The 141410-nt window shown below is 50.6% G+C and overlaps 1 protein-coding gene across 6 annotated transcripts; it reads left to right on the top strand.

The window, feature by feature from the left end:
- The first annotated feature begins 35461 nt into the window (after positions 1 to 35461).
- COL6A3 (collagen type VI alpha 3 chain) lies at positions 35462 to 117731 on the top strand. 6 transcript variants are annotated; one of them, XM_010996338.3, is made up of 44 exons: positions 35462 to 35698; positions 52898 to 53017; positions 54515 to 55135; positions 60872 to 61474; positions 64757 to 65341; positions 66977 to 67576; positions 68919 to 69491; positions 70926 to 71534; positions 73595 to 74200; positions 75540 to 76154; positions 77480 to 78079; positions 78716 to 79053; positions 80224 to 80302; positions 81309 to 81454; positions 82697 to 82789; positions 83525 to 83578; positions 84560 to 84631; positions 85279 to 85305; positions 85413 to 85457; positions 85577 to 85630; positions 86089 to 86151; positions 86725 to 86790; positions 87235 to 87288; positions 89602 to 89637; positions 90209 to 90271; positions 90772 to 90834; positions 92102 to 92164; positions 92498 to 92560; positions 94010 to 94060; positions 94256 to 94291; positions 94744 to 94806; positions 95809 to 95871; positions 97119 to 97151; positions 97237 to 97273; positions 97373 to 97384; positions 97479 to 97972; positions 99578 to 99674; positions 100331 to 101029; positions 102260 to 102362; positions 104559 to 105112; positions 106410 to 106673; positions 107745 to 107843; positions 115999 to 116163; positions 116924 to 117731. In XM_010996338.3, exons 2-44 carry the CDS (start codon positions 52927 to 52929, stop codon positions 116962 to 116964), a joined length of 9693 nt encoding a protein of 3230 aa, XP_010994640.3. In that variant the 5' UTR covers positions 35462 to 35698; positions 52898 to 52926; the 3' UTR covers positions 116965 to 117731. The 6 variants fall into 6 exon arrangements, with proteins under 6 accessions (XP_010994640.3, XP_031308332.2, XP_064341366.1 ...); XM_031452472.2 differs by lacking the exons at positions 54515 to 55135; positions 60872 to 61474 and having other exon boundaries at positions 35467 to 35698; XM_064485294.1 differs by lacking the exons at positions 35462 to 35698; positions 52898 to 53017 and having other exon boundaries at positions 54709 to 55135.
- Positions 117732 to 141410: the final 23679 nt, after the last annotated feature.

Genomic DNA, 141410 nt, shown 5'->3' with positions numbered 1-141410 from the left:
TGGCGGTGGCCCTGGGGGGTCAAGCCCGTGACTGCGAGGGTGGGGATGGTTCTCAGAGCGGGCTGGAGACCCTGGAGGAGGAGCAGACCAGCTTGCGGAAGGCAGCAAGACAAAGAAGGCATTCTGGTTTTGGATTTAAGGTGCTGATGGGATCTCAGTAGGAAAATAACCATCCGGCAGAGTGAACTGGATTTGCTGCTCAGATAAGAGACTCAGGCTGGAAATGAGTGGGGAAGTGAGGGTTGACTCCGCGGGAGAAAGGCACCCAGGGAGAGGGCAGAGAGAAAGGGAGGATGGGGCTGAGGGGTAGCTGTGGAAAATACCTCCATGGAAATGGCACCCAAGGGGCCAGCAGTCCGGGGGAAAGACCAAGGAAGAGCTGGTGCAGAGAGATGACTCCTCAGAGCCGGGGTAGGAGACTGCTGATTACTGGGTGGAGCCAATGGCACCCAGGCCTGTGGCAGTGCCAAGGGGTGGGAGTCCAGAGAGGAGGACCCCAGATTCAAGCCAGAGGCAATGTGAATGAAAAGAAGGCAGAATGTATTTGATCTTCACACAGTCGTTCGTCCCTCTGTCCACCCACCCATTCATCATTCATTCATCCACTCATGCATATTCATCCACCCATCCATCCATCCAATCCTTGTTAGAGCTTAACCACGGACCATGCAGGGGGATGATATTAGGATAAAACGTGTGGTCCTGCCCTTTGTTGGAAACACTTGGTGAACCCCCTTAAACCCTGAGATTCTCAGATTTGATGATCAAGCTCTCTCTTGCACACAAGAAGCAACAGTAAAGATAACAGCCACTGTTTGTCAAGCTCTTGTTCGGGGCCAAGCCCAGTAACTTGTGCTCCATAAGCTTTCTGCCACTCAATCCTAGCAACACCACCACAAGGTGGGAATTGTTCAGAAACGAGTCTGCCAAGGCTACACGGGGTTACAGATCTTGCCAGAGCTTGAAGGGGGTGCTGGAATTCACACCCAAAACTGACTGCCGCCCACCGCATCTTGCTGCCCCCGCCCGCGTGCCTGAGGGCACTGTCACCCACCACCAGCCCTCCCCACCTCCACTCCTGCCAGGAGGGGGACCTTGCTCGCCCTGCTCGTCAGAAGTCATTTTCTCACAGAAGCAACGCTGGAGTCGATGCTGGGGGGGGGGGGGGGCTGAAAAAGTGAAAATGGTAATGACCTTTCATACAGTATTGAAGGAAGAGACAGCTGTGGATTAACCTTATGCACATAGTTTCTATGGGAAAATGCATCTTAAGCCCCAAAGGGCCGACTTGGAAACACAACCCTGAAACTTAGCCTGCGACTGGGTCCGGGACTGTCCGTCACTGTGAAAACTGGTTTATCTGAACGCGGACCTGGCTGGACTTGCCTCTCCTCACTCACGTTCCTCCTCTTCCGTTTTCCGTTTCCTTGTGCTGTGCAGAGACCGTGGGCTTCCTGTCCCGGCCTGTTGGCAAGAACCACGCTGCCCCTCAGCAGAGCATACCTTTCTGTAAATACCCCCCGGAGGGTTACTGCATGGCTTTGGAAAATGTGAATTCTGTTCTCCCGAGTGACGGCCGTGCTGACGCTGGGACTCCGCGTGGGCGGAGGCCGGATGGTTCGGGCCGTGCTCGTGCAGCAGCAGCCGAGCCCTCGGGCCCTCCTGGGTTATGTGACGCCGGGCGGAGCCGGGTCTGGGGGACGTGCGGCCGCGACCTTCCTACACGGAGCTGTGCCGGCGGGACACGCGGCTCGGCCCCCCGGAAGCCCCTGGAGGCGCTGGGGGCGGGGCGGGGCTTGCTGGGGCTGCGGGTTGGCCTCCCGGGCCAGGTGGGAGTCACGCCGGTTTGCAGCTGCGCCGCCCGCCCAGGCGGGCCAGGTGTCACGCGCAGCGCGTTCTGCCTCTGGCATCTCTGTCTCCTTTGTCGGATGGCGGGCTGGGGACTCCGCATTTTCCAGCTGGTGTTTCTCACACGTGACTCTTAGCAAGGCTGGTGATGGAGGGCAGGAAAATGAGCCATTTCAGGAACTGGTGACCTGAGGACAGTGACACTTGCTGAGGCTCTCCGGCTCTGCAAGCCGAGGAGGGCTGGCGCAGGGCTGGCGGGCGGCGGGCACGTGCTGTCTCCCTCTCTGTCTACCAGCGGCAGACGTGACTCAGCGATCAGGACGCTCCGCCCCGGTGCTGGACCCGGCAGAAAGGCGCTGTGATCGACTAGCAATGTCTGTGGCAGCGGGCGCGGAAGGGCCGGCTCTTTGCCTTCGGGTGGAGGGCGCTGGGCCACGGTTCGGCTCCTGTAGAGAATTACCTGCGTCTGTTCTGTCGACCAGCGCGCCTTCGCCTGGGGTTCCGCAGCAGTGGGCCCCAAGACCAGAGTCTGAGGGCAGGTTGTTTCTGTGGGAGGCGGTCCGGATGACCGGAGGGCAGGGGGACAGGGAGACCGCGCGCTGAGCGCAGGGTAGCACCCTGGGGCCTGGGAACTGCGCGGCCTGGGTCTGGAGCTGCTCTCAAGGCGCGAGGAAGTGGGGTATTTCTTCTGCCTCCCGCCGGTCACTGATGGTCATCGGCGCCTCAGCGCACCTCTCCTGCCCTCAGGTGGGGCTCGTGCAAGTTCTCGCATCCAGAGAGAACTCTCAGGCTGGGAGCCTCGGGGCTGTGGTGGGAAGAACGGGGGCGGCGCCCGGGGTGGGGGGCACAGTCGCTGCTCCAGGCGAGCAGTCTGACAATACTGGGACCGGAGAGAGCGCTGGATCTGGACCCGGATGGTCTGCGGTTGGGCCCCTGCCTCACTGGGTGGCATCCAGCTCTCTGGCAGGAAGCATCCCTGCCCTGTTTCCTCGAGGGGTTGCTATGAGAATCAAATGAGGTAATGTCTGTGGAAGTGCTTTGTTAAAAGCCTGTGTGAAGATCATTTTTGGCTGCCTGCCTCCCTTCCTTGCAGTCCTATTCTCCGTGTAACTCTGGGGAATGTCTAATTACAATCTCTCTCTTCCCACCCAGACAAGCTGCACCAGTGGAGGGTCCCCTCCCCTTGGCCACGATGCACGACCCAAGAGGAACCAATTCGAGTCATCCCTGGGGTTGGCCTGTGGGCCCTGGGAGCCAGGAGACCTCTGCTCCCCACCATGGGATGCTGTAGCCTGGATCGCCATGCCAAGCAGAGCTGACCGGCAGAGCGAGAGACAGACAGACAGGCAGACAGACAGAGAGCTAGGGAGAGAGCCCTGGTGACCTTCTTTGAGTCCTGGCCTAGCTGTCACCAAAACTCATGCCTGTCTTGAACCTTTCTGTTAGACGAGTCTCTGCTTTTGTTCACTGGGACAGGGGCTTCTGTGGTTTGCAGCAGGGCCTCCTCTAACTCAGGAGAGAGACATTTGGGGGTGACAGAGAACTGGCTAGCCGGGGCTAGGTTGCAGTTGTTGCCACCGGAGGACCTCAAAGCAGCCAATGCCCAACCCTCGTCAGGCGTCAGGGTGGGGCGGATCCCACGATTCGGATTCACCAGGTACCGTTGGGGGAGTGTCTGCAGCTGTCTGTAGGCTCCTCCCTCCCAACCTCGGTGCCCTGTAGGGCCAGTGTCTGCAAACTCTGCCCTGCCCTGGGACTCCTTCGAGCCCCCCCCCCCCCCGCCCCCACCCCCCGCGGCTCCTGCCCACCATCTAGTCTCAGGGCTGCTGGTCTCGGTGATTCATTCTCAGCCATCGAGGAACTAGTTCCTGCTGGTGACGTCATAGGCAGCCTCTCCCAGGGGGCACGTTCACAGCTTCTTGGTAAAGTCTGGAAATCTCACACTTTTCCCCAAGTAGCTGGTTGCGGAGGAGGGGGATGAGCAGCCCAGACGTCAGGGCTCTGGGCTTGGTGGGCTGGGCGAAGCTTCTGATGCCTTCCCATCACTCGTCCTTGGGGTGCGTGTAACACTGGCTGTCTATTGCATGATCTTTCACCATAACTAGTGTTTTCAGTGACTTTAGTCTGCCCCTCCTGCTGCCCCCCCATTTCTGAGCTCAGTAGCACTCCAGGGTGGTGGTGGAGGTTTAGCCCGTGGTGTCTCACCTCATCTTGTCCCGCTGGGGGACCAGGACCCTAGTGCCATGAGCAGGGCCCATGTCAAAGGGCAAGTGGGGTGAGGCTGGACTTCCTGAACCCCTCAGGTGAGTCTCCCTCCTGGCCTCCCCCGCTCCCGCGCCTTTCCTTTCTCCTGCAGTCTGATGTGCCTGCTTCCTTCTCTCAGAGACTGCACTCCCCCCGGGGCAATCTCAGGCCCAGTCCCTCTCCAGGGCCTGCATGGTTTTCCAGCCAATGTGATTGCCTTTCTCTTCCCAAACTCTTACCCAATTCCCCACCTCCCTGCCCACTGCAGAGGCCTGGCCATCTTTGGGGTGAAGGTTCCTTGCGGGGAAGGAAGGATGCACGAAGTAGCTGTCACCTCTGTCCCTGCAGCACAGAGCAGCCTGCCTGGCACGCATGGATGCTCACTGAGGAGGGGCTGAGCCGAGCCCCTGCAGGGCCACCTCCCTATCTCGGTGTCGGGCTGGTTTTCTTTGGTGACCACAGGTGAGACGGTTTGCAAAGTCTCTGTAGTGCAGCAAGGGGGCTGGAGAGGCGTGGATCTTCCCAGGTGACAGCAGCGGGACCCCGGGGCTGCTCAGGGGAAGAAGGAACCTGCCCCCACCCGGCACGAGGATGACCGGGGAAGGGCTGGGGGTGGTGCAGTGCATGAAGCGCGTGCAGAGATGTTCCCCAGCTGTTGCTCATTTGCCAGGAAGGGATGAAGAGGAAATGGGCTCAGCTGCAGCTGGTGGGCAGCGAGGGGCGGCGGGGTGGGGGGGGAGTCCTGTGTTAACAGCGCGGGAGGGGCTGCCGCTCCAGAGACAGATGCTGGGAGGGGCTCTTCGGAGACCTAATGGTGTGGGCTGGTTGACTGCAGAGCTCGCAGGGGGAGCCCATGCCTGATCCCCCAGTACGAGGAGGTCAAAGATGCCACCTTCATGCCTCCCCATGTGCCTTGCCACCAGACACATACTAAGGGGGTGTTGAGGGCAGAATGTGCTAGTCTGGGCAGAGTATTGGCCGAGCCCCTCTGGGGTCATTGAGGGCCTGTGTGTATCACTGCAGCAGCCACAAGGCTGGATGATGGGAGAAGACATGGCTTTTCGGGATGCTAAGGGCCGACCCTGGGCCTACGGGGACTTGGCCTTTCCTTCTCTAGTCGTGCTGACCAAGGCATATCCAGCCCATTCACCCACATGGAGCTGAACCTCCGTGTCACACGGGTCCTCCTCTCAGCAGCCCCCTGAGCTAACTGCAAACATGACACGAAGGAGCAAAAGCAATCCAGCGGAAGAAGCGCTGTCTTTCCAACCAGTGGCGCTTGGAGCAACTGGGTATCATAGACGGGAAATGAACTGGGACCCATCCTCACAACTTATACAAAATGCAGCTCAGAATGGGGTACTGACATGTAAAACATAAAACCATGCCACTCTTAGAAAAAACAGAGGAGAAGAATCTTTGGGAGCTAAGACTAGGTGAAGAGTTTTTAGATTTGGCATCAGAAAGCACGATCCATTAAAAAAAAGATAAACTGGACCTGATCAAGATTAAACACTTCTGCTCTGTGCAAGCCCCTGTGCTGATGAAAAGAGACAACTGCAGAGAAGGAGACACACCTGAGAAGGTCCGACCTGACAAAGGACCAGGGGATCAGAGTGAGCACATGACACCACGTCCGGTTGTGTCACAAGCGGAATCAACTCGAGGGCTTCAGAAAGGGGGTGGGCGCTGTGCGCCCCCGGCCGGAGTTCGGAGCAGAGTCGGCGCTCTGACGAGTGGTGTTCAGTGACTCCAGGCCGGCGTGTTTGGCGGGGTTTCTGGAAGCAGCAGCGGCGGCAGAGGACGGATGGAGACGGTGGGCGTGGCCTGGTGGATCAACTGGGAACACGTGCGTCCCTGCTCCCCGGCGAGGTTTCAGCGCGGCCCGTGCCAGGCAGGAAACACTCGGGTTTCCTGAAATAGCTTTCTAAAACTGTTGACAAAGTGCTGATCGAGAGGCCCCTCACAGGGCTGTTGAGAAGCCGGGGTGAGACGTCCAGGTTTCCGCGGAGGCCGCCCGCCCACACGGTCTGAACCTGGATCGTGCACCTCGGGGCCTGCCGGTGCCTCAGCGGGGATCTGGCCCGGGATGGGGGTGGGGATGGGGGTGCGGATGGAACCCACGTGCAAAGTCTCTCCTGGGGGCGAGGGAAGCGGAGGGAGGGGGCGCAGGAAGGCAGAGAGACGGAGGCTTTGAGGGGCGCGGCCCAGGCTGGTCAAAGCCTCCACCCCGCCCTGCTCTCCGCCCAGAAGCCCAGAGCTCCGGGGGTCTCAGCCTGTCACGGGGAGGAAGACAACGAGGAGCACTTGGATAAATACAACTTCCTACTCAAGAATGCCCTTCAGACATGCCGTGTTACTCCTTTTTTTCCTTTTAAGTACAAAATAGATCTCCCCGCCGTGGTGTACTGAAGGGAGGTTTTGTCTTCCTTCTTTTCTGGGTGATCTTTTTCCAGCCTGGTAAACGTCTGCTCAGATTATAGAAAAGGAAAAAGGACTCAAGAGAGTGGAAACTTCCAGACTTGGAGGGGGGGCCCGACTGCCTCTTCCTCCTCCTGCCCTATCTGGGCCCTGGGCCTGGCCCAGTCCCCGTCCATGTCCAGGCCAGGGCCTGGGTGGGCCCCAGGAATGCTGCTGCACACCCCACCTCTGTCTGAGCCACAGCTCGCTGTGCGGCCCTTAGGCTTACAATGGGGTGTAACCAATATAACCCCACGTCTGGGTCTCCACTTGTAAATCTAATGTCGTGGGGAAACCAGGTGTCGCTGACAATCTGGGCCCTGAGCACTGTGCACCTGCCCCCACACACCATCTTCAGAAGCAGTGCCTCCCAAGGCCCAAAATAAAATACTGTAATGAAATGGTCTCCTGCCCACACCCTGTCTTGGGAGGGTGGTGAGGGTCCTGAGTCCCTTGTCCAGCCCCTCCTTGAGGAGGGGGCGCCAGAAGGTCACAGCCATGTGGTCCCTGCCCCCTGAGGTACTGGGATGAGTGCCTGGCCAGGTGCAGCTGGGGACCCTCCCTCCTGCGAAATGTCATATGCATTTCAAGGACTCTATGTCCCTCTGGAATAATTAATATACTGAAGCATCATGAAAAAGTCTGTGAACTTTGATAGAGTTAGGAACACACTCATTTGGATTTTTTTTTCTTAGTTAAAAAAATAAAGCCTATTGGCAAACCTGTAATCTGGCACTGTCTGAAGACGAAGCACTCCCAGAGGCTGTTTCTGATTACAATGATTTCAAGCTTTTCTAATTATTCTGCTGCTAACTTTTATCTTTATATTTTTCCCTGGTGTGAAGAGATTCTGTTTATAAAGAATTGCACGGTGAAACGGTTTTACGTTTAGACTGAGCTCTCCTTGATAACTGAGGCAGTTATCACACAGTGATATTAAGCTTTCATCTATATGAATTCTATATCATTAGCCAAAAATTAGCCTGCACGGCTTGATATAAAATCTCTTTTCCACCTCCCTGATGAAGGCAAGTTTTTATTTGGAAAGCCTAACAGAGACACAAAAACAAAACCACATGCAGTTTTGTGCATCACAAACCCTCTGCTGAAAGGAACAAAACCGAGAGCACCCCTGGCGCTGCGGGTTTGAAGGCTACAGGCATCAGGAGCGCAGATGGCGATGTGACGTTTTTAAGCAAACAAATAATTTTTGGGGGCTATCAATCAAGAAAAAATCTGAGTATTTATTATTCTAATTGGATGAGTTAATCTTCTGTGGTTTCAGAATCCCTGTTTCAATGCAATATGTTGTCAAGCCGAGATCTGCCCACCAACATCATTTTCTTCCACAGCTACTTTGGCACTTGCTGGGTGTCTGGCTGTGTCTGGGGCTGGAGGTGGTACCACAGAGGAAGTCCTTGCCCTGGGGAGCTGATATTCTGGTGGAGGAGAAAGCTGATGAACAAAAAAGCAAATTGCAAGAAGATACTTCTCAGGGAGGATATAGCTCAGTGGTAGAGCGTGTGCTTAGCATGCACGAGGTCCTGAGTCCAATCCTCAGTACCTCCATTAAAAAAAAAAAAGAGTAAAAATAAATTAAATGAATATATCGATCCCCCCTGCCCTGCCGAACAAACAAAAAAGATACTTCTGAAAGTGGTAAGTGCTCTGAGGGGCCGTGCTGGTAGTTGGGATAGGAGCGTCCTCCTGTGGGGGATTCTCACTTGCTCAGGTCGCACTCACTGTGGGCAGCTCCCAGCCAGTGACTGAGCACCTGGGGTCTGACCGAGGCCAGGTCCTGAGGCTGTGGGACCCTCTCCAACAGAGCCATTGGCCCTTAAACCTCCTGCCTGCCTGGTCTTCCTCTCCTGTCACAGGTGCCAGACCAGCATCCCAGCCTGTGGGCTGGCCTCGCCTCCTGCTGCCTCTCCCTTTGTCCTCCCGTGGCAGCCCCTGTGACTCCTGCGCATCTGATCTCTTCTTGGCCTCGGCTTCTTGAAAGGACTGAACCAATGATCCTGTGAGAACAAAGATGAGTATTTAAAAAGTATGTTGTGGCAGAAACATAAGAACAACCCTGGGTCGGGAAGCATCTGAGCCGTGTCTGACTTTACTGACAGGCAGTGAGCCCCGAGGGCTTTCTCCTCACCTTCCTGAGGATTCCTATCATTTAATTAAGAAAGCAGTTGCTGTTCAAAAGCATCTTGAGAGGAACAGAAAGGATAAAGAGACTAAATCCCATCTGATTGTGACTGGGAGCCAGAGTCACGGGTTGGCTCGATGTAAGACCAAACAAGCCCTCCCCTCAATTGGAAACAGACGTCCTCTGTAGCCTCTGCCCTGGTTGCATGTATTTGTCTGAACACTCAAGCAATAAAATCATTGTTTAACTAGGAAAAAAAGTCTTTTTAAAAGACATGAATATAGTTTTCTATTTTTAAAAGGTTAAGTTGGCTATAGTGTTAAAAATGTACTTCAAGGGAGCAAGAGGGAAAACGTTTATAATACTACGCAGGAATCCAAATGAGATGGGTGCATCTTGGGCTAGGATAATGAGACATGAGCTGGAAAAAGTGGACAGATTCGAGGGGTGTTAGAAGATGGAATTCAGAGGGCTTGGTGGTGTGTGGTGAAGAGGAGGGAGTGAGGCGGTTCAGTGCTGCTCGCTCTTACTGTCAAACTGACATCCTAACGGAAGTAAGTTCTTTCCCTCCCTCCCTCTTATCCTTCCTCCCTCTCTCTTTCTCTCTCTCCCTCCCTCTCTCTCTGTCCCAGCGGAGAACGGGGTCCTGACTAAGCTCCCCTCAGCCTCCCTGTGATTCATTTGCTCTCTCTGTAGGATCACCAGGCTCGCTGCCCGTCCCCCCACCCCTGCACCCCCCCAATACCTTTGTTCCATTTCAGCCGCCTTTGCAACGTTGTAACAGCCAAGCCCAAAGGACATGCAGCATTGTAACAACCAAGCCCAGAGGAACACGTGGAAATCTTAGCTGGAGAATCAGAACTGGGTGTTGCTCAATATGTGGAAAAAATGTGGTGTGTTTCCGCTCCAAGGAACTCAATCCACATGGCAGTCCGTCTGTCAGCAGCACTGAGGCCCTGGAGAGGGCAGGTGCTGGAGGGCCCGGCCGGGATCTGCCCACCCCGCCCCCGACCCATTTCCAGCTGTGGGGGCCACCTCACACAGACATCACACTCGCCCTGCTTCTGAGCCTTCAGCTGTGTGGGCCCCCTGCCCCGTCTTTTGCCGTGCCAGGCAGGGTTGGGGTGGAGATGGTCCAGGGCCACATGGGAAGGGCCAGGCAGGGAGCTGCCAGCAGTCTGGGGGCACCCAGGGCAAGCCCCACCCACTCCCCACAGAGCCACACGTGGGGCATCTGGGGCCCACCCGCTCACGGGCTCTTTGCTCCTGACCCATCACTACTCTTTCCCTCCGGCTGCGGTGGCAAGTCCTGGGAGGGGACCCTGATGGAGTTGCCCTCCTGCCTGCCGCCGAGCGACTTTGACTCTGAGGGTCTGCACGTTGTAGCCACTCCCGGTTACACCAAGGCCCCAAGCTGAAGCGCCTTGTCCTGGGGGCCGTTGTGCCCAGGGCAGGGGGCTCAGACGTCCTCTCCCGCTCGGGGCCCACAGCCCCTCCCCCAGAACAGCACCGACTTTTCTGAGAAAGAAGGCAAGCCCTGGCAGCAGGGGCTGGCGTGTGAGCTGAAGGGACAGCGGGAGAGTGGAGAACCCGACGGCCCAGAAGCAAGCCGGGCGTGGCTTTAGGAATCACTTCCATCTTGAGCACATTCTTTATGGATCCGATGGTGCTGCTCGAGTGTTCACTTAAGTCTCATTTCCTGCGATGGAAGGAATCGTACGCTGTACAATTATGCCTATAATTAAATGCAAATTCTGGAATGTAGAACAGTGTCAGGATGACCCCCCTTCAACACGGGCATAGAAACCTAATGCACTGAACTTTTTAGGTACGTGAATCTTATCTTTGCCTGGACTGACCATGGGCCCCATGCGGGGAGGGACATGTGGGAGGAGCCGGCGCCGAGTGTGGGCGTCCTGGCCCTTTGGCTTGTTTTCCCCGGCTCTGCCTCTCAGTGGGTATTGGACACTGTGCCCCCCTCACTGGCACAGCCTTCTCCTCTGGACACTGGTCATTTTTGACCTCACTGGGCGCCTCTGACTGGAGACCCATAGGGGTCAGAATGGTTCTGCCATGTCTGGTGTCCCCGAGGTACCCCAGCCAAGCTGCCCTTCGGGGACAAGTGGGATGATGCTGGCTTCAGTGTCTGTGCTTTGTAGTGGATGGAGCTGTGGGGTGTGGTGACCCAGCCAGAAGGGAGGCAAGCCCGCAGGTGGGGCTGGTGCAGGGGAAGCCTGCCAGGGGGTCAGGAGACCCCAGGGTGGAGCTGCCAAGGGGCCAGCCTGAGCCACTGCTGCAGGAAGCTTCGTGGGAGTTGTGACTCCTCTCCTGGGCAGTTCTGAGAGACGTGGTGGCAATCACTGCTGCTGCTTCCGGGAAAGTCGTGGCTGCTGGAGGGTTTCTTTGGATGGGACCGTGTGTGGAACAGGCTGCGTGAGGCTCTGTGTCTCCTTTTAGAAGCAGAAGGAGGACAGCCGGTTCTGAGGATGGGAGCTCAGGGTCGAGGGGGAGAAGGTAGGAAGCAGCGAGGAGAGAGAGAGAGATTTGTAAGCTTCACCACTGCAGGTTTCCAGGTATAAGTAGTGTGACTTGTCTATTTCCAGGGCAAGGTGTGAGATGTCCCATGATAACCAGGCTAGTCCAAAGCTTCCAGGCCGAGGTGGTGGAGGACAGCACGCCTTGTCACGTCTCCCGCCTGCAGCCCCAGTGAATGATAGTGAGGGGATGACTAAACGTCAGACTCACAGAGAGAAAGTGAATGGAAGGGGGTCCTTCAGAGGATGGGAGATTTCAACACACACGGGAAGGAGGGAGCGGAGGGTGGTCTCAGGTGGAGGGAGCTCACGTGGACACTGCAGAGGTCCAGAACCGAGGAGGGGCTGTCAGCCCCGGGGGATGCCCAGGACTCAGGGTTTCCAGGTGGAGAAATCTGTGGCCCTGAAACAGGGGGGCCAAGTGGAAGTGCACCCCTGATTCCCCCTCCTCGGAATTCCTGGCATTAACACTGCTCTGCCTCCAGATGCAAATTCAACCAACCGACCCACCAACCAAGGGTCCTGCTCTGAAGAGACGGAATGAGTTATTTTGGGAGGCCTGAAGTTGGCAGGGCCTCTGCTGGGTACCCCGGAGCCAAGTCCTCACCAGGTGACATTTACTGCCCCCTCCCCAGGACCCTGTTCCTGAGGTCCTGAGGGACTGTTTGCCCCAGTGTGATCACCCAGTGTGACGTCTGCCAGCCCCTTCCCCATGTAGTGTCGGTTGCCCTGCTCCAATGAACGAACCCACAGCCAGGAATTTAAGGAAAGCTGGCAGTGTGAAGGAGAAGAGCAAAGAAAAACACTCGGAAAAAATGCAGAAGGAAAGGGCGCTCGGAGATGGAGGTGGCAGCCATGGAGGCGTGGCCCTCTGCCCCGCTCCCAGACAGCCTGCGTCCTGGGGACAGCTCTGGCTGTGGAGCCTTCAGGCCCTGCCCCACCTTCAGGCTGAGCTCTGTATTTCACCAGCATCCCCAGCCAGTGCTGCGCAGTGGTGGTTCGGAGCTCACCATTTCTGGCCTGGGTGGGACACCTCTAAGGATGGTGGCTGCACCAGTGCCCCCTGATGGCTGGCTGGGGCGTCCTCAGGGCTGTGTGGCCATCTCGGGCTTCTCCTAACCCGCCCTCCTCCCTCCTCTCCTTTCGCAGGAGCCAGGCCTGCATCACCATCTGATGGCTGTCTTGCCTCCTCCTGTCCCTCCTCCCACTTTTTTTCACAGATGTGATGTCCAATAAATCTCCAGCATGTCTGCCTTTGCTTCTGCTTTGCAGAGGACCCAAGAATTGGGACTAGACTGCTCACAACCCGGCTGGCAAGGGGGACCCCATCCCAAGTGGTGTATGAGCTGTGGACAGTGCCTGGCACAAGGAGGTGTTCCAGATGCCAACAGTTTAATGGTGGTGACTTTGGAGAACGTCCCAGCGAAGGGATGCCCTGACTAGTGTGATGATCAGTCTGTTGGAAACAGGGAGGCAAGCATGCAAATGAGGACATAGGAAAGGCTGGTCATCACTGCATTTGTCCACCAGCGTGTCAGTGGGACTCACCCACTGGCAGTGGTGTGGCCAGCACGCTGGACCCTTGGGGTGTGGACAAAGAGCCATTGTAACGGAAGACCAAGCGGAGAACTAGGAAACACCCCTTCCCCCGCTTCAGCCAAAAGGGTGAATCAAGAGGTGTCACGTTGCAGAAGGCGTGCGGGCTGGCCCGGCAGTGCTGCCCTTGAGGATTTAAGACTGCAGGGTTGGTGGTCCCACTCATATCTCTGTTTATAACCCCCTAGGTCATGGAGCCGGGAGTACCCAGGGCGGTCCATCTTAACATGGAGATGGTACAGCTGGGATGGAGCCTGAGCGAGACCAGAGGCCACTGCTTACAGCTTCTGGGGGCTCCAGGTGTCCCTTTGTTTGTGGCCACATCACCTGGTCTCTGCCTCCTTTTCCTCCCCCCTTCTCCCTGTGTCTTTCTCTCCAGCCTCTTATAAAAACATTGCCCCTTGCATTCAGGGCCCACCCAGGGAATCCAGGATCCTCTCATCTCAAAATCCTTAATTACATCTCCACAGCCCTTTTCCCAAGTCAGGTCCTGTTCTGAGGTTCTGGGGGTTGAGACCTGGACACAACCTCTGGGGGCCACCATTCGAGCCAGTACCCTCCCTAAACTCCTGACACATCCTCCTTTCCGGCCTCAGTCCCTGTAGACTGAGTTCTCTGCCAGGTCTTACAGAGGAAGATGAGGGACACAGCCACCTTGTTGGATCTCCAGGGGTGGCTCTGCTCCTGTGACACTAAAAGGAGGGACAGTTCACTGTGTGAAGGAGGGGCATCTTTCAATTTCTGTTTGTTTAGCAGATGGTTACATTCTGCGTGGCACAGAGCGGGTACAGTGGCGACCAGCTTCTCTTGGATGTATGTCTACAGCTCCCTTCGGGTGATGCTGGTGCCTGAATCCTTCTCCAGGCTTGCACACCCTCGGCTGGACCTTGACATTGACCTTGCTCCCTCCTGGGCTGGCCTTCCTCTGGGGTTGTCTGGTCATCGAGCCATGCCTTGATACCCACATGGGTGACTCCTTGAACTCTCAGACCCCAGTGATGAAACAGATTTATTGTCCTTCCAAGGTGAACGTTTCAACAGAGCAGAGCCTTCCTGCAGAGAAGGGGCCGGCACGACCATGCTAAGCAATGCAGTGAGTCAGAAGGGGTCATTTTAGGGAAGTAAGCACTCCTTAAATTATAGTACTAAAAACACACTTGGACAATGAAAAGGAATGGCAGAAATAAAAGAGCAGAAACAGGATAAAGACTAGGCCAGGGGAGAGTGGACCAGGAACAGCGCGTGATTCCTCCGAAGTGCTGGCATTTTCTGTTTGGGGCTGTTGCCTAGTGAAATTCCACAACTGGGGTGTCATTCCTGCTGGATTCAGGCTTGTCCAGAAACCTCAGGAGACCAGCGGCTTCTACTATTTTCATATATGGGTCAGTGGAAAACAGTTGGAAATCTGGTAGTTGGTTAAAACTTCACCAGCCAGGCCCTGTTTGAATAGACCCATTTATACTTTCCTTGATGCTCAAATAAATTACCCCGAGAGGTGGTAATTTCAGAAAATTCATCAGAATTTTTTGGGGGCGTAGGAGGAGCAGAGGACTCAGAGATGTGGAGCTGGGTTGGGGGGTCCTGGAAGAGCATCAGGCCACCTCCCTCCCCTGGCTGGTGAGGAGTGGAGGTGGGGTCTCCTCGCTGAGGGCTGCTGGCTGAACTGAGACCCGTCCTCAGGTCTCTGACCCCAGCTGTCCCCCTTCTGAGACAGACATCGTGACCAGAGGCCTGTAGCATGTGTCTTGTTTCAAAGAAAATTTGTTCCGGCATTTAAAAATGCAGATGTCACACAGAGAGTGAGATCTCCAGCTTCTCTTGATGCCCTGGAAGTTCTGGCTGCTGGGGGCTGGCAATCCTGTGAGGCAGTGGGATGGTCCCCTTCGGTCCCTTGGTTCCCACCTCGCCTGAACCATGTGGAGCTGTAGCAACCGGGTGCGGGAGAGCGGTGGGGCCAGAGAGAGGGAGGCCAGCTTGTAGGAACCCCAAACTTGTCTCTGGGAGGTTTATACACACAGATAGACACACAAACATCCATGCACACATGCACACAAACAAGCATGTACCCATGTGTATGTTCATGTTTGTGTATGTGTGTCTCTGTCTGTCTGTCTATCCGGCAGGTATTACTGGTATACCTGGAGCTGGCCTGGGAGCCTGGGCCCAGATGCGCACACCTTAGGGGTGAGAGGAGCACCTTATACCTCCAGCGTGCCAGACTGGAGCCCATGTGGAAGGAAGGACACAGGCAGTCCCCAGCAGCTGGGTCTCGGCCTGAAATCCTTCAGGGTTCCACAAAGCCATGGATACCCCAACCAGAGCCTCCAGAGAGGAAACATCCTAGTGAAGATTGCATAGGGGAGGGTGTAGCTCAGTGGTAGAGCGTGTGCTGAGCATGCACGCGGTCTTGGGTTCAATCCCCAGCACCTCCACTAAAAATAAATAAATAAAAAAAGCTAATTACCTCCCCCCCCAAAAAAATTAAAAAGAGAGTTTAAAAAATCAATCAATGTAATATTAAAAAAAGGATTGTGTAGAACTGGTTTCTGTGAAACTATATACAATATTTTATTAAATGATAAATCAGTTAACATAATTTATTTAAATATTATATTTAAATATAAGTCCTATTATATATTTGTATTTGATATATTATATATCATTATATAACAACATATCAGAATATAATCGTATAATCATTGGTCATTTATACTCTGACTTCTTTCCTAAAGCAGCTGAGATTCCTTACTGTGCACATACATACCTTTTTCTTTAGAAAGGTATTTTTTTAATTAAAAAATTAAAAAATTAAAAAAATTATTTTTAATCTCTTATTTTTGGAGGGAGATAATTAGATACATTTGTATTTATTTATTTGCTTTTCCATGGCGGTGCTGGGGGTCGAACCCAGGACTAAGCACGCTAAGCACACACTCTACCCCTGAGCTGTACCCTCCCCCTACGCGCCCTTTTATAGAAGGTATTCAAAATAAAAGAAAGGTAGAGATAAGTTGGAAAAAGGGTTACAAGAAAAAGAATGAGAGAGAGAAATTTTTTTTCAAAAATTAGTTATAGAAGGAACTAATCGCATGGTTTCAGAGATAGTTCTTGAAGTGTCAATTCGTAGCAAATGGTCTTAGGGATGTCTTTCTGTAGCTTGGTCCTGAAGATGCTGAGAACATGGTGAAGGAGGCTGTTCCTGGGGCCAGGAGGTTGGGGTCCAGGAAGGCGGCTTTCTGCCCCTTGGGCTGGAGGGGAAGGCGGGCTTTCAGACTGGGGAACTACAGCTCCCTTACAGGGCGCCTCTGAGAGCGTCGGAGCTCAGAAGGCGGGAAGAATCGGGAGGGCGTGTAGCTTACCATGACAGCGCGCGTCCCCTTCATCAGGTCGGGTTAGTGAGAGTGATTTTCTGTACGGTTCGTCGCATTTTGCCATAACTCACGGCAGCATTAATGGAGTAACATATGTTGTGGAATTCCCGTCAACCTTGTTCAGTCAATTTTGGTTCCATACCTCTTCCTGATACATTTTTGGCAAAATGACTTATAAAAATTCTTTTCTCTTCCTAATGAGATTGTCAGGAGGATGCATCATTCCATAAAGGAAAAGCTGTGGGCTTGTCAGCAGGACAGCACTCTGTAGCACGGAGACGGAGACTGTGATTAGGAAGAAACCTTCCATCAGCAGGACGGCTAATGCTGAAAGCAACCCGTGAAGTTTGGCAGTTCTTCCTTCTGCTGGCACATCTGGCTCCTCCCAGACCAAGGGCAGGGGGCAGCCCTGGTCTGAGGGTGCAGAAGGGCTCTCCCCGAGTCAGGACGGCTCTCTCCCCTCCTCCCTCCCTCCCCTAAGGCACCATCACATCCCACAGCATTCTGTTACACAGGTCAGTTCTGATCTTTTAGACATTGCTAATTTAAAATGAAGATGTGAGACAAAAGTAATCAAATTACAGACTGGCTTTTTTTTTGGTGGGGGGGGTCTTTCCTGTGTTTTATTATAGTTTAAGTTCTGCCAGGGCTGGGACTGTCTGTTCGCTCTGTTGCATCTTTGTAACTAGCCTCTGCTGGCCGACAGCAAAAGCCCAGTAGGTACTTAAGGGTTCATGATGCTTCGTTCTGAAGCACCTGTAGGAGCCCCTCCTCTCAGGGCTCCCTTTTATGAGTGACCTGGGCAGCTGCGGTGCCTGGGGAAGGGCCAGCTCTCACTCCTTCCGAGGGCCTGGGGAGGGCAGGACAGTGTCCCTCCATGCAGGGGGCCAGCGGACACGCCCGCCTTGGGCTGTGAGTCCTGTGGGCCTGGGAGGGAAGCAGTGCCCACCTTCGTCCAGCTCCTTCTCACCCAGCAGAGACAGCCCCGAGGGTCCTAACGAGATAAGCTAGCCTTTTAAAGAAGTTCCTAGGAAATTCTAACCAGTAGCTGGGTTTATAACCACTGCTCAGCTCAAAGCTGCCTGCAAAGGCCGTGGTTCTTTATAGACCTATTTTTTTGGGTAAGATTCATCGGTTCATCAGGCTTTCTCCTAGAAATGAACTTCCAGCCTCAAATGCTGGATAAGACACACCCACATGAACAGGCCTGACACAGAGAATTGGTGCTTGGCTGGTCTGGCTGTGAACGTCTACAGGGGGAGGAGTGGGTGGGCATTGGGTGTCTGGTGCTTGGCCCACGTGACGCAGAGTGAGCAAAGCTGACATCTCCAGGGCTTCGTGCAGGCCAGGGAGTGTCCCAGCCCTCACGTGTGGTAACGCACACACGGTCTGCACGACACCCGTGTGGGCGCACAATCCCCTGTGCCTACCTTACGGAGGAGGAATGTGAGGTTGGAGAGGGCAAGGACCTGGCTCCGGGAGACCGAGCGCAGTGGGATTTGATGCACACAGTCTGGCCCACACCTAGTTTAGGCCTGGCTCCCTGGAAGCGGATGACCGAGGAAGGGGCGCCTGGGGAGGGTGGGAGGGCTGGTGGGATGCAGGGAGGGCGGGGAGCTCCGTGCGTCCAGCCACCTGCAGCCACACCAGCTCTCACCGTAGCTCTGGGTGGAACCTGTCCTGTACCACTTTGCGCCCCTGCCTGGGTCAGTCTTTGGCTTTGGGCCTCCCCTCAGGAGCGGAGCCGGGGGCACAACTTCCTGGCACTTCGGGGGCGGTGGCTCCCGTGAATCATGGGCCATGCTGCAGAGAGAGCTGCCAGGGAGAGAGGCTTTCTCAGCTGCGTGCCTGCGGCCGCAGGGTGACAGGCTCCTCTGACCTGAAGGAGAGATCCCAGGGGCCGGGCAGGGTGACCACCATGGGACCGTAGGAGCTCTCACCCCTAAGCACTGCACAGAAGTGTGACCCGCCCCGAGCCCGGCCGGCGCAGCTCTTGGGAGGGGAGCGCTTCTGGGTTTTTCTGGGCTCCAGCACCGCGACTGCGGCCCCGTCGCTGGGTGTCATCACCAGGCGTCCAGCTCTCCACTGCTACCTGGAGGGAACTTCCCCGAAGGAGTTAGATGGTGACAAGAGGATGTCCTGAGGCTGTGCGGCCCTTCCTCTGTGCTGAGAACCGCCTTGTCTGTGTTTTGTGTCTCCAGCCCCGGCACGTGCAAACCCACAAGGACGACCTGCTTGTAGGAGTGAATGAATGAGTGAATGAATGAAGCAGTGAGGCCCCCAGCCTTGTTGCCGCCAGGTTCCTGGCCATGCGGCTGCTGGGGGACCAAGGCCTGGCCAAGACCCTTCTCAGTCTCCCCGGGCGGGGCTGCAGCCCACCCACCCCTCTCTCAGAACCGGGCTGGCAGACGTCACATCTGTCCTGGGTCTCTTTCCAAGTGTCCGCGGTGCTCTCCTCAGGACGCACAGTGGCTGGGTGGTGGGGGGAGCGGTGGGCAGCTTTTGTGGCCCCAGTCGCCCCTCAGGACCGGAGGGGTGAGATGAGGAAAGGGCGGGTGGGGGCCCACGGGCATGGTCACAGTTACTGTTTACAGCATCCAGGCGGTAGCAGCCAGTGGAAAAAGGACTTCACCGCTGCCTATAAACCATGAATCAGGGGCCGCCCTTGCTGACGGCTTCCTCAGTGAGTATCCCATTCATTCTGCCCGTGGACGGAGGGCTGAGGTGGCAGCTGAGACGGGTGTGCCTGTGCCAGTTCCTGTGAGTGGCTGCCTGGCAGCCTGTCTGCTCGGCTCCGGATGCCTCATCGACCCCGGCCGAGCACGCGGCCCCTCCCGCTCTGCGGCTGCGGTGGGCGGGCAGGAGGTGAGCTGGCTCTGCTCTGCTCGCTTCCACCTTTACTCACTGCCCCGTCATCTTCCGGGAGTCCCCACCCACCTGCTGAGTGTCCCCTGGTCCTGCGACCGCCTCTGCAGGGGCAGGGAGACCACCTTCCCTGCTGTGGTCTCCCCTCTCTATCCACTTTCCCCCAAAGGATGCCTGGAGCTTCCCCAAGGTGCTCCCCCCTCCCAGTGCTGTCAGCAGGGTGCTGGGTGCAGAGGAGGGAACCTGCACCCAGACACTGAAGTGACAACACAGGGAGTTGAGCACAGACACACTGGCAGCCCCGGGGCAGGATGGGGACACTGTCCGGTGCGGGATGGCTGGACAGAGGATGTGAATGTCAAAGGCACAGACAGCAGCGTGAGGGGCTGTGAAATGGCCAGGAAGGCTCTGTACCTGTCGCGCCTACTAGAGCGTCCTGTGTCCTTGGAAGCTCTTCCACATGCTCCTCTCAACCAACCTCCACAACAACCCTGTGAGGCCAGAGAGATGGGGAGCTATTCTCATTTCACCGGGGAGGAAACTGGAGCTCAGACGGAGCAACCAGCTCAAAGCCCTGCAGCCGGTCAGGGAAGAGCTGTGTCCACAGTCCAAGCCCTCTCGTTCGAGCCGGAGGTGGTGCCGCCGCCCTGCGCTCTGCCCTTCACTTACTGGTGGCTTGGTGGGTACACAGGATCTGTCCTGTCCTGCCTTGCCTTGCCTTTTCTTTTCTTTTCCTTTTCTTTTCTGTTCTATTCATGTCTATTCTGTTCTGTTCTCGTCTATTCTGCTCTATTCCCCTCCCCCACCTCCCCCAGCTCTAAGCAACCACTAATATTTTTGTTTTCACAGGTTTGCCTATTTGGATGTCACATGCAAGTGGACTCACACAACATGTGGTCTTTTGTGACTGGCTTCTTCCACTCAGCGTGTTTCCAAGGATCATACACACGCATCTCAGCACTTCGTTCCTTTTAAACACTGACTGGTGTCCCATTGTATCCATATGCCACGTTTTCTTTATCCATTCATCATTGGTGGACAATTGGGTTGTTTCCACTTTTGGGATGTTACAAATAATGTGACTATGAACATTTTGTGCAAGTTTTTGTGTGGATGTATGTTTTTACTTCTCTGCTATATTCCTAGGAATAGAATTGCTGGCTCAGATGGTTAACTCTTGGCTTAAGCGTTTGAGGGACTGCAGGCTGTTTTCCCAAGTGTTCACCAAATCGGTGACCAGCACTTAGCATCCAAGCTATCCTGGAAGGTGTGAAATGGTATCTTTTTGTGGTTTTGATTTGCATTTCCCGGAGGGCTGTGATGTTGCATATCTTTTACACCCTTATTGGTCATTTGCATATCATCTTTGGAGAAATGCCTGTTGAGATATTTTGCCCATTTAAAAATATTAGATTGTCTTTTTATTATGAATTCTAAGAGTTCATTTTATATGTTCAAGATACAAATTCCTTATCAGCTACATAATTTGCAAATATTTCCTTCTATTTTGTGGGACATCTTTTCATTTTCTTGAAGATGCCCTTTGAGGCACAATAATTTAAAAATTTGATGAAGTCCAATTTATCTGTTTTTTCTTTTGTTGCTTGTTCTTTTGGTGTCATATCTAAGGAACCAGTATCTACTCCAAGGTCAAGAAGATTTACCCCTAGTTTTTTTTTTTTTTTTGAAGAGTTTTACAGTTTTAGTTCTTGGATTCATTTTGAGTCAATTTTTGTATATGATGTATATAACGTAAGATAGGGGTCAAATGTACTTCTTCTGGATGTGGGGATCCAGTTGTCCTGACACCAGTAATTGAAAAGACTATTCTTTTCTTTGTTTTGGCGCCTTTGTTGAAAATCAGTTGATCATAAATGTAAGGGTTTATCTCCGGACCCCATTCTATTCCATTTGTCTGTATGTCTATCCTTAGGAAGTCTCATTCCATCCTGATTACTGTGGCTTTGCAGTAAAATCTAGAAGAGTGAGTCCTCCAGCTCTGCACTACCTTTTCAAGATTTTTTGGCTATTCTGGGTCCCTTGAAAATTTCTATGGATTTGAGAATCAGATTGCTAATTTCTACCAAGAAGGCAGCCGAGACTCTAACAGGGCTTGCATGAGACTGGTCTGGAGGGCAGTACCACCTCAACAGCATTGAGTTTTCAACCTAAGAACATGGGATGTCTTTCCATTTATTTAGTTGTCCTTTAATTCCTTTCAGTAATGTTTCATAGTTTTCAGGTATAAATTTTATATTCCCTTTGTTAAATATAGTTCTAAGTATTTTATTCTTTTCAATGATTTTATTGATTGTTTGGAATTTTCAACTTAGATGATCATGTCACCTGTGAACAAAGACAGTTTTATTTCTTCCATCTCAATCTGTGTCTCTTTTATTTCCTTTTTTTTTTTTTAAGACTATTACTTCCAGTGCGATGTTGTGAGGAATGGGGAGAGAAGCCATCCTTGTATTGTTCCTGATCTTAGGGGCAAAGTGCCCAGTTTTTCATCTCTAATTATGGGAACAGTAGATTTTCTGTAGTTTTCCTCTAATCCAAATTTTCTTAGAGTTTTATTTTTTCATGAATGGGTGTGAGATTTTATCGAATACTTTTTCTGCATCAATTGATATGATCATATGATTTTCCTTCTTTAGCTTATTGATTTTCAGATGCTGAACAGACTTGCATTCCTGAAATAAATAGCCCCTGGTTGTGGTGTATAATTCTTTTTATATATTGTTGGATTCAATTTCATAATATTTTGTTGGGGACTTTTGCATGTATGTTCATGAGAGACATTGAGCTCTGGTTTTCCTTTCTTGTAATGTCTTTATCTAGTTTTGGTAAGAGGGTCAAACTGACTTAATAGAATTACTTCTGAAGCGTTCTCTCTGCTTCTATTTTCTGGAAGAGACTGTGGAATACTGGTATCATTTCTCCTTAAATGTTGGGCAGAGTTAACCAGTAAAACCGTCGGAGACTGGTGCCTTCTCCCCCCCCCCCCCCTTTTGGGAAGCTATTAGCTATTGATTTCATTTCCACAATAGACATGGATATATTCAGATGATCTGTTTCTCCTTGTTTTTGTAGTTTGTGTTTTTCAAGGAACTGCTCCATTTCATCTACATTATCAATTTTGTGGGCATGAAGTTGTTCAAAGTAGTCTTTTGTGGTTCCTTTAATGTCCTTGAGATCAATACTGATGACCCCTCTTTCATTTTTGACAGTGGTGATTTGTGTTTCCCCCCTTTTTTCCCTGTTTCCAGCTTCCAGGTGGCTAGAAGCTTGTTAATTTTATTGATCTTTTCAAAGAATCAGCTTTTGTTTTGCTTTTCTTTATTGTTTTCCTATTTTCAACTTTATTTCTGTTCTAGTTTTTATTATTTCTTTTCTTCTATACTTAAGAAGAAAATTAACTTGCTTTTCTTTCCCTAGTTCTTCAAGGTGGAAATTAGATGACTGATTTTAGATCTTTTTTCTTTCCAATGTATGCATTTAATGCTACAGATTTTCCTCTAAGCACTGTTTTTCATTGAATTGCACAACTCTCTTATAAATTATATTTCTATTTTAGTTTAGTTTAAAATATTTTACACACAGTGCAGACATCTTATAACAGAGTGTTTCCAGTTCCTCCCAGCTGTCCCTTACAACATTGTTGTTTATTTTCACATCCATATGCTTTAACCACCTAAATACACTGTTTCTATTATTACTTTGAGCAGTTGTCTATTATGTCTATTAAGAAGAAGAAAAATAAAATATTTTGTTTTACTTTTATTTATTCCTTCTCTGATGCTCTTCCTTTCTTAATGAATATACAAGTTTCCTGGCCTTCTTTAGCCCACGGGATGAGCTCAGACTGGTACTGGAATAGTGTTAAGAAAGCCAGGTCCTGTGGGGACAGAGGAATGGGGAGCAAGGGCTAGAGGTGATGGAGCAGAGCTGTCGGAGGTTATGGACCCCAGCGGGGCCGTGGGGCCAAGCTTGCTTTGACTGGGTGCTTCCCTCCCGGGATGTGGGTGAAGAACTGTACTGACAGCCTCCGAGTCCAATGGCACCGTGCAGCAGCCTTTGTCGCAAGCTCTCACCGCGTCTGGGACAAACGCAGGCTTATTTGGGACTAATGGGAGAGAAGAATTTTGCCCCCAGCCTTGTGCTTAGTCTGCCTTTAATTTTTGTGCATCAAGCTTGGTGTTATCCACATGTTCATTATCTTGGAGACTTGTGATCTGAAACAATTTCTTTAAAAGCTATCAAAGCTTCAAATGTCTTAATCTTGGATGTGGACCCAAGGCTAGAGAGCTGGCAAAGAAGAGCAAAGGAAACTAATTTCTTTCCCTGCGGGTTGCAGGGATGTGACTCAGAGCCACTTAGGTGCTGTGGATGACATGAGGGACAAAACCAGGGCTGAGTTATTCTGTGAAAGAAAAATCTCATTACATGTATCTTCCAACAAAGATTTAAATAGTGAAAAGCTCTCTATGCTTTGAGGCTGAAAATAGGCAGAACAGAGGAAAACTCAATGCTCTTTTCAGGAAGTTTGTGGTTAAGGGTGAGAGAATGTAGCAGCCCACAGGGAGAACTGCAGAAAAATGAGGTCGTCAAGATGGGCCACGTGACCCGCAGGGCTGGGGAGCTGGGAGGCCGAGCTCCGGGGCTGGCTCTGCACGCAGATCTTCCTGTGGCCTGATGAGCCATGGTCTTTCCCTGCCTCAGTTTCCTCACCTGTCAAAAGAAGAATTTGTACTGGCTGCTCTCTCAGGAGGCCTTCACTTCTCAAATCCCCTGATTCTGTGGCCTGACACGTTCTGACATGATGTGAAGGTTTCCTTTTCCTGTCGCACCAGTGGTTTGAACAGACTCACAGGGCTGCACTGAAGAGCAAACTGAGAGCTAGCATTTGTCTCCTGTGCTGCCTGACAACATCCAATTAACTCGCGAGGAGAAGTGGTTTTGGTTGGCAAGGACTTCGTTTGCGTGCCAGGAATTGAGAAACTTGATTTCCTTCCAGCTCCACTATGGAATGAATCTTGGTGGATGTCAGGACGTTTTAAGAGGAGGGAGAAGTAAGGAGTCTTGAGAAAAAGTTATGAATGGGAGAAGAAAACAAAATGAGGGGCTGGGGTCATGGGACTCTCTGTCTGAGCCTGTCCAGCTCCCCCAGGCACCTCTAGGATTGAACACTGATGTCTTTCTTCATCCCTTCCCCTTGGAAGGATGTGCAGGGTTCAACTGTTTGGGTTCAAACTGCTGCTCTTATTAGAAAGGTGAACTTGGGCAAATGTCTTACCTGCTCCAAGCCTCAGTTTCCTCATCTGTAGATGCCAATTATGACAACGGTATCTTGTAGGGTTGTGGTGAAGTTAGACAAGGCAAACCGAGTGATGACATTAGCACTGGGTCTGCTTGATGACGGCCATTATCACTTGAGGGTGGCAGACGTCCCCACCGAGTGCTCAGATCCTAAGGCAGATGGGGCTTCCTGGCCTTGGGCCCCACCGTTCAGAGACTGGGCCTCCCACAGCGCCTCACAAAGGTAGGTGTACGATGGTAACTCTGGGACACAAGATGGCACAGTTAAGGGGAAGAGAAGGCACAGACTCTCTTCCGCCGTACGTGCAGTGCGTAACTGCTGCAGTCATACTGCCCACCTGGTCTGTCAGTCAGCTCTGCTGGGGTAACAAACAATCCCTACATCTCAGGGCTTTCGACATTGAATGTTTATCTTTTCTTCACGTGACATACATGTGGCGATGGGTTGGCTGTAGCAGCTCTGTCCCATGTGTCCTCTAGGCTGGAGAATTAGCTCTTATTTTGGACACGCTGGCTTTGTAGCAGGTGGAGAGAGAGTTTGAGAGCTACAGAAGTCCGTGAGGCATTTCTTCTCTATCATGTCTTCACACATTCTGTTGGCCTGAGCTAGTCACGTGGTCTAGCTTGACAGTGTGATGGGGATTCTAATCTGTATGAAGGTAGATGGTGGAGGTTAAAGGAAACGGTGGGGGGGGGAGTGTACACTCTTCTATTTGGAGAAGAGAATGAATATTAGGGGGACAACAATGCACTCTACTACACCCAGCACGTCTCCCTCTCTTTCTTGTAAACAAGGGAGAAGCAGAGAACACTGGGAATTTCAGATCGACTTTGCATCGTGCACTGGGCTGGCCATTAGACGGAACCCCTAAGTCTAATGCAGTGCCTACCGCTTGCAAGTGTTTGTTGGGAGAGTTAAAGAATGACACACTGCAGACGGAGCTGAGATTCTCGTGTGCCATGCTCTTCAGTAACTGTTTTATGAGTGTTGACTCAAATATTTTGAAACACAAGAGCTGCAGTGAATTTCATTGACAAAACAAAGAACATTTGGGGAGCAGCTCTCGAAATTATCTTTTGATCTTCTTGTCTAAGCAGGAAAAATCCTTCAGAACACAGAAATGGCAGTTCATAATGAAAACCAGATATTTATGGCAATGTTTACAAGTGTTTGGAGCCCTTCCCTAAATAAGCCCTTTGTCTTCGACGAATGATTAAAAACACCTTTTGAAGGCACGGCACAGCTACAGCTTCTCAGTCCGTGTAAATAGCATCAGACGTGACTTGTAAACAGCATCCCTCTCTGGCGCGCTGCCGGGCTCCATGTGCCACGGCCCATGCCACGCCACAAACATTCGCTTCAGATCACCAAGGATGAAGTTCACTGTGGGTTTGCGATGAGGTTGGACTCTTGTTTCCGCAGAACATAATCTGCTTTAATCATGACAGAGACTCAGCTGTAGAAGAGTAGATGAGAGAAAGGATCTCCAGCGAAGGTTCTCCTTGTCAGCGTCCCAGAGGGCAAACCCTTGGAGCTGACATATCAAGACACAGTAAAACATCCTTTGGTTATGTTCAGATTATAATAATTCATAATTACCTGCTAAGGCCGTTTTGAAGGGTTTTGAGATTCGGGTTTTAGCAAGTGTGTCAATAGGTTTTTGTTCCATTTTGTTTTTTAATGCCTGGAAGTTTTCAATTTAAAGCCCCCAAATCCATTTCTTCAAATCGAGAAGTCATACTCTGGGACGTAGAAACTTGGTGCTGCTGTGAGGAACCCCTCTCCCAAGTTCCACACTTTAATCATCTTCAGAAATTTTGGAAACCAAGTACTAAACCCAGAGCTAAGTTATTTGATTTCCTTCCTGATTTTGTTTTTCTTTTCTTTTTCTTTCTTTTTTTTAAAGAGATGTATTTTTTTTCCTGTAAACGAAAACTCAGTAACCCTTCCCAAAACCATTTTAACTCTTTTTGTTCTTTCTTTTGATATTTACCCCCATCTGTGTGAAATACTTGCACCGTTCTCAGCTTTTTCAGTCACACTTATCTTCTGACGTCCTTCCCTGGAAATGGGTGTAGCTTTCTTACATCCACCATTCCCTTCCCCCCACTGGTAACTGTGTCCCGAATTTTGGTTTAAGAGTTCTTCCATGTATACATTTTTAGGAGTCACGAGTGACCTCTTCTTTTCCGTGCTAGTCTCTGTACCTATTCATGTTTCTCCCCCACAGTCCTTTCGATAATCATCAAACACAACAAGAATCTATCAGTTTTCTAAGTTCCTGGAGCCTCCCTTTGGGAAGCCTCCTCTTGTTCTCGTCCTGACTACACAAGCTGCTGTTTCACATCATGTACCCGGAAATGCCCATTTCTTGTCTCTTCTGTTACGTCCCTGTCACCAAGAGCCCTGTTCTCCTCTCCCTGGTTTTCTTTCTCATTTTGATGGTGCACATCCTTTAGCAGACTCTTGAGAAAAGGTACTGGGACATAGTTTTCTGAAATCTTGCCTAATGGGGCCTTTACTCTACCCTTACCTTTGACTGATAGTTGGGTGGGTGTGGCACTTTAGGAAGGAAATATTTATTTTTTCCCAGACTTCTGAAGGCATTCCTCTGTGGTCTCCTTGTTTCTGGTGTTCCTTCTGAGAATGTGTGATAGGCCTTCTGATCCCCATTCCTTTGCATAAACCCCCAATCTTTTTTCTTTCCTTTTCTTTCTGATTTTCCGCAAGTTTTTAGGATCTTCTCTTCACTGCCAGTAGTTTGTGAGATGGTGCAGAGACATGCTTCGGCAAGAACACGTCTTCATTCACTGTGTCATTCGTTGTCTGGAAACCCAGACCCTCCAACTCCAGGGCTTTTTCCATATTATTTATCTGATAACTTCCTCCCTATTGCTTTCGCTTCTTTTCTTCTGTACTTTTATTTCTCAGATATTAGATTTCTTTGATGGGCCTTTAATTTTCTTGCCTTTCCTGTTTTATTTTCTCTCTGACTTTTTATCATGCTGTCTGAAGGATTTCCTCTAGTTAATTGTCCAAAGTCTTTAATTGAATTTTTCAGTTTTGCTATGGTGTTTTTTCTCTAATACCACAATCAAGCTGATTAACACACCATCACTGCACACAGTTACCACTTATGTGTGCGCGTGTGGGGAGAGCACTTAAGATACATTCTCTTAGCAAATTGCAAGCGTCCAGTGCAGTTTTACTAACGATCATCACCGCCGTGCTGTACCTTAGATCCCAGATCTTATCCTACTTATGACTAAATTTGTACCAACGTCTCTGCAACATCTTTGACCAGCATTTCCCCATTTCTCCCAACCCACAGTCTCTGGAAACTACCGTTCCACACTCTGCTCCTGTGAGCACACATTTTTTAGAATCCACATAGAAGTGGAATTCACTATGGTATTTTTAACTTCTAAAGCTTTCTGCCCAGTAAATATCCTTGTTTAAAAAGTGGCACCCTTTCCTGTCCCATAGGTCAGTACATTTCCTGGGATTCTTTATGAATAACAATCATTAGTCTCCAGAAAAGTTTTCTCTGTTTCCTGTAAGTTTCTTAATGCATTTCTGTTTGTTGTTTAAGTTTCTCTTTCTTATTTAGGGGTTCTTCTGGAGAACTTGACCGGTTGTTCGTATTTAAGACTGGAACATGAAAATCTACTCGGAAGTTCTGAACTCATGGGTGAGGCATGTTGAATAACGGGTTTCTTAATAGGATGAAGACCTGCCTACTTTTCTGTGGGGCCCCCCTCCCCCAGATATCTGCATTTTCTGTTTTTTATCTTGGTCCAAAGAGTTTCTTTACGGAGGAACTTATCGGTTTTCTGTTGGGAGAGTGTTGCGAGTGGAACTGGGTCTCCCCAAAAAGGTATGTCCAAGTCCTAACCTGCACAACCTCAGGATGTGACCTTGCCCGAAAACAGGGTTTTGTGGATGTAATTAGTTAAGATGTGGTCACCCAGGAGTGGGGGGACACATCCAATATGACTGGTGCCCTTGTAAGAAGACAGAGGCGCACAGGGAGGACGCCGCGTGACACCAGAGACAGAGGCTGGACCAGGCAAGGCCGGCACCGTCATCTGGGAGAAGAAACAGGAGCCCGCCTCCAAGGCGCTCTGGAGGGAGTGTGGCCCTGCTGGCACGTGGATTTGGGACGTCCAGCCTAGACCGGAGAGAGGATGAACCTCTGTCGTGTTGAGCCTTCTGTTTGCGGCGCTTTGCTGCAGCAGTTCGAGGAAAACATCGCAGGCAGCGGGTGCCAGCTGCTGCTTGCTGCGGCGGCGCGGAGGCAAGGAGTCCGGAGCGGATGCGCCCTTTCCGTGGGGAGACTCTACTTCGCCCCCGCACCCCCCAACTTCTATTGTTAGCTGAGGGCCTCGCCCTTGCCCTGTTCGGGCCGGGCGTCCCTGCGCCTGGAGCCTCATTGCGCCTGCAATTAACCTCCGGGCTCCTCCCGGGGTGAGGAAGGGGGGCGCCCAGGAGCCTGTGCCCGCCGCGCTCAGACTCCCAGCGCGCCCGCGTGCCGTCAGCCTCGGCTCACTCTTCGAGGAGTGGAGCCTCCTGTTCCTGAAAGAGCTCCTCCGCGGCCCGAACGTCTGCTTCTCAGGTCCCGCCGCAGCCCAGCCGAGGTCGCAGCTTCCAGGAATCCCCGAAACCGCTCAGACAGACGCGAGGGCGCCCTCTCCTGGCCTCCCTGAGCACTTACCCTGTGCGGCCCCAGGGCGGCTCCCCTTGGCTGGGGTCTCGCCTGGAATCCAGGGTCTTGGAGGGCAGCCTCCCCGTCTCCCCCCTCCCGGCTCACCGCCCTTCCCCGCACAGCGCTCTCCACACAATAGCCCCTCAGTACATGTTGGCTCAATAAAGGAAGGAACTGAGATGACACTGAAGCGAAAACGAGGAGACATTGGAATTTCTGCCTCAGGCTAAGATAGATGGTTAAAGAAAGAACCGACCCATCCGTTCTTTACGAATGGAAATTTATATTTCAAAGTTTAAAAAAAATATGAGCCCAAACTAGAACTTTGGAGGAGTCTGATAATTATAAAACCAAACATCTCCCTGCTAAAATTTTTGAGTTCCAATCAACTGCGAAAAGTTTCTTGGCCACTCGGACAGTTGGATTTGCCGTCCTTAAAATTAATCGGCTGAGCCTGGTTTATAGCTCACAAAGTTCTAGGAAGAATGCTATAATTTTAACTGGGCGATCTTATGCAGATTTTCCTAGAGCCAGGTCAACGCTGGCAAGTTACTTCTGCTGAATGCCATCTTCTTATTCCCCCAAACGGAGGGCGCTAACATGCTGCCCCACAGTTACTTATGCAAGATAAATGTAAAACTCCTTTTTGGTAGGCATTTCTTTTGCAAGAATGTGTATTGTTAGGCGGTGCCTCCCGGGCGCTTAGAGTTGAAGACGCACTTCAGGGTGCGAAGCCCTCCCCCGCGTCTGGCTGGGTGGATGCTTCACTGAATCTAGTGACAGTCCAGTTCCATTGCACGCTTTTGCGTCCATGTGGCACTCAGTGACAACGGCTTCCTGTCTATTTGACTAGAAAAATGGCTTTAAGAAAAGGCAAAGAAAATCAGGATGGGGTACGTTCTTACTGCGGCCGCAGTCCTCACAGCACTGCCGCAGTGATTACTGCGGCAGCCTGACCGGTCTGCCAGCCTAGGACGTGACTGAGAAAGTTGTCCTGTGAACTGCTTTTATTAGTGCACCAGGCAGGAGGCCTGTGGTTGCAAGTGTTGAGATCCTAACCCGAATTAGTGTAAGAAAATGAAGCAGTTTTGGCTCACATCGTCAAAGGGAGGGTTGGGATGAGCAGGGTAAGACCTAACTATGGGGCAGGCTCGGCCTTGGGACGCCTGGAACCAGGAACTGTCTCTCCTCTCTGCCTCCTGCTCCCTGGCTGGTTTCCTCCCCATGGCGGCAAATACGACCACTTTGGATCCAGAGATAGGCCAGTTCCAGGCAGAAGCTAGAAACCCCGGGAAAGGGTGGATCGCTCGTGTTGGGTGCCCATCCCTGGATCATCCGGTGGAGGTGGTGCCGGCAGGTTCTGCAGGAGGACGGCAGCCCCCTGCTGACGCGCATGATGAAGGCAGGGGAAGGGCACTTCCCCAGACAAGGGACGTGCCGGTCTAGACGGACGACTTCGATGTCCGTGCACTACCGCATATAATTTCCTTCCTAGCCTGCTATGCGCTAGTGACTGGAGGGGAGACGTCATTCAGCTTGAGTCTCTCGAGAATGGACACTACAGCACTGTTTGGACCACAGACAAGGGCGGCGGAAGGACCGCATCCACACACACGCGGGGAGCTGGGCGAAGGGGCAGCTGGCCCACCGTGTGTGTTCTCTCCTTGGCCCCAAGACTGGGGCTGGGTGGGGCTAAGCCTGGAGGTGGAGAGTCACAGTTTGCAGCCTGGGGCAGAAGTAGAGGCTGGGAACCAGGAAGAGGCAGATGTGGTCGCTGTAACCCCAGCTCCGGGGGGCGCGTGCTGGATGGTCCCGGATCCCCCGGAACAGGATACGCTCGTTCCCCTAATGAGGGAGCGGAACCTCCCTGCCGAGGCCTGCGGCTCCTTAGTGGTGGGGAAGTCCTAGGGCCGCGTTCCTAGACGGTGGCCCACTCTCCACTCTGCCGCTTACAGAGGCTTAAAACCAGCGCAGGGATGGGACGAGAAATGCCAGCTGCCCTCCTGCTGCGGGGCGGGTGGGAACCTCACCTCCTCCGGTTGGTTGGGCTCACAACCCTTCTTCTCTTGAAATACTGGAGTTGCCTCTTTGGAGCGCTGACTTCAAGCTGACTTTGGCATCTCACATCCCCCCTCTCCAATGGGATGAAACTCCAGCCACACGGCGAGCAGACGTATGAACGTAATTGTAGATGCAGTGTCTGCTGTGGGCTCTGAAGGCGGGAGCCCTGCGGGCAAGCGGAGAGCCCTGGAGACTCTGCCGTCCACTCCCCGGCTCGGGCTCTTCTAGGAATTTGAGTTTTACCTTAAAGGCAGAAATGTCCACTGACTCTCCCTTTCCTCCCCGCTCAGCGTTTCCTGAGCACCAGCAAGGGCCGGATCTGATGCACAGGATTGTCTGCGCGGACTCCGGAACACGGCGCCCCCCTGGCAAGTGAAGGGACGCCCCTGGCCGAGCTGAGGGGCCGTGCTCTCTGCCCGCCCTGACCTTAGCGCCCGCCCCTCCCCGCGCCCCCCGGAGGAGCGTGTGACAGTTTGCCTCTGTGGAAATGAATGAGCAGTTGGTGATAATGCACTCGTTCCCTTTTGTTTTAGGATGATTATGACCTTTTAAGATTGGGGTGTGATTATGGAGAGCTGGGGTTCTCTCTTCCCCCCAGTGCTGTAGTCCCACGTCTGCTTGTTGTTTGCCGAATCTGCTGATTGCTGCTGGGAAGAGCCTTTGGTCTCCAGCAGTGGCCTCGGGGCTGAGGAGCTGGAGGTGCCGGCTGTGACCCTGTGACCCCAGAGCGGGCCTTTTGAGTGTGGACGACAGCAAGGCACCTCCTGACTCGTCAAGGGATGGTGAGCTCAGAGGGCCAGGCCCCCGGATCACCCATCTCTGAACTGAAGACGAAGGTCACCATGGTGGGCTCCGGGCTCCCGTCAGCTCTGTTAGCGCTACCAGTGCTTATGATGGGATGCTGGCGGTTGAGGCGGTGCGGGGTGGGGTGGTTGTGGGGAACTGGTCTGGGAGCAGATTATTAAGGATGTCACACGGCAAAGGCTTAGCTTGGGTGAACGTCTGGAAGCTCACTCCTGTGAGCTGGTTGTGAATCTTTCGATGTCCTGCTCCCAAGACATCTGCCAGGGACATTTCTTAAGATTTTTGTGGGCTCCCTGGGGCCCCGTCGTGACAGAGACGCCAGTTACAACCTCAGGGCTGTGTGTGTTGTGTTACGTGCATTCTCTTTTCCATCAGCGTGGACTTACCATGTCGGATTAAAATGAAGACATGGCATTCGAGGAGAAATTATTTCTCATTTCTTTTAAAAAGGAACTCAAAGTCCACGTACGTGTATATCTCTATGGGGTCTCCCGGCATAGCTGCGACCCGCAGTTCACCGTAACGGTCCGTGTCTGCGTGGGCTGACTGTGTGTCGGCTGGTTTGATGAAGATGCAGATGGCAGACAGGATCCAGCAGAAGCAGCATCAAGAGAGGTACAAGGGGGACAGCAGAGGGGAGAAGACGGCCTTCAGAGGCAGAGAGGAGCGGAGAAGTCCGCGTGTGACTGAGCCCGGGACTAGCTCGGCACGAGCCCACCCGCAGGCCCACCGGGCTCAGTGGCCTCCGGGTCTTTCTGTCGCGTGAACTCTAGAAGCTCAGACTGTTAGAGCTGAAACCTCAGAGCTGAGGTCGTACGTCTGTACCCGTCGGGGTTCCAGGCAAGAAACAGAAACCGCCCCAGCTGTTGTGAGCAGGGGTGGGCTTCCTCTCCGGGCATTGCCAGGGAGGGCCAGAGGAGTGAGCGAGAGGCTGGCTTCCAGGAGTAATTCCCGGGGCCCCTGGCATGATCCCCTGGCCCATCCTGGCAGGTGGAGATGCAGGCGGCCGCACTGCAGAGGCTGAGTTTAGGATCCCAGCCGTCATCCAGGGGGAGGGGAACGAAGATGGGGGAGGGGTCTCCTCAGCAACTGCCTGGATGCTGGGCTGTGGGGTCTGGCTGCCCGACTGCCTCACGGCTTCCATTTAAGCCTCCCCTGGCATCCAGGGAGCTGGGGTCTCCCTCAGAACTCAGCCAACCCCACAGCCTATCCCAGTGTCTCCAGAAGAGGCAGCTTCCAGCAGGCAAGGGTCATCCCCCAAAGAGGGTGCCAAGGCCGTGGTGGGTGTCCCAGCCTGTGAGGGGATCTGCGAGGGCTCCCCAGCACCTCCACACTGGGCCGGCCAGTGGGGAGAAGGCCAGGCAGAGGAGCAGGAAAACCGTCAGTGCCTCCCTCCCGTTCCCTGTGCCACATCAGTGCATCCTCAGCCGGAGCCCGAACTGCAGCGAAGCCTGGGAAACAGGGCTGGTAAGTTTCTCACTTGTGCAGAAGGGAGTGGGACGAGGTGCCTGGGCTGGTTCGAGGGGGGCCGGGCCGAGAGAGCCTGTGACTTCTGCGGTCCCTCGGGGCCACAGCCAGACCCAGGGCCCTCGACGTTGAGGGCAGGGCTGACCTGTGAGATGGTTTCCTCCTGGGACCAGGTGGCAGGAGGAGCTGGTCATTTCGCTGAGAATCCCAGCCCCCAGGGATTAAGTGAGAAATCCGTAGCAGCCACAGTGTGCTCTCTGGGAGCACAAGGGGGGATGTGGGAGGTTTTCCACCGCTGCTGCCAGCTTCCAGAAGTTTCTGAGGCCACGGGCAGTGTTGGCAAGGGTTTAGATCATCAATGATCAGTCCCAGAGCGCTGTTCCTGGTTGAGCAGAGTGTTTTGTTTCTTTAAGTCTTGCTCTAAATGATGCATCGCTCTTACTGTTTAAACAGTAGTAAATTCTTAACACCAAGGACTGTGTATCCTTAGCTGTTTGCAAAGGAGATAGTTGCGTTTGCATCTGAAGGAAGGAACCGCTGAACGGAAACACACAGGCCACGCTCGCTCCCCCGGCCTCTGTAAGCGGAGCTGCTTGGGACAGAAAGTCGTCTCCAAACGTTGCCTTCCTTGCAGTGGGTGACGTGCCCAGGGAAGCTGGTACCCGGGGCTGAACTTGTAGATGCTGCTGTCCAGTGAGGTGGCAGCGCACCCCAGCTCCACAAGCCTGAGTCCACGCCCGCCCCGTGGAGCCAGGACTCTGGTGGGAGAGGGTCTCCCCTGCGTGGGAGTGCCGTCTTCCCGCATGTCACACCACGTGCAGCCGGCAGTGTGGTTCCTACTCAGGGCTGCTGCTCATTTCTTCTTCCTCTGCAGGCAATGGGCGGGGAGATGCCGAAATCCAGGTCTCCATCCTGTCCTGCCGTTCTGTTGGCTGAACCCCCAGGGTGCAGAGAAGGGGCAGGGCCTCGGGTGGGTGAATAAGGGGGCCTGGGTCTGCCGGAGGGGAGCAGTCAGTGTCTCTTATGCCTTCCTCCCTGAACCTGAAGGAAGTCATACGTGGAAAGGAGTTAACCATATCGTGACTCTCCAAACTTGGCACTGGAAGGATCGCCAAGTCAAAAGTGTCCTTTGGACGTCTCGGTATTTCATAGTAACTGACTTTTCAGAGGAGCCACGAGGTGGGAGAGCAGTGAGCAGTGTGGGGTGTCCAAGCCAGGTTTCTGATCTGAGCTCTGCTCCAAACCCAAGTTCTTCTCATCTGTAAAATGGGACCATAATCTCACCTAACCAAAAGCAAAACAAAAAACCCTGACATATTATATATTTAAAAATGCTGTATATCTATTTTGATGAAAGAGATAATATATCAAAGTGCTGTGAAATGTGCAAAGCCTTGTAGAAACACAGGTTCTTTCTCAAGAATTCTCCAGCAAACCTGAGTGCGATAATCATCTTGTTCCCCTGTGTGTGCCCTAGAATGGGACCATCAACCTCACAATCAGAATTATTATATAGAGAATTAAAGAAAAAAAAGTAGTCTTTCTTTTTCTTGCCTTTTCACTGGCAAATGGAGCTTCGGTTAGCAGAGAGCCAGGGTGACTTTTAATAGCTGGCTTTTATATTTGAAAGGGGACGCTATTAGGAGAAGTCCCAATTCAGAAACTTCAAGAAGAAATGCGAGGGTGTGGTGAGGGTGGAGGGGAGGCTGCATTTCCTGTTTGCTTTTCAGATGGTGCTGGAAAACACTGCGGGAAAACCATGGAGACCCACAAAAAAATTCCAAAATCCGTTCTCTGTGCGGCTGGGGGAACCCAGCCCAAAAGGTGATGAGTGGGAGGGGTGGGTTTTTTTTGAGAGTTGGGGTTTGCAGGCGTCCAGCTCCAGGCGCGTAGGGTGAAGACAGCCTTCCGAGGTGACATCAGCCTGCGGCGGGGGCCAGGAGCAACAGAACCAGAGTCTGGTTTTCATTTACAGTGTGGGCCAGGCCCGCCGTGGGGAGGGGAGAGGAGGGGTCGGAGGAGGGAGGACGGAGGAGGAGGAGGAGCTGGAGGACGCCCTGACTGTACCCTGGACCCGGGCCAGTGTGGAGCGCAGTCTTCCCCCGAAGGCCACTCAGTTCTCCCGCGCCAGCCTTGGGCAAGGACCACAGGGCGAGTTTTCCACCTCCGCTTGGGGTCCCCTCTCCTGCAGAAGGAAAAGGAGACGCAGCCGGTGATTATGATTCGCACATAATTGGCTGTCGAAGCCCAGGGACGCGCGCTTCTCCAGGTTTGCTCAGGGTAAGTGCCACTTCCCCTCCGTCCCCCTGCTGAAGGTCTGCGGGGCCAGAGGGGACCGCCCTCCATCCTGCTGACCATGTCTTGGTGGCTCTCGTGTTCCCTCCCTTGCGGGCCGTTTTCTGTACAGGCTCCTGGTGTCTGGAAGTGCAGCTGATTTTCCCTTCTCCCGCGGTGGCAGCTGGGTGTCCTTGGCTGGGTTGAGGCAGTGGGTGGCCCTCGAGCGGGAAGGCGCGGCAGCCCGCATCCTGCGCTGCCCTGGCTGCGGGGCTTACGGCTCCCGGTTTACTTGGTGTTGCCTCCTCCTCCTGAAGCGCAGCTGGAATCTGCTTTGTCTGCAGAAGTGTCTTTGCGAGGATTCCAGAGCTGCCGTGGGGAGACTCTGAGTTCTCCCAGATCGGGGTGTCAGGCGGGGGTGCCCTGCATGGTCAGGGGCTGGTGGAGCACATCCCTGGGGGCTCGGGGTGACCCTGGTGTCCAGGCACAGGGCCCAGCCAAGAGTTACTCAGTCACTACCATCGGGGCTCCATCTTTTCAGGAATCTGAAGTTGCTGCTGGAGTCTTTGTCCTCTGCGGGTGCTTAGAGGAGCTGCAGGGTCAGAGAAGGAGAAAGAATTGTGTTTGGGCAGCATGCCTGGAGATAAGGCAGGGTCCCTGGGGCCACGAGGCGGCCTGCGTTGCCCAGAGGGGGTTCGGGTGCCAAGCCCAGAGGCCCCAGGTCTGTTCCCTGGCCTGGAGGGTGGAGGGTGGGGCTCTGGTCCTCTCGCCCAGCATGGAAAGTCTTCCCTGACAGCTGCCAGTCTGCTCTGGGAACTTGTTTCAGGGATTGAAACAAGTGGAAGAAAGTTGACTGGGACTGAAGCAGGGGTGGGGTCCCTGGGAGGGCCTGGAGGAGCGCTGGGAGTGTAAACAGACACCAGCATTTCACTGCCACCCCAAGGAGCAAACTGAAAGGCTGGTCTGAACCCCGAGGACAAAATGCTCCCGGCGGAGGGGAGTGTCCTCCACCCAGTGGGAGCACAGCGTCGCCGATGCCAGCCAGCTTCGTGCCCTGCGCCCAGCCAGCTCCCCTGAGAATCCTAGGGTCTTAGAGCTGCAAGGGGGCTCAGAGTTCTTGCAGATAGAGTCTTCTCAAACTGGGATCCCCCAACTCCCCAGGGGCTCAATACTCCAAAAACAAGAGAAATGGCTTTACAATCAGGTATGTTTTGCTCTCAATTCAAACTATATCGATAACCAGTTGGCTGTTGGACATTATCGGAACTTCTGAGTTCTTGGCTGGGCTAAAGATGAAGGAAGAGATTCTAGGTTGGAAGCCACTGAGGTGTGGTCCCTGGTTTTAAAGATGAAGGCTCAGGAGCTTGGAGACACTTAATTACTTGTGAGGCCACAGAACCAGTAGGTGGCTGAGAAGGCAGTAAAATCATTACCTTTTCAGGAAAACACATGGCTCAGCAAAGGCAGATGCCGAACTGATTTACATCTGGATTTGGAACATGCTGTTTGATCTGTTTCCCCAGGAGAGAATGCCCGCTTGTCATACTCTGTTAAAAGTAATGGGGAAGTTGGTTTATGCTCTCTGCGGCTCTACCAACTCACCGACTCAGAAGTACGAGACAGGAGAGCTGGCCCCCAGGGATGGGCACCGGCTCCGTGGCCCTCTTTCAGGCCACCTCTGGGGATGAGCACTCGGAGGGATGGGACCTGCATTTTGCTTCGCTCTTGTGTGGGCTTCCTGCTGAGGGTGAAGACAGAGGGCTGGGGAGGTCGGGGGTCTTTGTAGGAATTCAGGACACAGGAATGGTCACGTGGTATTGATGTCTTCTTTGCAGAGGCAAGGGTTTCTCGCTGCCACGAGGTTTATTTCACTCTTTCCCCACTCATGGCAGTGAGAAGATCATTCAGAAGATGCTGGGTGGAGGGGAGGAAGTGGGAAGGATTCCCACAGCAGGGAAAGGCGGCGAGCGAGTCTGTCCTGCCTTTTTCCAGTGGGGGATTGGAGGGTGTGGCCGCCCCACCTTCCTGGGAGGCGGCGGGGAAGCCTCCAAAAATGTTAGCACTGGCAGCTCTTCCAACACTTGGGAGGGTGTGTGCCCCACCCGCCATACTTGTGGTCCTTAGGTGATGGGATATATGGTGGATGTCCAAACTTGGGGTCTTCCGGATATTTTTGATGTAAGATTAGCATCTTTCTGAATAAGAATTATTTTTATTTCTGCACCATGCTTCATTTTCAGTGTTCAGGATTCACTACCTCTCTCATTGCAAGTGCCTTTTGTGATTCCGTAGCTTAGAATCTAATACATCACTGATGACAAGGAGGAGGAAGCCCCTCTATTCAGCTGATTGATGTTGATTCACGGCTCAAGCAAGTCTCCGCGTCTGACCTTAGGTTTGAGTTAGGAGGCTGCTGATACCAGCATTTGAGAAGACCTCCTTCCCTCTTGAAAGCTGGTAGAGGTTTTGCCCTCCAGGGTTCCTCTGCGACCTTGCTCAGAGCGTTTAGAGAACCGGCTAAAGCCTGCTCTTTACCAGCAGCCTGTGTCATCACCCACATTTACGTGAAATTCCACATTTAGGATTTAAAATCCAGGGGCAGGTCACGAATTCTGTTGCATGAGACTGCCTTGCAGGCAGGTTAAGAACATTAGCCAAAAGTTTTATTTGAAAATTTGTTTCTTGTCACTCCTTTTTTTTGGAAGAACTTGAGGATCTGTTATCTCCCGGAGGGGAACCGTGGGCGGGTTCCGTCTGAACGGGGCGCTGTGTCCTGGGCAGCCTTTCCACCGAGGCTCACGGGAGAAGCGTTTCATGATGTCTTAGCTGTGGAAAGCAGGCTGTAAAAGCCACACCACTGCTACGTAAATAGTTGATGATTTGAGGAGTGACCTGACATTAAAAAAAATCCTATTAGTAGCTCTCGCTAAGGAAATAAAAAGCTCAGGATGATTCAGGTTGTAAAGTAAGGAAGCTTTAAAAAGTTCCTGCTTCTTCAGACAGCCTTGAGCCGGACAAGGAAAGGCTCTCCCATCCACATGTCTAGATCCGGATTCTCTCCTTCCAAGGTAAAAATCTGCCGGGTCATCCTGCCCTTAAGAGAAAACACGTGGCTTGCCGTAAACCTGACTTACAAAGAGGAGTTTTTTTCCCAGAAATTCATTATGATAATTTTTGAAAACATAGTTTTTAGTACTTTCTGGTCTTATCGATCTATTCTGGGGAGATGAAATTGTGACTTCGTACCTCCAGCCCCATGTAGCCTTTCCTGGGGGTGCAGTGTGGCTTTGCCTCCTCTAGAGGGCGATACACCCCTCTGAGCCCCAGAAAAACCTCTGCGTGATGCAAGGGGTACCAGGGAAGGGGCTCCGGGGGTCGCAGGCGTCTGTTGATAGACATCTCAACAGAGATCACGTCATGGGTCGCTTTGGGACCCACCTAGAGGCTGTTTCAATACATAATTTAAAAAAATGGGACAGTAACATCTGAAGTAGATGTAAATTCAGAATTTTAGTTTTTCCCCTGTGCTTAGGTGCACTGAGGTGAACTTACTCTTGGAAGGAAGCATTCTGCCCTCTCAAATGCCTTCCTTACAAGGGCACTAACCGCATAAGAACTTTCAAAGGGAACGTGTTACCAATATCCACTGAGGAAAGAGTTTAAATTAACAGGAAGGTGTTTCGGAACCTGAGCACGTCTGCACATCTGTGCCACGCTGGGTCCGCGGAGGATTCCTGAATTTCAGAACTGGAAGGGATGTTAAGATGAAGCGATTCAGTAACTCCCAAACTTTTCATTGCCTGCCCTTTGTTACTTCCTCCTGATAGGCAACTTGCTTGAACATATTAAAACAAAATTCACGCCAAGTATAATTATGAATGTCTCATTTAAAATATTTGTAAATGAAAAATATATTTCTGACTCAAAATTATGATTATTGGCCCGAGATATCCCCTGCTAGGGTCCCAAGTTACAGAATTCCCACTCAGAGTGAAGAAGCCAGCCCTCTACTTGGCTTCCGGGCCTCATTCTCCTTTAAGCTTAATAAACCCCATTGTGCACCGGGGCATGGAGCTTTGAGGTCCTGGGAGGGGACAAAAATGACTGAGACTTAGGCTCTGTCCTCTGGTTGGAAATAGATGAGTTCCGTTTGGCTCCTTGAAATATCCCCAACTTGCTACCTTGGACGCTCTCCCCACACCCTTGACACCTCAGATGAAGAAAAGGAGCACAGGGAGGTGAATTGCTGGTCTGAGGTCCCAGGGCTAGAAGTAAAGCAGGGCCGGCGTTTCCTGGGTGCTCCCGCACCTGTTAACGTGCTCCCATCGGCAGAGGTCCGGGACCAGGCGTATCAGGAGAGCGCAAGTCTGTAAGAGTATGATTTGGATTTTCACGTGAAGACAGGTGCTACTTGCCACCGACCAGTCTTTTATAGAGTAGCATATTTTAAGTTTATTTAGCAGAGAGGTAACTGTTATTTAAAAAAAAAAAAAAAACCCTGGAAAAGAGAAAGGAAAGCAGAAAAATAGGACAAATATGAAAAAGTTCTGCCAAACCTTCTCCCAAAGGCAAATTGTTAGTCTCTCGTAGGGGTCTGGCTGCATTTCACCTAGCGCAGTCCCGCTCTTCTGAATTTTAACACTCACGAGGTGCGGAGAAACATCTGCCTGGTAGGTGTGGCCAGGGAAAGGTACGGTGGGAAGTATTTCTATCAGATACCCCTGGTTTGTCCCCGACCTTTGGTTTTCGTGGACCCAGGGCATCAAGAATTGGCCACTGGAAGAGGAGCTCATGAGTCCGTTTTGTTTCAAAATTAAAAACTGAACAGCAGCTGGGGATGACTCAGGTCTCTAGAGAAGCCGTTCCAGGAAACTGGCTTTTCTCCTCTGGAATCCTCATCAGTCGAATTAGCAGCCGGGTGCCAGCACCCAGAGCTAGGGCCAGCTCAGCTGAGCCCACAGGCTGCCCCAGTGTGCACTGGGGGCTCTCTGCTCCTCGCGGGGGCAGCTCCCTGCCCCATCAGTGGTCAGAGCCTAGGTCATGGGTGGACGGACGCGGTCCCGGAACCACTGCCAGTTAGGGCACCAGGCAGTGGGCCCCAGTCTACACGTGAGCTGAGCGAGGCTGGCAGAGATGAGCCAGCCGTTACTGCGAGAGACAGGACGACGCTGAGCTTTTCCAGGCTATGACGCTAACTCCAAAGCTGGTGATATTTTATCAGATGCTTCAACTTCATTTTTTTAAAGTATCTATTTTAAATAATTTTCTCTACTGGACTTGATCAGGACTTAGACTAGAAAAACAAACAAAAATGTTTAATTTGTTCTTACAGTGTGAGGCTATTTTAGCTGCTTGGTTCAAATAATTGTACAATGGAATGCCAGAGGTTTGGAGAAGCCAGTAGCCCCTGCAGTCCATGGCCAAGGAAGGCAGGGAGGTTAACGCCGGGCTGTAAGCTGGGGCCAACAGCACTGGGGGTCACGGGGCAGGAATGGAACAGGCATTTGTGCAATTTCTTTTGAAACATTTTCTGAGGCACTCTCTTCCTTAAGGTTAAATCTGAACTAATCTCTGCCTGATGTTTCTAATTAGCAGTAAAAATGGAGGAAACGCTGTGTCTGGCTGTTGTATATTTAAGAGGGGAACATGGTTTTTACATTTGCACGGTGGTGTCTGGCTTTTTGAACTACAGCAGATATCAGACTTTCTGCTTCATGTTTATTATCTTGGACCCTAGGAATATGTCTTTAAATAAATTTCCAAGTTTCTGAGCAGTTCATCTGGCGGCTCTTCAAGTGGCTTTTCTGGGGAGAAGGAGGCTAACCCCAGGCAGCGTTCAGTTCTTCCTCTCGGGACCTCGTTCCGGGAGGGGGCTCCTCGCGAGGGGCCGTCCTAACCTTGCCTTCCTGCATAGCTCTCTTCTCATACGTGATCTGCTGGACGTTGTTTTACTCAACGTTAAAGAGCCAAAGATCCTGGGTCTGCCGCTCCGGGTCTAACAAGGACACCAGCAGGTGGCAGTGAGGCCAAGTCAACACGCAGGATCAGCAGAGCTCAAGCTTTGCTATCGCAGGACGCACGTTCGGAGCCTGGGTCAGACGGATGATTGTTTGCAGATGTGCGTGTGTGGCTGCTCCCTCTCCCTCTCGTACAGTTTCTCAGAACGGCAATGTGAGATTCAAGCTGTAAAATAAACAGTAAAGAACCGGCTTCCGATGCGTTTCTTCAGAGGGGTTTTCTTAGAGTTGCTCGAAGTCCTTTGGTTTTGAAGATTTCCTCCAAAATACTTTCAAATGGCAGTAACATGTAAAAGTTCTCCTTCTCAGGAGGACCTAATAAATGCTCTCTGGGGACAAGAATGGGGACGCCTTCCCCAGGATTCAGGCAAGAAAGGGAAGAAGGGTAAGAAAAGAGGGAACATAGGACGGCTGCAAGCTGGAGAGCCCTGGGGCTTACTCAGCCGTGACGCCCGGTGTCGCTGCGGGTGGGCGTGGCTCCCGCTGCGGCGGGTGGGCGTGGCTCCCGCTGCGGCGGGTGGGCGTGGCTCCCGCTGCGGCGGGTGGGCGTGGCTCCCGCTGCGGCGGGTGGGCGTGGCTCCCGCTGCGGTCTTCCGCCAGGTCTGCAGCTCCCGTCTGACACAGGGCGGTTGGGAGTTAACAGGAGTTGTAGAGCTTAGATAGGAGGACCAGCCTCACCCTAGGAGGCAGTGCTTGGAGAAGACCAGATAAATGGCTTCAAAGTGGGAGCTCTGGGTGTATTTAAGCCTTTGTTTTAAAATGATTTCCTTATGTGCATAAGTGTGCACCTCTTTTTAAAAAAAGATACCCAGACATGGAAAATGGAAAAGCATTTGAGTAGACAATGAGAACTAATTTCACGGAGTTGCAAAATAGCTTGGGAAAGTCTTTGACCTTTGACTGAACAGTTTCAAGTTGAAGGGTTATGTAGAGCAATCTTCTTTGTAAGAGGCGTCTTTTCAAGTTTCAGGTGGACAGCTACAAAAAGGAAACAGACACCTCAAATCCTCTTTAGAATGAGGCCGAGCGAAGAAAGGGGTTACTAATGCTAAACAGGAAGCTAAGAATTTCATGAAGCCCTGTGATTGAGTCTATTGCCCTGCGGGCATAGATGCGAGGACACAAGCCACCCAGCACCCCGCCCAACCCAAGGGTCTCAAGCAGCCAGTTCTGACTTTTTTTTCATATTTGAAAGAGCAGCAGAAGACAAATAATCTATTGATACGGAATCTGTGGTTTGCCACCACCAAAGAAGTCTGCTTTACCCCCAAAGACGAGGGGAGTGTCCCTGGGATCAGGGCCAAATCTGGCACCGCTGCCTAGGGTTTCCTGGGGTTCTTCCCTGGGGCTTTGGAAACACAGAATTCCGTTAGGATTCTGGTCCTACTTTGTCTTATTTAGGTGGCAGCAGGCAAAACACCTGGTTTCAGCTTCCCAGCTTTAAAATGGGGGAAAGGCAGCCATCGGGTTGCTGGGAGGAGGGCACGAAATCCCACCTACGAGATAGGGACCCGGCAAATGTGACTTGTCTATTTCCCTGGGGTGGGAGGGGTGGTAGCGGAGGGTAACGAGGGGGTTACTCTTGTTCCTTTTATTAAAATGGACAAGCTGGGGGGTGATTTGGGGAGATGATTTTTGACGTCTTTCAATAATCTGAATGAAAAAAGTTCTCCCAGATTTGTTGCCAGGAACTTGAGTTTTAAAAATCGGGACGCCGTGACATGATAAACAATAGAAGAGATTTAATTGCAAACAAAAACATTAACAAATATTCAACAGCTGTGCTGGGAATGCTTGAGCCACATGACTGGCTCCTAAGCAGGATGGCGGAGAAGTGGGTGGAGCTGGAGGCGTTTTTCTCATCTGGGAATTCAGAGCAACCAAACATGAGTTCATTAGTCATCGCGGAGCCTGGATAACTCGTTATCCCACAAACATCACCCTCAGTCCATCCCTTTTCGGGTTGGGAGATCTGCTACCCTCCCCTCCCCTCTCCTTCCTCCTCTTTCCCTTTCTTCAGCATCTGGATAGATTTTAGAAAAGACAATTCCACTGCACTGTGTACGTATTTTTCATTACTTTGTGTCCCAGTGGGAAGCGCTTCATTTAGGGGTCTACTCTTTTTAAAGATCAACATCTTGGATATAAAAATCATTACCTGTAATTTTCAGCCAATTAAATTACAATAAATCAAAGTTCACTTTCCTTAGAGAATAGTTGGAGTAAGTCAGTAATGCCCCAGAGAGACGTGACAGATTTCATTCCATCGTGGTTTAGATTTTATGGAACTCTGACAAAGACTGGCCAGTTATTTTGGAATTTGTCAATAGAGACCCCACCCAATGTTTAAGATATGACAGAATTCGTGGATTCCAGGAAGTCGGATCTGGTGCTGTGTGAGAGATGGTGATGGTATAAAAAAACACCACCACCAACACCACCAGCAAAAGCTGCTCAGCGCACGGTCCCCCGAGCTCTCTGTCCGGCTGCCGGCAGAGACGCCTGAGCTCAGCAGTGGGTGAACTGCTCTCATCTCTTGTGCTATTTTTTTCCCACATAGAGTCTGAGGTCCGGTGCTTTGCACATACTATTCGTTTGCCTTCATTCTTAAACAAAAATACTATTTAAAATCCTGCATCCTGTGCATGGATCAAATACTTAAAATAACTGAACTGGACCTCCTGGAGGAGCTGCATCAAATCTTTCCTTGAAGCATGGTGCCTACCTTGTAGAGGGGAGTTAAAACAGTCGGGGTTAGACTCACACGTGAACATGGATTCCAGCCCCAGAGACGCCCACAGACACAGATATGTCAGTGGGAGGTGGACAGATGCTTTGAAACCTGTGGATTCCATACTGAAAAAAATTCCCACCAATTAAAATGTTGCAGGTCGTCTTGGAAAGGACAGGCCATTTTTCTGGAAAGAATCCAGTAAAATTTATATGATGTGGACAGACAACTTTCCCATAAAACAGCTTTCTTGTGGGGTGCTTATTGCTGGTTAAAAACCCAATGTTCCATCTTAATGGAAAGAATCAAGAATAGCACACGTATCATGTACTTTTTACCTTGTTCTCAAGTGTGTATTCTTCTGCTCAGCCGTGGACAAGAATGAAATCATGCCATTTGCAGCAACATGGATGGATCTAGAGATGATCACACTAAGTGAAGTAAGTCAGACAGAGAAAGACAAATATCATATGATATCACTTATATGTGGAATCTAAAAAATGATACAAATGAGCTTATTTATAAAGCAGAAACAGACTGACAGACAAAGAAAACAAACATGGTTACCAAAAGGGTAGCGGGGAAGGGATAGATTAGGAGCTTGGGATTAGCAGATACACACCACTACATATAAAATTCTGTAGAGCACAGGGAACGCTAGTCAACATCTTGTAATAATCTACAATGAAAAAGAATATGAAAAATAATGTATATATATGTATAACTGAATCACTATGCTGTACAGCAGAAGCTCACACACATTGTAAATCAACTCTACTTTATTTAAAAAAGTGTCTATCCTTAATTAACTGAGAGCACACACACACGTCACTGACATTGCCTTTGCTTCTTTTTTCCAAAAGACAAGCTCAGGACTAGGTCCAGCAGCGTGTGGGGAAGAAAGGTCTGAATGGTGGAAAAGTCTGAAGGCTCCCCAGGGTGGCTGGTGGGCTTGAGGGATTTCTAGAGAGCGAACGGGGCAGTGCTGGGGCGACGGCCTGGGAGGTCATCCTCAGTGAAGAAGACAGGCCAACCAGCCAAGCAGTTGCACTGCCTGTGGGGACCGCCCTGAGCACCAGCCAGGACTCGACTAGGACTTGCGGACCCTGTGGAACCAAAGCGCTGAGTGCTGGGGACCGCTTTTCCACATTGTGCAAATCCATGTCTAACGTATGTTGATGATTTCAAGCCAAGATTGTGCTGTGCTTTTGGAATGTCGCCATTATCACCGCTCGTTGTCACTTCATTGTCAGAAGAAATACGTTCTCTTGATAAGTGGCCTTCTGATCACCATTAGGACATTTCCTTCTCACTGTGGGTGCATTTCCAGGAAAAGGCTGTGCTGACAGCTGGCTCTGTTTCGGCTGCTGGACCGTGTCCTCAGGCTCTCAGAATTTGAATCACAGGGTAAATTTGTTTCATCACAGGTGATATTTTTGGTTGACTTTTCTGCGAGATCCAAAGCAATAGTGGGTCTTGGAATTCATTTCTCCTGTTTATGATTTTATCTTTTTCTATCCTATCAACTTTTGGCAGGCCGGCCTGGGGCCCGCACTTCATGTCTCCATGTTCCTCGCAGCTGGACCACAAGATCTGGACCCCAGCTCCTCCCTCTGGGCTTGACCTCAGGCAGGAAAAACCGTGAGACAGAGCTTCAGGGCTGCTTTGTCCCACGTCACCCATGTCCGTGGGTGACAGCCTCAGCAACAGGCAGCCTCTTGGCTCTCCTTGGCCCTCTGCGCCATCTTGCTAAGTAGTCCATCTAGACCCTAGTCCCCAGTCAAGGCCGTGTTGCTAATTAGCCAGACTTTCCACTGCTGTCGTTAATGTGTTGCTCTAGATGCTAAGGTTGAGAGCCTGAGACCATCCTTACTGTTGGCCTCATTAGCAGCATGGGGAAAAAGGAACTCATGCATTGGACAGTGAACACCGTGAATGGCATCACTGGGCCCGCAGAGCACCTGTGGTGAGAAAGGCAAGCAGGTTGAGAAGCCTCGTCCGCAGGTGGAGCTGGTTTCACGGCTCCGACGCTCCAGTCAGGGTGCAGGTAACTTTCACAACAGCTCTCAACGTTGGTATCAGATCCTTTCTCACTTTTGTGAAGCTTAGGTCTTCTTCCCCAGACCTGAACACTCTGCTGCCAAATACCTTCTTGTCTTCTCCCTTTCCAAATGTTATTTAGGGGCAAGGACAGATGTGCCGTTTAATCATGGGGCGCATATGCGTGCTTTAAGATGTTTAGTTGTCTTGTTTTCCTGGTTTAGCTCTTAAATGTTAACACCTCTCCAAAAAGAGATACCACATTTATACCATTCCTGTTAAATCTCTGACTACAGTTTAGGTGGACAGAGTTAGCCATACGTTTAAAAACTGCAGGTGACTTTTCTTGTCTTTTTTTTTTTTTCAATTGTAGTAAAACACACATGACATAAAATTTACTGTCTTAATCATTTTCAAGTGAGCAATATAGTAGTGTTGACTGTGTCATCTTGCTGGGCAAGAGATCTCTAGAAACTTTCCATCTTGCAAAACTGAAACCCTGTACCCATTAAACATCTCCATTTCTGCCCACCCCACCCTCCAGCAGCCACCATTCTATTCTCTGTTCCTAATGGTTTGGCTACTTCAGAGACATCAAATCTTGCAGTATGTATCTATTTGTGACTTATCATAACGTCCTCAAGGTTCATCCATGTCAGAGCATATGGCATGATTCCCATCTTTTATTTAAGGCTGAATAATATTCATTGTATGTACACTTCATTTTCTTTATCCGTTCATCCATTGATGGGCACTTATGTTGTTTCCACCTCCAGGCTATTGCAAGTAATGTTGCATTAAACTTGGGTGTGCATATATCTCTTTGAAATTTTGTTTTCAATTATAATGGATACATACCCAGAAGTGTGACTGCTGGGTTATATGGTAATTCTATTTTTAAATTTTTGAGGAACCCCCACATGATTTTGTATAGTGACTGCAGCATTTTACATTCACACCAACAGTGCATAGGGGTTCCAATATTCCAATTCCTCATCAACACTTACTTTTTCTTGACAGTGACCATCTTAATGGATGTGAGGTAATGTCTCATTGTGGTTTTGATTTACGTTTCTCTGGTTATGTTGAGTATTGAGCTGTTGATGTTGAGTATTTTTTCATAAGCTTATTGGCCATTTGTATGTCTTCTTTGGAGAAATGTCTATTCAAGTCCTTTACCTACTTTTAAATCAGATTTTATTGTTGCTATGAAATTGTGGGAGTTCTTTATGTATTCGGATATGAACCCCTTATCAGATATATAGTTTGCAAATATTTCCTCCCGTGCTGTAGGCTGCCTCTTCACTCTGTTGGTTGTTTCCTTTGCTGCATAAAAGTTTTTAAGTTTGATATGGTCCCGTTTGTCTGTTCTTTCTTTTGCTGTGTGTGCTTTTGATGTCATATTGAATAAATCATTACCAAATTCAATGTTATGAAGATTTTCTCCTATATTTTCTTCTAAAAGTTTTATAATTTCAAGTCTTATATTTAGATCTTTAATCCATTTTGAGTTTAATCTGTTTTGTAAGTGGTGTAAGGTAAGGGTCTAACTTTATTCTTTTGCATGTGGTCATACAGTTTTTCAAGCACTGTTTGTTAAAGAGACTATCCTGTCCTCACTCTGTAGCCTTGGAACCCTTACAGAAGATTACTTGACCATGTAACTAAAGGTTTATTTCTAGAATCTCCGTTTTATTCCATTGGTTGGTATGTCTGTCTTTATTCCAGGCCCACACTGTTTTGGTTACTGTAACTTTGTAATATGATTTGAAATCAGGAAATGCGAGGCCTCCAGCTTTATTTTTCTGTCTCTGGGTCCTCTGAAGTTCCATATGAGTTTTAGGATTTTTTTTCTATTTCTACAAAAAATGTCATTGGAATTTTGATAGGGATTGCATTGAATCTGTAGATTACTTCAGATAATGTCAACCAACAATAAAAAATGCACAACGTAAAAGTTGAGAACTATGTTTTATTCGGCAGACTTTCTAAGGACTTTACGCCTGGGAAACAGCCTCTCAGATGTCTCTGAAGGACTGCTCTAAAGAGGCAAGGGAGAAGCCAGGACATATAAGGGTTTTTGCCACAAAGACCAGGTAGCTGAAACATGAAAAGATTACCATTAATGAAAGAAAACCAGGTATCTCAAGTTAATGAAAGTTCTAAGTTGGAGAAGATGCAAGAGTCTGGGCTCGTTGAAATCATTCCTGTGATGTGCACTTTAGCTCTCTAGGGCCAGTATCTTGTTCTTTCCCACCCTGAGTCCCCTCAGGGTCCCCTCGGGCTGCACTGTTGGGAGTGGCTGCAGTGGCTGAGGGTTTGGTAGCAGGCAGCCTGTTTGTCTCCATCCTGAGTTCCCTCAGGCTCACCATTGGGGCGACTGCTGTGGCTTGATGGCTGCAACATCCTTTGTTTACTGATATGTCAGGCAACATTTTTCATTCACAGTAGTGCGGTCATTTAACCAATATTAGGCCTTTTAATCCATGCACACATTCCCATTTATTTGTGTCTTCTTTAATTTCTTTCAGTAGTGTTTTGTAGTTTTCAGTGCACAAGCCTTTCATTTCCTTAGTTAAGTTTATTCCTAAGCATTTTGTTATTTTTGATGCTATGGTAAATGAGATTGTCTTCTTAGTTTCCTTTTTAGATTGTTCACTGTTGATGTATAGAAATGTGTTGATTCTCTATTCTGCAACTTTACTGAATTTGCTTATTAGTTCTAAGAGTTTTTTTGGGTGTGGAATCTTCAGTGTTTTCTACATATATGATCATGTCATCTCCAAATAGAGATAATTTAACTTTTTCCTTTCTAATTTGGATGCCATTTATTTTTCTTGCCTACTTGCTTAGGTTAGGAATTCCAGTACTATGTTAAACAGACATGGTGAGAGAGGTCATCCTTGCCTTGTTCCTGATCTTGGAAGGAAAGCTTTCATGTTTTCACCATTCAGTATTGTGCTGGTTGTGGGCTTTTCGTATGTGGTCTTTATTATATTAAGGTAATTTCCTTCTATTCCTAGTTTGTTAAGTATTGTTGTTTTAAATTATGAAAGGGTGTTGAATTCGATAAAATGATTTTTCTGCACCAATTGAGTGACTATATGTTTTTGAACTTCATTCTGTTAGTGTGGTGTATTACATTGTGTATTGAACCATCCTTGCATTCTAGGAATGAATCCCACTCAGTCATGTGTAATCCTTTTAATATGTAATGAATTCAGTTTGCTAGTATTTTGTTGGGAATTTTTGTGTCAAAATTCATTAGGGATGTTGATCTGTAGCTTTCTTGCAGTATCTTTGTTGGATTTTGGTATTGGGGTAATGTTGACACTGTAAAATGAATTTGGAAGTGTTCCAGCCTCTTCATTTTTGGAAGTGTTTGAAAAAATTGGTGTTAATTCTTCTTTAAATGTTCTGTAAAATTCTCTGGTGAAGGCATCTGATCCTGGATTTTCCTTTGTTGGGAGGTTTTTGAAATGATCTCCTAACTAGTTACAGACCTATTCAGATTTTTAGTTTTTTCATGATTCAGTCTTGGTAGGTCATATGTTTCTAAACATTTAACCATTTCTTGTGGGTTATCCAATTTGTTGGTGTATTCTGGTCCTCCCTTCCTCCAGATTACACAGAGTTTTGTCAGGTTTCCCAACTTCACAACAGTAATGGTATGTTACAAGCCATTTCACACCTGATTTGCTCTTTACTCTCTCAGGGGAGGGTCAAACCCCTCCTGAGGCAGGGTGTATGAAACCAGTTTAGAAGCATTTGGACTTTCAAGATTATAAAATGAAAAAAAAAAATCACATTGGAAAATCTGACATCCACTTGAAAATCAGAAAGGGTTTTGATTTTTATTCATACTGTTGATGATTAACTTTTCATGTTGTAATTCACAAGGCCTTCTGAATTTTCAAACCGCAATGAAATATAAATTACGACGGCAACCCAATCTCTCCAGATTAACCATATTTAGGTTTCAGTCACCATGTGGGATTTGCCACTTGACTGTACTCTACACTACATAATTAAAAATATCAAATAGCATATCTTGAAACTAAGTACAAGAAAAAATAACTGATAATTTTGACCAGCGCTCTGAAAGTTCATGGAACTGATGGGATTGACTCTGGGCTCTCCCCAGAGCCCCTCTGGAGAAAACTTTGGTTGTTTACACATTCCACCCCTCTCACTGGTCACTGGGGGGTAGGGACCTCCTCCATCAAGGGAAATGGATCCCTACTTGCAGTAAATGGAGTCGAAGGGGACAGATATCCACAGCCCTCTGAACTGGGTCGGAGGGAGACTTGGGCAGGCGGAGATGCCTTTGGTGAGTACTTTAGAGCAGCAAGGACATAGCAAAATCAGGCATAGCAATGCGCAGGCACCGCTCCTAAAGGGTGCAGCTCGCTTTATGGGTGGTGAATATCAACAATGGAAGAAAGATTTTCTGGAACGTGTTTGGGAAATTCTGGGTTAAATAAAGTGCCTCAGGTTTCTTAACTTCACAGAGCTGTTATGTTAAGGTATATCGTAACTGTTCCAGAAGGGGGCTTGCTATTCAGTGTTTCCCAAACTGTTCTTTGAGGAAACCCTCCTTTTTCCCCTAGAACATTTCATGGAATGAGTCTTCCATGGAAGACACTTTGGGAAATGCTGGCAAATCCAACCATGGAAAAGAATTCACTTACTGTCCATTCTGTGTCAGGGACTTCACAATTACCTGCTATTCAGTTCTCACAGGGAGCTGGCAAGGGGGATACTATTACTGTTCCCATGTTATAGATGAGGAAACTGGGGCTTAGGGCAATGATATGACCTGCCCAAGGTAGGGTGTGGTAGATTCAGGTTTATGTGACTCCAAACACCTTGTCTTTATCCAATATCACTGGCTCCTTATTTGGTTCCAAGAAGGCTCCGAATTCAGGCTATTGAACTTGAATGACAAGTTGTGATGGAAATGTTTTCAAAAAATGTTTTTCTTCTTATCCTCCCTCTTATAAACCTTCATAGTGGTGGGTGTTATTTTAGTATCAAGACGTCCCTTGACAGGTGTCTGATGTGGGCCAATTACTCTGTGAGCCCCAATTTCTTCTTTGTAAGCATGGGGATTAGCATCCACCTAGAAGGACAATGTGAAGGTCAATGAGACACGTTACAAAAAGTGGTGCTTCCAACACAGTAGGTGCTGAGTAACTCCTGATAACACGACATCAAAAATAGTGCTGTGATAACATTCGAGCCTGCTGGTGCGGCCACCGCCCCTCCTCTCTCATTCTGTTACCCAAGCCTCTGACCAGGGAACCCCTGACAAGTCTGGGTAAAGGTTAGAAGGGTTGCTGATATACATGGACAGCCCCAGCCAGGACCAGCACCATAATTCCCAGGCTCAGTGCAAAATGAAAATGACAGTCCTTGTTCAAAAGTTAGTAAGAATTTCAGAATAGCCACAATAAGTCATTAAACCAAGCGTCGGAGCCTGTGGGACTGCCCAGGTCATAGACACAAGACCTAAGAAAGAGTTGGGGGAGACCAGAGCCTTGGAGCAAGGGTAAGAGAAAAGAGATGCTGTCCTGCAAGAGGACCTAAGCCCAGACAGAGCAGACATAGGGTCATAAGGACGAGCCCAAGCCCTCGAGCTAATCTCACTGGATTGGGGACTGGGGGGTGAAGAGGCTGACATGAAGGTTTCGGTGCTGACATGAAGGTTGGATGCTTTCAGGGTTGGGGTGGGGAGAAGGTATCGTTTGCTAGCAGGGAAAAGATCTGGTGACCCAGGCTACTGAGCCCATCCGGATGTGAGCCGGGCTGGCTGGACGTCCTGCTTGCATCACCGGTTGTGTGCGGAGACCGTGCTCCAAGGCAGTCAGCCCTCAGGTCTGGCTTCAGTCTTGCTAATTCAGTATCCCTGGGCGTGTTCCATTCTGAGATTGGAGCTGGGCACACAGCAGGTTTTTGTTGGAGGACAAGTGCTAAATATTGAGAGAATCAGGGCAGGACTCACCGTGGCCCCAGTGGCTGTGGTTGTGTGTGCACGTGCTGTCATTTGAACAAAGTCCACTGTCTCTCCATGAACTGAAGCTTCCCCCTGGGATTCCTTGAAATATGATTGGCAGAGTCAAGCTGAGCATCACCACCCTGCCGCTTTGCCCTCTGCACCTTTCCTCCTGACCCTTGTATATTCTGCCACGTGTTTATTGATAAGCTCTTGTTGCCTGCTTCCATCTGGGAGGAGAAGAGGTCGAACTGCACAATTTTCAGCTATGGCCAAAGTCAGACAATCACTAGGTTCAAACATTCACATTTATATATTTAGGCAAAAGTGTTTCCCATAAAAGGGACAAATCCTGGATTCACTCGTTAGTAATCTGAGAGCCAAAACCTGACCATTCTCGTCTGCCCTGTGTTCTCTCATAGGTGCCTGCTGGTGCTTAGACAGATTCACAATGAGGAAACACCGGCATTTGCCCATGAAAGTGGCCATCTTTTGCCTCTTTTTCTCAGGCTTTTCTTTCACTCGTGCCCAACAGCAAGCAGGTAAGATCCAGAAGCATCTCTCAATTTTGCTAAAAGGCACAGTGCTCTCTGAGTTTAGATCTTAGACATCACGAGCTTGGTAGAGAGCTTGGAGAGGCTGTGAAGAGGTAGGCAAGCCATTTGTTACAGGGCGTGCGTTCATTTTACAGACCTTTTCACGTGTTCTTTGTCCAGCGAGAGAAGCTTCCTTTTGCTAAAACTTGGGCTTGATATCTTGGTGTTGGTTTGCAAGTGGTTTGTTTTCACGTTGGGTGTGAGCCGAAAGTTTGTATCAAAAATATTTTACCAACCGAAGAGCTTTTCCACATGTCTGGCTCTGGTTGGTGTCTGAGCGCATAAAACCAGAAGACAACGACTGAGAGTAAAAATTATTTCCCCTGAAAAAACAAAAACAGAAACAAAGACAAATATCACCCTTTCTCTCTAACTCTGGACACAGAAAGACATGTTTGATCCAGCGTCATCAAATCCCAAAACCACTTAACAAATAGGTCTTAATTGACCCTATTAAGAACTTGCTTGCAGAGTTTTAGACAAATGAGACATGCTCCCTGTATTATGAGCTTGACAGGGCTGGCTTGGGCCCCTCTCCTTTCCTTGGAGAGCTGGGCTTCTCCCCCAGACCTGGTAGTTCTCAGATGGCGGGAGGCGAGTGCCCCCTCAACGCAAGGGCAGCGTTGCCTGGGCCTCGGGTCACCCCCAGGTAAGTAGGATCCAGGAGCCTGCGGGGCATGGCCAGCCTGGCCCCCTGCAGAAGGGCACGCCCCAGCCACCCAGCCTCGCGCCCTTAAGCTTCCTTCTCCTGCTTTTGAGGGAGAACTGGATTCGTCTTTGAAAGAGATGAATAGTGTTCAACACCTAAGAAGGCTTTTCTGGCTCTGAAAGATATGTGGTGACTAGTTGGGGTGCCTTTCTTCACACTGAAAAGTTGGAAAGAAACGAGACTTCGCCCCTCTCCAAACTTGTACAAGCCTTCTTCACTTAAAGCAGACAGATTCACGGCCTTTAACTTTCTTGCAAATTACCCGCAGCACTGCAGATTAGTTAAGGCAACAAGGAGCAGTTTCCTAGCTCCTTCTTGTCAAGGCTCTGCTTCAGACCCCAAGCTGAAGAATGAGTTTGTAAGATGATGCTTGGTTACCTGTGCTAGGATATCCTTCCCGTCTGATCAGGTGGGTCCTGGGGTTCAAGCTGTCAGAGAATCATCTTGAGTTAAAGGACACCCCAGGGAAGTTTTTCCCCCATTCTGGAGCCTGCTACTGTTCATGTATGGTGGTCACTGCATATGGAACTTGGGCCAATGACTGGGCACCAGCAGCCGCTGGGTCCATGGTGTCCAGGTCCCTGCATCTCAGGTAAGTCGTCCTCCCTGCCTGTTTCACACGTGAGGTGTAAATTATTTAGTAACAGCGTGGTGTAAACTGAGGAAGGCTTTGCACTGATAGGAAGTCATTTCTTGAATAGGAGAAACATCTAAACCAATGTCTTTTTTTAAAGATGTCAAAAACGGTGCCGCTGCCGATATAATATTTCTAGTGGATTCCTCTTGGAGCATTGGAAAGGAGCATTTCCAACTTGTTCGCGAGTTTCTGTATGATGTTATAAAATCTTTAGCTGTGGGAGAAAACGATTTCCGTTTTGCTCTGGTCCAGTTCAACGGCAACCCACATACCGAGTTCCTGTTAAACACGTACCGTACTAAACAAGAAGTCCTCTCTCATGTTTCCAACATGTCTTACACTGGGGGAAGCAATCAGACTGGACAAGGATTAAAGCGTGTGATGCAGAACCACCTTTCTGAGGCTGCTGGGAGCCGGGCCAGTGCTGGAGTCCCCCAGGTGGTTGTAGTGCTAACCAGTGGACACTCGGAGGACGGCCTTGCTCTGCCCTCAGCGGAGCTTAAGTCTGCTGACGTTAACGTGTTTGCAGTTGGAGTTGAGGATGCAGATGAAGGAGCGTTAAAAGAAATAGCAAGTGAACCACTCGATATGCATGTTTTCAACCTAGAGAATTTTACCTCACTTCATGACATAGTAGGAACCTTAGTGTCCTGTGTGCGTTCATCCTCCATGACTCCAGGGAGGGCTGGAGGCACAGAGACCCTGAAAGACATCACAGGTAACGGCAACATCGCCGGGCTGCCGCCTGCCTTGCTGTTCTCGGAGATGAGCTTGGCCCCGCTGGCAATGAAGCAACATGACGGCTCAAAGATGGCATGGCGGGGGGGGGGGGGGTGGTTAGGGGAGAGATGGTTCTTCACGGGTTTAAAAACAAAGGTTTGAAGGTTCTCTGTAGTCTCCTTCCAAAACAGAACATTCACCTATGTCCCAGAGGACTTCTTTGTTTGTGAAACAATGAATATTCTCTTTAAAAAACACATTCTGAAATTATGATTCCCCCAAGAGGTGCTCCCACCTTCCTTGGACAGGAAAGCCTCAGCGTGGCTGGGCAGCTACCTAACACAAAGCCTCCCATTCGCTGCTGGAATAGAAAGCTTTGTTTTTTTTTTTTTTTTTTTTTTTGAAAGAAGAAGGTTCCATGTCTGGAAAAGCAAGAGTGGAGGGGGAAGGAGGGCGTCCACTTTTGTGTTCAGTGGAACAACAGACAGAGGTCCTCTCTTTTACGCAATGGAATTTCTTTCAGAGACTTGACAGGATTAGAGTGGTAGGGACCCTTAGATGTGACCCAACCCAGATCGACTTTGGAGAACCAGTCCTAGACGGTAGTGATAACGCCGTTGGTGAAGGAAAAAGAGCCAGAGGGCCTGACGTGCTGGCTCTGGGTCTGGTTTCCTTCCTCGTCCTCCGTGCTGTCCGCGGGCTGTGCCCGAAGAGATGCTCCTGGCTCGCATGATGGACGTCACTCTGGAAGTGCGGGTGGCCGTTGCCCAGCGAGCGGGCAGGAAGTGAGGGCGGAACCAAGGGCTTCAAGGGAGAGAAGAGCCCCCGAAGGAGAGACGGAGAGAAAGGAGGGGAGGGGGCTGCGCTGGGGGGGGGGGCAGCTGAGAGAGCGCGGGTGGCGCCCGTAAGCGGGCCGGCGGGGCGGGGCGGGGCGGGGCGGGGCCGAGGGGGCGCGGGGCGCGGAGGGATCGGGGCTGGTTTTGAACAGCCGCCTTGCGGCTGCGCTGAAGGAGCCACAGAACGTTCAGGAAGGAGCTACAGGCTTGCGGTGGCGTTCAGTTGTTGGCCGAGACCACGAGCCCGTGGCCTTCTCGGCTGGCATGGCACCCGGACGTTCTGCGGGTGTCTCAGGCACTCTTGGAAGAAAAAAGAGTTAATAGGGTTGGAGCTGCAGAGGGAGGATGACAGAGACAAGAGGTCTTCCTGGGGAGGAAATCCACAATGGTAGCTAGTAGATTCCTGAAAGCGAGCGCCCTGGGGTCCGGGCTGGGCAGGGAAGCAGGTCAGAGCTGGAAGGGGACGGGAGACGTCTGGAGAGCCAGAGGAGGCGAGGCCAGGACGAGAGGGAAGACACCTGGAGGCAACTGAGTGTGGAACCAGGGGATGCTGGCAGTGTGGGTGGAGGAAGACTTTGGAGGGCAGGTCGTGGGGGTGGAGGAGTTTTAAGTGATGCTCTCGGTGTGGCCGCCACGTGCTCAGGGTGCACGAGGAAGCTGGGAGCACCAGAGGCCGGAGCTGAGCGTGGTTATCCCCATAGACGTAGAAGTCTCTGGAGATGACCCCACGGTGTGTGGTGTGGGCGCAGGCTGAGCATGAAGTATGTGAAATCATTTAGTGAAGCTGGAGAGCCCTTCAGTGTACTTAGCTGCGGCACGGAGGTGGAGAATTCTTTGAGTGACTAAGCAGGTGCACACAGAGGGAGTGATCGCAGAGGGTGAGATTTCTGGCCCAGGTTTCTCTGAAGCGTTTGAAAGTGGCTACCGCCTAGAGGGTTTCAGAGATAGGAGGTGGGGGTGACGTGACAGGCGGAAAGTTGGTCTCCTGCGAATTCAAGGTGGTGGGAGGAGCAGGAAGAAGAAAGTGGATTTTGAGCCGTAAATCAACCCATCAAAAAAGCCAGATGCAAGGGACTGATGGAAGGACAGAGGGGCAGGGGGAGTCCAGGGAATGGGAGAGCTTTCTGGATTGTGATCAGAGTAACGGGGGGAGTTGGAGGTAAGCTGTATCTGACAGCAGTTCTTCATCACAGAAATTCAGAGAACAAGCGATAGGGAGCAGGATGTGCGGATGTCAGGAGAAAGGAGCCAGTCGTCCTGGGCAGGCAGAGCCTGGTGAGGAGAAGGGTTTCGGAACTAACCAGCCCTAAGTTGTTTCAGAAGGTTGTTCATAATGGTTTCCCACTGCTTACCCGTGATTTCAGCTTTGATGGGGCAGGAGTGCTAATGCCCCTATCAGTGGGTCTGCTTCTAATAGAGAGGAATGCGGGTAGGTCTGGAATATTTGTATTCAGCCTGAAAAGCATTCCCTCCTTCCAATGACATGCCTCACCTCTGCATTATAACGTGTGTCGATCCTGCTAGAGTACAGGAGAAGAAGGTGGGACCCCTGAGAGCACCCCAAATCAAGTTCACAAGGAGACTTGCTGGTTGCAAGGAGATTACAAGACGGCAACTAACGACCTTCTCCATTCGCTACAACATTCTCCGTGTCAATAATTCACTAACCATTGCATTTCTGAATATAGCGATCGTAACTCATCCATGTCAAAAACAGTGAAGGGGATCAGGAGAGAAATGGAGCATCTCTATTGATGTTTTGGCCAATTCAGGAAAAGAGTGGACGAGTTTGCCTTCAAGTTTAACCATTATATAAATGGATAAACAGTTCGATTACCATATGAATGCTAAACGAGCCAAGCCACATAGTATGTTTCCGTGATGATAAAACCTTTGTTTTTATGCCAAGAAAACATCTCTGTCTTCTAGTGTTCAAGCCACTAGCAGCGCCAGGGCGGACTATTAATGCATTTATGTTGTCTTTTCTAATTAACTTCACTCTGCATTTCCTTCAGTATCATGTCCCACTGCATGTTCCACAGCAAAAAAATAATATAATAATAACTCTGTTTATAGTGTTTGGGAAAGGTAGTCAGGAAGGCATCATAGAGGTTGCCAGCAAGTCAGGGCTGTTTCTTCTCATGTCCTGTCCACTAGGTAGGCGACTTTCCCCCATAAATATATATGTATAAAAAGTTAATGATTGCCCCTGTTTTAAATGAACTCTGCTCAAGTAATCTCAGAAAGCTGTATATTTAAAAATCCTTTTTATGAATGGATATCAAATACAAAAGCCTTGTACTAAAGCAAAAGCTAAAGGTGATCTGTATTCAGTGAGGATAAGCTTTCTTTTCTTTGTAAAATATGAAGATTTCAAAACCTTGTGAAACTGGTCTGCAGGTTTGTGTTTGCATAGGAAATGCAAACACGATCTCTTAGATTTTTCCTGAAGAAAGGAAGCACCCCATGAGCTAAGGCAGCCCTGGTGTCCACACCCACGTGCTCAGGAAAACAGTGTTTCCACCGGGGTTGAAGGAGCCTCTGATTTTTACCCTGGACGTTGAGAGGCTTTTCCATGGAAAATGCCACAGAGGGTGCGATCCGTGAGCCATGAAAGCAGAAAACCAGACAACCTCACAATTTAAATTTGAGCTAGATCCGATTCCTCTCAGAGCCAGTACTGGTGGCTGCGTGCCTTGCTGCGCACAGGAACCCACGGCTCTTGTGTCTGTCTGAGGCTTCGGTGCTCCCGGATAACACAGCATGCCCTTGTGTGTCCCATGATCATCTGCATAAGAGGACAATGTTGTTTTTTTCAGTGATGACAAATTATCCAACATTTTTCTATGACCTGCTGTGGTTCAGCGTTTTAGAAGAGACATTATCAAGGGTTTCCCCTCAGTGTTCGTTTATCGGATCTATTCTGTTGTGAATTGCAATCAACAGGGAAGTAATAAATTAATAAGGAACAGGTCACCCTGTGATTCAGGTATCAGTTTCCTTTCAGGGCCCCTAGGCTCATGGTGAGTCCTTCTTTTAAGTGTCTTGGTTTGCTGAGTCAGTGGCCAGTCTTTTGTACCCCAGGGTCATTGTTTTAGGCCTGGGAAATGTTGAGGGATCTCGTGGGGTGATCTGTGGAGCCTCCAGCTCCTAGAACGTGAGCCATTTCTATCGGCCCGCTGTGTAATTCACACTGCCGGCACTACACCCTCCCAAAGATCCTTCAGGAATCTCCTGTTTTGGCTGAAGAGTAGCAAATGCTTTGGAATTCTTAACAAAAGTTAAATTAGTATCTTGTAAGAGGTTACAAGATATTTCCACATCAGTATCTCCCTCTTCAGGGAATTCCTCTGCAAAATTTTGAGGGATTTCGTGTATGTAGGGGGAGAAAGCAGCTGGGATTCAAGCCATCCCTGGCTCAGTTTACCCAAGAAAGTACTGGGGTAAGAACATAATTTCACTAGCGCAAAATCCCCCAATTTTATCAGACAAGATTTGCATCCTGTTTCCACAGTGGAAATAAAAGCAGCTTTATTGGCACAAGAAAAAATTAATTTGAAATATAAAATGTTCACTGTCACTAAAAATACCAGAATGAGGGATACGGTGTTACAATTACACTCCAAATATAGCTTCCTAAAACCAAAGGGAAAAATCATTTTTGTAAATACCATGTATGTTCACATTAAGTCTCTTCCTGTTCCTAACACACACTTAAGTTATTAAAAAATGTTTACTAGAATAGTTTTTCCTTTTCTATAGTATCAGTCAATCTGATGTAAATGTTCTCGCTGAGCCTTTGAAATATTCCACCCAGGTTTGGAGTTGATTGACTGCTATTCCTCATGTCAGTGCTTCTATGAAACCTCCATTCTCAGTAACAGAATGCAAGTTTCATGTTTGCCAAGGTCAAGGGGAGAAAAGGGGTCTTGGTCAGCTGTTTTGATGTCCATGTGTATAACCCCAGAGCTAATTCTGATGAAGAGTTTACTGGATACTCAAGGTCCCGCCAGGCACTGGGTCTAGGGTGTCATAAAAATAAGGTTGGATAATTATGTCATGACTGGTTTCATATCACTCTGCTTAACATCGTTCTGCATTATGTGACTGAATACAGAGGCAACGGCAAAAATAAACGAATGAATGAGCCTAATCTCCTACCTGCGTCTGAGTTGCAGGAACTAAATATCATTTGAGAAGAAAAAAAAACCAAACCAAAATGTGAGAGCATTTTTAGATCAAAACTGTAGATGTTGTTTGAGTTCTTTTCATTTTCCCAAAATTGTGGATACACAGACATTTTGGTTCTTAAAGAAAAAAAAAAAAGAAGGAACAACAGTTGTTCAAGGAATCAAGTGTTTAACGTACTGGGATGATGAGTCATCAAACCTTAAATCTGAGATTCTGTTTTGTGCGGTGGATTTGAAGAATAAAGTTCTTACAATCACTTGAGAATTATGAGACATGTCCCCAAATTAGAAATCATCTTTGGACCTTTGTTACTGCCCTGCTTTATTTTCTCCTGTGTGTATGGTAATGCACAGTTCCATGCAACTATAGTTCCCTCCAAATTTAGTAGAAATTTCCAGAACACACTCAAGATTTCTCCCAGAAGAGTGAATAGAATGTCTTGGAATTTAATGACAAAGATGGTGCAGATGAGGATTTGGTATTAAATGCCTCTATTCAACACCATTCATTTCTGTTAAGAAGTTGCCTCTTATCCATTCAGAATGCAGAACCGAAAGAGAATTTCACGTTCCTTAATCAACATGTGTTTTGGTTGTCAGTATTTCGTGTTTCTTATTGGTTTCCAAAGAAACATGTCAGAACACTGAATGATGCATGTGGTCACTTGTTCTAACACTTCACATTTTTTGCATTTCTCTCTTTTAAAGCACAAGACTCTGCTGACATTATTTTCCTTATTGATGGATCAAACAACACCGGAAGTGTCAATTTCGCAGTCATTCGCGACTTCCTTGTAAATCTCCTTGAGAGACTCTCAATTGGAACTCAGCAGATCCGAGTGGGGGTGGTCCAGTATAGCGATGAGCCCAGAACCATGTTCTCCTTGAACACCTACTCCACCAAGGCTCAGGTTCTGGATGCAGTGAAAGCCCTTGGGTTCCTTGGTGGGGAGTTGGCCAATGTCGGGCTCGCCCTTGAATTCCTGGTGGAGAACCACTTCACCCAGGCTGGGGGCAGCCGCGCGGAGGAAGGGGTTCCCCAGGTGCTGGTCCTCATAAGTGCCGGGCCGTCTAGTGATGAGGTCCGCGACGGGGTGGTGGCACTGAAGCAGGCTAGCGTTTTCTCATTTGGCCTCGGAGCCCAGGCCGCCTCCAAGGCAGAGCTTCAGCACATAGCTACCAATGACAACCTGGTGTTTACTGTCCCGGAATTCCGTAGCTTTGGGGACCTCCAGGAGCAATTACTGCCGTACATTGTGGGCGTGGCCCAAAGGCACATTGTCTTGCAACCGCCAACCATTGTCACACAAGGTACGTATGCTTTCCTCAGCATCTGTGTGGTGGTGGGCTGTTCTGGGTGTGGTTTTGTAGAGGTCAGGAGGGCACCTTGCAGAATGATTCACCTCGGGAGAACCTGTAAGTACCCACAGTCAAGTCCTCCCCAGAGGAGCGAGCTCTTGGACGTGGTCTGTGATGGCTGCAGTGCTCCAAACACCCGGAGAGCTGTGAGCGCGTGGAAAGCTCTTGTTAGAGCCTGAGCCGTCAGGAGAGGGTGCTTTAAGGAAAAAGGTGTATGTATGTGTTCGGATTCTTTTCCATTACAGCTCATTGCAAGAAACTGCATATAGTTCCCTGTGCTATGCAGTGGGTCCCTGTTGCCTGTCTGTTTTACATATATAATGTGTATCTGTTAATCCCAAACTCCTCATCTATCCCTCCCCCCTCTTCCCCATTAGTAACAGTTGGTGAAGGAAGTGTGCATTTAAGGCTAATTCAACAAACCCGTGACTTTGAGTTTATGAAACACTATCGTGTCATCTACTTATGTCACAGTCGTCCTAAAAATGGGTCTCGGGGGCTCATTACAAGTCTGAGGAAAGTACTGCAGGGCAATGGCCCTGAGCTCTGAGTCAGCATGCTAGCCTTGCTCACAGGTGCGTGGCAGCTGTCTCCCCTGACTCATCTTTACACTGGGTAGCGGAAGTGGCGCTTCTGGAGGTAAGAAATAACGGAGCACTCACTCGGTGGAACATTTAAGAAAGCCTTTTCTCCCCTGCTTATCAAGTTGAGGGGAGCTCTATCAAGTGGAGTGGAGAGATTACACACACAGTTGGAGGGCCTTTGGCAAAAGAACCCCATTGACGTCATTTTAAAAAAACCCATAAAACGAATCAAGTCACATAACAAAATGCATTTAACAGGTCAAATGTGGGAGATGGGGGTGCATTTCAAAATGGAAGTGAGACTAGAGTGGCGCTCGATGCTCTAGCAGGTAAAACCCAGCAGGTGCAGGTGAGCCGAGTTACGCTGGCCCGTGATCTCTGCCTGTCAGAGATTTTACTGCCAACAGTATTAGGCATATTGCTGGGTGGGGTAAAGTAGAATGGATGCAAAATTACATCCTGAAAATTCTCTGGATATTTCCAGACATCCCTCTGATTGGAATACAGTCTCTCACAGTTTCTCCCAGCTTGCCTGCTTTTGGAAACAAACGAACAACTTCCATGGGTTTTGTAAACACTGAGGAAGTGTTACGGCTGCAGTAGGGAGAGTGGGTCTCTGGTCTCTGGTCTCATGTTAATCTGCTGTGTGATCCTGGGCAGGCCACACAGCCTCTCTGGGCTCCAGGGAGGTGAGGTTGGGAAGGGGCGTGTTGAGAGCGAGGAGAAACAGATTTGGGCCTTGGTGGGGGAGGATGGGGTGGGAATGGGCTGGAGGGAAGAGGCTGGGCAGAGGGGGGGTGAGGGCGAGCTCAGAGGTGGGGACGCTCTGGATACAGGGAGCCCGGGTGTGGGCCTGGAAGCGGGTGCTGGGGGATCAGGGGGACGTGGGTACAGAGGAAGACAGCTCCAGGGAAGGGTGAAGGGGGCTGGGTGTTTGAGGAGGATTTGCTTGGGAACAGTAGATGGGAAGGTGAGGACAGTCATCCGGTCCTGGGCTGGCAAGGGCTGCAGGGAACCCAGCGTCCCAGGGGAAGCCAGTCGGCAGGGAGCTGAGGGCTAAGTCCACTAGTTAGCAGGACCTTCAGGCCCCTCTCAGTACGGGCGTTCACAGCAGGCCCCCAGCAGAGCCACGAGACGGAGAGCACGGCTCTGACTGGGCTGGCGTCTCAGGGCAGGAGAAGGAAGTCTCTTCCTGGAGAGGAGAGGAGGGGACGCCCCTCAGCCTGATGGGTGAGTCAGCCTGATGAGTGCAGGGTGAGAGGGGACCTGCTCTCTCTTCGTCTGTCCCTCCGTTGTGTCCATCTCAGTGGATGCAGGAGCCTCTGCATTGATGGTGTAAAGTCTCCATCCTCAGTGTAGACGGGCTGTGTGTGTGTGTGTGAGTGTGTGTCCAGGCGTGCTTGCTGTCCTGTGTGTGTCTAAAAAGCACACGTGTGGCTACCTGTGTAGCTGTACATAAGTGTGCATATATGGAGAGAGGGGGAGGGGACGGCAGGGTGCGTGGCACCCAGTGTCCCTCAGCCCCCACATGTAGGGAGAACCCACAGGTCTGCAGGCGTCTATGGAGAATTTGAGGACTTGGAATTGATTGTTTACCCTGCAACTTGAGGCCAAAGCAGTGGTTCCCATGTGCCTGTTCCTGGATGCTCTGTCTCGCTGGTGCATTAACATTTCCTCTTAAAGAGGAGAGCTTGCACCCATCATGTCAGTGTAGTCAAAAGTCAAGTCTTACATACCATCCTGCTCTCTGCACGCAGTAACGGAGGCCTCCCCAGTCCAGATAATCCTTTAATAAATTACAAACCCTCCTGCCTCAGTTTTAACTTTGATGAGCTTACGAGTCTTGGAAGCCTTGTCAGGTTTCTGGACTGGGGGCTTGGTCCCCGAGACTCAGGTGGGCTGCCTGCGTGGATACAGCAGGGGGCAGAAGGTCGGTGGCGCTCGGAGGCAGTAATCTTGTCCGGGTTGTGATCTGTCTTTGAGTTGCCACGGCCTTAGCATGTAACTTGGGACCTTCACAGCACAGGTCTCTTAAATGGAAGTACCTCTGTGCCGCTTGCTGGCTTTGACATCAATTGCCTTTTCGTAAGTTTTATGAAGTTAAATAATCGGTGTTTTTCTCCCCCTTTCCTGAAAAATCAACACACAGACAGTAGAACCAAAGGGAATAGAGTCAAAGTTCAAGGTCTGCATGTGGCGATCGGTGGTTATGAAAGCAAGGTTGTCTGACCCAGGGCCCTCCGAGCAGATGCTGATGGTGACTTTAGTTACCTGAGCTTTAATTATCTGTGCTTTGACTTCATTCTCCCCTCTAAAGTGCGAGCTATAGATTTTATGGCAGAAAAGAGCTTTCTGGTTTTTTTAGTGACGATATACTAAATAGGTGGTTGATAAAACTGTGTTAATTTTTGCACAACTGTTTTGTAAAAGGTACTATGGGTGGGGGTTGGGGAGCCCAGTCTGCCCTCTGCAGGGAAGGACACAGTTGTAACTAATGTGTATTGTGACAAATTCCTCAGGGGCTCTCACTGACTTCACTGTGGCCAGGGCAAGTGCGAGCATCTGTGGGGGGCAGTTTGCAGTGTAGACAGTCATACTGAACGTGCTGGTTCAGGCCCTTCTACTCACCTTGTGACGTTGCTACCTACAGTCATCGAAGTCAACAAGAGGGACATAGTTTTCCTGGTGGATGGCTCATCTGCACTGGGACTGGCCAACTTCAATGCGATCCGCGACTTCATTGCCAAGGTCATCCAGAGGCTGGAAATCGGACAGGACCTTATCCAGGTGGCTGTGGCTCAGTACGCAGACACAGTGCGGCCAGAGTTCTATTTCAATACCTACCCCAGCAAGAGGGAAGTCATGACCGCTGTGCGGAGGATGAAGCCCTTGGAGGGCTCGGCCCTGTACACGGGCTCGGCTCTGGACTTCGTCCGGAACAGCCTGTTCACCGGCGGGACCGGCTACCGGGCTGCCGAGGGGGTCCCCAAGCTGTTGGTGCTGATTACAGGCGGTAAGTCCTTAGATGAAGTCAGCCAGCCAGCCCAGGAGCTGAAGAGAAGCAACATCATGGCCTTTGCCATCGGGAACAAGGTGGCCAACCGGGCTGAGCTGGAAGAGATCGCGTTCGACTCCACCCTGGTGTTCGTTCCGGATGAGTTCCGGACCGCCCCTCTGCAGGGCCTGCTGCCCAGCGTGCTGGCGCCTCTCCGGACGCTCTCTGGAACCACCGAAGGTATGATGTGGGGGGTGGGGGTCAGACACATAATGGGGTGGTCTTCAGGCAGAGCCTTTGAGGGAAAAACAAACCCAAGTTTTATTCATGTTCAGCTAAGAGACACCTCTTACGTGAAGGATACAACAGACAAGATTTATTTCAGGTTTCCTTTTACCCTGAGTTGGGAATTATACGACTTAAAATGCCATAAAATAAGAGTTGTGTGACTTAAACTGTAAGACCAGGGGCCACCTGCCTTTGAAGCTTCCAGCCAAGGAGATCACGTCTTGGTTCGGAACCCCCAGGAGGTCCCAGTGTTCTGCTTTTCCTGGTGGCTCCTGTCCAGCCTCCTCCTCCCACCACCAAGATGTAGCCTGGCCCTTCCTCCCCTGAGCAGACGGCCCACTTCCAAACGGCCCAAACCTGACCAGCATAGACCGTGAACCCTCTCTCCCCTCTCTTTAAGGAATTTCCTCCAACGGGGCAGCGCAGTGAAGGGATGGGTATGCAGATAAAAGCCCAGGGGTTCTTCAGATCCTTCCTTTGATGTGGTTATCAGTGACCAGCTACTTTTGAAGCTGCCATGATGGTCTGTGAGCTTGCAGTTTGCCGTCCTTAACGAAGATGAATATCACGGAAACGAGCTTCTCTGCCTCACAAACTTTACCACTGAATGTTCGATGCATGAGCCACGTGCATGGAGGGATGCTCTCTGCTCAGGCTTTCTGCTCTCCTGAAAGCCTCTCTCCCTCTCTCTCTGTCTCTGTCTCTCATTTCCTTAAAACTTCTAATCCACACTTTCACAGCCAAAGTTCAAGCTGATAGAACATAGGGTACGATTCCTTGTTAGGTTAAACATCAGGGGAGACGTGGGGAAGGATCTGTTTTTATTTTAGAGGCACGTGTTGGGGAAAGCACTCTGATTGGAAGATTATATTTTTGATGCTCCGTGAACCTCGACCAGGCCTTGCCAAGAGTCTCTTTGGATTTTAATGTGTTGTGTTTCCATGGTCCTGTGATCTGGCTCACGAGGAATCCCCGAGGGCACTGGCTGGATTACTGCCTGGCAGTGCCGTGACTCCCCACGAGAAGAGTCTCACATGACAAATAGGCTGTCCGAGCGATGTTTCAAGATGAGAGCAGAGCATTTTTTGGGTGTTTTTAGGCTTCAGGACCTCATGTTCTCTGGTTAACTTGGGCTAACATTAGTGTAAATCTCTCTGTAAAGATGTAGTGGGGGCCCCGGGGGACCCAGCCTCGCCCATGTAATCCTGGCTGAGACCATGGTCACTAACCAAGGATGCAGAAAGACACAGCACCCTTGCAGAATTCATTTCTGGGGTGGGGGGGCATGTTCCATTTCAAGGAGTCTGATCGTCTTTTGTTGGTTGCAAACATTCTCGCTTTGGCCCTGTATCTGTGTTGAGCCAACTTGGTTTTGTAAACTTGACTGTCAACGTGCCTGACAACCACCAGCCCCCACCGGAGGAAAATATGCAGCCTCCTGCCATATTTTGTGAGGTGGATGTGCTTGGCCTCACCGGATTTCTCTGTGTTCCACACGTGGGCATGTGTGTCCGGCCCGCGGGCACACATGGTGACCCCGTCCGCGGTGCTGTTTGTCTCACCTTGTTCTCTGTGCTCCCACTGCAGTTCATGCAAACAAAAGGGATATCATCTTTCTTTTGGATGGATCGCTCAACGTTGGAAAGACCAACTTCCCGTACGTGCGGGACTTTGTCATGAACGTAGTGAACAGCCTCGATGTCGGAAGCGACAGCGTCCGAGTCGGTTTAGTGCAATTTAGTGACACTCCGGTCACGGAGTTCTCCCTAGACACATACCAGACCAAGCCAGAGCTGCTCGCTCACGTGAGGCAGCTGCAGCTCCAGGGGGGCTCGGGCCTGAACACCGGCGCCGCCCTAGGCTATGTCCACGCGACCCACTTCACCGAGGCCGGCGGCAGCAGGATCCGCGAACACGTGCCGCAGCTGCTGCTCCTGCTCACGGCCGGCCCGGCCGACGACGCGTACCTGCAGGCGGCCAACGCCCTGGCGCGCGCCGGCGTCCTGACCTTTTGCGTGGGCGCCGGCCGGGCCGACAAGGCCGAGCTCGAGCAGATCGCTTTTAACCCGAGCCTGGTGTACCTCATGGATGATTTCAGCTCCCTGCCAGCTTTGCCCCAGCAGCTGATTCAGCCCCTAACCACGTATGTTAGCGGAGGTGTGGAGGAAGTTCCGCTCGGCCAGCCAGGTAACGCTCTCCGGCGGCTCGGGGCGCCCTCTCCCACAGCCCTCCTGCAAACTGACACCTCTTTGCCGAGCAGGTGGTCCCGTCTGAACTCAAGAGTGTGGTAACGAGCCATAGGAATAGAGTGGGCTCCCTGCGGTGGAAGGAGTTTGAATGGGGGCTTGAGACCCTGTACCGGCAAGCGTAGGTCCTCTGTCTCCAGGGCGTCTGTTCATGCAAGTTTAGGAAGCCCAGCTTACGCTCTGCCCGTGTTGCCTCACCCTTCGTTCAGAAGCTGGGCTGACTTCTTTTCTGGCCCTGATGCCTGTGAAGAGTCTGGAGTGCAAATCCCGATGGTAATGGGAGAAAGACAGAGAGAGAGAGAGAGACAGTGAGAGAGAGAGAGAGAGAGAGGGAGAGACTCCCTTTCGTGCCTGAGTATGTGTTGGGAGCATTTCCAAAATTGAAATTAGTTTCTTGAGATGATTTTTTTTTTAATGTTCCAAATCTGCTGTCTCTAAAAAATTACTTGTCATAAACCCAGCAAAGGCTGTGTCATCACATGATGGTGAAATGGTTTCCAGAGGAAACCTGGGTGCTGATGATTGCACATGAATGTGGTGGCAAGATGCGGACACACAGGAGCCACCGGCTTGCTGACGCCCTACTGATGGGTAGCCAGGCTGAGCCAACTGAATCCTAATCGGAATAGTTCCAAGAACCCTTTGAGCCGAAAGTAATGTTCACATGATGTGTTGTAGCCCCCCATGGGCTCATCTGTGTTTCCTGTTGTCCAGTCATGGCAGATTGAAAGTCACTGACATAGAGCCGGACCCACAGATTGATAATGGACACTATTTTGGGTTCTAACCCATAATGTCAAATTTAATGAAAAGGAAATCCAGTTAGAGCGTCTGTCACACGCTTATGTGTCGACTCAATTATACTTGGGTGGTTAACCCATTTCAGCCTTTGTCACTAGAGACAGATCAGTTCTTTAAGCAAAAGGACACTAAGGATCATATTTTCAATAGTTTTGTTTATAACCATTCGAAAATGCTGTTCTCCTGGAGTGAGTGCCACCTGATGCGAGAGCAGAACCCTCTGGGCTTTTCTTTGGGTTGCTCTGTGAAAGAAGTGTGATGCTGGGCTGAGCAGACCAGGCTAGGAGCTGTAGTCCTGTGCAAAGATGCAGCACTCTGGAGGGGGCGCTGGAGCGGCAGCTGGTGTGGGTTTTCTCTTCCCTTGCCGGTGCAGTGATCGCCAGATGCACTTCCTGAACCCCATTACCCACGGCTGGCGGTGCTGGGCTGAGCACCTGCTGTGATCTCGTCCCTCACTCTGTCCTCACCCACTTTCATTGCAGAGAGCAAGCGGGACATTCTGTTCCTCTTTGACGGCTCGGCCAACCTCGTGGGCCAGTTCCCCGCCGTCCGCGACTTCCTCTACAAGATCATCGACGAGCTGAATGTGAAACCCGAGGGGACTCGGATCGCGGTGGCTCAGTACAGCGATGACGTCCGGGTGGAGTCCCGTTTTGATGAGCACCAGAATAAGCCCGAAATCCTGAATCTCGTGAAGAGGATGAAGATCAAGACGGGCAAAGCCCTCAACCTGGGCTATGCCCTGGACTACGCGCAGAGGTACATCTTTGTGAAGTCCGCCGGAAGCCGGATCGAGGACGGAGTGCTGCAGTTCCTGGTGCTGCTGGTGGCGGGAAGGTCGTCGGACCGCGTGGACGGGCCGGCACTCAACCTGAAACAGAGCGGGGTGGTGCCTTTCATCCTCCAGGCCAAGAACGCAGACCCGGCCGAGCTGGAGCTCATCGTGCCTTCCCCCGCCTTCATCCTGGTTGCCGAGTCGCTTCCCAAGGTTGGAGACCTCCAACCACAGATCGTGAACCTCTTGAAATCGGTGCAAACTGGGGCGCCAACACCAGGTAAGGCAGAGAACTTCTGGTTGCTTCTGCAGCCCTGTTCTCTTGTGCGGAGTCAACTGTAGGGTGCTGGCTTCAGGTCCTCAGGGAGAAGCCCTCCTCGGATTTCCAAGAAAGATAGGGGATTTCTGTAGAAACAATGGAATATGACTTGTCTTTCCCCAAGTTGACCCTCTAACTGCTCTTTGGGGCAAAGCAGGAGAATCAGGGTGAATATTTTTAAAGACATTAGAGTATTTCACCATAAAATAACATTATAAACGTTTAGATAGATCAGTGGTTAAAAATCCCTTTTTTTTGAAAAAAAAAAAGCTCTATTTTTACAATATGCGCGATAAAAGTCTTACAACCTGGTTACATTAGCGCTAAAGCTGTATTTATCTTCATATCCCCCAGTATCTGATTTTAAGTGGGTATCACTGTGCTATAATTCATTCTCTACCTTCATTAAAAACATAAAGTGTGAAGGGAGGCAGGCCCGTCCCCATTACAAACACTGCATTAAAATTTTCAATCAGTCATCTTCGCGGCCATGAGTTCGTGTTCAACCGCTTTCCCCGTGGTGACAAAAATGCAGTAAAAAGAGTAATTTCGCATATAATCCCTTTGATTAAAACCCAGAGAAACTAGAGCTTCTGCGTTGACTATTGGGTACGTTCACTGTTGGCTTTGGGTTGTAAACTGGACATCTGGGTTACATTTTCACCCGGTGACCCACTGTGACTTGCAGCAAATCATTTGAGACCTCCCAGCTGTAAAAAGCGAACGGTTATGTGGACTCAGCCTGTGTCTCTCCAGCCCCCACCCCAATGTTTCTTCTTGAGTACAGCTTTGAAAGTCAACAATACTGCTCAAACTCTGAAAAGTGCTAAAATAAAAGGGCGATCTCCATGTATAGATGCCTTAGTTCCCCATGGCTGTGTTAACAAATTGGAATTCATTTAGTGGTTTAAAACAAAATGAATTAACTACCTTGTTTTAGAGGTCAGAAATCCCAACCAGTTTTACTGGGCTTAAAATCAGGGTGTCTGCAGGCTTGCCTTCCTTCCGGAGTTCCTCGCAGATTCTCGATTTCCTTGCCCCTTCCAGTTTCTAGGCGCCACCCGCATCCCTTGGTCCTCAGCCCCTTCCTCCGTCTTCTAAGCCAGCAACACAGTGTCTTCTTTCTTCTCTGACCTCCATATCCATCCTTATATCTTCTCCCTCCGGCTGGAATCCTCTGATCTCCCTTTTCTAAGGACACATGACTGAGTCTCCTGGATCCACCGGGATGCTCCAGGATCATCATCCCCTTAATCCTTAATTTAATCACTCCTGCAGATTCCCTCCCAGGAATTAGGAACTTGATATCGGGGGCCACTATCCCACCCACCACCACTGGTATGAAGTTGTCCCTCCTCTGTTCTGTGCGAGTCACGGAGGCCGCCTTCCTTCTAGTTTCAGGTGAAAAGGATGTGGTGTTTCTGATTGACGGCTCTGATGGTGTCCAGAGTGGCTTCCCTCTGCTGAAAGACTTTGTCCAGAGAGTTGTGGAGAGCCTGGACGTGGGTCCGGACCGGGTGCGCGTGGCTGTGGTGCAGTACAGTGACCGGACCAGGCCCGAGTTCTACCTGAACTCGTACATGGACAAGCAGAGCGTGGTCAGCGCCATCCGCAGGCTGACCCTCCTGGGAGGGCCCACCCCCAACACCGGGGCCTCCCTGGCCTTCGTGCTGAGGAACATCCTGATTGGCTCTGCGGGAAGCAGGATCGCAGAAGGCGTGCCGCAGCTCCTGATCGTCCTCACGGCCGACAGGTCGGGCGATGACGTGCGGGGCCCCTCGGTGATGGCAAAGAGGGGAGGGGCGGTGCCCATCGGCATCGGCATTGGGAACGCCGACATCACCGAGATGCAGACCATCTCCTTCATCCCGGACTTTGCCGTGGCTATTCCCACCTTCCGGCAGCTGGGGACCGTGCAGCAGGTCATCTCGGACAGAGTGACCCAGCTCAGCCGTGAAGAGCTGAGCAGGCTGCAGGCATCTTTGCTGTCCACACTGAGCCCAGGTGAGGAGTGGGTTCCTGACCTCTCTGTTCCTTGAAATCCCTGGGGCTCCTTGTTTGGACCATGGGTTACAAAGCATTCTCAGTTCTGTTTCCGTAACCATGTGGCGTGAGAACTAGAGTCATGTGATGAGTTAGGAACCACGTGGCCTTGGTGGCCAGAAGGGGCAGAGGCTTGGGGAGATGCTAAGGTTTATGTTTTGGGCCAAATTAAAGTCTCAAGGAGGGGCCTATGCTTGGCTTACAGTTCAGACCTCTAACTTGGCAGAAAGGCTTCTGCTGAGGTACAGAAGGGAGGGGCCGTCTGACTGATGCCTCCAGTTCAGTGTGGGCCCCAGGCTGCCCTGGTCGGTCCAGCCGGCAGTGTCCTGTGATCGGGGGGGGAGCTGGACCACAGGCGCACCAACTGTCGAGCCTGGGCACAACATTGGAATATTGGAATATTGGCATTTGGAATATTGGCATTTCCAGGGCCCGAGGGCAAAGATGGCTGTCGAATTTGCTTAATGTGAAGAATTCAGTGTCGCAGCAGGCAGGGAGCCCACCCGGCTCCCTTGACCGTGGCTGGTTCTGTCTCCTCCTTCCAGTGATCCTTTCCTAGGCCCGATGCAATGAGCGAGGGAATGCTGGGCCCCTGGCTGCTGAGAGGGAAGGGGGCTCAGATCTATCCATCCGTCCAAAAACACCCACCGAGGGCGTGCCCTCCCAGGGCACGCGGTTGGGCAGGGATCCTGTGTGGTTCACCTTCTATAGAACCCCATCCGCCTCGAGCACCAGGACACGGGGAGGGGAGGGGGAAGTGCTGCCGGGGGAGGGTGGGGAAGAGCAGGTGAGAGAAAAGTCAGAAGCAGGACCTGGTGCCCTTTGGGCGAGTGAGGGAGGGGTCGGCTGCTCCTCGCTGGTGTCCAGGCAGGGCGCCCACGCCCCCCCAGACTCCCGTGGAGTGTCCTAAAGAGCTCGTGATCAAATACATTTGGGAAAACAACGGGATAAATAAAGTGAGGGCTTTTTCTTGGTGGGGGGTTGGTTTTGCTCAGACTGATGTGTTTTGTGTATCTCTGATACCGTGAGCGAACACAGCATCTCCAAAACCTGTCTTGCTGCAGGAGTCCTTGCTCAGGGTGCACGTGGAGGCCCCGGTGTTCCCGGGAGACGCCGTGGGCCTTCGGAAGTGCTGTGTGTGTGCAGTTCCTTTACTTCAGGCACAAGCACATGTTTCCCCTGGTCCGTCTGCTCTCCTGCTCTTCAAAATGACTGTTTTCCTCCTTCTCCTCCTGCTTGATGCCTCTCTCCCTCTGCTGACTCTGAGCCGGTAATCTTGATTCTCATTTCACTGAGAAAATAAAAGGCAACTGGAAGATAACTTCCAGAAGCGCCACTCGGTCCCTCCTGGCATCGGTGTCCCCGTCTCAGCTTCCCTCCTGTTCCTCGGGTGAACCGTCTCCTTCCCCGGCAGCCTCTCCTTTCCCCTCTGCAGCTCTCCTCTCTCCCGCATCCTCAGTTCTCTGATGGGCTGGATGACTCTCCGTGATACAAGCACAGTGCCTTTTCTCCTCTTTTAAAAACTCCCTGAATGCCCTGCTCACCCCCAGGCGCCCCCCAGTCTCCTCTTTAAGGCGCTGTCTTTACTGCCTGCAACTCCCTCTGGACCCGCCCTAGCCTGCTCACTCTCCCTGCTTCCCAGAAAGCACTCCGGTCAAGGTCCATCTGGCACACCCTAGCGGTCAGTTCTCAGGCCCTGTCTCGCTTGATCTGAGTGTCGTCTGTCACAGCTGAGAGTCCCTCCTTCCCAAAACACCAGCCCCGCTTGGTCTCAACGTGGCTCTAGTTCCTTCCGCCTGTGGAGTTACCCTTCCTTACCCTCTGCTGGTTCCTCCTCTTCTCTCTGATCTGTAATCACTGAAATTCCCGGGCCTCTCCTGGGACTGGTGTTTTAACTGAACACCACAGTCTGAATCAGGAAGCCGTACCCATCAGGTTGTGAGTCTGTGACTAACTGTGATTCTGTGACTAAGAATTGGGTGCCAGTGAAGGTGGCGCTTATGATCACGGTGGGTTCACAGGTGTCGGTGGCAAGAGGGATGTGGTCTTTCTCATCGACGGATCCCAGAGCGCTGGCCCTGAGTTCCAGTACATCCGTACCCTCATCGAGAGGCTGGTTGACTATCTGGATGTGGGCTTCGACACGACCCGGGTGGCGGTCATCCAGTTCAGCGAGGACCCCAGGGTGGAGTTCCTGCTGAACGCCCACTCCAGCAAGGACGAGGTGCAGAACGCGGTGAGGCGGCTGCGGCCCAAAGGCGGGCGGCAGATCAACGTTGGGGGTGCCTTGGAGTACGTGTCAAGGAATATCTTCAAGAGGCCGCTGGGGAGTCGGATTGAAGAGGGCGTCCCTCAGTTCCTGGTCCTCATTTCCTCCGGGAAGTCTGACGACGAAGTCGACGACTCGGCAGTAGAACTCAAGCAGTTTGGCGTGGCACCAGTTACGATCGGAAGGAACGCAGACCCGGAGGAGCTGGTGAAGATCTCCCTGAGCCCCGAGTACGTGTTCTCAGTGAGCACCTTCCGGGAGCTGCCCAGCCTGGAGCAGAAACTGCTGACCCCCATCACCACCCTAACCTCGGAGCAGATTCAGCAGATCCTGGCCACCACCCGCTTCCCTCCTCCAGGTAAGACCAGGCGTTTGTTCTTCTTCGTTGTCTTTCCTGAACATAAAAAATCACGGGTTCAAAGTCCATGCTACTCAAAAGTACAGTCGAAGTAAATGGCCACCTGTGATTGAACCTGTGGGTCTACAGCTGGACGCATGGAGGAGGATGCACACGGTGGGCAGCCACGGGCATCTCAGCCAGAGGTTGTTAGAAAAGGCTCAGCACAGGATTTGGACTCATCATAGGTGATTTTGCGGAAGGCTTGAGGAAACGGGACTTTGCCCTGAGTGCGTGCCATTAAGAAGGGCGAGTCATCCTGTGAGTGAGATCTTACCGCATCTCACGGCTAAAGCCGTAATGGGTAAAGGAGCGGTGGCCACTGATGACCCAGGGCGGAGGTGTTCTGTTATTTTTGTCTTCTTTTGGTCAGTGTTCAGATACGATTACAGTGTGACTTTCTCTGATGTCAGTGTTCTGTGAAGTCTGTGGTGCTCCACGAGGGAGCCCACGGCCTGGACATGAGGTGCCGGGCCAGCTTTTCTCCTTCTCAGCATAAATGGTTCAACTCCATTTGCTTAGCTTTTACTGTGCTGTGTTTCCACTATAAGCAGCCAGTGATTTCTGAGGCAAAAGATGGGTTGAATTTGTCGAGAGGCAACATATGAGTTGAATAAATGGCAATCCAAGATGTACCTAGAATTCAAATCAATGGGTTCATCTTTCCCAGGACTTTTGATTAATTTTATAATTTAAAATGGACTCATGTGGAGAGAACAGGGGAAATAATAGTGAAAATGAAATCTGTGTAAACGCTAGAGATACATGAAGAAAAAGGAACACTGTGAGCCAGACAGCGGGGCGGCGTGGCACATGGGCGACAGCTGGGATGCTCTGGGCTGTCACTGGCTAAGCGGTGGCCTTGGACAAAGAGACAGCCTTTGTCCTCAGCCACCTTTCTCTTCTTGCACAACAAAGATGTTGGTCCGGGTGATCTCAGTCCCTTCTGGTGGTAACAGCTCATGATTCAAAGATGATGGTCATCCAAGATTCATGTCTACACGCTGCTTACTTTTTTGAAATTAGTTGTAACCCAGACCACAAAGCCGAAACTGAAATAAACTCAGAAAGAGAAAGTTTTGGGAAACTTCAGATATTTCAAGAAGCAGAAATTGTTTTGGTACAAAAGGCCCAATTGGTTATGATTGATTCAAAAAAAACCCCAAGAGATAAACACACGCACATTGGCTTATAATTTTAATGTGAATTAATGCTGTGATGGAGTATAACGCAAAGTTAGGAAATGCAGCTGGTTGCGCGCTGGTCTGGTACTGAGTTTGTCTCTTCCCTTCATCCGCAGCGGTGGAGAGCGATGCTTCAGACATCATCTTCCTCATCGATAGCTCTGATAGCGTCAGGCCAGATGGCATTGCACACATCCGAGACTTTGTTAGCAGGATCGTGCGAAGACTCAACATTGGCCCCAATAAAGTGAGGATTGGGGTGGTGCAGTTCAGCAATGACGTCTTCCCGGAGTTCTACCTGAAGACCTATAAGTCCCAGGCCAGTGTGCTCGATGCCATACGTCGCCTGAGGTTCAAAGGGGGGTCCCCGCTGAACACCGGCAAAGCTCTGGAATTCGTGGCAAGGAATTTCTTTGTCAAGTCTGCTGGGAGCCGGATAGAAGATGGGGTGCCCCAACACCTGGTTCTGTTTCTGGGTGGAAAGTCCCAGGATGACGTTTCCAGATTCTCCCAGGTGATGAGATCCTCAGGGATTGTGAGCTTAGGAGTTGGAGACCGGAACATCGACAGAGCGGAGCTGCAGGCCATCACCAACGACCCCAGGCTGGTCTTCACCGTGAGGGAGTTCAGAGAGCTCCCCAACATTGAAGAAAGGGTCTTGAACTCCTTTGGACCCTCTGGGGTCACTCCTGCACCTCCGGGAGTGGACACGTTCCCTCCCTCACGGCCAGGTATGACCTGTGACTACAGGGTGTGACACCAACTTTTTAAATTGAAAAAAGCAATTAGCATTCCTTTAATCTTCTTCTCTCGGGGTGTCACTGCAGATAATAGTAGACATTAAACACTGGAAAAATAATTTAGTTGAGATTGTAGAACGAACAGAAGGAAACACAGCTCAGAGGCATACGGTCATGGATCCTTCCATGAGGCTTCCATGAGTTTCCATGAAGCTAATTGTAGCCCCATTGAAAGGTTCCATAAAAATGCATTGAGGGTCAAATCACAGACTCATTGGCTCTCAGAATAAAATGGCATCTGTGAAGCTGTTCAGTCCATGCCCCTCCAAACATGACTGGGAAATCAGCCTCTGTCCGGGGGTGGGGTGCCTCCCACGGTCCAGGCAAGCCTCCTCCCTGGGATTGGTGTGGTCAGGAAGCACCTCCCTGGGGGAAGCGAGAGCTGTTCCCCTGTAGCGTGTGCCTCATGCTCCTGGGTCTGACCGCCGGGGCTGCCAAAAGCAGATGGAGCCCCTCCACCAACCCACGTCTTCCTTAGCGCCTCCTCCAGGCGAAGGCCATGCAGACACCTGGAGTTAATGATGAGGCTGGTCTTCCCTGGGGCAGCTGTATTCCGCTTCGCTCCTTCACGTCCTCCTTCCCTGCTGGGTGGGAAACGTCTCATTTCTCCGGATTCCCTTTCTCTCTACCGCAGTCTTGATCCTTTGGTTAGGATTAGTACCTGATCTCCAAGGGCCGTAGATTTTCAGCTGACTCCAGCCGACCTCTCGCCATGCTGGTCAGCAGTTCTCCACAGGTGCAAGGCGCCTGCTTCCCACTCTCCAGTCTGTTTCTCCCGGCCCTTCCTTGCCCTGCCTCTAGCACTCCTCCCCTGATTCCCGTGACATGCTACCATTTATTTCTTTTATTAAGTTTTTTTTTTTTTTATTTGGAGGTCCTGGGAATTGAACCCAGGACCTTGCACATGCTAATACCACTGAGCTGTACCCCCAGCCCTCCATCATTTCTTTTTGACCAGGGGGAAAGCTTTAGCGGCATTTTCTAAAACATCATGGATGACGCAATCTGGACATAACACCATCTGCACAGTTCCACTGATTCTCCTTTTGGCTTAGATGACTTGCCATTTATCTTCCTGTTTTTGGCGTGATGTTTTGAGGCCTGTGATTTTGGGAGCTATAGAGGCAGGGAATACAGCAGAAGTGCTCTCTGTGAACAAGCTACAGGGCTGCCTCATTCCACTCATTTTACATTTCCCATTTTTTTCCTGAATGTGGGAACCAAATTTCTCTCTTTTCCATTGCTCTCATTTTCAGAGAAAAAGAAAGCAGACATCGTGTTCCTGTTGGATGGTTCCATCAATTTCCGGAGGGACAGTTTCCAGGAAGTGCTCCGTTTTGTGTCTGAAATTGTGGACACAGTTTATGAAGGGGGTGACTCCATCCAAGTGGGGCTGGTCCAGTACAACTCTGACCCCACCGATGAGTTCTTCCTGAAAGACTTTTCCACCAAGCAGCAGATTATCGACGCCATCAACAAAGTGGTCTACAAAGGGGGGAGGCATGCAAACACCAAGGTGGGCCTGGAGCACCTGCGGGTGAATCACTTTGTGCCGGAGGCGGGCAGCCGCGTGGACCAGAGGGTCCCGCAGATTGCCTTTGTGATCACGGGAGGCAAGTCGGTGGAGGATGCGCAGGAGGCCAGCCTGGCCCTCACCCAGAGAGGCATCAAGGTGTTTGCAGTGGGCGTGAGGAACATCGACTCAGAGGAGGTGGGGAAGATAGCCTCCAACAGCGCGACGGCATTCCGCGTGGGGAACGTCCAGGAGCTGTCGGAGCTGAGCGAGCAAGTTTTGGAAACTCTGCATGACGCCATGCATGAGACCCTGTGTCCGGGTGTCACTGATGTGTCCAAAGGTAAGCCCCTCGAGGCGTGTATTTTCACCCCTGTCCTGTCCATGTTGGCGTTGTCTGGTTCCTAGACCCCCAGCGCTGGCCTCAGGGCTCCTTAGCACCCAATGCTTCAGGCATTTACTTACGTCCACGTGGGTTGGGTCCTGGTTGTCACCTACCATTGTTAGGGGCTGTGCTTCCGGGATGAGAGTGGACATGTGTCTTTCCTTGTTCTCACCAGATTTACATTCCCCCCTTATTCTTTAATCCCCAGAATTATTCAGACTCACTCATCCCTGTTTCTCTTTATAGGTTCATTAGATCGATTACTTTAGATCAGAGTGTTTGAGTTCTCAAGTGTGTTTAATTAAAGCACAAACTTGGGATGCATTTAAACACTGACTATGCACCATGCCAAAGCTGGTTAACGTCACCAAAGCAATCACGCTAAAATGGCCAATAATTTTGGCTCCTAAAGGTCAGCACCAGTGCTCCAGGGGGAAAGAGAGGCAGATCTAGTCGCTTCTCGGAGCTCATACGCAGAAGATCTCGTGTTGCCCTTGAGCGTGGTGTCCTGGTCCGTGTCCGGGGCTGTGCCTGTACGTTGAATGAGTCTCGGCAGCTGGACTGAGGGCTCACCGCCTGCTTTTCCCTTGACAGTCTGTAATCTGGATGTGATCCTGGGCTTTGATGGTTCAAGCGATCAGAATGTATTCGTGGCTCAGAAGGGCCTTGAGTCCAAGGTGGACACCGTCTTGAATAGAATCAGCCAGATGCAGAGGATCAGCTGCAGCGGCAACCAGATGCCCACGGTGCGGGTGTCGGTGGTGGCCAACTCGCCCTCGGGCCCCGTGGAGGCCTTTGACTTCGCTGAGTACCAGCCGGAGCTGTTTGAGAAGTTCCGGAACATGCGCAACCAGCACCCCTACGTCCTCACCGCCGACACGCTGAGGCTCTACCAGAACAAGTTCCGGCAGGCGTCGCCCGACGGCGTGAAGGTGAGCTGGGCGGCGCCTGTTCCCGCTGCCTGGGCCGCCAGAGGCTTCCCGCCCGCGGGACCACCTTCAAGTCCGGGAGCCCCTCCCCCAACCCATCTTGTCTAGATATTCTTCTCATTTGATGGGGGTGGGAGTGCCTGGATGTAAAAGTCCTTTACGGCAGCTGATCATCCTGTCCTGGAACGTGATGCCTTCCTCGTTTTACTAAAGCCCTGAACAGAAATCTTGGAAATCAGTACTTAAGCTTGGATGAGTTGCATTTGTGATTAATCCATGTTTAATCCTAGTCTTGCCCGTTAAATACGTTATGTTCTCTACTTTTACATATTTGTCTCTCTCTTCCTCTGTATTTGTGTACACACACACACACACACACAGTCGGTTCACTGGGGCTGCCATGACAATGTACCACGGCACAGGCTGGGTGGCTTAAAAGCGGAAATGTATTCCCTCACGGTCCTGGAGGCTGGAAGTCCGGGATCAGAGAATCGGCAGGGTTGGTTTTTCCTTCTAGCGTTTTCTGGGAGAACCGAGCCCCAGGCAGACGCAATTCTGACGGATCTGTGGGGGCGCGTGCGCTCCACCACCTCCTGTCCCACCGTCCTGACGCCCCCCCAGGGTTGTTTTTCCCTTTGTCTCTACGCAGCTTGTAGACGGTGTCTCCTCCCTCTGTCTCCACATGGTTTTCCCTCTGTGTGTGTCTGTGTCCTAATAACCTCTTTTTTTTTTGCTATTTTTTTTATTGAACTAATCACCTTTTCTGAGAAGGATGTCAGTCTCGTTGGATGAGGCCCACTCTAATGGCCTCATTTAACTTAATTCCCTCTTTAAAAGCCCTATTGCCAAACACAAAATTCCTCCAACACAGGAATTGCGGAGGGACACAGCTCAGCCCGTCACACACACACACACACACACACACACACAGACGAGTTCTAGGAGCTACACCCCCGGATGAGAGAATGAGGGCGACTTTTCATTTCCATTGTTGTTTGTGCTCTTTAATAAGCCGAGCGCTGCGATAAACCCATTTATTTCATACCTCATTTATTGCACGGTATCAAGGAACTCTGAACTGAGGGTGACTGTTTCTCAACCTCGGTCCTCAGTTTCTGCAGTTGTAAGAAGAAGAACTGAGTCATTTTCCTCTGACTCTTCTTTTATCTTCAGGTGATCATTCATTTTACCGATGGGGTGGATGGAGACATGGCTGATTTACAAAAAGCATCTGAGGAACTCCGACAGGAAGGTACGTTCCGGGCTTTCTAAGAGGGAGAGGTAGACCTGGGTGAGGCAGGCGCACTGCTGGGCTGGAAAGGAGCAACTCCACTGATGGACCGTCTGAGGGAGTGGCTTCTCTTGGAGGACAGGTCCTCCCAGCACCCTGACCCTCTGTCGCCTGCCTGGGGCGACGGGATAGAGCCAACAAGGACCCCTTACTTACGAGACAGCTCTATCACCTGGTCCCGGCCCGGGCCCCCTGGGGCCTCAGGCTCATTCACGACACGGTAGAGCATCTAGAAGGCTTGGTGCTTTTGCAAAAGAACATGAAGTTTTGATTCATTTGGTTGCGCCATATAAACTAGGAATTAACTTTCTAGCAAAAACTATTGCTGCATTTTCAGTTAGCAGCTATCACAGCTCAAAAATACTACACTGTTAAGATACACTTTAATACGGAATGATGAAGGCATGCTGTCCAAATGCAGGGTGACTGGATAAGCGAGGAAGCCCGTTACCAGATGTGCTAGTTGACTGTTCGTTTGCTTTGGAATTCGGTAGCACTGACTGTCAAAAAGTGAGCGCCAACACCAGAGGTTTAAGAAGAATTTACGGAAGTGTAACTTATCACAGGAACGTTCTGATTATTACCTTGCTTTTCCGGAGCAGAGGAGCTGAGACTGCTAGTGCCTGGTTTTGGAGATGTGGGATTTCGGTTCTTCCCGCAGCCTACCCGGGTTATGCAGAACCAGAGTTTGAGGACTTATGCATGAATAGACTTCACGGTGTCATTTCCTGTGGTTACATTGATCAGCTTACTTACAGATGTATCCGAAACTATTGCTCCGAGGAGTCCAAAGTTCCTGTGTTCCAACTCTTGAAAGAGTTGAAAGTTAACTAGTACGATTAAACGTGTTTCGTTTCATGGCGAAATTTTATACTGATGCTTTCTTTGAAAATAAAGAGTCAGGAGGAAAGAATGCTGGGGCCCTTGAATGCCTAGGCGAGCCTTGTAAGTGTGCCTGTCCCCACAGGCGTCCGAGCTCTGATCTTGGTGGGCCTGGAGCGCGTGGCCAACTTGGAGCAGCTGATGCAGCTGGAGTTCGGGCGGGGATTCACATACAACCGGCCCCTGAGGCTGAACTTGCTGGACTTGGATTACGAACTGGCGGAGCAGCTTGTGAGTGTGTTACGTGTCTGCACACTGACGGGTTGAGGTACCTCCGTTCTTGGCATCTCAAGATGACGACGCCAGTCATCAGGGACCTCTGGGCGGCCATTTAGCTCATTTAATTGACTTGGGAGCTGCTTTGCTGCCATAACATGGATGGATCCTGCAAACGGAGATCTCAGAGAACCGGGGGTTTGGGGGGCTGGGAAACGGGTCTCCAGGCGGCCGACGCTGCGGCGGAGAGTTTCCTCTGCTCCCTTTCATGAGGTTTCTTTTCATCTGTAAGATGCAGAGAAGGCATAACGTTGAGATTGACCCTCTCCCCTCCCCAAACGGGAAACAGTGAAAACAAGAATATGCAGGGAAGGAGAGACCATTTCTGGGTGGAAATGTGCTTCTGTGGCCTTCTGTTCTAGTCCTCTTGGAGCCCATGAAGGCGCCCCGGGAGGCTTGCAAATCCTCATGAGTTCAGCCTCTCAGTGGGTGGGGTTAACTCCAAGGCTTGGGGCTCGGGCTGGAATTGGTTTTTTTTTTTTTTTTAATTGAGTGGAAGCAGGTTGAGAATTGACAAACCTGGGACATGGGAGAAAATGAAAACTCTAGGAAATTCACTGCAAGAAAATGCATTGAGCACCATGACTTCAGCCAGTGGAAGTGTCTTTCGGGTGTGCGCTTTCCTGCACGGGGTCAGGGCGGGAAAGCAGCATCCGGGGTGTCAGACGGGCGTCAGAGGCGCTGATGCCTGGAGGGGTGGCGCTTGTGGTGAAGAGGCAGGGACCCCGCACCACGGCTGCTCCCAGGGCTCCTCCAGGCTGGCGCCACGTTCCGTGGCTCTGACTGGGGTTCTGAGGAAGGGCGTACGGTCTCCACCCTGCAACCAGCTTGCATCCTGCCTGTCTGCAGTTGGTTTGTTAGGTTTTGCTTTTTAGAGATTCAAAATACGTTCAGTTCTGCTTAACATTTGGTGCTTGGGTATGTTTGGTGGGAGCTTCTAGAGGTAAGGCCCAGCCTGGGGTGACACTGTGAACGAGATTTACTGACTTGGGTGGCTCTGTAGTCTCCACTGGTGACCACCCCCCCGACCCCGGCCCTGCCTGATAACCCTTCCGGGGAAGGCCGTGCGTGGCGGGGGTTTCCCCTCCCGCTGTGAGGTCCACATCCCTCGGGTCCGGGCCTTTTGGTACACTGATGCTGCTTTTTTCCATCGTCATTTATGGAGATTTGAACTTTTTCGTTTGTTTGTTTCGGTAGGACAACATTGCTGAGAAAGCTTGCTGTGGGGTCCCCTGCAAGTGCTCTGGACAGAGGGGAGACCGAGGGCCCCTTGGCAGCATCGGGCCGAAGGTATGGTGGTCTGACTCACTATTTCTGCCGGAGACCAGGTTTCAGGGCCGCTGGGGCTCTGGCTGGGTGCTTTCCCTGCTGTCAGAGGACCAGCCCAGGCTGCACGACAGGCGACCTGAGGTGCAGACCGCGCCCGGGTGTCTGCCACAAACTGCCTTTCCGCAGGGTTGGGGAGGGTCTGTTCTTTTTCTTTTCAATTGAAGTACAGTCAGTTTACAGTGTTGTGTCAGTTTCCGGTGCCCAGCATGACGGCTCAGTCACACGTGTACATACGTGTATTCCTTTTCATACTCTTCTTCATTATAGGCTACTATAGGATGCTGAATAGAGTTCTCTGTGCTGGGGGTGTGTTGTTTATCTATTTTATGTACGGTAGTTTGCACCTGCAAATCTTGAGTTCCCGATGTATCCCTTCCCACCCCTTTTTCCTTTATTGCATTGGTTCTTCATTTTCTAAAATAATGTTAAGACCAGGGGGCACTGTTGACTGGCAGCCTCCCTACGATGGTCAGCAGGGATCTTCATGTTTGCCTCCAAGTCCTAGGAAGTGTACAGGATTTCTTGTAAGATCAAGAGTCTTAAAGATCCTGATAGAAACAATGAGTGGGAAACAGTTACTCCAAGGCGCCCCTGCAGGACCGCCCCTCCAGATGGAGGGGGGCCAGGGAGAGGCTTAAGTGCAGCACAGAGGAAACCCGACAAGTTAACCGAGGACCTTTGCTCGCTTTGTTTCAGGGGATTCCTGGAGAAGACGGCTACCGAGGTTATCCTGGTGATGAGGGGGGACCTGTAAGTAAAAGTTGTTTCATTCCTTAAATCTTGATTCCCTCCTTACCCGTCACGTGTTGGAGCTGAATTGCGGGGTTCCTGATCTGTTCAGATTCCAGTGACTTTTCCACTGGGAAAAAATTAATTTCTAATTTTCTTAACAACTCAGATGTCTATACTCTGGAAACTGGTATGATGGTCCCAGCATGACAAATATGGAAACACAGTACAGGTTTTGACTTATTGCATCCCAGAGGGAGAGGCTAAATGGCCTCTGAGACAGAGGGCCACCGAATACAGCAAACCCAGTGCCTGCCGGATTCACGTACCCAGGCAGAGGCGAGCGTGAGCTGGAGAAGGGGTGCGGGGGACGCCTAGTCAGGGGCGCGGGGGGACGCCCTTTGAGGGGAGCCTCCCGGAGAAGGACTGCTGATTTAGGTTATCTGTAGCTCAGGGGTGCAGTCGGGGGTGGGCAGAGCCTGCAGCTGGGCTTTGGGAAGTAGAACCTGGCACAGAAGTGTCTTGAGATGCTGGAACAAGACCCCACCCTGGGATGGGAATGAAGGGCCCATGGGAGTAGCTGAAGTCACCAGGGTCCCATGTGGCCATGCTAGGGGTTAGCGCCCGGCCCGGACCCCAGTGGAGAGTTGGGGACCAGGGACCATGGAGAGGAGCAGCCAGCCTGAAGGTTCTCCGTGGGGCCTGGCACCCACCCAGACCCCGTCCCCTGAGACCCGCTCATCCGCAGCCCACCAGGAGGTGCCCTCTGGGCTGCAGACCCTCCCAGACCCCACTCCCACAGGGGAGGGACCTGCAGGTTGAAGGCTCAGGGCAGAGGTCGGCCGGAGGGGCAGGGCAGGGATGCTGGAGGCCCCTCCGGGCACATCCATCTGCCCGCCGGTGGACTGCTTTCCAGTGCCTGCCTTCCACAGGGATGCCTCCTGGGTGGGGACACACGACAAGAAACTCCAACTCACCAACTGCCTTTGTTTCTCCCCACAGGGTGAGCGTGGCCCCCCTGGCGTGAACGGCACCCAAGGCTTCCAGGGTTGCCCGGGGCAGAGAGGAGTCAAGGTAGAGTGGGGTGGCGCCCAGGTGTGGGGAGGGGACTGCAGCCCCTGGCCCCTCGCCATGGGGAGATGGGGGTCAGCAGCACGTGCCGGAGTGAGGCAGCCTTTCCAGCCGCCAGGGCTTCTCGGCTCTGCCGGGGAGGGAGCCCGGGGCTGGAGAGGTAGTGTCCCAGGGAAACGGGAAGCAGCCCAGGACACGCCCACGAGGACAGACGGCAGAACACGGGTGGCGGGGGGCCGGGTGGAGAAGGCCAGAGCCCAGCGGGCCACTTCAGCCCCCGGACCCTGAGAGGAGCGAGGTAGGTGGGGAGAGGGAGAGAGGCTTGGAGTCAAGGGCTGACGACCTTCTCCGTTTACTGAAGTTTGTGAGTAGGTGCTGAAGGCGGGGCCACCTCTCTGCAATGTTAGAAAAGGGCCTTCAGGGCCCACCTTCCTGCCCAGAGAGCCAAGACCACCCAGGTGCTCAGATCCAGGCACATTAGCTTTACGGTCCCCTTGTGATGGAGAGAGAGAGCTATCCAAAAAGATGAATCTCTAACACTGAATTTTCAGACACTGGCTTTCAAGCCGGGGACGGGGAAAGGGCAGCCCTGAGCCTATTCTAGCCTGTTCTGTTCAGGAGCTAACGTTTCCCCTTTCCTTACTTCCTAGGGCTCCCGTGGATTCCCAGGAGAGAAGGTACTTAAGCTTGCTTTTCTTTTTATATATAAAACTTTCTCAGTAGTTCTCATTTTTCTTTCTCCAGAGGGCTTTCTACACTCACCATGTGTCTTGTTCCCTCACAGGGTGAATTAGGAGAAATCGGATTGGATGGTCTTGATGGTGAAGATGTAAGTGATTTTACACTCTGAGTGCAAACTGCTTTTGGTCCTGAAGATTCCAGTGACTAATGCCTCAGTCTGTGGGAGAAATTGTGCCAGGAATGACATTTTATTGTTGTCTTTGGCAGGGAGACAAGGGATTGCCCGGTTCTTCTGGAGAGAAAGGGAATCTGGGAAGAAGGGTAAGCATGTTTCTATAGTGTTACTGTTATACGAAAACTATGAACATTGCATTTAGGGATTATTTCTTTTATTTCGTATGTTAAGACTGCTTCCTCCAGGCAGTCTTCCCTGACTTCCCTCTGGAAGTGCAACCTTGGTGTCTCCTATGTCCCCTGTTGGCTGTGACATATTTACATTATATTTTCTTGTTTGGAGAGTGTGTCCAATTGAGCAAAGACTGAGTGTGTTCTGTTGAAATAAATCCCCAGTGCCTGGCACAGAGTGGGTCCCCAATTCATACTTGTGGGTGACCTGAAATGTTTGGAGATAATTTTATCTTCATGGCAACTGGGCACATGATAAACGCTGAAACCTGGTTCTATTTCAGATTTGTGAATTGAAGAATGCGATTTTAAGGGTGAGCTAAAAATTTGAAACCCTATCTAATTCTCTGTCTCTGCCTGTGTTTTTTATTTAGGGTGACAAAGGACCTAAAGGGGACAAAGGAGAGAGAGGGGACATGGGGATCAGAGGTGACCCGGTAAGGGGGACTGAATGTTGCTGATTTGAGAACTGGGGCTGGGGAAGGGGTTGAAAGAAAGGATTTTACTTTGGAAATGATTTCAAAACGTGTTGGCAAAATATGGGGTTTGTCCTTTTCTTAGAATTTTGGGGTGGCTGGAAACGTCTTTGCTCTCTAGCTGCAAAGATAAGTGTTTGCAAGGTCTACCATACGAAGACCCAAGACTTGTCCCTGACATGTGATCTCGGGACACTTTCAGGTTTGCTTTAGGAGAAGAGAAGTGCTTGCAGCTTTTCTGGTTTTGTGGCTCTGTAAAGCCTGTCAGCAGGTGACCGTCACTGGGCCAGCCTCTTCCTGTCCAGGCCAGGCCGAGGCAGGAGTGAACTGAGGAAGAACCCTCGCCCCCCAGTTTGGGGCTCCCAGGGATCGCTGACCCCACGTGCGCTCAGTCAGGGGGTGGGCATTGTCTGGGTGGGACGTGGCTGAAGGGACTGGCATTCAGACCATCACTAATAATTTTCTGGCCACTGCCCCAGCAGCAGTGGCCTCCTGTGCACACGTGGTTTATTCCCTGACCTGTGATGTTTTCAGGGTGACTCAGGACAGGACAGCCAGCAGAGAGGACCCAAAGGAGAAACCGGAGATATCGGCCCCATGGTACAGTGCTCGTGTTCCTAGACAACCCCTGGGCGGAGGGTCTGAGAAACAAAGCTCACGTTCAAAGATGAACAAATGGTTCTTGGCCATCTGCGGAGGCCGTGGACATGGCCTTTAAGGCTGTGCATGTACAAGGTCAGGGTCAGGGCCAGAGAGTCCTGGGAGCATGGGTATGCCCGTGACGGGGTCTCCAACGGGGACAGAAACAGCCCCTCCAAGAGGGACTTCCTCTCAGCAGAGTTTGCGCCCCTTAGATATTTTCAGAAAGTGCTTGGCAGGCCAAAGGCTTGTGGGGGCAGGAGCACCTGTGTCTGAGGCACCCGCGGAACGTGTGACCCTCCCGCAGTGGATCCGTTCCTTTCCCGCGGCGTCTTGTGCAGTATTTGAGTCACACGTTCTTCTCTGCAGACGAGACTCTTATGTCAGTTCTCTTTCCCACGCCAGGGTCTCCCTGGGAGAGATGGGGTGTCTGGAAGTCCTGGAGAGCCCGGGAAAAGCGTGAGTGCCTCTTGTGGTTTGGGGGGGGGCCCTGGGTCATATTTACCTAAATCTGCTGGACACTCCCTGGGGCAGAGTTACTGGGAACTGTTTATTTAGGGAATTTAAGGGGGTTTTGGAAACCAGCGTCACCCACTTGTTACCGCTTATAGAATCTTTGATTTAATCATTTACTCTGGGCTCGCCCCAGCCCTGCTTCTCTCCCCTCCCAAAAGCATACTGAACAGACACTTTTTTTTTTTTAACCAAATCTTTTTTTTTTCAATTGAACACTTTTTTTTTAAACCAAATATTTTTTCTTTAATTGAAAAGAATAGTTGATTTATAATGTTGTGTTAGTTTCTGGTGTCCTGAACAGACATTTTAAAAGTAATATTGTTGCCACTTTTGAATATTTGGCCAGATTTGATCCCCCTGAATATTTAAAGAATCCAAACAGAAACACAGATACAGGGCAGTGGGGGAAGAAGGTGCAGGTGCATGTTTGTTTTGTTTTCTAAGTGTTTGTTTTCCTGGGGCTGCTGTAACTCAAACAACCGAAAACAGTTTTCTAGTGAATTGCACCTCGCGATTGCTTTTTCAAGACATTTCGGAAATGCCTGTTGCAGGCCGCTCACTGCGTGCCCCATCTTTGAGTCTTGTTGTAGGATCGCTGAAGCCAAAGGGAAATGCGTGATCTTTGGGGAGCCGTCTGAATGCTTCCAGGCTCTGGTGTATAGGGAGCTCGGAGCTCCTAGCTGGGGGATGACCTGGAAGTTTGTAAATCCTTAGGGCCAGGTCAGGGCACTGCTGGGCGCCTGAGACCCATCTCTGCTGAGCATCTGGCTAGGAACGGGGCACGGACGGGGCCAGAACGGGGCCCCCAAGCCATTCCCCCCACTACAGCCACGTGGTTAGGGGTCAGCGGCTGGACGATCAGAGGGCGTGTGCAGACGGGGGCTTTTAAAGGAAGTGACTCTCACCCATAAGCAGATGATACACTGCAGAGCATAACTTTGCTTTTAAAATTCAGAAGAAAACTTTGAATTTGAAACTGCTATCTTGAAAGATTTGAGTGTTATTTTTGAATAATGCTGTTGGGCTATCTAATGAAAAGAAAGTAAGAAATAATTGTTACAATGTGCTGTACGACTCAGTTTGTGTGCAGAGCCAAAACTTTGTTTCCATGATAAGACTTAAAATACAGCCGTGCATAGAATTCGCTTGAATTCTGTTCACAGGGTAGAAACTTGGGTTTGCACTTAGTACAGATTTGGGCTGTCTTCGCTCATGACCTCGCTCAGGCCAAGATGAAAGGCGTCCCTCCCACGGGCTACCTTGCGCCTCACGTCACCCTCAGGGTCTCTGCGGCTGCCTGTGGCCCGAGCACAGGGGGCCTCTGGTCACACTCTGGGATGCCCCTTGGTGAGTGGCCAGCCAGATGGTTACTCTGGAGGAGTGGGCTGGTGGCGCCTATCTCCCTCCTGTCCACGTGTTGTCCCTGGAAGGAGGAAGGTCTTCCATTAAAGAAGCTGCCACTACAGTGAATCACGGCAGGACGGTCACCCTAGAAGGTTACTGGGTGGGTCTGTTGGGAGCAGAGAATGTGGTTCTGGGGTTGTTGCAACAGATGGTCCAAGCCTGTAATAGGCTGGTGTGTCACAGGCTTCAGAACACCGACCCTAACCTTGCAAAGATCCATCCGGAATGTTCAAATGCTGCCCCCGAGCCCTCCCAGCGAAGCAGCAGCAATCCCGAGGTGGGAATTCATGGATTACTCATGCAGGGAGCCCACAGTTATTTGAACTAAGGGTCACTGCCGGAGCGTCGAGGAAGATGCTGCCAAGTCAGGAGCCCAGACCAAGGGCAGCCGGGCTCTTAGGTGCACATGTGTGCACTTTGGATCCTTGACTCAACCAGGAGTGTGTTATATTTGGCCAGGAGAGCGTGGAGAGTCTGGGACTCCCTTCTACTAGAGTGAGCGCATTTCATCCCTCCTCCCTCCAGTTAAGAAAACGGAACAAAACTAGACAGGTCGGCACGCCTGCTTCACAGCCCTCACGTGGCTGGGAGCGTGCGGCCCGAGGGGCCCCCATTTTGGTCGGTGGGACTAGAGTCATTCTCAGACCTTCCCTTTGGATGGTTAATGAGGACAGCCTGGAAGCAACACTTTTCCGAGGTGAGGGCAGGAGCGAAGGGGTTATTTCATGAGCACTTCCTCAAGGCGGAGAGGGCACAGCATCTGGTGCCCGGTGGGTGCCGTGAAGCGGAGGGTTAATGGCAGAGGCCAGCCTCCCTGCCTCCCCCTCACAGCTTGTGTGACTTCTTCCTCAGGGTGGCTTTGGCCGAAGGGGACCCGCAGGAGCTAAGGTAAGCCGCTAAGCTGCCACCCCTTTTCCATCACCACGTGCTCTCAGGAGATGGGCCTCCCTCCTGCCCACAAAGTGAAAATTACTTTCTCCTTTACCATCGGGGGTGCAGCTCAAACAGCAGCTACCATCCCCTTAAATTTAGCTCTTCTACAGAGACTTGTGAAAATGATGATGGCAGTGAAAATGATTATCAAATGATTATGAAAGTGACAGTGGGGATGGGGGGAAATGAAGGGAAAGATGGCGGAGGCAGCGTCCTGGGCACCTCTTGCCCATGACATGTCCACTTCTCCGTCATCAGCAAGTCACATGTCTTGGTGGCTCCGTCTCCTCACCCGTGCAGGACACGTTTGGGTCCAAGATAGCTTCATTTCATGAAGTTGTCTTGAGGACAAGGCAAGGCCAGAGTGAGAATCAAAGATAAGGTTGGAGAATCAATGGCCGTGCAAAGTGACCACTGCCCTGACGTCTCGCTCTGGGGTTGTCCTGTCATCACTTCTGAGCCCTGGCACAGCTGTGGTTGTGGAACAGATGGCTGACCCCTCCCTGCACCTTTTCTTGTTTCAAAGGGCAACAAGGGCGGTCCTGGCCAGCAGGGCTTTGCAGGAGAGCAGGGGACCAGAGGAGCACAGGTCAGTTCCTCCTGCCGCGGCAGCACGCCTGCTTACATTTTCCCACATGTCCTGGCAGTTTTTTAAATTGAAGTGGCCAACAATTTTATAAAATTGAACACAAAATCAATCTTTTAAAGTGGCATTTAGTGCTCTCTCAACATTGCACCACCATCCTGTCTGTCTAGTTTCAAAACGTTTTCATCATCCCCAGAGGAGACCCTGGACCCACTAAGCTGCCGTGCCCCCTCCCCCCAGCTGCTGGCAACCACTAATTTCCTTTCTGTCTTGACGGATTTGCATGTTCTGGGCCTTTCGTGTAAATGGAATAATGGAATAGGTGGCCTTTTGTGTCTGGCTTCTTGCACTGAGCACCGTGTTTTGGAGGTGTCTCCACGCTGTGGCCCGTGTCAGTGTTTCGTTCCTTCGCGTGGTGGAACAGCATTCCCCTGGGTGGATCTCATGGTGTCCGTGGTGCGTCACGTCAACACCGCACTCACGTGGGCGTTTTACTTCTCCAGGGACCAGCGGGTCCCACCGGCCCTCCCGGCCTGAGCGGAGAACAAGGCATCCCTGGACCCCGGGTAAGTCCGTCTGGGTACCACTCTTCTCTTTAGCTAAGTGGGTAGCACGTTGCCCCAGTGGGCTGGGGGTTTCCTGTTTCGTGGATGGTGGGGCAGGAGCCAGACTGTCCCCTCCGCCCGACTCTGGCAACACAGACCTGGTCCCACTCAGTCCTCCCAGCGACTGGCTGGTTCCCTCAAGGAAGTAAGAGACCTTTTTTTCTTGGTGCTTCAGGGACTCATGAGTCCCAAGGCTGCTGCTTCCAAATACATGCCAGCTGGGTGGTCAGCAAAGAAAGGACATGCCTTATCTGAGACGCCTTCGGGTGGGTCTGCGTGAAGTCAGATCAGTCTGCCCGAGTGATCAGGTTATGCTGCATTGTTTCATATTTGGCTCCTGGAAATTGCCCTTGGGGTTTGATATTCTGTGTAAGGCGTTCCCTGTCCTCAAGTTCGACAGGGAAGAGGTTCCTTAAATTTGTGGTCACTGCAAACATCCACGGGTCCTGGATATTAGTGAAGACGTGTTGTGGCTGAGCTGGCACCGGGCACCGGCACTCACTCCATGCTCGGTTGTCTGATGCCATACTGGGGAGCCGTCCTGTCGTCTGCTCTGGAAAACTGTGGTGACTAATTAACTGGCAGTGAACTAGCCCGAGGCTACATACATGCACAGAAATGTTTTACAGTGGAAGCAGGGACTTTGTGAGGGCCCCTCTTTGCTGAGAAAGTCCTGCCTAGTTCAAAATTTGATAGATACCTATTTTTACATCTTTTGTGGTTTTTACCCCTACCATTTATTTACCCTCTGTTTCGTCAAGAAATTTTGGTGGTGCAGGGGGCGGGGTGAAGCTCTGCAAACAGTTAACCATGAACATAGCTCTCACCGCCTGCTTTGGCCCCGTCCCTTCCAGTTGGCTCTGGGCCCCGCGGGCTGAACCGCGTGTTTAGAGTCGGTTCCTTTGTTGGTTTGTTCACTCCCTCAGTGAGTGTGCGTGGTTTCCACACCTGTGAAAGCAGGTGCTGGGTGTGGAGGTGTGGAAGGGAGAGGAGGTAAAGCCACATAATCCGGGTACTTGTCCCCGTAATGGGTAACTTAGGAGATGGACGTTAACTACAATCAGTAGCTGAGGTTTGCACAAGCCGTCTCCGGGCACGTTTGCACCGGGATCTCCAGCACCCAGCGTCTGCGGCTCCGACCTCCACGAGGGGCGGGGCGGGCGGGATGTGGACACTTCGGCCTGGAGGGTGAGTGTTTCGCTGACTCTCTCCTCGCCTCGTGCTCCAGGGAAGCGGGGGAACTGCAGGTGCTCCTGGAGAACGCGGCAGGACCGGGCCCCTGGGAAGAAAGGTTTGTCTGGACAAAAGTAGCACTTGTTTCTTGATGCCAGGCCCGGCCAGACCCCGTGTCACCACTCCCTCCTTTGTCGGTCTGTCCAGCTGCTCAGTTTGCGCACCCCTCCCCCCACCTCTGGTCTTTCCCACCCAGCCTCCCCTGCTGACGGCCGGGTGGGCAGGTCACCCAAGTGCTTGGAATCACTATTTAATTTAATTTAATTTTATTTTACTTTTAGAACAAAGATGCTCCTAGTACCGTTAGTGCTTAGGGAAATTACAAAGGATAGAATCTCATTTTAAATCGCCCCAGGCCCACAGGTGTCTCCACCCTGTTTCTCATGTCTAGGGTGAGCCCGGAGAGCCAGGACCTAAGGGAGGACTCGGGAACCGGGGCCCTCGTGGGGAGACGGTAAGATGACCGGGTGCACGGGGCCCAGGCTGCCCCGACTTTGCTGAGCTGCTCAGGAGGTGGGAGGTGGGGTCTTGGGCGGTGCTGGCCTTTGCCATTGCAACCTGGGTTGGTTCCACTAGTGATAGCTCGACGGCTGCTTCTTATGTGACTGGGGGTATGATTGACAATAGTGAATCCTGCTGCTTATAATCAGCGAATGAGTTTCAAAATAAGTTTTATTTCATTGGAGGGGGTGTGAGTAACGATTTTTTTTTTTTGTATTTTTTTCTGCTAAGTGATTGAATGGTTGAGGTGGTTTACTGACTCTGGAACCACCTTCATCTCAGGTCTTGCAAATTCTTTGCAAGCACGAGGAGGGGGATCTTTTCTGTAAAGAAATAAATGTCCTTGGTTGAAAAAGTAATTGGCTCTGATAAGACCTGAATTCAAACTGAAACACTTTTGAATGAGACATCCCAGCAACAGAAATTCTTACTTTGAGAATTCATGTTAAAAAGTTACTTAAAAGCACTCTAACTGCTCCCTAACAGCACTGCTGTCACACACGTTCTGTCCAGGAAAAAGAAATCTACAGCACATTGAGAAGTTCTCTAAAACGAATTATTACACCTAAAACCTGTATAAATGGACCAGGTTTGTCTGACCGTTGTAGCATCAAAGCTTGAAAACACTTTTCTTGTGTTTATAATTTCTCTACTGCTAACTGAAGTTTAAAAACCCAACTGCTATTCCTCTAAGTCTCAGAAGCAGAAGGGGAAAAATTAGACTTTAAAATCTACTCAAATCATTGAATGAGATCGCTTCCTGACTCCATTTCCATAAATTAGGGCAACGGCTGTTCAGCTGTTTAAAAGTGTAAATTAACTACGGAGCATGTTTTATTAGAGAGATTAACGTATATCACATAGAAGGTCTTCTGAGTCTTTTGAAATAGTGAACAGTGCCCGGTTCTGGAAGCCCCCAGGAGAGAGCGATGAGGGGCAGGTCTGAGAGCGCAGGGGAGCTGGTTTTGGGAAGGAAGGGAGGAGGCCCGGTGGGGGAGGGAGAGGGGGCGGCGGAGGGGAGGAAGGGCTGCGCGCAGAAGACTCGGGGGGTTGCGAGGCTGAGCCCCGTGCTCTTGCTTTGAAGTACAGTCAGACCCATAGATGCGCAGGTCCAGGTGGGCTTCGCGAGTCCTGGCTTGATGAGTCTTTGGGTCTGTATCCAAACAGCATCTTTTCCAGTCGCTGTTAGCGGTTCCTTACCTTGCAGTCCGCCGGTCTCAGCCCCCGCAGACAGGGTCTTGTTTGCCCTGGAGGACGGATAGGAGTAGGAGCCCTTCCTTGGTCTGTACATCGGTCTGGGAACACTTCAGGGACTTGGAGACCCACTGCTCAGGCCTTGAGACAAAGGAGGCCGTGGCTGCCAGACACGGGACGTGCAGTAACGCTGTCTTTCCGCTCTTAGGGAGACGACGGGCAAGACGGAGTTGGCAGTGAAGGACGCAGAGGCAAAAAGGTATGTGTCTGCTGAGGATTCCTGAACTTCTGACGTGTTGTATTTTTAAGGAATTCTCTCAAAATTTAATTGTAGAGTAGTGAGGTTTTTCTCTTGGTGTCTCTACGGATGTGCTTTTTTCTGCTCAAGAATAATTTATGTTTAGATGGATTTAAGTTGGAACCAACTATTGACTCACTTATTTATCTTTTGTAGGGAGAAAGGGGATTCCCTGGATACCCAGGTCCAAAGGTAAATACTCCCCTGTTGGTAAAACATCATCGTTGTTTTAGGACGAGTCTGACGTGACCATGGACTGGAAAGTCACAGGATCTTGGCTCTAGTCTTGGGTCAGACGCTTACGAATTGAGACACTCTGGGAAAGGCCCACCGTCTCCCAGACACTCCTTCGTCTGTCAGATGGCGATGACAATATGCACTTGTCACGAGCTTGTGCGGATGAACTGAAATGACACTGCAGGAGAATACTTTGTAAACCTTAACATGCTCCACGATGCCGTCATTCTGACTCCGGAAGCTGAGACTGACTCTGCAAGTGCACGGTGCCACTTGTGACTCAGAGGGAAGGGACATCGAAGGCAGCCATTTGGCCACCCAGGAAGGGTGGTCCACAGGCCCCGGGGACCCTCAGCTGGACCCGCCACTCCAGAGCTTAATGCGCTGCTTCCTGGCTCTCTTCCCAGGGTAACCCCGGTGAGCCAGGGACAGACGGCCCCACAGGACCCAAAGGCATCAGAGGCCGAAGGGTAAGTTTCCCCACAGCTTGGCTGCAGGTGGAGAACCAGAACCTCTGTGGCCGCGGGGCTGAGCACTGAAAACTCCATCCCTTCTCGGCTTGCAGCCTGGCTGCAGGCTGAATGGGGTGGGAGCAGAGAGAGCCTAGGCCCTAGACGGGTGTCCTCAGGACCCCTGCAGGGCTGTCTGTGCTGGCCTCCTTTGGGCATGTTCCTCCTACAGCGAGGCCTGGAGGGCCCCGTCCTCTAACCCGTCCCGAGGGTCCCAGCCTCCAGCCCCCTCCCAGCACGGCGCCAGGGGGACTCAGGTCTCAGAATGAGTGATATCGGAGGTCTGTGCAGACGCGTTCGGTCACGCCCACCAGACGGTGAGGAGACGGGACTTGGTGAAGTGTGCAAGGTGCTCAGCAGGGTTCCGGCTCGGAGGCGTGCTGGGCTGACGCATGGTGGCCCTCGCCCCCCAGCAGGAACAGACCCCCTCTTAAGCTGCTCTTGGTTTTGGATTATTCCCCTTAGTGGATGTTTGCTCATCCTCTTGAGATCGCACGGAGTCTTGAATCAGCAACTTGTGGCCTAGAAACAAGTAAAGGCTTCTAACAGTCATTTTCAGCTTAAGATATAGTTAAGATCATCGTAGTTATCCTGTTAGTTTGTTCAGTGAGGACATTCAGACTTGACCCTCTACTACTGAAGGTAGAGCTTTAAAACACTGGCTTGGCCGTCCACATCCCAGGGTGAGCTAGTTAATTGTCAGTTACTGATTCTTATGCATCCAGAGGAGACTGATTAAAGGTTCTCAGGGGAGCATCTTACCTTGAACATAGGTGTGGGAGGCACATGTCCATTTTGTTGGGGCCACTTGTCCGTATTCCTGAATTTCAGAGATGCTTAAGCTCAAAGTACGAGACTTCTCCCGGAGACGGGGGAGGAGGCCGCCTTCGCCACACTTCCTCCTGCAGGAGCTGAGAAGTTTCCGTCTTCTCACAGCTCAGCTGTATTTGCTGTGCCTTCTAGGGAAACTCAGGACCTCCAGGCATCGCCGGACAGAAGGGAGACCCTGGGTACCCAGGACCAGCTGTAAGTACCTACCTGCTTCCCGTCAAGCTGCCCGAGGGCTGGAGCCTTTCACGTGGTCCCTGAAAACTTCCACCTCCTTCCTTCACAGAGGAGGTGTCTGCATTTGTCATCATTGTTGTTTGTTTTGTTTTTGTATTTTTAAAAAACGCTTCCCTTTCTGATACCACAGTAGAGAAAAGAGCTTTGGAGATTTAGAGTAACGAGAAACTTTTAAAGCAGGTTTCACGTGGAAATCTGTGTCACCTAGGGTGTATCGAAATTTGCCTTTACAAATTCCTGGTGTAGGTTTGTTTGAGGTTTGTGTAGAGGACGAATGACAGAGAACAAATTTTAATACCTCCCAATTGCATCTTGTGGAAGGGGTACAGTGCGGCAGACGGCGGTTTGGGGGTTGCTCTCTTTGGTCTACAAAACCCCCAAGGGAGCTGCCGATTCATGGTTGAAACCTCATGCTGCCCCTGCCGCCTGGGTCCTTCTGCAGTCCTTCCACACCTCTTCATTACGAAGGTCTTTGCTTCCTGGCTTGGATTTTTTCCCTGTATTGTCTCCTTACGTTGAAGTTGATGAGGTTCAGGGAAGAATGGAAAAGCTAACCCAGGAAATGGAGAATCACCCTGAGGAGGAGCGGTTAAAGGGTTCGACTGTCAGGCCCGGGGGAGGAGGCAGAGCCAGGTGTTTAAGCGAGGCAAGGCTTTAGTGGAGATGGTTAGTCGGCTGCAGCGGGAGCCGGGCAGGGCAGCCCGATGGAAAGATGCTCGCCTGCCCAGGAGGTGTCTGCGTGACCCTCAGGCGCCACACACTGGGATGAGATGCCGAGGGCAGCCACGGGCGTATCCACGGAGTGGGAATCAGCCAGGATGCTTTAGACCTGGAGCCCACAGGGTAGCTAAGTGGCTCCTGGGTGTCCCTCCTGCCACAGGAGGCGGGAGGCCAGCAGGCGAAAGGAAGCTCTTCTCACAGGAGAAGCAGCGTTTAGACTCAAGCTCAAATGCGTGACTTATGTTGATCAGTGATGAGCTTCCCGGTTTCCAGGGCGTGGGGCTACTCACCTTATGGGGGAAACACTGCTGTCTCTCTTGCTCTTTGAGCAGCGAAGTCAGACGTACAGGGAGAGCCTGTGAACCAGCAAGGCCGGGGGCCCGTCTTGTTCCTCTGTCGTGTGTCCGTGGGGTTCAGGCTGCTCCTCTGCGGGGAGCCCCGCGCCCTGTGCGTCTGCGGGCTCTCAGCCTCCCGTTCCTGTTTTGCAGGGATACAAAGGCCCCAGAGGCGACTCGATGGACGTAAGTTGCATGTGTGCTGCATGAGCCCTTGCCCTGGGAGCCGTCTGCCCACTCTCCTCACATCTTCTTTCCTTTCCTTTCTAAGCAATGTGCCCTGGTCCAGAGCATCAAGGATAAATGCCGTAAGTACACGATTTCCTGTCTGCGACACCTTTGTTCTCACACCTGGAATTCCCTCTGGGTAGACCCGGCTTTCACGCTCCTCTTTGTTTGTCTTCTAGCTTGCTGCTACGGTAAGTCGGTTCAGTCGTTCGGCTTTCTCCTGTGGAAGGAACGAGATCCTTTTCCAGTAAGTAGTTTGTCTGTGAAACTCCCCGCTTCCCACAGGGCCCCTGGAGTGCCCTGTCTTCCCGACCGAGCTGGCCTTTGCCTTGGACACGTCGGAGGGGGTCACTCAGGACACGTTCAGCCGGATGAGGGATGTGGTCTTAAAGATCGTGGGCGACCTGACCATCGCCGAGAGCAACTGCCCACGGGGGGCCCGCGTGGCCGTGGTCACCTACAACAATGAGGTGACCACGGAGATCCGCTTTGCCGACTCCAAGAAGAAGTCCGTCCTCCTGGACAAGATTAAGAACCTGCAGGTGGCCCTGACGTCCAAGCAGCAGAGCCTGGAAACCGCCATGTCCTTCGTGGCCAGAAACACGTTTAAGCGAGTGCGGAATGGATTCCTTATGAGGAAGGTGGCCGTTTTCTTCAGCAACAAACCCACGAGGGCGTCCCCGCAGCTCCGGGAGGCTGTGCTCAAGCTCTCGGATGCTGGGATCACACCCCTGTTCCTCACGAACCAGGAGGACCGCCCGCTGCTGAACGCCCTGCAGGTCTGTGCTTTGGGCGTCCGCACCACTCTCGCTGCATCTTGGGCTCTGAGAGGATGTTCAGACACACCTGTGTCCCACTTCCACCCCCACCCCACCCAAGGAGCTTCTTGAAGCTTCTACGTGGCTCTGAACTGACTGAGAATCTCACTTGTGAGATTTCCAGAGCAGCCTGATGGCTCCGGCCCTGGATGGGCATCCAGATGCCCATGACTCATCCCCACCAGGTCCCTCCTCGCATCTTGGTGGAGACTCTCCCAGGTTGACCCTGGAGACCCACCGTCTCCTAGGGAGGTCCTCCCAACATCAGCGAGCCCAGCACCCGAACTGCGGCCCTGTCAAGCATTTCTCAGCCAGGCTGAGAAATCCAACAATTAGACAGGACTTTGAAGCAAGTGGCAAGGAAGTGCTTAGCTTCAGCGGGTGAAGCAGCGAAGTGCTTTTTTGTCATTTGCTTCAATGACTTATTTAATGGTCACGGTAATATGTGTAATAATTGGTTAATGAATCTATTAATGTTTACTCGAGCTGCCCACACGGGTGGATGCTGGGCAGGAGGGAGAGCAGCAGGCTGAGGACCAGCCGTGAGGGGGTCTGGGCTCCAGTCCCAGTCCAGCCGCCTTCTAGCGTTAAGCTGCTGAAATTAACGTGGCCACGTCACTTCCCCTTCTGTGCCCCAGACTTCTCCCCTGTTACAGACGGAGGAGGCGGGGTGGGGGGGCGAGATGGTGCCTAACGTCCTGCCTCCCAAACTGGATCTTCTACGGCTTTACCGCTGCCCTGGCAGCAAGAGACAGTCGGATCACTGCCACCGTCTCTCAGGGTTTATTCTGCCAACTGCAGGCCAGTTTGAGCGCTGGGCTTGGGACTCCGGCTTGGGCTACCAGCCGAATGCTCCTGTAAGGAGCTCACGGATGTACGCCTCCCCTTGTGAGCGCTCAGTGACCCGGGGGCATGCGTCTTTCTTGACAGAATAGTTACAGCAAGTTCAAAAAGTTAATCATTCATTCATTCATGCGATTTAATCATTCACTGAAGGAATAATCAGTGATGGTGTCCCGGGCTCTGTGGTGGGCAGGACCTTTTGAATCTTCTGGAAGTGATTTCCTGACTTGCTCGGTGGTTACTCCCCTTTGTAGACCTGGGAAGGTGGGAGAGGGATGGGGCCAACATTTGCTAGTTGCTATTATTGTTGCTATAAATAACGACAACATTTAGGTCTCCGCTGTTTGCTAGAGGCCATACCGCGCGCGTTACCTATGTTATCTGATTTAATCCTCCGAGTAACTTCATGGGGAATTTACTGTTATCTCCATTTTGCGGCTGAGGAAACTGAACCCCAGAGAAGTTAAATAGTTTTGCTTCAGGTCCAGCAGAAGGCGCAGGAGTGGGGTTTCAACTCCAGCTCACTCATTGGAAGAAGGCATACGTCTTCCTATTATAATCAGTGCCTTCCCTCCTAATGCCTCTTCTAAGAAAATGAGAAGATATGGATCTTTTGGGGGGATTTATTTCATTGATGCCACTCTAATGCATTCTCTAGCTGTACTTGAACATGGTTACTTACCATGTGTACTCCCGCTGAGCATTTCCTCTTGTTTAAACCAGATCAACAACACGGCAGTGGGGCACGCGCTTGTCCTGCCCGCGACGGGAGACCTCACGGACTTCTTGAAGAACGTCCTGACTTGTCACGTCTGCTTGGGTGAGGCGCTTCTCCAGGAGGCAGATCTGTCCAGCTGCGACTGTGCAGCATACCGTCCACAGAGAGACGTTTGAGGGGATAAGCGTCATGTGTACGAAGAGCCTGAGTTAAATGAGGATTCACAGAGCCTTGTATTTACCCCTGTAAATACTGCATAAGCAGTTTCCACACTTCAAGTGCACTCCCCAGAACAGCTTCTCTTTGATAGAGGAGTGACTAGATTTCTAGGTAATAAGGGAGAAAGTGGGCTCTGCTTGTGTTTTGACCTTGGAGCCCAGAATTTAATTATTTGACTGTGACTTTCTGGAACACATTCCTTCAAGGAGTGGCAAAGAAGTAAAAAGAATTCTTTTCTTTTCTCCTCTTCTCTTCCTCCCTTCCCTCTCCCCTCCCCTCCATCCCACCTCCCCTTCTCTCTTCTCCCTCCCTCTCTGCCGATGGTGTAGGTTACTAACACGGATTTCAGCTTACTGATCTGTTTCCTCTAGTAAGTGCTGGGTGATGAAAACTGAGATGTGGCCCCAGCGATGTCAGCAAGGTGTAAATCGCTTTCTATACGATGTGACCGTTCTCGTTGCCCCCGACCCCTGTGAACGGATGTGCAGTGTCTCGCTGCGGGAGTCACAGAGTAAACGGGCCACCATGCTTCTTTCCAGACATCTGCAACATCGACCCCTCCTGTGGATTTGGCAGCTGGAAGCCTGCCTTCAGGGACCGGAGAGCAGCGGGCAGCGATGTGGACATCGACATGGCTTTCATCTTAGATAGCTCTGAGTCCACCACGCCGTTCCAGTTCAACGAGATGAAGAAGTACATAGGGTACCTGGTCAGACAGCTGGACGTGAGCCCAGACCCCAGGGCCTCCCAGCACTTTGCCAGGGTGGCGGTCGTGCAGCACGCGCCCTACGAGTCCGCGGGCAACGCCAGCGTGCCGCCCGTGAAGGTGGAATTCTCCCTGACGGACTACAGCTCCAAGGAGAAGCTGGTGGCCTTTCTCAGCAGCAGGATGACCCAGCTGCAGGGGACCAGGGCCCTGGGCAGCGCCATCGACTACACCGTCGAGAACGTCTTTGAAAGTGCACCCAACCCACGGGACCTGAAGATCGTGGTCCTGATGCTGACGGGCGAGGTGCCGAAGCAGCAGCTGGAGGAGGCCCAGAGAGCCATCTTGCAGGCCAAGTGCAAGGGGTACTTCTTCGTGATCCTGGGCATCGGGAGGAAGGTGAATAGCAAGGAGGTGTATGGTTTCGCCAGCGAGCCGAACGACGTCTTCTTCAAACTCGTGGACAAGTCGACCGAGCTCAACGAGGAGCCGCTGCTGCGCTTCGGGAGGCTGCTGCCCTCCTTCGTCAGCAGTGAGTCCTGGTGCACTCGGCTCCCGGGGCAGGGCCACGGGCCTGGGGGGGGCCACGGGCCTGGGGAGGGGCCACGGGCGTGGGGGGCCACGGGCGTGGGGGCCACGGCTGCTGTGCTGAGCTTGGCCTGTTCATTCCCACCGCGTCCCAGACACACTGTGAGGAGCCGGGGTTGGCAGTAGACACAGATGGGAGTCCTGTCCTTGTTCACTCGTTTATTCAACCAAACTTGGCCAGGGACCTCCCAGCCATGCTGTGTGCCTGGGAGTTTCCGGTCCAGGTGGGCAAAGGGGTCAAGTGCACATTTATTATGCATGACATAACGTGCTGCTGCGTCATACTGAAGTGTGCCCTGACGGGGCATCAGGGAAGCTTCTAGAAGGCACCATTGGTCTGGGCTTAGCTGCCAACCCCAGGCTTGAAACCTCTGGACCTTTGCCCACATGGCTCTGCCTCCTGGAAATGTTCTCCACCCCCTTGCTTTAGCAGCAAATCCACCTTCATCTTCAAAAATTACCCCCAGTTGCCCTGTTCACCGTGGATGGTCCCCACACCCAGGGCTTGCTCTTCTTTAACCTGGTACTGGCCTCACCACAGCTGCTCCATGGCTTGTTGGTCAGTCCTTGGTGGGTCTGTGGTCCCAGGACACCACACGTCCCGGAGAAGGTGTGTCATTTGCCACCACTTTCTCCAGAGTCAGCGCAGGAAAGCATTGGACAAACGAGGGAGATTTATAAAGGATGAACTGCCCCCTCCCTCCAAAATTTTAAGGAAAAAAATACAAAGCAGAGGTGGGCCAGCAAGTTCATGCAGGGCCACGATGACTGTCCACAGAAGGTTAAAAACAAAAGCGTTGTTAAACAGCACTGAGAAAGTGCTGAAAGTAATTGGATTGTAATTTGATGTTCAAGAGTTTGGAACCTGTTACACTCTACACTTGATTTTTCTTCTCTTCCTGTCTCCCTGTCACACTGAGTAAGTGTTAACGTTTAACCTAATTACCCAAATATTGCCAAACAGAAGTTATTGGCTGAAGATGTCTTATGGATCAAGTACCATTGTACTTAATGTCTTAAATCACTGGGCTTAAGTTGTCTGGAAGGATTAATTAATTCAACAAATTTTTACAGGCTCCCTGCTATATGATGCATTTAACTCATTAGCAGATTAATTTTAATTTGTATGTGATTCATATGCCCTTAAAATACTTTTCTCTCTGTTTTTCTCTAGGTAAAAATGCTTTTTATCTGTCCCCAGATATCAGGAAACAGTGTGATTGGTTCCAAGGGGACCAACAGGCAAAGAATCTTGTGAAGTTTGGTCACAAACAAGTGTAAGTGATCATAATAATTGTCTCAGAAATTCTAGTGCTAGAGGGACAGCAGGGGTCCTCCAACCAACCAGTGCCTAATGTTATGGGGTGAGGATGTTGGAATCCAGACAGCATGATTTCCCAAAGGTCAGATGGGCCACTCTTTTCAAAGAATCTGTTGTATCTGTTAGCTTTTGCTGTGTAACAAGCTACCTGAAACGTAGTGGATCAACACAACAACTATTAATTTAATTTGCAATTCTGTGGGGTAGCTGTTTCTATCTGGGTTCAGCTGAGCAGTTCTTGTGGGCTCTGCTGAGCTCACTGATATATTTGTGGTCAGCTGCTGGTCAACTGTGGACTGTGGTCCAGGATGGCTTTACATGGATAGCTCATCTCTGCTCTCTGTGGGCTCTCATTCTCCGGAGGCGAGCCTGGGTCTGTGCACAAGGAGACTGGGCAGGGGTTCATGAGAGAAGGTGGATGTGTGCAAGGCCTCATGAGGTCTAGGCTAGAGTTGGCGCACACTTACTTCTGCCGTGTTCTATTGGCCAAAGCATGTCTGAAGCCAGCCTAGCTGGATTCAAGAGTAGGGAGCTGGACTTTTGGGGAGTGCCAGCCACATCGTGTTTGTAAAGGGTGTGGGCACAGAGGGATAGGCCATTGGGGCCATATGCCTGAACAGGCTACTGAACTGGTGTGAAATGATTTCATATAGAAGGACCGGGCACACTAAGCAGAAGTGGACTCTGAATCTTCCTAAAATGATGGATGCTGTGATAGCACAGGTGGTGGTGGTGCCGAGGCAACATGCGTGTTCTCCTAGGAAGACCGCTGAGAGCACCAGGGGACGGGGGGAAGGGCTGCAGTGCCCACGGTGATGCTGGCTGCCTGGCACACGCTCAGTGGCCTTATGTCCAGCACCACCTTTGATGCCTACTCCAGGAGCAGAGAGGAGGGCAGTGTGGCCGTGTGCCAGAAGGCTGGACAAGGGGGACATGGCGGCAGAAACTGAGCTCAGGCAATGTGCCAGCAATTTGTGCTGCTCAAGTGAAAGCCATAGAGTGTCATGCTTTGGGGCGGCGGGGGTTCTGACGGCTGCATCCAGATGCAAAGCCGATTTGAATGACCCTTGAACAGTGACGAGCTGGCTCCCTCCTGGCTGACGTCCAGGTGGGGAAAGGAGGCCCGCCTCTTCCTACCGCGCACGCTTCTGTCTCCCGCCTCTTGGGTCCCCAGAGGGAAGGCTTCACGTCTCCGCCCAGCAAGCTGGAAACCCTCTCCAGGCGGCCGTGCCCCTTGTCTGCTGCTGTGCGGCTAGACTGCTTGATCCAGGCCCACTGGTTCCATCTTTCTTGCCCTTTATTATCTTTATAATTTCTCTTGAACATTCTCTAAAATTGGCTTAACTTTGGGAAAACAGAATGAACCAAGCAACGTATAGTATTTGAAGTTTTATGATGCCAACTTGAAAATACACTGCACACAGTGTGTATACAGCCTGACACACCTATACAATAATGACTGAAATGCTCACCTCAGGGCGAGGCGCAAACACAGGTGGGCCTGTGCCTTGCCTGCTGGTTATGCCAGTGCTCTCCTCAGGGGTTCGCAATAAATCAAGAGCTTGTGGGAAAAAGAACCCCACAAACACCAATTACAATACAAACACAAGTACACAGTACGCCCTGGGAGGGAGCGTATGTCGACTTTATAATTTTCCAGCTCAACACAGAATTTTGTTGAGTGGATACTTTATTATAATGAAGGTAGCTCTTAACAGATTTTACTTCATTTTGGGTGTGTGTGTTTCAGTTGGTCAATTTTTATAATCAGAGCATTATTCAAATATTATTTAACTTTTACTATTTATTAGTGTCAATAATAAATATTAACACATTATTTATTTTTGTTTCTTTACTCTCTCCTTGCTTTTATTTTATGAACTGAAAGTAAGGTGTCAGGTATATTTATAGTACAACAGAGGCTTCACTTTTAATAAATTTATTTTTATATGCTGTTCAATACCTTTCTGTGGCACAGACCTTAAAAAGAAAGAATTTAACATGTGCAATATTATATGTGCTATGTGAAAGCTCCTGCATGCGTCTTGGTGGGACAGCAAATTTTGCACAGTGCACGGAGTTATGCCTTCATCTGTTTTAGGCAGGGCAAAAACATGTACAAATTGAAATAATATTTAATATGTTTTAACAGAAGTGTTCCAAATAATGTTACCTCAAGTCCTACGTCCAAACCAATGACCACAACGAAGCCAGTGACCACTGCAGAACCAGAGACCACCACCACCACCAAACCAGTAGCTGTTGTCAACCTGCCGGCCTCAAAGCCAGCCTCCGTGAGACCCGTGGCTGAAAGACCCATGGCTGGGAAATCTGAGGCTGCAAAGCTGGAGGCCATCAAACCCATGGCCACCAAGCCCGAGGCCACCAAGCCGGTGGCCACCAAGCCTGAGGCCACTAAGCCCGTGGCCGCCAAGCCTGAGGCCAGTAAGCCCATGGCCACCAAGCCTGAAGCCACTAGGCCTGTGGCCCCCAAGCCTGAGGCCACTAAACTCATGGCCGCCAAGCCCGAGGCTGCGAAGACGGCCACTGTCAGACCTGCAGTGGTGGCAGCGAAGCCCGCAGCAGGAAAGCCAGCTTCAGTCAGACCCCCTGCCGCTGCCAGACCTGGGCTTGCCAAGCCCGAGGCCCCTAGGCCTCTGGTAGCTAAATCAGCTGCTGCCAAGCCGGCCACTGCTAAGCCCGTGGGTAAGAAAGCCACTGACTCATGACGTCCTCATTTACTGTGTCCCGGGCCTGTCCCTCAGAGCCTGTTTACCAAGCAGTCCAAACAAAGTCCTTGAGCTGGGATTTGCCATCTAGGGGATGTATTTTGGAAGGTGCTGGTTTGAGCATGGAATTGCCAAACCACTGCTCTTTTTCTATGTTAGGAAGCAATCTTCCTCTTCCCCGCTGCAGGACTGGTGAGCTCCCTGCAAAGAGCAGATGAAGTGAGCCCCCAGCCCCTGCTGCCTCCGCCCTCCCACTCCGACCACCCCAGCCTGCGTCGGGGTGAGCGCAGAACGGCTCATTCTCTCTGCGATGGCAGCAGATAGCCACCACCAGCCATCTCTCCTGGAAATGCCACTGTCTTAAGCTAAAAGGATGAGTTTTAAGTGGACGAGGGTTTTAGACCCTATCGAGGGAGTGAGAGAGAAAGAAAAAGCCTGTTGTTAGGCTCTCAGGCAGAAGCAGATGTTTCTTTGCTTGGGGTCTGGGGCCAGACCCACCTCCCTAAGGATGATCCCAGAAGGTCTGGGTGGAGCTTTGTAATTGCAAACTTCACCCCTGCTGGGAGCACAGGCCCCAGGATGAGGGTCCTGAGCCTCGTGCTGTGGCAATATTGGGGTGGGGGGTAATTTAACACTAAACAAACTGAACCATGAGCCGCTGGGGAGGACATGTTCCAGGCCGAGTTAGATTCTGGGCAGGGCCTGGGGGGATGCGGGCTTCAGGTCAGTGTGCTATTTTTATCTTTATCTCAAGACCCTAGAAGATTCTGTAGAGCCACAAACCATACAGAAGAGCGAAGGCAGGAGGTATGTGCTCATGAAAAAGAGGGAATTGTCTTCATTTTATGAACACAGAGAAAGCAGAGATTCCTTTAAAAAAAACCTTACGTCATACCCTGAAGTTTCATGATATATATTCAACAGGTTTTATGTTACGGGGCTCATTCTGTTATTCGAACACTTCAGATTAGCACCCTGGACCATGTGTTTTTAAAATATCTCCTTAATAAGAGATATTTTCAATAGAAAAAAAAGGTAGGTAGATACCTTGCTGATGAGTAAGCAGAGTTTCGATCACTGTGAGTTTCATGTTTCATGCCGGCCGGTAGGCACCACGTCGGCATTTCTTAGGACCTTGAATGAGAAATGAGTTCCCCGCCTTACCTGAATTTCAGATCAGCTGTCTGCTGACACGTCGCTGTGAGATTTCATCTCTGACCTGTATGTTGCAGTCACTGAGGGTTTTGGTTTTTTTTCTCATTCTGTTCTTCCAGTTAAGGCACCCCGAGAGGTCCAGGTGTCCGAGGTCACAGAGAACAGCGCCAGACTCCGCTGGGAGAGGCCCGAGCCCCCCAGTGCTTATTTTTATGACCTCATTGTCACCTCGGCCCACGACCAGTCCCTGGTTCTGAGGCAGAACCTCACGGCCACGGACCGCGCCATCGGGGGTCTTCTCGCCGGGCAGACATACCACGTGACGGTCGTCTGCTACCTGAGGTCTCAGGTCAGAGCCACCTACCAAGGCAGCTTCAGCACAAGTAAGTGTGCGGTCAGTTTAAGGAAAGCGGGCACCTGTCTCTGCGTGGGATATAAACGGGGGCAGAAAGCGGAAGATTCTTAGTCACTGACCTTGTTCTGAGTCAGCAACAAGGTTAAGTCGAAGTCCTGGGTGTGTTGGTTGCACCTGACTTTATAAATTAGCAAAATGGAAAGTAGGGTTCCTAGTGAACTGTTGCCCTGCCTTTGGGGTCCTGGCTTCTTTACGGAGGAAACACCAGAGCCATCTGGCCTGAGCGCAGCCCCTGTGCTGGGAGGAAGAAATATACCCACGCAACCAGTGGGTCTCAGCTGCTCACCGCGTCCCTGTGTCAGAAGCGTGTTCCGTGTTCAGTGAACAGAAAACACTGCGGAGTCACTGGCTGCTTTAGGAGTAACTGAGGAGTCCATTAAGTCTCAGTGTCCCAGGGGCCGCGGGACGTCCACAGCCACTGTAGAAAGGCCATCAGCGCTTCCCCCACCCTGGTCCACCGGCTCGGGCTCTGCCCTCAGCTGTGCTGGCCCTGGGCTCCTCTGCTGCCCTGAGGCCTGCTTCCAGGTCTCCCTTAGTCACTCATCCCGCCTCTTCTAAGTCCTTGACATGCCCCCTCCCCACCCCCTCCACTCCCCCTCCCGCCCCAGTTCACCTTGATCCCTGCTGCCCCCAGGGGCGCGGGCGGGGCTGGGGGCGGTCTCATCGATGGGCCAGGCCAGCATTCTTCAGACCGAGGAGCTGTGGCTGAGGAAAGGGGGTTCCCATCAGTCACCAAACAATCTCTGAGGTCAGGAGTCCAAAGACCCTGCGATCCCAGGGCGCTGTTTTCTTGGATGGAAGCAGAAAGGTTTTGCAGGAAATGAGTGGATTTGTTCAAGTTGAGATTCCTCCGTTTCCTTGCTGAGAGGACTTGGCGGTGCAGGCCACAGGCGCGTGGGGTGAGAGACACCTCCTGGCTCTCCGGGTTCCGGTGGTCCTCCCTTGTGTGCAGCGTGACCCAGGCAGGCCCCCAGCCCCGGGTTCCCAAGCCCTTCCCTTCCGGGGCTGCCTGCTAGTTGCATGTCTCTTTCTTCTCTAGAGAAAACTCAGCCATCACCTCCGCAGACAGTGAAGCTGGCGTCCAGTTCCACCATCAACCTCATGGTGAGCAGAGACCCGTTGGCTGCGGGTGAAACAGGTGAGTTGTGGAGACGCCGGGCGCACCGGCAGCACTAGGAGAGCATCCTCCCAGGGGGCTGGGAGCCCTGGCAGTCTTGTGCTCAGTCGTCTGCTGGGGCTCTGATCCTCAGACCAGCCAGGCTCGGCGGAGAAGGCCCCCGGCTGGCTCTGCGCGGCCCAGCGCGGTCTTACTCTGCGCAGTCCAGGTTCCAGGTGGGACTCACCTGGCCTGTCACCAGGTGCGCAGAAGCAGTTGGACGAGAGCGGCTGTGGCCAGGAGTTCTCGTGTCCCTTAGTCATTTCCCCTGTGCCTTGTTTTAGGATTAGAGTTGATTTGTGGTCTGTGATGCAGCAAAGAGTAGGGTTTCATCCACCCAGTGATTTAATCTAATAAAAAATTGTTTAGAGGAACACAAGACAACTCAGACTGGACTCCATGAAATACGTGGGTTTGGAAGGGACCCATGGGATCGATGTCCCGGTCCCAATTTCCTAAGCACACACCCTGGCTCAGTCTGTCCTACTCTTCTCCCCGTGCCTGAGCCCCAGTGTGTGCACATTTTTTGTTAAATCAGTGGCAGGTTAGACGTGTTGCTGGAACTGGCAGCTGCTTTTGTGCCCGGGCGGCAGAGCTCTGGGAGATCTGTAATCTCTCAGTCAGCAGAACATGAGCTACGATTATTGATCCGTGAGAAACCGGTTGATGAAATAGTCGGTGTGCGTTGCTTAAGAGTTTCCTGCCAAAGACACTGGTACCAATATCCAAAGTCAGAAGCCCCGTGGTTATTTAGATACGTTATTGTTTTATAGACCTCAGAGCAAAAGGTTTCCCCTAATGGAGACGACTGACTACTCTGTGAGATATTGGCCACAGCGGGGAGGAGGAAGGCAGATCTCTTTACAACGTTTATTTCCATAAAGGGGTGTGATAAGGGACATGGGCTGAGCGCCACGCTGCTTCCCGCAGGTTGGAAAGCAGCTGTGTTTTCTTCATACGCACTGCACTGTCAGAAGCACCAGCACATCAGTTTTTGAGCTGCTGGTGAAGGGGCCCCATCTTACTCTTGCCATCGTAAGTTTTAGGATAATACTTGTTTCTCCATCTCCCCCTTTCTGGAGTCCGCACCTGGCTCAGCTGCCTTAAAGTGGAAGGGGGGGGGTGGTTTCTGCCTCTACAGCCCATCTCTCTGGAGCCACTTGGGCACAGAGGGCTCCTGGTTCTTTGAGTTGCTTCTGAAGGGAACCGGCTCCATGGCTAGCACAGCGCTTTATTCCGTCAGTGGACTTTCCCTACATCCATGTGCGTGTGTTTGTATGAACATCTACATCTGCGCATCTGCATCTGTCTGTCTGTCTATCTGTCTTCCCTTAATTCAGCCACAACCCAGACTGACCTGTGGCACCAGAAGTTACTGGAAAGAAGGTAGTGAAGTTGAGGCAGGAGTTGTGAAACTGTTTCACACACAAATGTGTAATAACATCCATAAACCAACCGCTTACAGAGCTGCAGAATGGTTTAAAACAGCTTGCTTTTGGAAACCGCGTCAGGAAGCGTCTATGTTAGAGACAGCCGTGTGCCTTTTTCAAACTCCTGTGGCCTTTCCAGGGGAAGAATTGACAGAGAAAAAAGGAATCCCCGCCTTTTGATGCAAATTCATGGGAATGATTCAGGAGTTCATGGTAGGCTGGGTAGTGAGGTTTTAACTTCTTAGGGATTGTGTAAAAATATTTTTATAAAGACTTTTAATGCTATGATTTTCAACTCAAACTTCACAAAAAGGAAGGAAGGATGTGGTGTGATGGTTTGGGATGGAGACGAAAACTTCGGTCTCAACCCCGTTGATTTCTGCTCATAATTAAAGGGCCATGGCTGAGCCTCTGTCCATCTCTCTGGAGCCACTTGGGCCCTGAGGCCGCCCAGCGCGGGGCTTGGGCTCAGAGAAACCACATGGATTTCACCAAAGACCTGGGTCAGGACCAACGGCACTCTGACTTCAGGGTCCCTGGAATCAGTGCATACTGTTTCCCGCTCATCAGTAACTCCGCCCCTCACAGAGTGTGGGAAAGGTAAAGTTTCTAGCAAATTTGGTGCTTCACTGACAGAAAATGACTAGGAGTAAAATGACCTGGTGAGGTTCGGGGGGCGTCTCCGGTTCTCTCACGTGTGGTCCAGAAGGGATACGAATATATAAGCAGTGTTCAGTCAACATAAACAACATGATCTTTAAATAAGAATCTGACTGGGCTGTTTTTTCAGACTGAGTCATAGGCTCGGAAGTAGGAAGGTGTTTTCAATTGGCCCTTTGGCCCTTCTGTCTCTTCTCTTCATGTGACAGAGAGAAAAGAGGTTTTGAAACTGGGGCTTGAGTGTTTTTCAGGGCGACAAGGAAGAGTGAGATACAGAAGATCAAAAACCCTCCTGCTTTATTTTGATCAGTAGAGAACTCTCAAACCCAGGACTTGATGTCCTTTCACACTCTCACACGTGTGTGTGCGCGCGCACACGCGTGCTTCCCACCTGGTGATTCAAGTCAGCATGAAGATATAAACGACTTGTTTCTCTTAAGAGCAACGTTCTGCATAATTGATCTCTAGCCTGCAAGTAACAAAACAGTGCTTTGCTTGAAGAAGTCGCTTGCCAAATATTTGCTCAGCGAACATATGGGGTGCGCACACAAACACACACCCCATTTTGAAAACTCTTCTCGAATTAAATTCATTGGATGTTTACTTTAAAATGTGTAAATTCAAAATGGGTGAACAGAATCAGGAGAGGAAACTCGGTTCCCCCTCCGTCCCCGCCTCCCCCCTCTCCTCCCCCCATAATTAAAGCACCTTAGGAATTTTCCCCGGGGGTAAAGCATTTTAATGATATTCGTGTTTCTGCAGACAGAAACAGGAGGCGTGACTACCAAACGTTGTTTATTAAATAACTTTAAAAAATATAGTAACTATTCTTACTCAGTAGGTGCATATATATTTAGCATCCAAATATCAGCTGCCACAATGTGCATTGTTTCTCCAAAGAGGTATTTTCTAGAAAATTCAGGTAAAATAAAATTTAAAAGTAGCTTTTATATGTGGACGTGAATGCAGTTTAATTTCTCATTTTATTTTAATGCGGCACCAATTCGTTAGAAACACGGTTTGGGCTTGCAGAGATGTGTTCCTTTCTCAGTGTTCAATGAGAGATACTTGTCCTTGCTTTTTTACCTCCACGAATAAAAGATGTACTGGGGGTTTTGAGTCCATCTCAAGGAACCAAGTTTTGTCATTTGTCAAATTTTGTTTACCACTTTGGATTTAGGAACCATGGTAACCAGTGTCTGAATTTATGCAAGAATTTGTGGGCAAAAGCCCTGTGAAATGAAAAGGTCTCTAGGTCCATGGCATCCAGTGAGGGGGGAGAAGACTGAGCAGTTCGAATCCCTGGGTTTTCACTGGCGTATGTTAACATTTGCTTGTTTTGCAACTCACATTTAGTAGATACTTCTTGAATAGAAATTGGACAGAGGCACGTAATGAGAGGACAGTCTAGCGAGGGGAGTCTCTGTCCCCCACATGAGGATGGCCTTGCTGGGCGTGGAGTGTGAGGTGTGGCAGTAAGAGCTCAACTAGAGGTGGAGGCTGGTGAGCAGACCCTGGCATCATTACTAACCATTCAAGTTTCCAGACTTTGCAGTTCTACGCGATTCCATTTTAAATGGTTAATACTTGTATTTTCCTCCACAAAACAAAAGAAACTCTGTGGGGAAACCCCTCACCCCCTACTTTTTGCTCTCCTCAGCATCTGCAGGAGTCCCGCCCATGTTTCTGGGATGTGTCTGCTGCCTGTGAATGGCAGTTAGCAGCAGCTGAGTGAATCTTTCTGTGATTATCACCACAGTTTTGGAAAAGCATCACCGTGCCAGGCGGGCCCGCAGTGTGCTCTGTTACCGCCGGTCCTGAGGGTGCTGCGAAGTTGCTAATGTTGCTTTTAGGTTTTTATCATCACCTCTCTCCTCCTCCTTCTCATTTTTGGCTAAATATTTAGATATTTTCTTTGCATGTGATTAGTAAAGCTAAGACTTTCTGAAGTTTTTAAACAGCCAAAAAAAAAAAAATTAACTCAGCAAATATGCTTTTTTACAATATTACAAAACGAATTTTAAATTATTGGCCTACCTGTGGGTGAAGAAATGTTTCAATGCAGAAGACAGCTGAAATAACAAAGTGTGTGCCATTCTTTTTTGTTTTTTCCAACTTTTTCTAGAAATTAGCAATCTGTAGAAATGACGTTTTGTCTGAGCGGGCATCACCGGGTCCGTCACTCAGCTCAGCTCTAACGGAAGTGCGTCCTCCAGTGTTTTGCTTACTTTGTTGATCCTGAGATATACAGTGTCCCCAGCGCAGTCCTTCGGGAACTGAAATGTTAACTTGAAGTTGATGCCATGTCATGGCTTATTGGCAGCATTTTTTCTTATTTGATGGAACAGACGACAGCAGTGCATGGTACAGTTAAGATATCTTAGATGTGATGGAACACACTATTTGTTTGGCTGCGTTCTCCCATGAACAGTTCACGTCGGGTGGCATAAAATAATGTGATGGGGAAAATATATGACTTTATGTTAATAATAATTTAAAGAACTAACTTAACCCCACCAGTTGAGGTAAATTAAATAGCCACAAATATTTTCTCGACTTGGCTGAAAAGACACAGCCACCTTCAGGGCTGTGTGTTTATCGCTGCGTGAGGACGCAGCTCAGCCAGCAGCCGTGCGTGGGTCATGCTGCGTCTCCAAGGGCATTTGGCTTTTTTTTTTTTTATTAAACTATTAAAGTTTTATGAAATAAAATCTATTGGTCAAGATCCAAAAGAGCCACAATTACATTTAAAATAATGTTAAAAATACAAATAAATTTCCTTGGCATGTTTGGAGCCCATACATACTTAAAACTGTGGACACAGGAAAGGTATTCTCATTCAGGCCAATTGTACCTGCTTCTGAGGTTTGGAAGCACTTAAACCCTGTCACCCATGTCTGGTCCCAAGGCAGTGAGACCTTCTTGTTTTGAAATCGTTAAACTGACGAGGAACATAGTTGCACGCACCTACACTGCGGCGTAAACGCTTGCCGCTCGGCCCCCACGGCTCCGCTTAGGAAAGCGCTTACGCGCTGATAGCTCGCTGGTCTGGGAAGTGTCAGAGCCGACGCCTTTGAAATGCTGCTTTAAGACACCAGAGAATCTCCAACTGTAACAAAAGCAAGCGTTTCCAATTCAACGTGCTTTCACTTTCAAATAGTAATTGTCTTTCCTAGTAATAAAATAATAGATATTCATTTGTGAGGAATTCAGCACAAACAGAAAAGTGTGCGAAGAGTGTGGCTCTTACAGTCACAGCACTGACAGCCCCTGACGACCACCGTCAAGGACCCGGGGTGTGTCCTGCCTGGTTTTTTCCATGAACGTGACATGTGGACACACACACACACACACACACACACAGCACAGGCCTTGTTTCTTTGGGTGTCTTCCACCGCGTGGCTGTTATTCTAGGACGTCCTACGTTGGCTCCTGCGGCTTCTGGACACGGGATTCCCCAGACAGGGTTTTCCAGACATCACGCCTACATCAGTTTCCTCTGGTGTTTGGACGCTCACAGGGACCAGTCACTGTTCCACCAGGAAGTCTCACAGGTGGAGATCCGAATAAGGCAACCTCTCAAGCCTTTCTTTTAAAATGAAGCTTACTTACATTATAATTCTAGGCAAAAATGGACCAGGAAAGGTTCTTGATAATGTCCACTCCCCATGGTCTCTTAGGCTCCCGTTGGGTCCCCAGCATAAGGAAGAGAAAAGCAACGAATCCGCAGCCAGACGCTCCCCTTGGGTCAAGGCCTCCAGACTCCCCCAGGCCGGACCTAAAGGGCAAACTCCTCCTGGAGGGAAACGTGAACAACTGTCAAGTCCAAAGACTTGTTCTGGGGAAAACTCACCGAGGTCCAACCATCCCTCTTTGGGCTACAGGACATTTTAATTTCTTGGACCTTGAAACAGTCGTTTTAGCATCTGTGGACATAGCTCAGGCGAGTCCAGCCTGCATGTGTCTCAGGAATCAAAATGATGGGCGTTTAAAACTGTAAGTCTTCTTAAGAACAGAAAACCTCCCACTGTGATACTTTGAAAGCGGAGAATCCAGGTTTTTGTCTTTGAATAGCGTGAGGCCCTGCTTAGTGTATTCCTCTTGGTTCCCCACATAATGGCACCCTTATATTCCATGAGCAGACCTTACAGGTCTTGGCAGTGACTCCCCCTGGGATAAAGGAGATAAAATGCGAGAGCACTAGTTGGGTCCTGGAGAGTTATGCTGAAGATTACAGGCAATTGGAAAAGCCAGTCAGGGAGCTGTGCTCCGCTGTAGGGCTGCCTCCAGGCTGGGTGTCCTGGGTCTGGGGAGACTTCTCCTGTCTCTTCAGAAGAGCACAGGGGAGAAGGGAGCAAAGAGCTCAACATAGATGGCCAGGACAGAGTGCACCTGGAACAAACACAGGCCACTGGGGGATGCTCTGGGGAAGAAAGGGGACAGGTGGCGGCAACCCCTTGGTCTGGGTCTCATGCTAACGGGGGACCCACCGGTACACAAGGGGTCTGCTTTGGTGGTTGAGTGAGCTTTCCTTGCTCAGCACCTCCATGGTGACGTCAAAGCCCGGCGTCTCCTTCCGTTGTCGGCCTATTTGGGAGGGAGGAAGAAAGTTGTTTTTGTAAATTGCCATCATTTTATCCTGGCTTTATTGGGTCTTCAAAGGCTCTTGGTAGCACTGCTGGCTTCCTGGGCCTCAGAGAGGGTCTGCAACTAGGAGGTGTTGTAGTTGTGTGGCCACCTTCCTCGTGTGTGGGTGACAGCCTCTCCAAAGCCAGCGTTTTAGACCAATTCTGAGCCTCAGTCCTGTGCCTGTGACTGAGCTTGGGTTTTCTACCCCAAGAGCCAGATTCTCCTTTTATTTCCCAGTGCCAACCAGCACTGCAGACGCTAAGCACCCCTGCCACCCACGCAGCTGGCCCAAAGGCGCCCGGAGGCGCCAGCCCCGCGTGGGGAGGGCTGGTGAGCCATGCACGGGAGTTACTCGTAAACACGGAGCGTTGCCCGCTCTGGGGGTTTCATTCTACCATTTCAGACTTTCAGATAGCAGTCGCCGTGAACGCTTCTCTTTCCCAGCACAATCTGGAGTTTGCCAGAGAGCTCTGTAAACAGCAGTTTCACTGTGTGAGAGCTGTAAGCTGTTCTTTCCAGGCATTGTGGAGAATGTAGCTTTTACTCTGCAGCTGGGCTGCATCAGAAGTATGATTTAAAACATAAACTTCCTTAACTGGACAAAGAATGCTTCTCTGTCTTCAGAATAGCTCTGCTGTGTGAGATTTTCGCTGCCATGAATTTTACATCAGAGTTAGCACTTCCTTTTACTTGTCAAGTCTGGCCAGTCAGCAAGGCAGCAGGCGGTACACCCAGCACAGACACACGCGTCTGCACGCGCCCACTCATAAAGGGTCTCCTTTTTCCACTTTGACTTTTAATTTTTTTTAATTTTTAAAATTTTTTAGGAGGGGAGGTAATTGGGTCTTTACAAAATTTATTGATTTATCTCTAGTGGAGGTACTGGGGATCGAACCCAGGACCTTGACGCATGCTAGGCACACACTCTACCATTGAACTCTACCCTCCCTCGGTCCACTTTGACTTTTATTTTTAATCTTCTTGGCTTGTTGGGAAATGGGCAGCCTTATTTTTGAACTACATTGTGACAAAACTTAATTACTATTTTGCCAATGAGTAGAAAACTCCAATGTGTTAAAATTTGTTTACTTTTTTACGGATTTAGCATTGAGGGATTTGGAGAGTAACTGACCCGGTGATTGGAAAGCGGAAAACACAGTTCATCTCAAATTACCCAGGAATAATTGCTACCACGTGGGGCTCTGAGTGCAGTTTATGAAGTCCTTTCATCGATATGACTGTGTTTAGTGCTGTCAAAGCTGAGAGCCTCATGTCCACGTGACAGTAAGGACACAGGCATGAGGAGGTCACAAAGTTCCCCTCTGACAGCACGGTGACTAGACCTTCAGACCCTGGAGCTGGGAGCCCGGTAACGTGCATGTTCTAATTGACGCTTTTTTCTCATCTTGTTATTCAAGATATATGTCAGTTACAAAAAGAAGAAGGAACTTGCAGGAAATTTATTTTAAAGTGGTACTATGATTCGAAGACTAAAAGCTGTGCGAGGTTCTGGTACGGAGGTTGCGGTGGAAACGAAAACAGATTTAATTCGCAGAAAGAATGTGAAAAGGTTTGCGCTCCTGGTAAGTGATTCTGCTTTTGTGTTGGTGGTTTTCCCAAATAAGATGAGAGCTCCAGGCCAACAATTCACCTCCCAAAGACATTTGAATCACAGTAACTATGACAGGTTTGAAAAAGGAGACACACTGTGTCTTCAGATGAGGCAGGTATTCAGGTAAAACACATGACAGTTGCTTTCTGAGTTTTAGAATTTCCTAAAAACATCCTTGTATTTTTGCTGGTGGGGAAACGTGTGGTTGACCACTCCTCACTCTTCAGAAATGTTACTAAGTTTCTGTTATTCATAAAATATTGCAACAAACATGATGATTGGGAAAATAATATAATGAGCAATTATAGACACCACCACAGATAAAGAGCCCCTATATGGTCTATTCATCTTGAAATAATTTTGCTTCCTCTAACAACGTTGACCCCGGGGCCATCCATCACACCGGCCAGCGTGATTGGTAATAAAATCAGAACAGCTTCACAGAGAGCCCGAGGCCAGTGCCAGATGGGAGAGTTGGGTTTGCTTAAGGCCAGGCAGGTGATGCCAGCCGAGAGAGTGGGCTCAAATGGTACAGAGATCCCCAAGCCCCAGGCCAGGAAGCTCTGGGAGAACCATTGCAGGAGCTGAGCTGAAAGGTGAGATTGGTGATGAAAGCCAGAGGCCATGGGATCATTTTCATGTGAAACACAGTGTCCTTTTGGGTCTGTAATGTGGCTTCTCCCCTCCTCTTCCCTCCCGCCCTCACCCGCCACCCCTCCATCCACGCCCAGTGCCTGTCAACCCCGGAGTCATCGCTGCGATGGAGACCTAAGCGTGGCCCACCGATGACACATACCTCTTGAAGCAGAAGGAGGCAGCCATGGCAAGGCGTCTCTGTAGAAGCTCTGGGTGTAGATTCCCGCACGCTTTGTACCCTTTCATGCTTTGATTTACACTTGGACTTGGGAGGACCCGTCTGCCGCATGACCTATCAACATGGTGCTAAATGTGTCTGTGGACCCAACGCTCTCTGTCTCCAGGCAGTTATATCGTATACTTTGAACGTTGTGTAACAGTTATCCACTGCTGGTGTTTATGTGAACAGTCCTATAAACTCAAGTTCCTTCTGGAGTTTCACCTGATGCCTGCTTCAGGCAAGTGTAAGGTCTAGAAAATAGCCCCAGATTTCACAGTTACTCTGTATGCTTCCGCTTGGTTCATCTTTTTCCCTCTTAATTAAGCATGACTTTAGATGGAAAGCCTGTGTATGGAGGATAAACCAGAGTCCAGCTTTTTCACTCCCTTGTCCCCTGATTTCCTGGATTAGATTTCGAGCTGGTTTTCTTTTTCTAAAGCTTCTAACAGACGATCTAGAAGTTAGAAGGAAGCAAAATCCCTTAATCTTTGTGCACTGTCGTGGGACCATGCCTCAATTAAAGAATGAAAAGAAAATCATCACAGAGAACATTTCTGGCATTCCTCTAATGTGTGTGTGTTTTAATTTTTTTTTCTTTTGTGCAGGGGGGTTTAATTTTAATTTTAAAAATTTTAGGAAATTTATACAAAGAAACTTTTTAATAAAGTTTATGGAAAGTGTTGTGCGTTTGGTGTTCTTGGCCGTGCTGTTTCTGTGTCAGCATCGCCCCTGGGCCAGGGAGGCAGGGCCCCGCCCGGGTCCAGGACCCTGGGCACCACGCTTTGATTTCCAGGGAAGGGGCAAGAGAGCCCCATCAGACAGCGTGCGTGAGGCCAGGTGGACCCAGCCTGGGTGGGTTGAGTTCCTTACTGAGGGTCCCCAGAGTCTTCCTGGTCTTAGGAGCCAGGCTGGCTTTCCTCCTTTCTAACTTCTGGTTGGGTCCCAGAGACCTGGCCCCCTTCTCAGCCTCTTTAAAATGATTGTTCCCCGGGCGCTGCGTTTGCTCCCACTCACGCTGGCCGAGAGAGGACGTATAGTTGGCCCAGGACTCCCCTTCCCTTTTCTGGAGTCTCAAAGACGGAGCATCAAGTTCTTTTTTTCTTGAAAGACCCTTTCCTTCTGGTCTTCAGAAATAACACAAGAAACACATACATAAATATTTAGGTGGGACCTGAATTCCACTTAAAAAGGAAACTGGGTTTGTTTGACAAAACACATCTCTTCTGTCAAGCGCTTCTTGCTGGGAAAGCTACAGGGATCTTGGGCGTGGGCAGGACTGTTGTATGGAGGATGGGGGATGAATCTGACAGTTACTCTAACGATGGGGAGAGAGGAGGTGGGAGAATGGGTGGAGCCAGGGAGATGAGGGGAGACTGGGTGGTCACAAAGAGCACTCCCTGGGATTTCCACCCAGACCTTTGGGTGCAACTTCTAAATTCAGAGAGGCACTCAAAGCCTGTGCATTTGAACAGAAACTGGAGGAAGAACTGAGCTTTGTGTCAGAATCAGTGAGACAGAGTTGTAGACAAAGGGCAGAGATGGAAGGGGGCTGTGGGCAGAGGAGGCCGCTGCTGGAATCTGCAGAGATCTTGGGGAGGGCTCGGGACTTCACAATCCATGGTGTCGGGGATCTGAGTTTCCCCGCACCTTGCTGGAATGGAGAGAGCCTGGCTGAACATCTGGGCGGCTTCCGGGGGACTGCAGAGCTTTGAGGACTCCTACATGTTCTCATAGTCATGGGGCTCCTGGACCCCTCTGCTCTGTAGGTCATGCTGACCCTCTCCCCATCTTTCAAGGGCCCCCTTTTCTGGACGAGGCTAACCCAGTGGATCTACAGAGAGCCCCGTGATGGATATGAATTCCTTTGCAATGGATAATCCACCTGGGAGGGAAATGTGCATTCTGTGACTTTCTCAGTGACAGCCATCCACCCCAAAGCTCTCCAGCCCCACAGGAAGAGCCCTCTGCTTAAACAGGCCTGCCTCCGTCCTTGCAGGCTGAGTGCAGCCAAGCCAAGTTCATCCCATTGGCGCAAAGAAACGTTTGTAGCCGGGCTAGGAAAGGGGGCCTCGCTGGTGAAGGGGGTGGGACAAAACCCATGGAACAGCCGGTGAACATTTCCTGCCATAACCGAGCACCACAAACCGGGTGACTTAACACAAACGTATTCTCTTCCAGGCTGGAAGTGCACAGTCAAAGTGCTGGCCAGGCTTCACTGTCTCTGAAGGCCGGGCCGGTGGTGGGGGGTGGAATCCTCCCTTGCTCCTTCCCACTTCCTGGAGGTCCCTCGGCGTGTAGCCATCTGATGCCAATCTCTGTCCCTGCCTTCACATGTCCATCTTCTGGCAAGGACACAAGTCACATCGGATGAGAACCACCCCACCCAAGTGTGACCTCATCTTAACTAATGACACCTGCAATGACCCTATTTCCAAGTAAGGCCACATCCGGAGGCACTGGGGGTTAGGACTTCAGGGTAGCTTTTTTTTGGAGACGAGAGACACAATTCAACACAGTTTCAGTTCCAGTACCTGCTCCCGGCTCTGCCACGTTGATCCACCGCTAACACCCAGGTAGCCGCTGCAGGGAAGAGATGTCAGCCGAAACCTGTCACTTCCTTGTCACTTTGGTTATGGAAACTGTCACTGCTGTTCGGGCTGGGTCCTGTCCCTTTAAGAACTTAAATCCCGGATACAATTCAGAGCCTCTTCCCTGTGATCCCGGGGCAGGCTGGGCTCAGGTGCTGGCGGGGTTCCCCAGGCCTGGGGAGTCCTCTGCTGAGGCCGCCTCCTGGACCTTGGAGGCGGGGTTGGGGTGACTGCTGGCCGATGCTCTCCCCCTGCGCCCCCCCACCGGCTCCCTTCTGCCGCAGGGTCCCAGGCTGACGCTCGGGCTTGTGTCGGTTCTCTGGAATCTAGGGGTCTAGCCCAGGCAGTCTGGCTTCTGTGGGCCCTTTCCTCTCCTCTCACAGCCCCTGTTGGGGCCTCCTCCCAGCCTCCCGGGAGAGCACTCTCTCCTGGAGAGCACCCTTAAGCCCAGCTACCTTCCTGGGCCACTTAATCCACAGAAAGCACACACAACCTCGCCACACCCCTCTTTCCACTCAACTAGGGGTCAGGGGGCCTGCTGGTCCAGGGGCCAGGCATGGGGTCAGTTGAGAGCTGGCCTGCAGCCCCTGACTCCGTGGTGGCGGGAGGGAAAGATTCAGACCATCCCCCCAACACTGAATGTTTCTCTGGGGCTTTGTCTTCAGGCGAGGGGGCAGGTGGCAGCCGCCCTAGGAAGTGACTTCCTTCCTTTTCCTCCCAGGAGGCGAGACAAGAGCGTGGTCTCTTTCCAAGTGCTCTGCTGTCCTCCAAAGGCCCCCGTGCCGCCTCCCCGGCAGTGACCGTGGTGCACTCTGCTGTGCGCTCTGAGCGGGGGCCCTCGGCCATCAGCTCTGGGAGAACAGGACCCACCAGGCACCCAAGACCGGCCTCTTGCAGGAACTTGCTGGGCAGGGAGCTCCAGGTCCCAGCCCCCTCAGCGACGGCTGAACACTGCTTTCCCGCCTGCCCCTCACTTTCCTGGAAGTAAGCCTCAGCACCCCAAGGCGCCCCAGTGGTGTGGGTGAGGCTGCCTCGTCACCCGTTAGAGACCAAAGTCTCCTTGAGGAGGCCAGAGAGAAGCTTCCTCACACTTCCACGGTCTGAGTTCATCACGTGCCCCTTAACAAGCCCCAGAGTTCCTCTTCCCCCAGCAGCGACCTCAAACCCTCCCCGTCCATCCCCCAGCTGCAGCCCGGGATGGGTGGTGACGCCCGTGCCGGCTGTGGCAGAAATTCAGGTGGGAAGCAATGGGGATCGAGACCAGAGCAACAGCAGAGGAAATGAAGAGGGGCTCCAGGTATATTTGATCTAAAATATGCAAGAAAGGATGTAATTTCTGTGTTCAGTTTTTCACACATTTATTTCCACACCAGCACTGAAACAAAACCCTGCTGGATCATCTGTCCTGACTTTGCCTTCAGCAGAAGTTTGGCCTGAGCTGCAGGACTCCCGACCTCTGACAGCCGTGGACTTCTTTCCAAAGACCCGTTCTTTGCCAATCCACACACGAGCTCCACATCCTTTCCCGAAAGGTGGCGTGCCCCTGGTCGGGGGTCCACCCAGCTCTTTCTAGGGTGGTCTTGGAGAACTTCCAGCCTGGCTGTGTGGATGGAAGTGGCTTGCCAGTGAAGAACACCTGTTTTGAATTTTGTGACAAGAACCAAACTTCCACTGGGGTAATGCACTGAGGTCTGGGGCTGTTTTAGAAGGTAGTGTGAGCTTAATTAACACCATTTACCTCTATCCAGTAGGGGTTGTGTGTCAGGCTCTGTACTGGGTGCTTCACACCCAGTGCCACCTGGTAGCAGTCACACTAGTTTTCTAGATGATGAAACACAGGGTCAGAGTGGTCCAGTTCACCCAGCCGCAATCTAACGGAGGCTGAATCTGAGAAAGTCATGGTGACCCAGAGCTCGAGGCCAGGGCACTGGAACATCTGTTTGGACCCTACTGTTTGCACATCTCAGTCCTCTCATCAACTTTGCTGGATTTGGGGCTGTAAGCGTCTTCTACCCCCGCCTGCCCCTGCCCCCACCCGGTCCTACCCCCTATACAACTTTCTACATGAGTTAAAAAGAATCAAGAGTATGAATGGGTGCCAGTCTTTCTGGAGGAAGCCATTGCCACGAACCTTCAAGATCAGTTTTGAATTTCTCCCCCACGGTGATTCACTTTCAGGGAATGGTGCAGACTTTGCTGCCAGATTTCCCTCATTGTCCGATCTCCAGCTGGACCTGGCTGTCCTCTGAGTCCACCCGTCGCGGCGTGGCTTCTGGAGAAACGGGGGGGCCGCTGAGCCCCTGGGCCATGGTCGGGGGCTGCCCAGTGTTCCGCTCCTTCTCCGATTTTAGTTCGTGGGTCTAAGCTTGATGCTGCGCGTGCCTCCCGCACCCCCCACCCCCGCTGAAGTGCTGGGTCGGCTGTTCTCAGTGCCGTCGGATTCCCAAGGGTCTTCCTGTTTGTTTGGACTTCAGAGCCGGACAATCCTTCGGAGGTCCTAGTGTTCAGTAGAACCAGTTCGAAGATCCCTTTCCTCATTATTCCTGATTCTGTGACCCACAGGGTGGGCATAGAAGAGCCGAAGAGTGAAATACTGAAGGATATTTTAAAACCCAGTCATTACAGCCCAAAGACACTTGGTGGTGGGTAATGGGAAACAAAGAGAAAGGACTTCTGTGCAGAAGGGGACACCTTCCAAGCAATACTCAACCTGGCAGATAGATAAGATTTTCCTGCCTTAAGTCAGAGGTGTCTGGGAAAGCCTTCAGGCCAGGCTTGCAAAAAGCCATCCCATAGAAGGGCTCTGGGCACCTGCAGAGGGGACCAGCCAAGCATGTTTGAATTCAGGAGGAATGCTGAAGTACCAGTACTCACACGAATTTTCCAGGAGATGTTAGAAACAGAAATAGTTAGACAACACCAAAAAACAGGTGGAGTCTCTATTTCAGAAAGAACATTTCTGTTTTTCAAGACTCAAATCAGGGGTGTTGTGTTTGATGGGCGTCCTGGTTCATGGACTGGCCGGGTCACGTGTGAGCCAGTCCTGGCTTGTGTTCCTCTAAAAGTGGACCCTGACAAGGTTTTGGTGACCAGTAGTTTGTTTGGGAAGGTATGTGGGAAACACAGATGAGGGACTTGAGAAGCAAGACAGAGAAAAGTCAATGAAAGAGGCGTTAATTCTGAGGTGTTGCGGTGGCAGTGAACGACGGGGCTGCGTCCCGCTGGGGCCCCGGCCAGAACTGGGGGGGGAATGTGATGAAGAAAGGGAGGCTGGACGCTTCTCTCTTTTTTTTCTGGCTTTTTCTTGCTATTTTTTTTCAACTCATGATCTTTGGGGTTTTTTCCTCTTATTTTTTCTTTTTTCTTTTATTTCTTCTCTTTTCCTTTTTACTGAAGTATAGTCAGTTCACAATGTTGTGTCAGTTCCTGGTGTGCAGCACAATGCTCCAGTCATCCATGCTCACACATGTATCATGTATGCGTGTACAGATTCTTTCTTATTATAGGTTACTACAGGATATTGAACACAGTTCCCTGTGCTCTACAGAAGCAACTTGTTGTTTGCCTATTTTGTATTCAGTAGTTAGTATCTTCAGATCTTGAACTCCCAATTTATCCCCCCTCCCCCTTTCCCCCTGGTAACCATAAGTTTATTTTCTACATCTGTGCATCTGTTTCTGTTTTGTAAATAAGTTCATTTGTGTCATTTTTAAGGATCCACCTATAAGTGAGATCATCTGGTATTTCTTGCTTATTTCTCGACTCTTATCCCCTTTAGTTGGGGTTACCTTGGGGGTGTTCAGTGTCAGCAGTTCCAGGCTGCCTGCCCACAGGGTTGCTAGAGAAGTCTCTCAATCTAAGAAGCTGGGAGACGTGGGCCGCAGAGGCCGGAGAGCTGTCAGCACACCTGCAAGCGACCATGTGGCCGCAGGTGAACGCAGGAGCGGCCGGGGAGCACAGCACACACAGCGCTGCCTGCCTGCTCGTTTAGACAGGAACCCATAGAAACCGAGCTGAGGACATAAAACTCCGTGGACTAGAGACAGTTGTCGAGAGAAGGCTCCAGCAGACACTGCAGTCCTCATTCTTGTAACAGGAGAAACGAGGAGATTCAGTGGTGGAGCATACATTCTGAGCTCTTCCCTTAAGCCCGCGGTGTGCTCAGCAGGTGGAGGCCGGCAAACTGCTTTGGTAAAGGACCACTTGGTGTCCAGCGGTCCGGGGCTCCAGAGAGAGGCACGGGCCTGTGACCTGTCTCTGGTGTGAATTCTGGCTGCAGCTCTGGCTGCTCGGTTCCCCGGCTCCTGCCCGGTTTTGGAACTGAACCTGGTTTTGCAGTCTTCCTATTGCTGCTAGAGCTCCTCAGCACGCTCCCTGCAACATGGTTTTCGGGGTATGTTAACCTGATTAAGTTTCTGCGCTTGCAACCTAGAGCCTGGCTGGTGCACGTTAAATCATTCAACCACTCACTCAGCAAATGCTCGTTGGGCCCCGGTGTGCCAGGTACCGCACAAGGCATCGGGACACAGGGGTGAACCATACACGTGCCCTGCCCGCGTGGGCAGGTCTCTCAATGAGCGAGGGAGAGTCAGCGAGGGGAGAGGACCTACCGGTGGGGTTAAGGCAAGCCTTTTGAGGAATTGATTTATGAGTTAAAACCCCAAAGGCAAGAGAGAGCCAGCCATGGGGAGACCTGAGGGAAGAGGATCCCAGGCCGGGAGCAGGGCTGGGCCAGAGGTTCTTCTGAGTCTGACAGGTTGAGTCTGGCCCGTTGCAGAAATCGCAAGCTGGCCAGTGGGGCTGGAGCCAACACGCGGCGGGGAGTTTCAGGAATTGCAGCCCTGGATGGAGAAGGCGGAGGAGATGGAGGAGAGAGGATGGGTTTGCACCTATTTTGGGAGCAGAGTCAGTAAGATGCTGATGACTTAGGCCCATGGGTAAGGAAAAGGACTTACATGGTTGATGAGATGCCTTTTACTGAAATGAAGAAAAGTGAGGGAGAACTGGTGATTGGGCGTGCCATTCGCCTCTTTTTAGAACTGGGTGGTAAGATCAAGAGTTCTCCGGTGTGCATTTAATTTGGGATGACTATTCAGCTTCCAAGTGGCAATGTCAGAAAGGCAGCTAAAGCTCCAGGCAGTGTCTGGGACCGGATTTGGCAGTCTGGGGACAATATGATATTTTAAGCCGTGAGTCCAAATGAGATAACCCAGTTTGCGAACGTAGGTAAAGAAGGGAAAGGAGGTCAGAATGGGCCCCTCAGCACACCAATGGTTAGAGGTTGAGCCGAGGAGACAGGCCCAGCCGAGGAGTCTGAGACGGAGCATCGGGGGCAGTTAGCAGAGAACCAGGACAGGTGTGGTCTGGAGTCACACCGTCTGGGTTCAGAACCCACCTCCACCACTTACAAGCTGTGCCCTCAGGCAGGTTATTTAACTTCTCTGGGCCTCAGTTTCCAAGAACGCAATATTAAGACAATAGTCTTTACCTCCTAGGGGAGGAGAATGCATACAAAATACTGAGAAAAAAGGCCTAGAATAAATAAATGTTAGATGTTAAAAAAAAAAAAAAAGAAGAAGAAGAGAACCAGGAGAGAATGGGATCTTGGAAAGCATGAAAAAGAAGTGTTTCAAGAAAACAGCATGCGCAGCTGTGCTGAGCGCGGCTGAGAGGCGGGCAGGGAAGACCCGAGAAGATCAGTGCGGATACGGACCTGTGTATCAGATGCCCTCGGCAGCCAGGAATTGAAACCCCATCTTGAACTGGCTTTGCCTGTGAAGATTGTTTTTCATTCCCACCTCACAGGAAAGCCAGAGTGTGGGCTGCGGGGCTGGTCAGTCAGATGGTTGAATGACGCCACCAAGGACCCAGGTTCTCCTCATCTTTCTGTGCTATTTGCAGTGTGGGCTCCTCCCTCGGGCTGGTAAGGAGATGGTCTCATTTGGATATGGCAATATTTAAAGGAAAATGAAGACCATCTCTGTTGGTGGCTCTGGGGAGTGAGAGAGCGTGCCCCCTTCCTCGGAATTCCAGTGCTCAGAACTGGCTCAGGGGGCCTTTCCTAAGCCAGTCATTGGCAAGGTGACGGACACCACTTAGACAAACCAGCCCATCTCCGTTTGGACCCAGGGCGTGAAGGTCAGCTGGGCCTAGTCGGGGGACATGGGCTGACCGTATCCATGGCTGTGTGCGCACAGGTTTGTGTGCACATCCAGGACGCAGGGAGCTGTGCTATTCCACAAACCGTGTGCAGTTTGCCCAACAGAACACGCTTTACTCTTCTAAATTAACTAGATATTTTCCAAAGAAAAACCAGAACAGCAGAAACAAAGCTATACAGTTCAGGTTAAAGAGAGCAGCTGAACTAATAGGACTTGTATTTCCTGCCTGTTGTGGTTCCCTCACCGTGGCCCAGGACAAGCCATGACTGTCAGCTGCCTCAGTGGGATACCTGCTTTGCTGCGTCTCTCGACGTGGACCCTGGTGGAGCGCCCGACCCTCCAGGTAACACCTAATCCCCACCTTCTTGATTTTCTGGTGGTCTTCACTCACCCCGGGGCCAGAGCTAGTGCTTGGGACCCATGGTGATGCTTGGGGAACAGTATAATGGGGGCGCATGCATTCAGGGCTGTGCAGAATGACGTCAGAAACGTCTCCATCTCTGTTTTCTTGTACTTTAGGGGCACAAGAGGGCTTTGATGGTAGCGTACTTGGCCCTTATTCACACACGATAAATGGTTTGTTGAATTTCCCACTTCATCAAGGGGACTTACGCTGCTCCCGATTAAACACAAGTTTAGAACAACAAACACAAACATTAACCATTTCCAGAAACAAAACCTCAAGCATGTTTTATACTATTTGGAATAAAGGTCCCAAATTAGGATAGCTTCTAATTCTGTTCTGTTTTACCCTACTCATTGTGTGCCGTCCTGGAATACATTCAGGAACCTGTTTCTGGGGGATCGCCCTGGGGAATGTCCGCGCCGAGGACGGGGTCTGTTTAGCATCCAGCTCCAGCCAACAGGCCAAACAGCTTTGATTTGTAAAGTAAATGTCTGAAGGGAATTTATACGGGCGGCGCTCAAGTCCCCCCACAAACGAATCCCCCAGGGCTGGTCCCTCCTCCAAGGACCCACCCGAAAGCGAAAGCGTGCACAGGGGCTTGAGTCCTGTCCTGACGGGGGTTTCAAAATAAAAGCCCGCTGCCACATCAAGGATGCTGCCCGGGGGTCCTCGTCGGGTCACTGGTCCCAGAGAGCGCCCCAGGATGGAAACTCGCCGTGCTCCGGGGTCCGCGCGCCTGTCCCCGCAGCCGGCAGGTCCGACATCCTCGCTCCTTTTAAGGACACGCGCGGCCGCCGGCTCCCGCCCGCACCCGGACCCCACCCGGGCGCCCGCCGCGGGGCGCAGCCGGGGCTGAAAATAGCGCGCGGGCGCGCGCGGCTCGGCCCCCGGGGAGATCTCCTCCGCCCGGAGCAGAGGGGAGCTGGCTGCTGGGTCTCACGGGGACTCTGATTCCCTTGTTTGGCAGAAGCTGTCACTCAGACCCCTCTCTCAATTAATTCTGGGTTTTTGGAACAGAGCCCCGCCAGCCTGGGGCTCCTGAGGCCACGCCCTCCTGCCCTCGCGCTGACAGCGGGCGCGCGCCTTTCCAGGCATCTGGGCTCTGGGGGCCCCCTCCCCTCTCCCTACGGGCTTTCAGAGTGGGCACAATGGGACAGTCCCCAGGAGGACGTGTGCAAGCAGCCAGAGCAGCCATTGTGACTGCATCAGAGACTACCCCCAGTCTCAGCCCCCCGGTGTGGCTGCAGCTCGCTTAGCGTGCAGGGGTGGGTGGCCTCACGGATACAAATCCCTTCAAGAGCCTGGCAGGTTTCATAGACGAGCAAGGCTGTGGTGGGGGGTCTGCTAGGGCTTGAGGAGTACAGGGAAGTGTCCATCTGATGGGCATTCAGGTTTAAAGGGTTAATACACCGCTGCCAGCGCTGTTCACAACAGCAAGGAGGTGGAAGCAACCTAAATGTCCATCAGCAGATGAGTGGATAAAGAAGATGTGGTGCGTGCGTACACACACACACACACACACACACAATGGAATACTACTCATCCATAAAAAATAATAAAATAATGCCATTTGCAGTAACATGGATGGACCTGGAGATTGTCATACTAAGCGAAGTAAGCCAGCCAGAAAAAGGCAAACATTGTATGATATCACTTATATATGGAATCTTAAAAAATGGGACAAATAAACTTACTTACAATATGGAAACAGACTCACAGATAAGAAAACAAGCTTGTAGTTACCAGAGGGGACGGGAGCGGGTGCAGGGATAAAGTGGGAATTCAGGATATGCAGATACAAACTACTATATATAAAACAGATAAACAGCAAGATTCTACTGAACAGCACAGGGAACTATATTCAATACCATGTAATAACCTATAATGAAAAAGAATATGAAAAGGAATATATATATATATATATATATAGAACTGAATCACTATGCTGTTCACCAGAAACTAACGCAACATTATAAACCGACTACATGTCAATAAAAAAAAATACATGGCTGCCAAATCAATGTCCTCCAGGCAAACCTGGCCCTTGGGCCACCAGTTGGCAATCTCTGGTTTAGATGCACTGAGTTAAGTAAAATTCATCATTACCATGTCTGGCCTGCTGTATATGGCTATGCAAAGTTTTGAGCTGTGGCCTGGAAGTAAATCCCAACTTGACCTCTGAATCATTGGACGTGACCCTATCAGAGGGACGGAACAGATGACAAGGTCTGCGGGGCTTATTGTAAACACGTGCCTGACTCAGGGTTGCCGGAGTTTGAAGATTCTTTCTGTTCAGCAAGACTGTTTTCATAAGGAATAAACAGAGTGCAAGATACATTGCAGTGGGTGCACTGGGTCTGCTGGGCATTTAGGGTCACAAGGAAAATGAAGTGCCCAGAGGAAGAAGCTTCTAGAAGGGATGCTCAGAGCAGATTCTCCTTTTCACGCTGGCCTTGGGGACCTGGCCTCTTCTGGTCACCGTCATACCTGGTAATTACAAAACCCAAGCAGCTCTGAGAACCGTCGTGCTGGCGTGGGTGGGAGTACGTGTGAGCTTTAATGTCTAATGATGGTCTTGGTGTGTGTGGTTCCAGGTACTCGGTACTGGAGGCTGTGTGTGCATCACTCAGTGGACTGTGATGACAGCGATGGGGACGGTGGAGTCTTTCTCTGCCTGGTCCAGTAGGCGAGACAGACACGCGCACCACGATTGCACTGCAATACACCCAGAGCTCGGATAAAGGCACGCACAGGCTGGAGAGGCGGCTGCCAGGCGGGCCCTGGGAAGGGCAGTAGGGATGAGAAAATGAACACTCTTGGTCCTGGCTCTTAAATAGCATTTAGAGGCTGATGTACAGACAAGGTAAAATACAAGATGATATTTGTTCCAATGGCGGTGACAGTGACGTACGTGCTTGAGCACGTGCAGACACTTAATGGCTTTGGAGAGAGCAGGTGTTCAGGGCCCTTGCCTTTGTCATTGCTGGACCTCCCTACGGTAGAGATGAGGCTGGGCTGAGAGCCAAAGAGGGGGGCCCTGCATGTCACGCAAAAGAGTGTGTATTTAACACAGTAAAGGCAGAGGGACACTGCCTCAAAACACAAGCAGGCAAATGACACAGTTGTGTTTCATATGGCAGGACAGTCCCCTCCCACCTTGTGTTGTTGTGAGCTGTTAGGTTTATGTCAAGGGGAGCAGGGAGGTAGGAAGGGAGCCTATTAACAGCTCTTCATTTTGTAGAATGGCCAGTGGGGGCTCAGAGAGGTTCTGATGTTGTCCTGAGCCACGAAGCTGCTAGCGGGCACACTGGCTTTTGAATTCAACATTCAACACGGTCTGAGTGTCTGTCTTGCCTGTTTGTCCTTTGTCTGTTTTTCTCTCAGCCTGTTTATTGTTCTGTTTTAAAGATTTTCTTATTTACTAAATGAATTTCACAAATATTGCACATTTTTAAAGTATGTACCACTTTCCTTTTGTTTACGTGGTTTTATATTTTTCAGGACGTGTATCTATTGTGGTTTTTCCCCCATCAGCTTCATCTCTGTTACCATACTTACAAGTGCAGTCTCTGTTTCCAGGGTAAACAACCGTGTGACAGATGCTGTTTGGGGATCTGCCCGGGCTCTGGGTTCCTTCTGTGACAACTGCCCCGTGACCTGACCCCCCAGTGTCAGAAGCCATGTCTTACTTGAGGGCAAGATCCCCGGGTCAGCTGTCAGTTACTAGAAACAAAGTGAGTTTTGAGGGTCACATTAGGCAGGCAGGGGTTTCAGAGTGTCTGGCTCAGAGATGCCAGGCTGCAGTGTAGACATCCTGGGTACTGCGGTCTGAAGCTGAGAGGCAGCTCACCGAGGTTCTGTAGCCAGGGAAACCCCAGGGGCTGTGAGCAGAGGCTTCACGTATCTCAGCATCCCAGGTCGTCCTTGGGCCCAAGAACCAAGCGGCTGACCCCAGCTCTAAGTGGCCCGCATGTGGAGAAAGGGAGGCGTGCGGGAGCCCAGCAGCGGTAGCACTGTGGTGCAACGGGGCCTCGGTCCCCAGCCTCACCCTTCTGCTGGCAGGATGCCCAGACCAGGGCACGTCCTCCTCGTTTCTTGATGCAGGTCATGGGAGAAGGGGTCATTGGTGCCCCTCTGTCTTCTGTTTCTTGATTCTGACACCCCAGCGTTTAGGTCTCTTCTCCTTTTGGTAGGGTCTGGAAGACAGCCTTATTTGGCTGAAACTTGCAGGGGTAGCAGTAACGAGTTAGGCTGCCTGTAAGTTCCACCAGCCGCCCAGAGGCCACTCTGCAGAGGCTCCGGCCCGGCCAGTGCCAGCTGTCTGGTCGCTGGCTCCACGAGAGGCTTTATCTTTGGTCACCGCCCACAGTCTCCTCTCTCGATGTCTACCCTCCTCTTCTTCCCTCCTTCCCAAACCTCTCCCCGTGCTTTCTGAGTGACTGCTGCCACCAGCAAGCTCCCCTCCTACCATCAATGCGTATTTTTAATTGAAGTACAGTTGGTGTGCAATATGAGTGACAGGTGTGCAACACAGTGGTTCAGGTTCACAATTTCCAAAGGGTGTCCCCCGTTTATAGTTATTGTAAACAGCGGCCACGTCCCCGGTGCTGTACAGTGTGTCCCTGTGGCTTGTTTCACACGTAACAGTTTCTACACCTTACTCCCCCACCGCTTTCTTCCCCGACACGTCTCTCTCCCCGCCGGTAACCACTAGTTCGTCCTCTGTGTCTGTGAGTCTGTTTCTGTTTTGTTATATTCATTAGTTTGCTGTAATTTTGAGGTTCCACGTGTAAGTGATAATATAGAGTATTTAATCTTTCTCTGACATTTCACTTAGCGCACTGCCCTCCAAGTCCATCCATGGTGTTGCAAATGGCAAAACTTCATTCTTTTTTAATGGCTGAGTCACTCTCCTTTGTATATCTACATCCCGTCTTCTTTGTCTACTCATTAATCAGTTTTCAGAATGATTTTCTTCCTCCTGTTTGCCTTGCTTAAAAACTGGCTTTCTGCTCTGGGGAACGCTCTCTGCCTCCGTCCTCTCAAGGGTTTTTCTTCGAATCCATCAGTGGGATGGGTTTGTCATCTTTGGTCCCATCGCCCCCGCCCAGAGCTGTTACTGCCCTACCCCCAGCCCACCCTCATGAGAACTACTCCTTCCATCCGATTGCTGTCATCTGCTCACCTCTTTGTCACTGTCTTCACTGTCATCTCCTCCATCCTGATCATCATGACCACTCTCAGAGATGGCAGAGTTGGTCCCCAGCACACCTCCCAGTAGCCTTTCTTCATGCCAGTCTCCATCTCAGACACCGGTTCGGTGCCCCTGGCTGTGGCAGGAGGGAAGCCCCCGGTGATTGGGTACCAGGAGAGAGATCTGGTGAGTAGGTGGCAGGTGGGGACATTTTCAGTGGAACGCTCTACATGTAATGCATTGTCCTCTGTGAGCCTTTATATTTTGAGTAAAACTATAAAAAAGGGACATTCATTCCAAGTTGGTTGGAACCAAAGGAAAATCCTGCCATGCAGACGGGAAGCGATCAAGGCTGAAGGTCAGACTTTCGGGATTCAGTAATTTTTGTGCGTAACTTTTATTCCTAATCATCCTGTGAGTCTTTGAGAGCGAGGATTTGGATCAGTTCGTGTGTACGCCCCTCACAGAGCCGCAGAAACTCTTGCTCAACACACATGCCTAGAATGGTGACTAAGTGACTGGAAGTTGGCTGCTTGGCCGGGAAAGGCTACTAGGACATCTCTAGGGACGCACGCGGCCATGTGCCAAAGTCCCGCTGAGGGCAAACTGGCCTCAGACACCAAGGCCTGAACCAGGCAGGGAGCTGAGTGTTTGACTGGGAGCCAGCCTGAGGCATCGTGGTCTCCCCTGTAAACTGGGGGTCGGAGGGCCGTGTGGACCCCTTGGCAGGTCCTTCACATCGTTGCCAAGTTCAGCGTTGGGTGCCATGTGACTTCATGCCTGCCCCTGGCTCTTCTCAGCTTTCTTCTGGAATCATTAGTCTTTAAATCATTTTTTTTTTAATTCTGCTTGAATCATTTTAAAAGTTTGTGTACTCTTTTAATCCTTCTTCATGGCATCTTGGTTGTTCAGAACCTCAGTGTGGCCACTTCATTTTTCCTTTTGAAGTGTAAAAACTTTTGAGAGTGTTTACTTACCCTTTTTGTTTCTTCCAAAATTATCTTTGTAAACTTCAGGCCTTAAAGCTTTTAAATTTATTTGTCCTGCTATTAGCTTCTTTTCTTTCAAGGCTTCTGTATAAGATGGACACATGGAGCGAGCAGATGGGGACCGGTGGGGTGCCCTAATGTGTCTCTTTGACCAGCACAGCCACTCTCCCCAAACCTCCTGTGGGTGTGGCAGACCCAGCGACAAGCCCGGAGTGGATGGACGGAGTCACCGCGGAGGCCCTGTGGGTTTTTGAGCCATCCACGTCCTCTTGACCAGGTAAGGACTCTCCTTTGGAAACAGCGCCTGCCACGCTATTAAGTGCAAGGTGGCCATGCCACCTAGGTTCCCAGTTATGAACTGGATGTTTCCCAGCTCACCTGAGTCAGGTGTCCTCAGCATCCTTCCACCGTTCAGTGGGAGACCTGGGTCAAGGTGAGCAAGGTCTGCAGACACCGGCACTTGCAGTGAGCAAGCAACTCACATTCCTACTCTGCCACGAAGCCACCGCCCCTTTGACCTGCACCTCTAACAGTTGACAGAGAAGAAAAACGGAACGGGATGTCCAGATGTTTCTACCCGCTGTGTCAATGCTGTGTGACTGACGGCACCCTTCAGGGGGTCCTCAGGGAGAGCAGAGAAGGGAGAGCCTCACCTAGAGGCAGGGCTCTGCGCCATTACCCTGCCCACGTGGCGTGAAGGAGGCCTGACGGGGAGGAAGACGACAGCCAGCGGCTGTGTGCTGGGCACCCCGTCCTGCCCACACTCACTGCTTTCCTGGTACCCGGGGGAAGAAGTGGCAGCAGAGGAGCATCTACATGGATCCATGGACCATGGCACCCGAGTCAGGGGCTCAAGACAGCAGGACTGGCGGACCAGAGACAACGAGGCTCGGGGTAAAAGTCGGTTCTTCGCAGATGAGCCCAGAAGCTGAGAACTTCACATCCACATCCTGCCTGAAAGTCCCCCACCAAAGACCCTGCTGCAGAGGGTTCTCTTTGTTATCCTTCTAGAAATAAATGCTGATTGAAATGCAGCCTTGAAGGGTCAGATTAAGGGGAGAGCCATCACTCCTGCTGTACATGCAGAAAATGCAAATACCGGCTCCTACACGCGGGAAGGAGGGGCTGACCCCGCAGGCGCGTCCCTGGTTACAGGCGCGGAGCGGATTCTAATGCTTCCCTGGGTGTCCCTCTTGGAAGACACTGCTTGTTGTCTTTGCTATTCTTACGTATTGTTCGTTGTGGATTTTGTTGCATTTGTTTTGTTTTAAAAAATTTTCAGTTGAGAAAACCATAGTCAGCATCAAATTCAAGGTAACTCACGTCGAAGCCAGAATGCCTTCTCCAGACCTCAATATGGGAATGTTTCTTTTATCAGGTAACAAGGCAAGAAGTGCCAAGAAGTAAGTTAAGAGGTTGGAGACAGGTCTCACTGGGAAAAATCTGCAGTTCGAGGGAAAAGGCACGGGCCTTGGAGTGGAAGAGACTGGATTTGAGTCTCGGGTTGGGCACCAAGTGTCTGCGTGGCACCGAGGAAACTCTTACCCTCTCTGCCCCTCAGTTTTCTCATCTGCTGAAGGGGTTCATTGAGCTAATGTCTGTGGGAGGTTCTTAGTAAACTGCACAGGTCATTATATATTTTTTGTTTTAAGTCTTTAGTATTTACTTTTCTACTACAGAACTCTATTTTTCCTCATTACCAAAAAGTATTAAATTATTATTTTTAACGGAGGTACTAGGGATTGAACCCAGGACCTCATGCATGCTAAGCACACGCTCTACCACTGAGATGTGTCCCTCCCCATCAAAAGGTGCTATAAACATTACCATTAGAAGCTAGTTTGCGTGTCTGTAATTTCATATCTTATTTTGGAAGGGGGAGTAATTAGGTTTATTTATTTATCTACTTATTTATTTCCTTTTTGTTGTCTTTCCTTTTTTTGCATCCTGTTTACTGAGGTCTAGTCAGTTTACAATGTTGTGTCAGTTTCCGGTGTGCAGCACAATGTCTCAGTCATACGTGTACATACAGATGCTCGATCTCATGTTCTTTCTCATTGTAGGTTACTACAAAATAGTGACTACAGCTCCCTCTGCTATGCAGGAGGGCCCTGTTTATCTAGTTTATGTATGGTAGTGAGCATTGTCATTCTGCGTGAAGTCAGCCAGAAAGAGAAAGAAAAAGACCATATGATATCGCTTATATGTGGAATCTAAAAAACCAAAAAGATGCAAATGCACCGATTTACAAAACAGAAACAGACTCACAGACATAGAGAACAAACTTACGGTTACCAGGGGAGAAGGAGAATGGGAAGAGATAAGCTGGGTGTCTGAAATGTGCGGATCTTTATTCAGTTTTAATGGAGGTGCTGGGACCGAAGCCAGGGCCTAGGGCGCGTGCAGCGCGCGCTCTGCTGCTGGGCTGCGCCCCCCGCAGCCGCCGCCGCCGCCGCCGCTATCTCATGTCAGTTGAGAGGGAGTGGCCTCACCGCTCTCTATTTTTAAATGACTTCTTAAGTTTGGGATTTTGTTAATGCGAATACACACAAGTTCAGTTTATACGGAAGTGCTTATACAGTACATACGGCTTGGTTTTAACCCAGAGCAGAGCTGCTGGGGATTGTGGTGCAGTGACTGAACGCTTTGACACCATAACGGACGTTAAGCTTGAGACCGAAGGCAGTGTTCACTCATCCTCGGAAGTCGGTCTTGTGTGAATTAGCCATGATTCATCTCAAGGAAAACATTTCCTGCTGTGTCGGTCATGGAAAATCCTGCGGTCCAGCCTGGCTTTGGAGCTGCAGTTTCACATACATTATTTCATGTAACCCTCACAACAGTTCTACAAAGGGGAAGCAATGGTGGAGGAGGTACAATGAACCCATTTTACAGATGAAGTTAAATCCTGAGACTTAGGGGGCCGGGTCAAGGCCCCACACTTGATGAGGGAGGGGTGCTGGTCTTCTGTGTGTTATTTTAGTTGTGCACATTTCATACACCCCCAAGTAGTTGCTCTCTGTTTGGGTGAGAGTTGGAGAGTGCGCACCTTCTGTGTGGTCACCTCCTTGGTTATTGAATGACACCGACGAGCAGGTGTGACCACACGTGTGTGGAAGGTATCCTTTCAATGTGACTGCCTCACTCTTTTCTTTGGACAAACTCTCTCAAAGATGCCACCGCTGTGGCCGAGCACTTTCGTAAGTACAAGTTCAGTTGTGAAGTATGAGACTTGTTCTGTTTTTTTTGAATCATTAATAAATTTTATTGGCCTTATCTAATCGAACAGCAGTCACAAAAGGTCTGTTGACACTTTTCAGTATGGTCAAAGAATTTCTTAGTTTATTTCAAGGTTCGGTCAGATTTGCTCTCTTGGATATTTCAAACAGCAATAACTTCTCCCCCCTCAAAAAAACCCTCACCCTTCACCCCTCGATGCCTTTTCCTCAGATCCTCTTGGACAGCGAACAATTCCACAGCAGAATCATTTCCCAAAGTTCAGAATATACGGTCCATCCTTAAGCCTTTCTCCTTAACAGGCCAACTGGAAACTTTGCTTAATAGTGAATATTCTACTTTTGAGGAGTTTCCATACCCAGCTGATTTCCTTTAAGACGTGTACCTATTAAGCTGCAAATTTAATTCTAATGAAAACCTCTTACATACTTCTTGTGCTCACTGGGCTCCAAATAGGTGGCCCTGTTTATTTTAACCCAAAATATTTGAAATGTGCCACTCTCCTACTCCTGAAATCACATCTTTCAGTGACTAACTTTTTTCTTAGGACTTTAAGCAAAATGAAAAAACCTGCTCCCTGATACCCCACAGTGTCTGATAACCTTTTTTCCCCTCCAGCTCCCTTGCAGGCCACTTGCTGGAAGTCACTGTTTTTCCTTCTCACTTTCTTGATCATTGTTTAAGCTTTTCCATTTCATTAAACTCTTCCTACATTTCTGTGTCCAGTTAATTCTAGGTCCATTTTAATTAATCGCTTTTTTAAAATGGAGGTATAGTCAGTTTATAATAATGTGTTAGTTTCTGGTGTACAGCATAGTGATTCTTTTATAAATATATGTGTATTTCTTTTTATATACTTTTCTTTATAGGCTATTGCAAGGTATTGAATGCAGTTCCCTGTGCCATGTAGTAGGTCTTTGTTGTTTATCTGTTTTATATGCAGTAGTGTCTATTGGCAAATCCTGAGCTCTCAACTTATCCCGCCCTGTCCCCTTTCCTCCCAGGTAACCATAAGTTTGTTTTTTGTATTTGTGAGTCTGTGAAACCTGGTCCATTAACACAACGCAGGATTACTTTCTCTTGGGATTAGTTCTTTTAAAGTTTTCAACTCTATAAATTGTTCTTAACTTCCAAACTGTCCGTATGGAGCAGGCGCATTTTTCGGGAACTTATTGCAGCTAGAAATTCCCTGAGGTCTGCACTCGGATGTATGGTGTCCCTGAGCTGACTGAGAATACTGAGGCAGGTCAGGAAAGGTGTTCTTGGATGACGGCAAGATCGCCTCCAACGCACCGTGCTGTGGCGTTCACAGCGCAAGTTCGTTATCTCGGTGAAACTGATACCCACCACAGCCCAGGGAGCTGGGGCGGGCAGACACCATGCTTATTTCATTGACAGAACACTGAGGGAGCTCAGGGTCACGTCCAAAGGCATAGAAGGCAGGCCTGGCTATATGACTGTGCTCTTTGAGTCTGTGATTTCCACAGCATTAAGGAAGATACCTGTCATTCTGCGTAAGGTGACTGGTTTGAGATAATTCCCATCCCTGCATTTCATTCAGTGGAAGATCTGAGAACAACAGCTCCTCGAAGTACAGCTGTTCCCCCCGCATCTCACTTCTTCCTTCACAGAAGCTTAGCTGGGGAGTGTGGTTGACAGAGGGGCTCATCTGGTCCTCGTCAACTTGACAAGTTTTTATGATCTGCTTGTACACATGCTGGAGAAATACGGGGTGGAGCCTGGTGTAATAAGGTGAATTACTAACTAGCTAACAACGCCCAAAGGGAGTGTTGACTCACTAACCCAAAGCCTTTTGGACTTTGCGCTGCAGACCTCTGTCTCCAGTTCTAGGCTGTTCAGCCTTATTTTCAGTGCCATAAATGGAAACGCAGAAGCCATCATGTTCACATTTACAGCCAGTGTGAAAACGGGAAGGGGAGGGGTGACTTGACTGAAGGGGTCTGCATCTGTGAAGATCCACTTTACTCGGCAGAAATGTAAATATTTTCGTTTGGGTCTGCTCTCCCAAACCCCACAAATCTGCTATCTTCCAGCATAAGACAAAGGGGAGGGGGGGGTAATAGTTTAGCGGTAGCATGTTGTAAATATCTTAACGGCTCTAATCATTGTTAATATCAGTTAAATCTGGGTCCACACTGCGATCTGCCCCCTGAAAAGTTAGTTCGATCTCATGTGAGTTTATAGAAATATGGTATCTATGGAGATCTAGTTAGACCACACAAAGGAATCGCGACTCTGGAAGGAGCCTATTGGTAGACTGCTGTATGTGCAAAGGTGTGTGCCTGGAGTGCAGACGGGGATCCAATCCCTGGCCTGTGAGGATGCGTGAAGGACACAGAGCTCTTCCATGTGGCAAAGAGAAGATGTGGGGGTGAGAGGTGAATGGTCATTTCCTGTGTTCTTTCTTGTAGAAGAAAGTTTATTCTTGTTCTTTTTCTCCTGATGTTTAAAACCAGATGGGTATATGGTAGAAGATGAGGTGGGCTGCACAGGGCTGGGTTCCAGTCATTCCAGACTCTACAAACACTTGGAAGGGAAGACTGCAGATGGAGGTTTGATGACTTTGATGCTCACTAGGAGAGTTTACTCAGGAAACGCTCCATGGCAGAGATGAAAGTCATGCTGAGCTTTGGAGGACGAAGAGGTCTTGGAGGCAGGCTTGAAGCATCTCAAGAAGTCATTGGAGGGGCAGGAAGAGCAGCATAGTGATGAGATGAGAGGCTGCAGAAAGTGATGGTTATGAATCTGAGCTTTGTCGTTGGACTTGTACTTGAATCCAAACCCTGCTACTTGTTAGCTCTGCCCCCTTGATGCAGACAGATTGATGGCCCCTCTGCCCTGCAGAGGTGCCCATGTCCTAGTCCCAGGACCCTGTGAATATGTCAGATGGAACTAAGTTTGCTAACCAGCAGACAGGGAGATTTTTTCAAATTATCCAAATGGCCCCAATATAATCACAAAAGTCCTTCAAGCGGAAGACGGAGGCTGGAGACCAGAGTCAGAAAGCAAGCCATGGTGATGGAAACGAGGTCAGAGAGACGCCGTGTGGCTAGTTCTGAGGGGGGAGGAAGGAGGCCATGCGCTGAGGAATCCCAGCAGCCTCTAAGGAAGGACAGGGCAAGGACTGTCTCCTGGAAGGATTCCTCCCAGGAGGGAGCCCCGCCCTGCCCACAGCTTGCTTTTCAGCCAGTAAGAGCCATTTCTGACTTCCGAAATTGGGAAATAACAAATTCATGTTGTTTTAAGCTACTATGTGTGTGGTATTTGTTGCAACAGCAATGGAAAACCAGCACATTTGGGGGAGTTTGCCCCCTTGGAGCCAGTTTACTTTTAGTGTGTAAAACAGAGATACGGGTAAAAAATACTTCCTAGAGTCCTTGCCAGCAGCGTGCTCAGCGTGCTCCTCGACACGCTGGGCGTTTTCCGTGAAAGCCAGTTGTTGCTAGGAAGGGCTGCTTTTCGTGTGGGCACCCCCCCACGTCATCAATCTATTCCTCCCCACCTTTCAGGACCTCCTAATACACCCCTCCCTTGCTCTGCAGCAGAAGGCACCACCCCTGGGATGCAGCCCTTCAGCTCCCGGCTCTCTCATTTCAGTTTCTGGGGACAGACTAATTGGCCCAGCTGCCCAGTTTGAGTCAAGGACCTGCTTACTCACTACCAACACGTTTGTATGGATAACAGGAAAGGGAAATTTCTAGAAAAGTGGTGCTAAACAAGTTGCCTAGTCTAGTCTAGAGTCCACTGCTTGGCTGCCTCGTATTCGTGCATGCGCGCACACACACACATACACACACATACATAGACACACACACACACACACACACACGGTCACTGCACCCAGAGGTAACACCGCGGAGCTGCTGGGCTCTCTGAGTACAGAATCCCTGCTCAAAACCATTCCTTCTCACAAACAGTCTTGAGCTGGCGCAGGTATAAGCCCTTGCAACATGCATCGTGGGCCCAAATGCCCGCAGGTCTGATGTGAATTGGGGGAGACAAACAAGATGGCAATTGAGAAGCACCATCCATTGGTCAAAGGTCCAAAGTGTGCCGTTTTCTTCTGGTCAGAAAAAGCCATGCCTGTCTCTTTGTCGACACATTGCCCTGGGGGGTGGGATGGGGACTGGATCCCTTGATGGATCACCTAGTGGCCGCAGCTTGTGCCTGTCTGGCGATTTCCCTGTTCTGGTGTCCCTCTGGGCCAGGCTGAAGAGAGGGAAAAGACCGATTCTCCTGTGGTGCGGGTGGGTACGTGGGCCTCTGTGAGTCTAGCCCATTCGTGGGGTGCACGGGAGATCAGGAGATATGGGGGTGCACCCTGGAGGTGGATGGAGAAAAACCTCAAGACTCTCTTAGCTGAGCCTGGGAGTTTTCTAGTAACCCACGTACTTAAAACACGGCTCAGATTCCTTTCTCTTTTGTTTTTGAGGGATACATTTGTAAAGTTTTGATGCCAGAAATTTTGGATAATCATGATTTTTACTCATCAGGCCCACTAATGAAAACTGCACCTGCTTGGGCAACTTTGGGGCTTTTTCATTTCCTTGGCTCTGAACTGAATGATCTGCAGGAAGTACGTGGGGGGAAGGAAACAGGGGTGTGAGTCTCGGGGAATTTGTCCTCGAACATGTAGCCCCAGCCTTCTCAGCTCACATTCAAGTCCAATTCGCTTATGCTCATATTTTCCTTTCATTTAAAATGAATTTATTGAATGTCCGCTGTGGCCTGGGCATTATGCATGTGACCGTGAACAAGACAAACTTGCTGTTTTCAAGTAGCCTACAAGGTTAGTGCAGGAACAGTAGACAGAAACTGTTCAGCAAAATCCCGTCTCCTCTTCTTCAGACACAGAAGCCAAAACTCTGCCTCCCAGCATCCCTTAAAGTTACGTGTGGCCACAGGGCCAAGTGCTTTCCATCGAATGAGCAGAAGTGCTGAGCGCCAGGTTCAGGTCTGGACAATGAAACCTCCCATGCTCATCTCCCCGAGAGAGACTAGTTTTTTAAACTTTAATTGCACCTAGAAGAGTTAAAAAACCTTTGTGGATGTTTACTGTAAACCCACACAGCGCAGCACTGGAACATAACAGAAGTGCTAAGAGAAGAGACAATGTTTGGAAAAATTTGAAAATAGCTATAATGGTTTCATTTATTTCACTTCTCTGAGCCTCAGTTTCCCCATCTGTAAAATGGGGATAGTTTTACGGTTGAAGAAACTAAGAAGCAGTCAAATCAGGCATCTAGGAATGTAGACTCTGGTACAGACTGTCTGGGATTTCTTCACAAGACTGCCCCAACCACGTGGAAGGTGCTCAGTATCGAAAATTATCAGAGAAACACGAATCGAAACTACAGTGAGGTATCACCTCATGCTGGTCAGAATGGACATCATCAAAATCTCCACAAACAACAAATGCTGGAGAGGCTGTGGGGAAAGGGAGCCCTCCTGCACTGCTGGTGGGAATGTAAGTTGGTACAGCTGCTATGGAAAACAGCATGGAGATGCCTTAAGAAACTAAAAATAGACTTACCCTATGGTCCAGCAATCCCACTCCTGGGCACACATCTGGAGAAAGCTCTAATTCTAAAAGATAAATGCACTCCAGTGTTCACAGCAGCACTATTTACAACAGCCAAGACATGGAAGCAACCTAAATGTCCATCCACAGATGAACAGATAAAGAAGATACAGCGTATACATACAATGGAATACGACTCGGCCATAAAAGAGTGAAATAACACCATTTGCAGTCACATGGATGGA

This window comes from Camelus dromedarius, chromosome 4, assembly GCF_036321535.1.
Source record: "Camelus dromedarius isolate mCamDro1 chromosome 4, mCamDro1.pat, whole genome shotgun sequence".
NCBI lineage: Eukaryota > Metazoa > Chordata > Mammalia > Artiodactyla > Camelidae > Camelus > Camelus dromedarius.
This window is presented reverse-complemented; position numbering and strand designations above follow the sequence as displayed.

What these genes read in the sequence shown, in the direction of transcription:
- COL6A3 (XM_010996338.3), top strand. Translation starts at nt 52,927, where the DNA reads ATGAGGAAACACCGGCATTTGCCCATGAAAGTGGCCATCTTTTGCCTC. An exon ending in TGTCACTGATGTGTCCAAAG is followed by an intron (nt 78,080 to 78,715) that starts GTAAGCCCCTCG and finishes TTCCCTTGACAG; the next exon opens with TCTGTAATCTGGATGTGATC. An exon ending in CCAAGGCAGCTTCAGCACAA is followed by an intron (nt 106,674 to 107,744) that starts GTAAGTGTGCGG and finishes TTTCTTCTCTAG; the next exon opens with AGAAAACTCAGCCATCACCT.